Genomic DNA, 144,179 nt, shown 5'->3' on the forward strand with positions numbered 1-144,179 from the left:
AGTCTAACAATAAAATGGCACTAAATACATGTCTATCAATAATCATCTTAAATGGGTGTCAAACTCGTTTTCACTGGTGGCCCCATCAGCCTCGTGGTTGCCTTCAAAGGGCTGAATGTAATTTCAACTCCTTAACAGTTAAGGAGTAGCTACATTTATACAGTCCTAAAATTATTTCAGCCCCTTGAAGGCAACCACGAGGCTGATGTGGCCTCCCATCAAAATGAGTTTGACACCCTTCACATAGGGTAACTGAATGGATAAGAAAACAAGACAATATATATACTTCCTCCAAGAGACACATCGCAGATTGAAAGATACACACAGAATACAGATAGAAACAGATGGAAAAAGATATTTCATGCAAATGCAAAGGGAAAGAAAAGCTGGGTTACCAGTATTTATATTTGACAAAATAAACTTTAAAACAAAGGCTATTGTAAGGGACAAAGAAAAATACTACATAATAAGAAAGGGAAGAATCCAACAAGAGGATATACCCTAGTAAACTTTTATGCACCCAACATAGAAGCACCTAACTATGTGAAGCAATCTTGATTGACATAAAGGGAGAGATTGACAGGAATAGAGTTATGGTCAGGGATTTTAATACCCCACTGACTTCAATGGATAGATCTTCCTGACAAAAAATCAACAGAGACAGCAGCCTTAAATGACACACTAGATCAAATGGATTTAACTGATATCTTCAGAGCATTTCACTTCAAAGCAATAGAATATACATACTTTTCAAGTGTCATGGAACATTTTCAAGGATAGACTACATTAAGACACAAAACAAATCTCAACACATTTGAGAAGATTGAAATAATATGAAGCATCTTTTCTGACCAGAATGCTATGAAACTAGAAATAAATCACAAGAAGAACACTGAAGAACACACAAAGACATGAAAGCTAAGTAACATGTTATTAAACAATGAATGGGTCAACAACAAGATCAAGGAAGAATTCAAAAGATAACTTGAAGGAAATGAAAATGAACACACAACAATCCAAAAATCTGTGGGACACTGGGAAAGCGATCCTTACAGGGAAATTCATAGCACTACAGACCTATCTCAAAATACAAGAAAATGCTCAAATATACAATATAACTTAACTCTTAAAGGAATTTGAAAAAGAACAGCAAAGCCTAAAGTTAGTAGAAGGAAGGAAATAATCAAGATCACAGTAGAAATAAATGAAATAAAATCTAAAAAATGATACAAAAGATCAATGAGTCCAAGAGCTGCTACTTTGAAAAGATAAACAAGATTGACAAACCTTTAACCAGACTCATCAAGAAAAAAAAGACCCAAATAAATAAAATCAGAAATGAAAGAAAAGAAATAACTGACACCAAAGAAATACAAAGTATTGTAAGGAAATATTATGTACAACTATATGCCAACAAATTGGACAACCTGGATGAAATGGATAAATTTCTAGAAATGTACAATTTTCCAAATATAAATCAGGAAGAATCAGAGAATCTGAATAGGCAAATTAAACTTAATGAAATTGAAGCAGTAATAATAATAATAATAATAATAATAATAATAAAAACTCCCTACAAACAAAAGCCTTGGACAAGATGGTTTCACAAGTGAATTTTACCAAACACTCCAAGAACTAATACCTCTCCTTCTCATACAATTTCATAAAATTCAAGAAGAGGGAAGGCTCTGAAACTCATTTTACAAGGTCAGTATTATCCTAATTCCAAAACCACATACAGACACTACAAAGAAAGAAAATTATAGGCCAATATTCCTGATGAACATAGATACTAAGATCCTCAACAAAATAATACCAAGCCAAATACAGCATTGCATCAAAAAGATCACATACCATGATTGAGTGGGATTTATTCTAGGAGTGCAAAGTTGGTACAATGTCCACAAATCAATTAATGTCATTCACCACATAAACAAATGAAGGATAAAAACCACATGATTATATCAATAGATGCAGAAAAAGCATTTGATAAAATCCAGAACCCATTTATGACAAAAACTCTCAGCAAAATGGGATTAGAGGGAACATACCTAAACATAATAAAGGCCACATGTGACAAACCTACTGCCAGCCTCATACTCAATGGACAAAATCTACAAGTGTTCCCCTTAAGGTTGGGAACAAGATAGGGGTGTCCACTATCACCTCTCTTATTCAATATAGTACTGGATGTCCTAGCCACAGCAATCAGACAGAAAAAAGAAATAAAAGGCTTTGAAATTGTCTAAAAAGAAGTAGTACTGTCATTATTTCTAGATGACATGATACTGTACATAGAGAACCCTCCAAATTCCACCAAGAAATTACTAGAGCTGATAAATGAATTCAGCAAAGTATCAGGATACAAAATTAATATCGAGAAATTAGTTGCATTTTTATATGCTAAAAACATACTAACAGAAAAGGAAATTAAGAAAATAATATCATTCATAATTACTCCAAAAAGAATAAAACACCTAGGAATAAACCTAACCAACAATGTAAAAGACCTGTACTTGGAGAATTATAATACATTGGAAAAAGAAAAAGAAGATACAAATAAGTGGAAGCACATACCATGTTCATGGATAGAAAGAACTGGCATCATTAAACTATCCACACTACCCAAAGCAAATATAGATTCAATTCAATTCCTATCAAGATTCCAGGGACATATTTCACAGAATTAGAATAAATATTTCAAAAATGTATATGGAAGCACAAAAAGTCCTGCGTAGCAATAGCAATCTTGAGAAAGAACGAAGTTGGAAGAATCATGCTGCCTAATATTGAATGATACTGTAAGGATATGGTTATCAAAACAGCATGGTACTGGCCTAAAAACAGACATATAAACCAATAGAACAGAATAGAGAGCCCAGAAAAAAAAAAACATCATTATAGTCAATTAATATTATACAGAGAAAGCAAGCACATACAATGGGCTAAAGATAGTTTATTTAACAAATGGTATTGGGAAGATTGGACAGATATGTGCATAAAAATGAAACTAGACTACCTTCTTATACCACACACAAGAATAAATTCAAAATGAATCAAAGACTTAAATATTAGTCCCAAAAGCATAAAAACTGTAGAAGAAAACATAGGCAGCAGAATCTTGGACATTTCTCATAGTAATATTTTATCTGGTATATCTCCCCAACCAAGGAAAACAAAAGAAAAAATGAACAAATGGACTACATCAGACTAAAAAGTTCTTTGCACAGCAAAGGAAATCACCAACAAAATAAAAAGACACCCCACAGAATGGGAGAACATATTCACCAATACATCTGACAAGGGGCTAATATCCAAAATTTATAAAGAACTTACAAAACTCAACACCAAAAAACAAATAACCCAATTAAAAAATAGGCAAAGCACCTGAATACACACTTGCCCAAAGAGGACAAACAGATGGCCAATAGACATATGAAAAGATGCTCAATATCTCTAGTCATCAGATAAATGCAAATAGAAACTACAATGAGATATCATCTCACAGCTGTTAGAAGAGCTATCATCAATAAACCAACAAACAACAAGTGCTGGAGAGTTATGTGGAGAAAGGGGAATACTTTGCACTGTTGGTGGGAATGCAGACTGGTACAGCCATTGTGAAAAGCAGTATGGAGATACCTCAAAAAATTAAAAATAGATCTGTGTCTTGACCCATCAATCCCACTTCTGGGAATATATCTTTAGGAATTCAAAACACTAATTTGAAAGAACATAAGCATCCTTATGTTCATTGTATTGTTATTTACAATTGCTAAGAGTTGAAAGCAGCCCAAGTGTCTATCAAGAAATGAATGGATAAAATACCTACAGGACATTTGCACAATGAAATAATACTTGACCATAAATAAGAAGAAATATTCACCCATTGCGACAGTATAGATGGACCTGGAGAACATTATGCTAAGTGAAATAAGCCAGTCAGAGAAACAAATGATTGCACTCATATGTGGAATCTAATGAAAAAAATGAACTAACAAGAAAAATAAAGACAGACTTATAGTTAGAGAGCAAGATGACAGCTAAGGGGGTTATGTGGTATGGGGTAGAGGGATTGAGCAAAAAGGAAAAAGGACTCATGGACATGGGCAACAGTGTGGTGAGTGCTGGAGGGAGAAGGCATAAGGGGACTAAATGGTAATAGAAATAATAGAATAAAAATTAAATAAAAAATTATATCTTAAAGAGTGTGTGACAACTGTTCTATTTATAAGTTTAATTTTGTTTGCTATTTTCAAATTTTCTCTGAGATACCATTATCAATTTTATGTTATTACTTTCTATCTGGAAAATACTTGTGAAAACCTACATGAACTAAAATCTTGAAAATGGGTGCTGAAGGCAATGCCATCCAAGGCAGATTATTCATCTTCTGAAATCTTAGCTTTATCTAGATTCTAGCCAAGAATGCTATCAACTGGGATTTTCCTTTAAGACTGAAAAAACAAAACAAACAAACAAAAAACACTGCAAATACCAGTGCTTCCTACTTTGACTCAAAACTGCCTAGAAATGAATTCATTAAAATGATAAAGTAGTTTTTAAATAAATACTTAATTCTTTACTTTTGAGATCTTATGAGATATAAATAACTTTGGAAATGGTGGCATGAAGTACAACAGAATATTTCTTTCTGCCACAAAGAGATATCTAAATCAATGAGAAGTTTGTATTGTCTTTGAAATATAGTTAAAAATTTATGTTACAAATGTTTTAGGCTTCCTTTTCTGAAAATATTTTTCTATTAAGATGTTAAGGTCAGAATCACCTTAAGGTTAGAATTACCAGTTTGTTACTTCTACAACAGGAGGAGATCATTGGCTTGGTGTGACATCTGTCCTTTACAATGACAATTTTGCTCTTCTGAAACAGGCACACTGTCAGTTTTTATTAGATGAGTTTTCAATTTCAAGTGATCAAGTGGACTGACTTTCAGCACTATTGAACAGCTTGCTTTGAGGCTAAAAGACATTGTTTTAATAACACTGTTAGTTAAAACTCTGATTGCCAGCAAATATATGAGCTATCTGCCATGGGTGAATATTAAATAGCTTCTAGTTAACTCTAAAGTATAAATCCATGTTGGCATTTAAAAAAAATTCTCCCTCTAGTGCTAGACTCTTGGTTGTACGGAGATTCCTGACCAATGAACTGTAGATTCACATTTGTGCCTTTGTTTCATTTAACAGTGCTCACTACAAGACTTTAACATATTCAAATCCTGTTTTATTTTTTAAAAAGTACACTTCATGATCCAAAAATTAAAAAAAGCATGTACCTCAGATAATTTGACTAAAATAAAACAAACATTTGATGTGTTATCAATTTTTAGGGAAAAAGAGGGAGGCATCATTTAAAAAGAAATATCAGATTAAAAGTCTATACTGGGAAATAACGGCAAAAGTTACAAAGTTTGGTGGTTATGTCATCACTTTGAAAGAAATCTGATGGAAATTCATAACCATTATATACCTGGTAAATTTACAAATATTTTTCCTTCTGCTTGTTCTTGGAAATATGTATGCTCATGTTCTCTGGGAGAAAAATCTTTCCTCATAAGAAACTGCTCAACGCTATGGAGAATATTTTTTATCTGCCTTGTTTCTCTCACTCTGCACTGCCTTCTTTCTAAAGACCCTTACCTAAGCTTAAAAAAAAATTAGAGTTAAAGTGGTTGCAATTTTCCCTCTCATCTTTTTCATTTTGGATTTAAAGGCTGCACTTGATCTTGTCTCTTTAAAATATGAATAAAATTATTAACCAGGTTTTTAAAAATAGCTTTAGTTCCACTCTGAGTGGCTTTGATTTTCAAAATTATTCACTATGCAAATTGGTGTGAATACATACTTTCAAAATTCAACTGAGCTATTACAACAAAAACATGAATTAGAGGTGAATACTTTGGTTAATAATCAGGTTTTCAAGAAAGTTTTACATGTGATAAGTAACTAATTCTCAGATTCTTTTTTCCTTTTCTAGAGTCTGTTTCAATTTTACTCTTTCTATTAAGTCTTTTGCAGATTTTTAATGCCTCCATACAGAACTTTTTTCTCATAATTCAAATTTCATCCTTAAAGAATCAGAATCCTATACTGATTTATGAGGGTTGTTTTGCTTTTAGCTTCTTGATTTTTTTTTCTTTACTCTGGCTCACTAGACTAAGGTTAAGAAGAATGAGAAGCCCAAGTCTTACCACTCTCTCTTTTCTATCATTTTTATAGCCTAAGCATCATTGCACTTAGCTTAAAAACATACACTAAAGAAGGAACACTTCCAGTGTAGAGCCAGCTCAATGCCAAGATAGAATGGACTCTGGGAATGACAACCATGATCCCCATTTACCAAGGGTTTTCAGATCACTGAGATAATATCTATGCTTATATTGATACATATGTTTCTGTAGCATGAATTTTATGTACACATAATAAGTTGAAACATTCATTAGTGATGCTGAAAAGTTAATAACATTCCTAAGTATTATTTTCCTCATTGATAAAAACAACAATCTCTACCAAAAGAAGTCTCTTTAATTGTTAATGTTTAATGATTCTGTATGCAAGTATTAATAAATTAGAATTATATTTGTAACTTTTTTTAAGGATAATTATTTTCTTTGAGAAAACTGGCCATCTTGATAATCAAGTCATCAAAATACCAGTTAATTGTATTGTGCTCAATAAATGACATTTGTAATGATGACAATTAAGCTTCACAGGGTCCCTGGGTAGTGGAATACCACTGAATGCGCTGATGTTCCTCCAGGAAACCTCTGGTGCTCACCCAGGATTGTCTCAATGGCCACCCAGCACTGGCCCAAGTGTCAGGCTTTCTCTATAAGGCTGGCTCATCTGAATTTCCTACAATTCAAGGTCGTATACTAACAATTCTTCCATATCTCTGGAAGTCACTCTCTCCTTTTTCTTCTTCTTTATTACACTTTTCCAAAGACTAAACTCCAGTGCCCATTTGCTCTTCTAATATTATATTCATATTCCATACACAATTATCATGTCTCTTCCTTACCATTTTCAAATTCTTTCAACCAAAAAGTATTTTATTCTGGCTTCTTTGTAAATGTTCAGTCTTTGTGTGGAGGGTACACTGATGAGTCAAGCACAGCACTTGTTCCTCATGACTGCCTGGTGCTGATGAGCAGAGGATTGCACTGTAGCACAAGCACCTGCACACACAAGGATAACTATCTTAAGGCCTATCTTGTTCACTGTCACATACCTGTCTTAGCTTTCTTGGGCTGTCTTAACAATTTGCCACAAACTATGTAGTTTAAGAGAATAGAACATTTTTTCTCTCACAGTCCTGGAAGCCAAAAGTCTAAACTCAAGGTGTCTAAGGAAGATGTCTTCCTTGCCTCTTCCAGTTTCTGGTGGTCTTCCCCATTTCCCCTCCTCACTACCCTATCCTCTCTCTCTTCCTCCTCCTTCTCTTCTTATCCCTCACCTCCTTTTCCTCCTCTTTCTTTGCCTTCCTTGACTTTACCTTCACTGTTAGCCTTTCCTCAGGATCTAGATCCCTGAGCCAAGTTATTATGTGGACTCCTGGACTGCCACATCCAGTGACACTTCTGTCCAGATTTATTTGCTGCATCAAATCTCTGTTCTTGAAGCAATCACCTCTCATAGGACTGAACTTCTTCCCCCTTCACTGAAAATGAGGTACCTTGAAGGTCACAGAGATTCCCTGGCTCTTTGCTCTATGAGTTCACATTAGTTTGTTATATATGTCAGAATTTGTCTGGAAAAAGTCAAGGCACTGTTAATATAATCAGAACGATTTGTGCAACATCAATGTAACCTGGCAGCCAAGGAGAGTGGACTTTAATGCACATGTATAAACAATGATGACTTCACTGTACTAGTCAGTGGGGGCAGTAGACACCATAGAGTGACTATGTATACTATGTGGCCATTACATTCAAAATGACTGAGCAAACAGAGCAACAAATATGATCAAATTTTGCATTAAGATTGAACATTCCCTCCATGGAAACTCTTCAGAAGATTCAGAAGGCTGCAGCTATGGACAACTGGTGACTGGCAGCTTCATCACAACAATACATGCATCATGTCTTGCACAGAGTTTTTTTGTGAAACATCAAATCACCCAGTGATTCAGCCCTGCTACAGCCCAGATTTGTCACCCTGTGACTTCTGGCTTATCCCAAAAGCAATCACCTTTGAAAGGGAAGAGATTTTAGACCAATGATGAAATTCAGGAAAATATTACAGTGCAGCTGATGGTGATTAGAAGAATTGTGTGAGGTCCCAAGGTGCCTACTTTGAAAGGGACTGAGGCATCATTGTCCTATGTACAGTGTTTCTTGTATCTTGTATCTTCTTCAATAAATGTCTCTATTATTTTTCGTATTACTTTATGGGCAGACCTTGTATGTCATCACATAAGCCGTATTTAAAGACTGGTCTTAAATGGGATGGAATAGCATATGGAAGGGGAGAGGGAGGATGCAGGTCCTTGGGGGGCAAGTATTAAAAAATGTTGCTTAGCATCTTTGATCTCCCAACAAATGCTCCCTAGCAAACCTCTTTGGGTAAAGGAAATTCTTTAGAAGCCACTGGTTTAGTGAGGCTGGTGATTGATGTGTTTTTTAAAAATAGTAATTTGGCATGATTGTAGAGCTACACCAAACACACAGCTTTGCATCACCTTCTCCATGACTGTACAAATGGCCAGATATTTTGTATATTGCACTCACAACCCTTCCATCACTACTGCACTACCTGGTTGTTTTTGCCAGGTCTCAGCATAACTACTATGAACTGTCAAAACTGCTTTCCCAATTTCTCATGGATATGGTAAGTGATGCAAAGGTTAGAGCAGCATATGGCTCTGGAGATACAATAAACAAGGCAAGACTCTAGACTACCTTTGTATGGCCTTCAGATCCCTTGCTTCAGCTGACTGTGTGGAGGTAAACACAGCATTGGCAGAGAAGAAAAGCAGGTGTCCTGTCATAAACCCAGAACTACTCCTTCATTTGGTCCACTTCATTATCACCCTTGCTCTTTGCTTCTACTGTAGGTGCTAAGTGATATGTTTGTTGCATCTACACCTGAGTGAGGACCCAAATGTGCAGGGAGCCCATTAATCTGCAGCCAGAGCCTCCTTGGGGGAATCTTCCCTGGAGACTGGTTTTTCCAGTCATCTACTTGGCTGCTACCTCAGAATGAGACAATTAATTCTGGTTGCAAACATACTTTATATTAGATACTCTTTCCATGTCATTAGGGAAAATCAACGCAATCAGCTATTATCACCATTCTAGAGATGAGATTAAGGATGTGCCTAAGGTGCCACAGCTAGTGTGCAGCAGAACTGAGAAGCCAACATGTATTGTCTGACTCCAAAGCCCAAGACTTTACCCTTTACTCTGCTGCTGTTCTCAGATATATTATCTATACTCTTAATTGCTCTGTTGCCACAAATGCCTAAATCTTGAGTCAATAAATGACCAAGACTTTAGAGAAGCCAATAGGCAGTCAGAAGACTACAGCTGTATTCTTGATTTTTAAATGAATTTTGCAAATCTCACTGGACTAATTCATGGGTTCCATTTCCCTCATTCACTCTAGAATGTGGTCAACCCTCAACTGCTAATAGCAATTAGGATAACCTTTATTTAGTATAGATTATTATAAAATGATAATTAACAGTGTAGAAGCACCTAATTCCATTCATAATATTTTATAAGTAGGAAAGGAAATGCTTATATTAATCTTAAGGTTATAATGTTAAAAAAAATAATACTATAATTCAGAAGTACTGCTTTTTGTTTACCCAACAAGTAGAGAAACCTGTCTGTACAACAAGGTATAGAACTAAGAAGTCGACCTGAAAATTTAATTATGTTCTTTTATTCCTTGTCTTACAGATTGGAAAATGAAACCCCTGAGTAATTGAGAACTGACTCTTGAAATATGTACCATTATTCATCCCTTAGAAGGAGGGCAAGGCATAATGGGATGATCTATGAAAAGTACAGTAAACTAATTAGAAAAAGGATTATGTCCTACATTTTCTTTTCAGTATTAACTGGAGACTCTTAAGCAAAATGTGTTAATAGCAAAATAAAATATATAGTCACATCTCAATCCAAAAGCTGTAATACCAAATAGATTAAATTATATAACATATGGAAATAAAAATATATAATCATGTTCCCTGGGTATTTTAGGATAATTCTTTTCCTGAATTTTCTATTAATATGGCACAAAACAATGCAGAAATCGATGTCATGTCTTTATGAGTTGTTTTACAGGTGAATATTTTAAATCCTCTTTTCAAAATTAGCTCACAATTTTCAATAGGATTATTTTAAATATTTGTATATTTGTTTGTAAATATGGACACATTTCTTCCCATTGGAATGACTGTTAAGAATGTGTCCTATTTTGGTACTGCCTGGTGTGGCTCAGTGGACTGAGTCACCACCTGTGAACAGAAAGGGGCAGTTTGATTCCCAGCCAGGGGCCAGGGCACATGCCCGGGGTTGTGGGCCAGGTCCCCAGTGCGGGGCGTGCAATAGGCAACCAATTATACAATTGATCTTTTTCTCTTTTTCTCCCTTCCTTTCTCTCTTTCCAAAAACAAATAAATAAAAAGTTAAAAAAAGAATATGTCTTATTTCTGACATAGCTGAAGATATTGTTAAAATATTTGTCATCTTCCAAAAAGTATCAATATTATGTGCTAATTTTTAGTAATAACCAATATTTCTGACTAGCATATAAAATTCATCTTGTTGCTGAACTACTAAATGAATGTTATCTTCAATTATTTTCAACTTTTACAAACCTTTTCATTTAGCTTGTAGTGGATTTATGCAATAGTTTGGGATGGCTGCTTTATTTCTTTCCTCATCAGGTCCAGCTGGGAAATCTTTAGGCAGATACAGACTGGGACTCAAGCCTTTGCCCCACTGAAGTGATGGAGGACAGTGACTTAGCATCTCTGATCCCCTGCACTTGTCAGTAAAGTGATGACAATAGCTGTTATTTCAAAAGGTTGCTGAGATGATCAAATGAAGTAACATTTAAAACACTCAAGTGCCTGGCATTTAGTGAGCACTTACCAAATATGGTTTTCCTTGGCTTTGTCCCTTTGGATTTGCCTCTCTGTCTCTAGATAACAGACCCTGTGGTCAGATGCATTAAAGACTGGGGGCTTAGCATCCTTTCCGATTACTCCTTTAATTAACCTTCCTCTTACCCTCCATTGGCTCTCTGAATATGAGATGAGCCTTGGTCTTTTCCAGTTTTTTTTTAAATCTTTTCAATGATAAGATATTAGTTTTCATTAAGGCTGTATTTTATGCTCCATTCCCAATAATGTGTGAAGTTAACATTTTCTAATGCTATCATCACAAAATTTATGAGCCCCTCAAGTCCATTTATTTGGCGTAGTCTCACAAATACTTCCTCAATGTTCCCTTCTACAACTTAGTGAGGATTGATACCATCTCCTGTGAATGGGCTGTTCTGGCAGCCGCTGATCCCTTGGCTTTCTCAGGAATCACTCTGTCTTTTTGACCAGAACAATTTTTATATTAAGGTAAACAGTCTAACCAGGAAATTGTCACTCATTACTCAAATTTTGAGGACTTTTTTAAAAGTTTTTTTAGATATTCTGGTTTATAAACAATATGTGTATGTATTACCCAGATTCCTACCTTAAACAAGAGAGGGAAGAATGTGAGGCAGCATAGTGTAGAAACTAGGTATCTGTTATTTAATTGCTAACTTATATTATAAGACTTAGGATCACCACCACTTAATTATTTGTTTTTAAATTCCTCCTTTGACAATCACTATTACTGACACTCACCTCTTGTTCTTGAGAAGGGACATGCCAATAGGAAACCTGATTAAGCTCCCAAAAGTCATTAGCAGATCTACCAATGGCCTCCATTGGTTGACACACCATAACTCACAGATCAATTCCAGTGTGCTGCTTGTTCTGTAAAGACATTTTTTGGAACACAGCCATGCTCATTCATTTATAGACTGTGGAAAGCTGCTTTGTGCTATAGCAGCAGAGTTGAGTAGTTTTGATGAGAATGTTAAGGACTGAAGTCTAAACTATTTATCATTTGGACCCTTAGAGAAAAAGTTTGCTGATCCTTAATCAATATAGTAAGATTGTAAAACATTTAGTCATAAGTGCATGTTAATACAGAACGCCTTTCCCTGTTTTTTAATTCCCTCTTGGTGAGACCTGGCATTGTGAATTTCAAGTCTGGAGATATAGGAGTGTTGACAGATCTGGGTGTATGACCAAGTCACTGGACCTCTCCAAACAGTTCCACATAGTAAGCAGTCAGTAACTATAACTCTTCCTCTTATATCTACAAGGAAGTTTTATGGTGAAATGATTAATGTGTGAATACTGTGGTTATGGAAGTAAAATATTTAAGATGTCTGAGGCAGATCTTTTGGTGCCTATAGCAGATTAACCATTTTTGTAAGGTCCAGTGCAAAGGTGCCATACATTTCCTTGCATTTGGTTAGTCCTTAGACATTTATGCAATGCTTATCTTCCTGATTATGCTCCAGCTAAATTTGAAATGTCATTTTTTTCCTTTCTACTTCCATTCTCACCCATTTTCCTCAAATACTTGCTACCTTTTTTATCTGTTTCTTGATACCTTTTAGTGTTATCTGTTTTCCAACATTCTTTTCATTCTTTCCACATAGAAACCTTCATTTTACGTTGCTAGAGCACTAACCCTTGGAGTTCAGATTTCTTCACTACCTCTATCTTCATTTTTGTCCCAAGGAAAGATTAAATAAGTAAATAAATAAAATGTGCTGTGTCCCAGAATTTGAATCTCATCTGCTTTTCCTTTTCTGAAATTAAATGGGCTTGAAAAAATACTAGAATTGTTGGTTTATTCCTTAACTCAAACATATGTTACCCTTCAACTTATAAAAATGAATTCAACTTATAAAAATAGACTTCTCTGATGTATTTAGGTACTCTACTTAGCTTTTCAGGTTCAAACAGGTGTTTCTGTCATTTAGCTAATTGATAAAAATGTTAACTATATTTGGGACTTTTAGTAAGTTTCTAAATATAAAGTATAGCAGAAAAGAAGAAATGATAGTCTTTAGAAAACTCTAGTTTGTTTTTGTTTCTTTTTTCTCCTAGTAAAATGATGAATGAGACAATAGAGAGTGAATATCCTAATTTCACATGCTAGGTAAAGGACATAGTCAAGGTCAATAATCCCCAAAAGAAAGGCTACCCCAGAGAATGTACCTGAGCCATTTTTTAATCTCTTTAATAAATACTACTGCTCAAGTTTCAGAATCATTTGGGGAAAAAGTTGGAGCAGGGCTTCTTACAAAGCAGTGACAGGTCTGTTCTAGACAGACAGACATTATAAATCAGAGTTTTCACATTCCATTGCCTGGAAGTAACTCAAACTGTCAGTATGTGGCAGGTGTAAATGGTGCTGTTAAGATGGAGGATCGCAAACAAGTGGAGCTGCAGTGTTGGATACTGGGCAAGAATTTGAAGATCACACTCTTGGGGAAATAATCAGTGGGGGAAAGTCAAAGTTAATGCCAATATTAAGGAGATTGCCATATTAAAATGCAGATAAAAAGTCATTAGATTACATCAAGAATAATAGTAGAGTGAATCTTATTTAAGTTACTGGTTTGATTAAAAAGTTTTGGCATCACCAAGCTTAAATGTAAAGATAAAAAATAGTAAATATCGCTCATATGAACATAAAATCATTTGAGTAACTACCAGTCCCATTGCCAGTATTTGTTAAGAAATAGAATGTTTACTTTGCTCCAATCAATGCGTAGATCTCTGCAACCTAGTATAGGATCCACATTTATGTTCTTTCTTAGGAGAAGCCTTACGAAATCATATGAAGGCAAGAATACACATACATTTTTTATCTGTCACCTAGGTGGTTCTGAAATTTTTCAACCTAAGAAACACATTTACAACTATAATGAGACTTAGAATTCATCTATTCCAAGCTTTTCACTTTAGAAAGGAGGAAACGGAGAGCAGATGATATTTAATGACTTACTGAGAAGACAGCATGATATCTTCTATATAACTTGGGGATTGAATTCAAAGAGATGTAGGTTTCAATTCTAACTCTGTGAATTCAATTTTATTGATGTCTCTGAGCCTCAGTTTCTTTCACTACATGTGGCAAAATGAAAATATAAAATATTCTTTCTTTTCCACAGGGAGAATTTATCCTTTTTTTCCTACTGTGGAGTCATCCCTTTGTAATTTGAGTCTTGAAACTTCTATTTAGCCCAGATTTAGTTAACAGATTAGAATTTAGGAACAAAGACAGCAACTCTTCTTAGCTTTTTAGTTCAAAAGGCAAGGTCTAAGTATTAAGACTGAAAAGATTTGAAAGTAAATGTAGTTTAGAAAGACAAGTTTTTCTTTTCCCCCGGTTCTTCCCTAGCAATACCCCCACCGGCTCACATAAGCTAAAAACCTTGTGAGCTAGGAAGTAAAAGGAGAATTGGAGAGTGAGTAATCCAAGTGGGACATGGGTCTGTTTCTTCGCCCTGCCACCTCCCTGTCTTTGAGAGGACTGAAAATAATAACAAAAAGGCTTCTAAATGGGTTTGAACTATCAGCACTTGAAAGACTTCCTGTCCTCTTTGAAGTAAGAAGATCGGCAAACTTGTTGGTGTTCCTCTGGCCGTAATGGCTACAGAACAGAGACAGATAGCAGGGATGGTAGTAGAGTGAGTACTGGCAGCCCTGCTTCTCCCCCAGGCAACATGAAGGAACCAGAGAACAACTAAACATTTTCCATGACTTCATCAAAAGATTGGAAGGCTGGGAGGGGCTGCAATCACAACCAACAGACCACAGCAGTCAAAATGAGGAAGATTCAGGGCTACCTGAGCTACTTTTGGACATTATAATTTTGTACCTGCTAAGAAACAAAGACAAAATTATTTTTCCAATGAAAGTTTCTAAATTGCAGTACTCCATAGGCTGAATTAATGTTATTTTCCCCTGTTTACCTTATATAGTTTTTGTACCTATATTGTAGAACTTCCCTTCATATGAATTGGTTTTATCTGTGACTTCCTTGTGAGATTGTGCATTGCTGGAGTCTGGAGACACAGATTCAATCATCAAGTTATTCCTCACTTTGGGGAGGAGGTGGATAATGAACACATATATTAGATGCTCAATAAATATTTTCAAACTATACCTTTAGTGGTGAGTATGCTGTAGTGAATATGGATGTTGAATTATAATGTGGTACAGCTGAAACAGGCTGCTCATAAGTTACAAAAAGAGAAAAGAAAATAAAACAGAAAAAATAAAAGAATGAAATTTTTCTTGAAAAGACAAACTCAATACATTTATTATGTGGACCCCAAGAAGAAAAAGTCATTTGATGTGAAGGTTGAGAAGAAATTTACTTGCTGAGATGGACTCCCCATGATCTCAGAGGGCTCAAATTTTATAAATAGTAAAAGACTAGCAGCCATTTGATGACAGCATCTCAAGTATTTTATATACCAGGAACAATCATGGACTGAATTCTTAGATTTTATCACTATGCTCTGCTTGTCTATGCCATCTGACTCAGCTGACTGAGACCTGCCCCATCCAATCAGAATGGCACGAATTGTATCCTCATTTGCATGTATGCCAACCAATCAGAACTATACAATTTGGATAACTCATTTACATAAAACAGACCTAATTGGGAATCTGAGCAGGAATTCATGCTATGAAAGGAAGCCTCGCCTTTGTCGCAGTGGACCAAAATTTAGGTTACTACATAAATCTGTGTCTCCTGGGCTGCAACTCATTTTGCTCAAATAAATGCTTTTTATGCTTTATTGCTATCTAAAATTAATATTGATTTAGAATTATTACAGAAATTGGAGAGAAATATTTTTGAACAGAAGTTATCTTGTTTTTATTCCTTCAGATCTCAAGAGGTAGGATAAATGTTTTCTTATGCTAGCAGATCCAAAGTAAATAAAATACCACTATAAATTGCATGAAAACGTTGAGTCCATGCTTTAAAAATTGGTTTATATTTTTTCTCAAGTCACTATGCCCGGAGGCTTTGCATTAAAGGATGCAATTTAAAAGAAAAACAAAATATTTACCCATAAACCAATAAACCTACACCAGCACGTGACAGAAGACAGGTTAAACAAGAATCTGCATCAGAGCCCCAGCTGGTATCCCTGTGTATAAAAAGAAAAATTTATGTTTTACCTAGAGGACAAGAAACAGAACAGTTGATATTTGAGGGGGTAAGCTTGGTGTCAACTACCCCAGGCTGCTGACATTTATTGCCCAGCCTATTCACTGGGATCTTGTTTGATTCACTAGAAAGATCATGCCCTTCAACTGGCCCTGACACCATGGTGAAGGAGTCCAGAAATACTGGGAGAGTAATTGGAGAGTGAAGATCATGTTTTTGAAAGACATTAAGTAAGCTTTATGTTAGTTCTCATACATTAGCTTTCTGATTCTCTGTATTCTGGATCCATATCCAGAATCAGCAGGAAAGAGTACCAAGGGGAAAGCTAGTGCTGGGACAGGTGAGGGCCAGCAATTTACTAGGGAGGGACCTACAGAGGATGTTCATATTTGACTCCAGGAACTCAACTCCCAAATTCCACAATGAAATTGTACACCTGAACCAAGCTGGGCTCAGGAACCATTAATCATCATCCATGACAACGATACTGTGATATTGTGATTTATAATAAAAAATATATTGGTTTCTGGCCCAGAGTTCAGAAAACCCTTAAAATTCTGAAGTGGTAAGAGCAGAAAAGATGCCTTGTTAATCATAACTACCACCTTCAGCCACATCTAAGTGTCACATCTGGAAAGCCCCTAAAGATGATATCTGCTTTCGAGGGGAATCAACTACTTGATTAGTGGATTGGAACTTTTAGCACACCCCACCCCACCCCACCTCCAGGGAGGGGAGGCAGGAGTCTGAGCTCTCACACAAGCCCAGTGGATTGGAGGTTGAATCCATGGCCAATGATGTCATCAATCATGCCTACTAAATATGTCCATAAATTTTTCAAAAAAGAAGGGTTTCAGAGGGCTTACCTTATGCATCTCTTCTATGTGACTGATCCTGAGTTATATTCATTTATAATCCCAAAATCTAGTAAGTGACATATTTTTTTCTGAGTTCGGCAAGCCACTCTAGCAAATTAATCAAACCCAGGGAGGGGGTTAAGGGAACCCCCAATTTATAGCCCTTTGATCAGAAGTACAAGTAACAACCTGGACTTGCAACTGGCATCTGAAGGAGAACAGGCAGTGTGGGAGTGAGCCCTTAAGCAGGGGAATCTGATGCTATCTCCAGGTAGATAGTGGCAGAATTTATTTAAATTTGTGGGACACCAAGTTGGTGTCACAGAATTGCTTGGTGTGGGAAAACCCCACACATGCACAGATCATTAAGGAAATAGTGATAATAAGCCAAAGTGAGAGGCAACAAGCATTTATTTGACATCAAGAAACAACTATTCAGGAAGCTCTGATTCAGACAGAAACCCAAATAATGTCCCGATTATGGGGTTGAGGCAAGGACTTTATATAGGAAAGGAGGGGAAATAATTACATAAATAGAAGGAAGGAATTTCTGTTGATGTTAATCAGCTAAGTTATTCTTTAGCTGTTCACTGACTTTAAGAATGTCTTTAATTATCAGTGTTCATAATCAGGAGGTCTGCTTTCCTGTTAGCTTTACAAACAGTTGTTTGGTAGACAACTCTGCTTTGAAACATTCCAAAGGTTCAAGAATAAGCCACACCATGCAGTTCCTCTGAAACGTCTGCCCTGATTCCGTTTTAAAGTGGATCCACTTTCCCCACTCCTCAAAGCAATGTGAAAGTAGAAGACAGATTATTTTTTAATATAGAGACCTTAAAAAACTTCATTCTAATCTGTATCTAAAAGTTTATGTCTATGCCTGCCAACTAGAAACTCTGGCCCAGAGTGGGCAACTATATATTTACATGGCCTCTGAATGTAGGGCCCTCATTAGCATTCAACAGCTCTGAACAAAATGACTTGATACTTTCAAGAAAGAATTCACATCTTGGATTTTCAAGTGAAATGCTTTTTTAATAGTGCTCTCTGCAACCTAGTGACAGATCCCAATACCAGTTTAATTTTGGAGTTATAAATTAATGAGTATCTTAACACGCATTCTGATATACTCCCTAATTCTATTCCTGTAAATTGTTTTCCATTAGTCTACAAGAATAGCTCTTCTCAGTCTGTGGACCTCACCAGGCTTTATCCAAGGCCACTTTCTCACCCATCCACATTACCGCAACACACACAGCTATGAAAATGACTATTGTAGATAGATTACTCCTCTATTAAATGCATTTTATAGTCTCTTCATTTTCAAATATTTTATTAAACAGAAGATTATTTTGATTGGTGATGAGACTGGTTCTCTTAGCATATATAGCCAGAAATTTAATAAATCAATTAAATATTTGGTATAGTAATGGCAAAAAAATCCTAAATAAGGGATTTCAATGAGTAAATTATTATAAGATGAACCATAAAGAAATATATATACTTAAATATAAAACATATACATGACAAATATATAACAAAGCAAAAGGAATCTATAAAGTTTAGAAAAGAATATAGCACATTAATTGTTTTAGGAGCTTGAAATACATTGTAATAAATACACCTTAATTTATTGACAGCAACATTTTCAATGTAGACAGGAGTGGGAAAGAAATTGACCAGACTTAGTCATGACTTCTTTGATGGAAAGAGTTGTGAAAACACATTTTGTATAATCAGTTTATATAAGTTCTTCTTATTTCCTTGGCACAAAGTAGAAAAAGCACTAATTAGTAATACTTTACTTTCCTGGGAGACATATGTTGAGGTCAATGATTAATTACATTTGGGAACAAATTGCCAAACACTTCAATGCTTTTACTTTTATCAAATACTGGATATTGACAGGACTGTACATCAATGTCCATTTAAAACTACTAAATATCCAAGAAAAAATAATATGTAAAAAGATAAGTATAAGCTACTGATTCTTCTCAAAAACATAATAAATTAGGCTAAAATAGAAAGAGGACACAATGGAATATATATAATATTAAAGCTATTTTTATTTGGACAAAAATATTAATGCCCACTGAAATTTCACATCCCCAGATAGTAGCTCTAAGGTTCTGTTTTACTGACTAGAGCTTTGCTGCATATCTTGGGGCAAGTCAATTATACTCATGGATGCAAAGCATTGACTTGGTCATTATTTACCACAAGCATTCTGAAGTGCCTGAAAACTTTAAAGGAATATTTAGGACTTTAGTAACACCTAAGAATGTGCCTCTGTCTTTTAAAGCTGCCCTATTTGGGACTACACAAAAAACTTTTAGCATGTTTGATATACATAGCAATAATTTATTGCTAAAAGTCACTCATATAGCCCATGTCCTGTTTGTTGAAACTAAGACCTGACACAGATGCATGCCCCACACCCTGCCCACATTCGAATACTCAAACCACCAATATGGCATACCCAACTTAACAACTATAATTGATTTGAAAAGTAACATCAGCAAACAGAGGCAGAGGAAGGAAAAGGAGAGTGGTAGGATCAATATGCCCAAGCAGGAAAGAGGATTTTACCACTGACCTTACTTAGAATTGCTGGCGCATAGGATTCTTGAAAAACATTCTGACTTTCTGTCGAGTTTAGTACAATTTTTATAATCTCTGCAGACACTGCAGCCCATTATTGCCTGCACCTGGGTGGATTACTCCCACTGCTCTACTGCCACCCTCTCATCCCTTGGTTTGCCATCGTCAGCATCAGCTCTCCAGAAGCAGTATTCCGATTTTCAGTACAGTCATTCTGCATTACTGTCTTAAGCTGAACTACTGCGAGAGAGGTGGTTACTGGCTCTCGGGAAACAGATGTAAAAGCCAGGAAACCTGAAGGATGGTAGAAAACTAGTGCAAGATAAAAGCGCATTGTTGAAGTTCTACTGTGGAACTAAAAGCTCAATTCCACTCACCTCCTGAGAAGTATGCAGATGACTTCCCAGATTGTCCACTAGAACGGTAGGAGGTGAAGCATTTATCCACCAGCTTTCGTATTAATATTTACAGGCTTGACTCGGGATAACCATACTCAAGTGTGATGAATTACTTTTTCTTTTCTTAATTTAAAATGTATTAATCATTGTAGTAGTGGTAGTAGTAGTAGTTTGCCATGGATATCCATGCAGCTGAAACCAGACTTGGGCCAAGGGGATGTGAAACAAAGCACCGCTTATCAGGATGCACTCTGGTTTAGCAATATTCACATGCCTTACAGCAGTTTTACACTGCTTTCTCAAATATACATACACTTCATTCTCACATTAACATTATAGAGTTGACATTTTTATCATCATCATCATCATCATCACCCCTGCTTTATTTTTTTTTAAGATTTTATTTATTTTCAGAGAGAGGAGAAGGGAAGGAGAAAGAGAAGGTGAGAAACATCAATGTGTGGTAGCTTCTCATGCACCCCTTGCTGGGGACCTGACCTGCAACCCAGGCAGGTGCCCTGACTGGGAATCCAACTGTGACCCTTTGGTTCACAGGCCTGTGCTCAATCCACTGAGCTAAACCAACCAGGGGATATCACCCCTGCTTTAGATATAACTGTTTGCTCTCAATCAACACAAAGAGTTAAACTCATTTGCAGTGTTTTTGGTACATTATTTGTTCTTTTTTCTTTGAAAAAAATAAGATATAATAAATCTACCCCTGCTTGATACTTCCACCATATTGTTAGAATATTGTGAGGATCTTAGGAACACTTTGATTTCTGGACATTAATTGTAATAATAAAAATAGAAGCAGGACCTAGCCACATGACATGAGGCTAGAACTTTCAGCTACAGTTATACCACTCAATTGACTGGATGCCATGGGGAAGCACAAAGTGGTAGCCTACATATGCCTCCAAGATTTTTTTATTCTGTTATTTAACGCTTCCCCACCTAACGAAATAGGCTGATCTGCTTAACTAATACAAGTGGCAGAGTTTGACTTCTGAGTCTGTGTCATAGCCTCTTCTCTTAGATTACCTACTCTGCAGCCTGTCACCTGCCATGTGGTGAGGATGCTTAAGCAGCCCTGTGGATAAATTTTCATGGAAAGGACTGGGGTCTCAGGGCCCTCAGGGGCTTCAGAACCTCTTTGGCCACATATCCTCCTGGCTATTTCTTCATTTCTCTGTTTGTCTCTACATCAAACTCCTAGAAATTTACCTGTAATTTGTTGATTCTAATCCTTGGTCTCTTTCCCCACTCCATCTCTCTCTCTCTCTCTCTCTCTCACACACACACACACACACACACACACATTTTACAAAGGCTTTCACCTCCAGCATCACACCAAAACTGCTCCTGTCAAGTCACTAGTGCCATCTTGTTGCCGAAATCCTTCAGTCAGTTCTCAGTAATCATCTTTTTGTCTTTGTTTCTTTTTTTTGTTTGTTTGTTTGTTTTTGTGGTCTGGCTAAAGACTTTAATGTAGTTTTTTTCTTTTTTTTTATTGTTGTTCAAGTACTGTTGTCTCCATTTCTCCCTCCAGTTCCCCCTACCTCAGCTATCCCCACCTCTTACCCTTGATCCTACCCTCTTTGGCTTTGTCCCATGTGTCCTTTACACATGTTCCAACACTTCACACAACTTATCCCTCCCTCCTTGAAACATTCAGCTCACTTGGCTCTAGGATGCCACACTCTCTGGTTCTACTCTTCATGACTGCATTCTATCTAAATATCCTTAGCTGGTTCTTCCACATTTTTCCAACTAATAAATATTGGTGTGTCCTTGGGCTTAGTCAAGCATTCTCTCTGTTCTGGCTATACTCACTCTCTTGGTGATTTCACCTAGTCTTCTGTCTGTAAACATCATCTATACACTGAGGACTCCCAATTTTATACCTGCAGTACAGACCTCACCTTTGAACTCCAGATTCATATGCAATGCTTGGTGTTTTTTTTTATCATCAGGAAACCATTGCCCCCAAACCTTGGAGCACCACTGACTTGTGTCTTTCTCTCATAACTCTTATCTATCAGCATATCCTGCCACCACCGACACCTTTTAACCTTGCTCCTTTTTTTACTTTTGCCAAACCTACAGTTTACCCCAACAGGGTGGCCTGTTTTCTTTTAGATATCCTCTTTGCCTCATCCCCTACTTCCCTCTCCCTCCTCTACAGCACTGCAGCCACAGTACCCTACTCATTCTTGGAAACTGCCCATACACTCCTGTCTCAGGGCTTTGCCCTTTCTACGCCTCCGTATGGACAGCCCTTCCCTCAGGTATCCCCTGGCCCACTCGTTCATTCCTGTTAGGTCTTTGCTCAAATGTTTTTTTCTTGGTGAGCAGTTTCCTCACTATATGATTTTAAGGAAGTCATACCTGCCCTGCTCAAAACCCTCACACCATTCCCAGCTTTAGTTTTCTCCATTATACTTCCCTAGTCTGACATATTGCACAGTTTAATTGCCACTCTGCAGTGAATGTAAGTTCTATTAAGGCAGGAAAAAAATCAATGTTTTGTTTGTTGTTGTTCCCCTTTGCCTAGCTTGGTGCCTAATGCATGGTACACACTCTTTAACACCAAATGAGCTAGACATTATTAGCAGTTGCATTTTAGAGACCAGGATACTGGTTGCACAGCTGGTCTTTGCAGAGCTGGCCATGACCTGACTCCACAGCTCCTGCCCTTCACCAGGTACAGGCCCGACTCCACGGCAGTGTGAGGAGGACTGGAGCTCTGGCATTAGGTAGAGTTGAGCCCAAACGTGAGGTTTTTCAGTTATTGCATTTTGCCTTGTGTAATGTGCCCCTATATTTTTGGTCCAAACTTTCAGGGAAAAAAATCTTTCATTTTAATTTTTTAATTCAATTTTTTAATTTATTTATATTTAGAAACAAAACTGATTATTGTATTCCAGGTTATTATTTTGCATATGAATATTGTTATTGCCTTCTAGAGTTACACTTTTAATGCATAAACATAAATAAAAGAATTAAAAACATTTATACAGATATGGAATTAGTACTAACCATGTATAATGCACACCCTTATTTTCCCCTCAAATATTTGGATGAAAAAGTGAGCATTATACATGGAAAAATACAGTATTTTCTATAGAACTTAAAGCAAGTGTCTAAATTTTTTCTTAGCTTAAAAATACAACATACCTCTTTGGGTTGCTTTGGAGATTAAATGACTGACATCTCATCTCAAGAATCATATTTAGCACATGTAACATAAAACCCAACTACAGTAGTTTGAAAATAAAAGAGTTTCTTTTCCTCACATACAATGCATTTGGGTGTAAGCGCTCCAGAACTGGTACAGTTGCTTGAGGAAGCAAAAATTAATGTGACTCCAAAGTCTTGCATTAAAGTAAAACACAAAACAAACAAAAATATAGGCCTGCTTATGTACTAAATGACCAAAAAGTGATTTTAATTAATGTGAAAAGGGAGTATGATTTGTTGTTCTTTTTAACTCTTCCTTCTTACCTATTAAGATTTTGAGATTCTGAGTTTTAATTTTGTCAGTCCTCATGCTATTTCTGCTAACAAGCTCCATGTTGCTGTGTGTATGTTAAGTGTCTGTCAATCTCTTGATTTGCATTACCAATAGAGATCGCTGTGCAGGACAGCTGGGAACAGAGCCCTGTGGCAGGCTACTAAAGACCACTCTTTAATATCAGTGCTTTATTGGTGCAGTCATTCTATTAAGAATCAAAGTAGTTTTAGTATTATAATTTATATTTCTCATTTTTTAAAAGTTGTAATGAGAACTTGTCAACTACATTACCGAAATTCCAACACAGAATTTCCCTGGTCAAACTCTTGTTCCTGAGCTTAATGTCCCACCCTCTTCTCAATATTTTTCTTTATAGTTTCTTGAAGCCCTTTTAGCTATGCTTTGAACCAGGAAATGAGTTTACTTTTATCATAAATATAATTATTTTTTGTTTTTAAAACTTTATTAGCATTATTTTTATCAAGACAAGTTGTCTTCTATATGAATGTTACACCAAAGATTTAATTCATCAATCATTTTTTTAACCCCACATCAGAAAGGATGTTTTCTTTTGTGACATTTCTACCAAGTCAAATTTTCCTAATGTAAGGTTTTTGTGTTGTTGTTCAAGCACAGTTGTCTCTACTTTCTCCCCACCATTCTTCCCAGCCCCACCCACCCCAGCCTCAGTCTTACCTGCCTTTGACTTTGTCCATGGGTCCTTTGTACATGTTCCTTGACAACACTTCTCTTTCTTTCCCCCGTTATTCTCCTCCCTGCTCCCCTCTGGTTACTGTCAGTTTGTTCTTTATTTCAGTGTCTCTGGTTCTATTTTGCTCCTTTGTTTGTTTGGTTGATTAGGTTCCACTTATAGGTGAGGTCATAATGGTATTTGTCTTTCACCACCTGGCTTATTTCACTTAGCAGAATGCTCTCCAGTTCCATCCATGCTGGAGCTCCTACCCTTCACAACAGCATGGATGGAACAAATATATTTAATTATTTCTTTCATAAGGAAAACAGCTCAAACCGTGCACATCACCGGAAAGTTCTTTTTACTTCTACACCTTCCTTTGCAAGCTCCCAAAGAAAGCCAGTCAGCCAGTTTACATTCTCTCTGTCCCTTGAATGGTTCAACAGGATTCCCAACTTAAAGTTTCAAAATTGACATCCCAACTTTAAAAATAAAATAAGTTTTCTAATCTTACCTATTAAATAGAATAAGAGAAACAAATCCTAAAAGAGTTAAGAAACTTATTAATCTTTTTAAAAAGGAAGTTTGTTCAATTGTAAATAGTAAGTAATAGATTCCAAGTCTCTGCTCCCCAAAGTCCAAAGTTCAATTCATCTATCAAACTCTATCCTAGAAAAATAAATATATGCTCACATGTTCACAAAATAAACATAACTTATTTATCTACAAATAAACATATGCCTGAAGTCCCAGAATTTCTGATAGAGGAGGATGTGTGGACTCCTAGGAAAGATGCAATAATTATTTAATAATTAATCAAACAACAAGCCCTAAAAAAGTGTTGCATAAACAGCGAAACATTAGAATTCTCTAAGAACTTTTAAAGTATTTCTTGAACAAAAGGCAAATAGTAATAACTTCAAATTAACAAAAACATGCTAAATATAATTTTTAAATGGGAACATAAGTGATGGAAATAATTAAGACTAAAGGGAGAAAATAACAGCACTGGGTGACATTTTAAAATATATTTATGCTGATTTATTTTCAAAAGTTTAAATGTTTACATAACATATGCCTAAAATTAATAAAACCTAAAGAATGTTATGCTTTCATTTCCCAGAGATATAAAGACAGGTTCTCTGTGTAGCGTGTCTGAGAATAATCTGCTTTTAGTTCTTTGGTCTTCATGCAACTTTGAGATGAAAATGATTCCTGGGTATCACTGTGCTTGTGACTGAGGGGAAGCAATCTGCCCTGGCACTTGCATCACTTCACCAGCTACACTTGTAGAGCACTACAGAGGGGATGCCAAGAATCATGGGGGAGAAAGCATGGTCAGTAAAGCCCACAAGCTAAAAGAGGGTATGTAAAGATGACCCAAAGCCAAATGTTATGGTGTGTAGCATGAAGCCCAGGAAGGGAGAGAAGTCAGCGAGGGCTAAAGCATTTGGCAGAGGCCTCATAGGAAAAGTGGAGTTCAAAACAAGCTTTGAACAATTAAACTAAAAAAATAGAGTAATTTCAGTAAGAGGAACTGCATAAAGCAAGAATGCCAACACTGGTATTTGTGACTCAATGACAAAACAACCCAAAAAGCAATAATAACCCTGTTTTATTTAAATAGAAGTTAAATCAATTAGTAGGGCTGAAATTAGCAGTAGGGTGGAGCAGGTTTACTGTAACTTATTTTCATACCAAAAGGCTGTAAAGGCAAAGAAAAGGTCATGACTCTAACTTTTTTTTATTCTCACATCAAGGAAATTTAATTTTTTCTCTTACAGGCAACAGATTTATCTTTGGACACATCTCAGTATTTACTTATTCCAAATGTTTACATTTAAACAGGATAGAGACTCCTACCAGGCACCTGGGGAAAGAGTTGGGACACAGCCAGATGGCCACAGGAAACTCCAAACCCTGCCAGGGGCAGTGGGCCCCCCAGAATGAGCTATCCAGACTGTAAAGACAGCATAACTTTCAAAACTTACTCCTGCTTCTCAAACTCCGTCTCTACCAACTAATATGTTTCAGCTCCTCTCCATCTGCAGAGGAAATCCTTTTTAACTAAAGTAAAAAAAGACTAAGAGTATTGTAGACAGTGGAAATATTAGATATCCAGAAGTAACAGTGAATAGCTTCAAACAATTATTTGGATAAACTCGGATTTGGCATGAAAGATGCTACACAAAGCAGTTCCATCTGAAGAAAATAAAAAGTCTTCTAGTCAAAAGAAGAAGAGTCAGTACGTTTGATGCTTGCCACTGTCATGATATTTTTACATTTCCCTTTTTTATGTTCAGCTTGAATATTTGAGACTTGGGTAGTAGAGGCTCCGCTAGATCTAAGATTTTTATCTTTCTTTGAATTTAGTTTAAAAATGGAAAATTCACAGTTGTTATGGATCCCTGGGTTTTGTAATTTAGGTGGAAAACACTGAAAATAAGGACTTCTAAAACCTAGATTGCAGTCACATCTATTTAATTGTGCTTTTTCTCATGCTTCTCTAAGCTAGACGATTACACTTAGCAAAAAGCTTAGTAGCATGATTACAGTGCTGTAAAAGATATTTTTACTTTTTTAAAAGCTAAACCTTCATCTGGTACATTTCAAGATGCATCAATAAGTTATAAAATCTGATAATTGTTAAGGTCTTTGCCATATATTATAAAATCAGAAGTATATATGCATATATGTGTGGTTTTCAGAATAAACTATTTTAATTTTCCTAGTGTCTAGAGGCAGTATCTCCAAAATCTTTGAAGATGTTAAAATTATTTTGTAAAATCAGTTTGTCATGGAAAATTATAAATTGTAAGTAAATAGTATACTATGCATGTGATATATCTGATAAAGAACTACTGAAATTACAAGTATTTCATGATAAAAATCATAAATGTCAACCTGATTCAAAATTTATATCTAGTTATTTGTATACAAAACCTCAATCCAATATACCCTTCTGTACTACTGAAAAATGACTAGATAATTACTTTTTATATTATTTGTACACTTTAAAAATTATGCTTTCTCTTCTTAGCAGATTTTCCCCTACTGTCAATAGCTAAGTTTATTGTCTCTACTTCCAAACTGCTTTTTATTGTTATATATTTTAAAAATTGTCTTATTCAAAATCTTGCCAACTAAGTTTGCCTTCTCTACACTACTTATTATTATATGATTCATCTCTCTGAACCCAACACACAATGGAGCCCATTCATAGTCTCTGATGATCTTCTCACTCTTCTACACAGATATTTCAGATGGCACTATGTCTGTCTTTCTCTTTAAGTACAAAAGCTGCCAAAGTAATCCTACAAGATAATTTGTCTCCAATGGGATTCTAAATTACCTCTATCTTAGCACCTACCTCCTACATCCACAAGCAGTTTTTAATATTCAGGGATCCAAACAAAGCTGCCATCTAAAAAAATCTAGTATTAGATTATATTAGCATTAGCCATAATTAAAAGCATGCATAATGATAAAACATTTTAGCTTTTTATAGCATTAGATGACTTTTATAGTGCTCCATTTTATCTTTATGAGTGAAGCAATAAAATATGTAAAAGAGTCTTTTATATTTTACTAGAATCATTTTAATTAAAAAATGTAAGTTAGTTTGAAATGTTCAATAATTCCTAAGTCATGGATTTTATCAAGTCAACTCACTTAAATTTAGCTCAACTTGCCATTTTTAAGTTTCAATTTGTTTGGTGCTCACAAACTGGATAATATATAAAAACTATATTTTAATGTTAAATATCACATTATAAAAATAAGAGTAAGACATAGCCATAACCAAAATTAGATAAGTATACAACTATCCCAATAAAATTATCTTGTAAATATTTAAAGAACTGTGATTTTTGTTGTTTTTTTCTCTTTTAATATTTATTAAGCCAACAAAAGTATTTAGAGTAAATCTTAATACAAAATTCTGGGGAAATGAAATTGTAATTCATTTACAGCCAACATGCCTGCAATTCACATTTTTATTAAAAGGACAGCAAACATTTAGTTAAAGAGGATGGAAATAACATGTTATTTTGAAGATTATGTATTGTTTTTTATCATTTAGGACTTAAAACATTTTTAAAATTTATGATTCCATTTATTTAATTTTTTAACTGAGGTGTAATTGACATAACATATTAGTTTCAGGTGCACAAAATAGTGGTAAATAATAATAAGGAATTAATCATAGAGTCATTTGAACTTGATGATTTCAACAGTTGATGTGTTTCATACAACCAGAGTAAACAGATTTTAATGGTTTTGGGTGTATTATTTACAGAGGTTAGTCAAAAGCATCTGTACTATTATATATATTAAATACTTTCTCCTGAATAACCATATCAAGACACATGTCTGGAAAAATAAAAAGTTTGTATTAAAATTAAAATGCATTTTCTTCATGGCAGTGACTTACTGAATCAAGTAAAATGGCTTAAAACCTGTGCCCTTAAAATGATAAAAATGGTTTATGTCCTGCCTTTCCCAGACATAGCATCCGAAACCCATGAAATTCTTTTCTCTAGCTAATGTTATTTTCCATGTCATTTTCTCATGTCTGCAATTCATCCTCCCAAAGCTATCGGTGGCCCTCCTGCTCAAACATCTCCTTCTGCACACAGTCTTCAAACTCGTCCACTGCCTGGCCCAAGATAACAGACATGTATGCATCTCTCACTGCATCTGAATTACATATGAAAATCTTTTATTTCTTGTTAATAAATTTCTTAAGAAATGGTATCAAGTGTTCTTTAGATATGTATTCTAAAACTTGGAACTCTTAAGTGAGCATTGTCCTACTTGTGGGTCACCACTGAAAAAGAAACTTAGAATAAACAAAATGAATTACAGCTTTCATTCTGTTAAGCCTGGAAATTTACTAGAAAGCAAGAGCAAATGGTTGAAATTGGTTTCCTAGAACAATTGTACTTGAGAGCAGTGAAAAATGTGATAATATTTAATGAACTATGTTAATACCTGATAGAATTCCTAAATTGTAATTTACAATTAAAACAGTTGGTGGCACCTTTGAGGCAAGTTTTTGTTTTTAACAGTATCTATGTTGCCAGCAAATTCTTACACAATTACACTGGTATACAAAGACTCATAATTACATTGATTTAGATATATTTTCTAATATTCATAACGTTATTTTAATATAACTTGTTGATATATACATGTGTGTGAAAGAAAAAAAACGCAGAATAATAGCAAGTATCTCCCAAATAACAGTACTTATTACCCAGACATTTTATTAAGAGTTTCAGCTTAATAAAAATTTTAATTCCTCTTAAAAACAAATCAGGAGTCCCTCAAGAGGGGAATGGGAATAGGCATAATGGGGGGAATATAAGGGAAGAGTCATTAAGGAACATGTATAAAGAACCTATGGACAAAGCCAAAGCGGGGAGGATCGAGGGTGGGTGGGGTGGTGGGGAGTGGTGAGGGAAAATGGAGACAACTGTCTGTACTTGAACAAGAAATAAATAAATAAATAAATAAAGTAAAAAAAGGCCCTCAGAAACAGCATTTTTTACTCAAACATAACAGTTCAGGAAGCATTGAGGAGACTTGTTAACACCTTCTTAAATGTTCTTAAGCCTCTCAGATCTTCTTTTCCATTAGGCTGTTACACAGCTTAAACTTCCTATCAGATAAAGTTATTCTTTGGGTAAAAATATTACAAACTTAATGTTGTTCCTTTAAAAGGCAAATGTCCTTGAGAGCTGTAATGCATTGAGGCTTACCCACTGTTAGCACCAAGAAAAGTTAAGGTAGGATACAATCAGTGATTATTACATAAACAGACATTTATGCAAGGTTTTACAGTTTTTGTTGCCTCTAGTGAGGGATAGTCAACCTCACTTCTTACCTAAATATCAAACTAAACAAGAGGTTGATTCACACAGAGGAAGAACAAGAATTTATAACATTGGACTGAGAATGAAATGCAGCTTTGACCAGCAGCCAAATGTACTTCTGAATACCCCAGGATTCTGCCTACCCTCTCCCCAACTGCCCTGTAAGTTAAAACAGGGAAGAGTGGAAGGCGATGTATCATTCTCTTAGATCGTGTACTGTCCCAGAGAAACAAAGCTGGACACTACTTAAACTAGTAAGGACAGATTTTAATCAGTTATATATTGCACTTTTGCTATTGGGAAGAGGCTCCAGTATGAAATGAACTCAATTTTGATTTGTTTAGAGGTGACTGGCATTTTAAAGGGAGAATGAGGAAGAAGGAAGGGGAAATGGTGTGAGTTTGAGCAGAGCCAGGGGGGTGAAAATTACTAAGCATTATCACGTGAGTGCCAGTTAGGCCAGCTGTGTCCTTCAGCTGATGGCTATAGAAGTTAGGATTCTATCCTCCCCCAAACACTGGGAGATGGAGGCCCAATTTAGGTAATTAAATTTGAAGAAATGTCTCTCAAGTCCTTGAGAAAGATATTCCTGAGGTTTAGGAAATACACATATACATCTCAAAGGGACAAAAGATTAACAGTTGTAAGCTCTTGTTAGTTAATGCTCCAAGAAAAGGAGGCTATCTCAGGTGTTGGCTAGAACAAACAGTAAATTCTTTTGACAACCCTGAACTTGTCCAGAAAAGAAACTCAGAAAGGGACTGGATGGGCTGTTCAAGGGACTCAAGTTTGGGCTACAAGAAGCCATGCTAATGTTTGGTTAAGTCTCTTAGTGTAGGGGTTTGAATGGAGTGTTCTGCTGAGAATTTTTGCTGGTCTTTATAGCTCACAAACAAAATGCTCAGAGAAGGTAGGTTTGAGCTCTGTGTCTCTGCTCAATCTCTGAGGAAGGCTGGAAGAAAGTTAAGAGTTATCTTGCTAATACAACTAAGAGGACTGATGTTTTTATTCTTTCAAGCCAGGCAGGGCTACCAGGAAGGGGATAAGGATGTTCCCTGGGGTGATTTTACCCCTAAGGGAACATTTGGCAATGACTAGAGACATTTTTGTTTGTCACATCAGAAGGAATGTGATACCACACTGTGAATGGCATCCAATAGGAAGAGGTGAGATGCTTCAGTAGGGAAAGAAAAATATAGTTCTCTCTACTTTTCTGAGTGCCTGGGTGAGATCCCTGAAATAAAAGACAGATTAACAAAAGGAAAACAAACAAGTTTACTAGCATGTATACCTCATGTATACATGGGAGATACCACAGGGAAAATGAGTATTCAAAGGTGTGTCTTAGAATTCAGGATCTTAATAGGGAAAGGGGAGTGGGTGGAGATGTAGGCCTCTTAGAAGAGAGTAAGTGATTTTTAGGGAAAGATGAATGGGCCCTTAAAAGAATAGGTGGGAGATTTGTCAGTTTATGACATAAGTTTGTCTGAATGTGGTATCGATTTCTAGTCTCCTCTACTGAGATGAGTCAATCTTTCTTGGTTTATAAAACTCCCTGGGCATGGGAAAATTATGACTATTTAACTTCTTTTGAATTTGTTTTTAGGCAGGAAAGGGAAGTTCAAAAAACCTCTTCCTCATTTGTTGGTTTGAAAGTGACTATGGATCAAAATAATCAATATAGCCCAGTGGCACTATTTCAAGGTGATATATCCTGCTACTCTTTACTATTAAGCATTCTATAATGCACAATTATCCAGCCCAAAATTCCAATAGTGATAAGGTTGAAAAACCATGTCCAAAGATTTACAGTGCACTTTTAATATTTGTTACTCATATAGTTTCACAATTGCCACATGGGAAAGGGATGAGACATACAATTAATTAATGTGTGAGAGAGCTGAGACTCAAAGTTTAAAGAATTTTCTCAGCATTATATACTTGCACCCCAACTTCTAATTATAAATAGCAATGTACTCTCTTTTGAAGAGGCGTATACAATCAAGTGACATCCCAACACTTCCTGGAAGAAGAGGTTTAGAAGAAGGCCAACATGGAGGGGTTTAGTAATCAAGGAGGCAACAGAAGGACTTGTGATAGAGCAAAAAAAAAAAAGGATGATAACTTCATCCAACTAAAGAGGATTTGGATTTGTTTGCCTGCACATATCAAAACCGAATAAAATGCAAACAGGATTTTGCATCAAAGAAAGTAAAGGTTATGAACAATAATATGCCAACAAATTAGACAGTCTGGATGAACTGGATAAATTACTATAAGCACACAACCTTCTAAAACTGAATCAGGAAGAATCAGAGATTCTAGACAGATTACTTAACTACTGAAATTGAAGCAATAAACAAAAAACTCCCAACAAACAAAGGTCCTGAACCACATGGCTCCACAAATGAATTTCACCAAACATTCAAAGAAGAATACCTACCCTTCTCAAACTACTCCAAAACATTAAAAAGAAAAAAAGACTCCCAAGCTCATTTTATGAGACCAGTGTCATCCTAATCCCAAAACCAGATAAAGACACAACAAAGAATGAAAACTATAGGCCAATATCCCTGATAAACATAGATACAAAAATCCTAAATAAAATATTAGCAAACAGAATCCAGCAATATATTGAAAAGATAATACACCATACTCATGTGGAATTTATTCTGGGGATGCAAAATTGGTACAATATCTGCAAATCCATAAACATGATACACCACAAAAACAAAATGAAGGATAAAAACCACATTACTATATTAATAGATGCAGAAAAAGCATTTGATAAAATTCAGCATCATTTTATGATAAAAAATCTCAGCAAACTGAGAATAGAGGGTACATACCTCGACATAACAAAGGCTATATATGACAACCTACAACCAACATCATACTCAAAGGGCAAAAATACAAACATTCCGCTTAAGATCAGGAACAAGAAAGGGATATCTGCTTTCACCACTCTTATTCATCATAGTATTGGAAGTCCTAGCCCCAGCAATCAGACAAGAAAAAATAAAAGGCATCCAACTGAAAGACAAGTAAAGCTGTCATTATTTTTAGATGACATGATACAGTATATGGAGAACCCTGAGACTTCCAGTCAATATGGCAGTATAGACAGACACAGCTTGCTTCTTTGTACAACCACATCAAAATTACAACTAAAATACAGAACAACCATCACTCTAAATCTTCAGAAATCAAGTTGAATTGAAGTGTGACAAATACTGAATTAAAGAAAACACATTCATCCAGACTGGTAGGAGGGGAGCAGATGCAGAATGGGCTAATCCCACACCCACATATGGTGGATAAAAATTCAGGAGGTATATCTCAGGAGTGAGGAGTTCCAGCCTCACACCAGCTCACCCAGACCAGGGTTCCAGTGCCAGAAAGATAAGTCTCTATAACTTCTGGCTTCAAAAACCAGTGAGGATTGAGTTGGTGGAGGAATCTTCTTGATCCCCAAGCAGTTCCTTTAAAGAATCCACACATGAAATCACTCCTTCTTGTGCTCTGTCACCTGGGTAGCAGCTTCAAAAGGCATCAGTGGCATACAGGGAGAAACTGAAATGTCTGACGTCAAGGTGAACAGAGGCCATTGTCTCTGATCTAAACCCTCCTCCCATAGTGCCACAAAGCCAGGAAACTGGTACTATATCTGAGCCTCCATCAACCTGGCTAACACTGTTTGACTTACCTTGGAAATCCCCAGAGACTCCATCCTACCCAACTTACAGAAGTTATAAGCCCACCCAAACTGCTTTTCCATATGAATGGCTGGTCTTGGCTCATGCTTTATAACTTCATAAATCCTGTAAGACAAACAACAGCTGGCCTTAGTGAGCTCCAAGCCTGGCACTAGCAGCAGTCACCCTAGAGTCAGACCTTGGCTTTGCCTGGGAATCTCCAAGCCCAGCACAAGCAGCAGCCATCTCAGATTGCTTTATAACTCAGGCAAGGTGGCCTCAGAGAAAACATAGGTTGGGGTTGATCTTGGCTTGCACCACCAGGGAAATGCCAGGGCCAGTGTACAAAGTAGACAGCTATAGACCATGTTGGGGAACCATCATCCTTCCCCTGCAAGCTGTTCCTCCATGAAGGGTGGAGGTTGGTGATCATTCAGTGGTCACAGCCAATCCTTGTAGTTGACTGGCCTGGGTAAATCCCTCTCATCAATCTTCCAATAACAACTGAGGCTCAAATAAAAGGAGAGGGTATACTGAGCCCACACAAAGCACCAACCTCAAGTACCCAGCTTGGGTGATAGGGAAGGCTGTGCCACTGAATCCTACAGGATATGTACTACTTTAGACTACACTACCAACACATGGAGTCAAAGCAGTTGTCCCTAATACACAGAAACAAACACAGGGAGGCTGCCAAAATGAGGAGACAAAGAAACATGGCCCAAATAAAAGAACAGATCAAAACTCAACCAGTCATAACAGCAAAAAGAAAAAAGAATACAATGAGGGAGTTCCAGCCAAGATGGAGGCATAGGTAGAAACCCTTCACTTCCTTATACAACCAAAAGGAGGATAACCACCAATCTAAAAATAATAAACAACCAGAAGTGCCAGAAATTCAAACTGCATGGAACTCTGACAACCAAGGAATTAAAGAGACAGTCAACCAGACCAACCAGACCAGTAGGAGTGAGACAGGGTAGATGCGCAGATGGATAGAACCCATGGCAAGGGGGTGGACCACACAGGCAGGGCTGGCTGAACAGGAAATTGAGACTCAGGGCTGACTGTGGAGTATAGCAGGGGTTGCCATGGTGGGAGAAACTCGTAGTCTCACAAGAGAGTTCATTGGAAAGTAGAACTCTGGGCTAGAAGCCAAGCAGGCAAGCTGCATTGTTCCCTCTCTGACCCCTCCCCCACAAACAGCACCACAAAGCAGCAAAGAGGGTTGCCCCTGGTGAATACCTAAGGGCCCACCCCCTTATAACTTAACAGGTGCCCGAGACAAAGAAATACGGCCCAAATGAAAGAACAGGGCAAAATTCCAGAAAAATAGCTAGGTGATGAAGAGATAGCCAATCTATCTGATGGAGAGTTCAAACCCTGGTAATCAAGATGTGCACAGAACTGATTGAGCTTGGATGCAAAATGAAGGAACAAATGAAGGCTATCCAAAGTGAAGTAAAGCAAAATATTCAGAGAACCAACAGGGACAGGAAGGAAACATGGACTCAAATCAATGATTTCGAACAAAAGGAAAAAATAAACATCTGACTAGAATTGAATGAAGAAACAAGAATTAAAAAAAAAAATGAAGACAGGTTTAGGAACCCCTGGGACAACTTTAAACATTTCAATATCTGAATTATAGTGCCAGAAGGAGAAGAACAAGAGCAAGAAATTGAAAATTTATTTGAAAAAATAGTAAAGGAAAACTTCCCCAATCTGGCAAAGGAAATAAACTTCCAGTAAGTCCAGGAAGCCCAGAGAATCCCAAAGAAGTTGGACCTAAAGAGGAACACACCAAGGCACATCATCGTTACCCAAGATTAAAGAGAATGAGAGGATCTTAAAAGCAGCAAGAGAAAAGGAGATGGTTACCTACAAAGGTAACTCTTAGCTGATTCAACTCAGCTAATTTCTCAAAAGAAAACTTACAGGCAAGAAGGGTTGGAAAGAAGTATTCCAAGTCATAAAAGCAAGGACCTACATCCAAGATTACTCTATCCAGCAAAACTATTATTTAGAATGGAAGGGCAGATAAAGTACTTCCCAGATAAGGTCAAGTTAAAGGAGTTCATCATCACTGCCTTATTATATGAAATGTTAAAGGGACTTATCTAAGAATTTGAAGAAGACCAAAAACTATGAACAGTAAAATGACAACAAACGCATAAGTATCAACAACTGAACTTTAAAAAACAAAATGAAAACAAATACTAAGCAAACAACTAAAATAGGAACAGAATCAGAGAAATGGACATCACATGCAGGGTTTTCAGTGGGGAAGGGGAGGGGAAGAATACAGCTAGGGGAGAGGTACAGGGAATAAGAAGCATAATTGTAGGCATAAAATAGATGGGGAGAGATTAAGAATGATGTAGGAAACAGAGAAGTCAAAGAACTTATATGTACAACCCATGAACATGAACTAAGGGGGCAGAATACTGGAGGGTTGGAGGGTACAGGGTGGGTGGGGAGGGGAAAAATTGGGAAATTGTAATAGCATAATCAATAAAATATACTTAAAAAATAAAGGCTATAAAGGCAAAAAAGAATACAAAACAAATGAGGATAAGTGTAAAGAGTCTCTGGGACAACTTCAAGCATAACAGCATTCATGTTATACGAGTGACATAAGATGAAGAAGAGGGAAAGCAAGAAATTGAAAAGTAATGACAGAAAACGTGCATAACTTGGTGAAAGAAATAGACATACAAGTCCAGAAAGCACAGAGTCCCAAACAAGATCAACCCAAAGAAGACCACATGAAGACACATCACAATTAAAATGCATAAGATTAAAGACAAAGAATTTTTAAAGCAGCAAAAGTAGTTACCTTCAAGGATGCTCCCATAAGACTGTCAGCTGATTTCTCAACAGAAACTTTACAGACCAGAAGGAATTGACATGAAATATTCAAAGTGATAAAAAAGAAGGACCTACGAGCAAGATTATTCTACATAGCAAAGCTATCATTTAGAATCAAAGGACATATAAAGAGCTTCCCAGACAAAAAAAAAAGCTATAGGAGTTCATCACCACTAAACTAGTATTATATGAAATGTTAAAGGGTCTTCTTAAAGAAGAAGAAAACAAAGATAAAAAATATGAACAATGAAATGGCAATAAATACATATCTATCAACAATTGAATCTAAAAGACAAAATAAATAAGCAAGCAGAACTCATAGACACAGAAAACACTTTGACAGTTGCCAAATGGGTGAGGTCTGGGGGGATGGGTGAAAAAGGTGAAGGGACTAAGAAGTACAAATTGGTTGTTACAGAAATGTCTTTGCGATGTGAAGTTCAGCATATGGAATATAGTCGATAATATTCTCATAACTATGTTTGGTGTCAGGTAAGTGTGAGATTTATTGGGATAATCATTAGTAAGTTACATAATGTATAATCACTGGGGTGCACATCTGAACTAATGTAATAATGTATATAATTGAAATTTTTTAATGATTAAACTAAATTAAAAAATACATTTTTTCTGGGTAGCTGATTCATTATTTTAGGCTTGGAGAACATAACAATCAAGAAGAACATTTGCTCCTAAGCAGTCTGAGATGTTCCTATCCTCTATTTGTGGCTGGCTCTGATTCTTCCAATATCTTTTTCTAATATCAAACACAGAAATGTTGGATTCTACCTGAAATCTTACAAATATCACCTAATTTTCAAGCTAAAGTTGGCAGTAAAACTTCAATGTGCTACCCTACCTAAGGTGATTAGAAAAGATGGGCTGTATCTAAGAGTTCCAATTTACATTATACAATAAACTAATGGTGAAACCATATCTCTTCCTCTTTACCACCAGCAAACACAGTATGTGTGTATGTGTTTCATTCAGTTCACACCTGCTGCTGCTAACCCTATCTCAAGCTTCCTGAATGATGAACATCTTACTGATAGCTGTATGTGTCATGAATTCATCTTCACAGTCATTACTTAGGTAGACTTGAATTAACCTACAAGGTGATAAGCAATCTATCTTTGGAATTTGAAAACTAATATTCTGTTTTTTTTTAATTGAGAGAAATAGACAGGTAGTACTACAGAAGAATAATAATCTGCCTCTTACATCCACACTAATAGCACCCAGAGCACTTGCCTGACCTGCTTTTTAGAGAAAGCACAGTACCATAGCCATCTAGCTATATTTGAAAGTCAAGGTCAATTTAATACCTAGATTATGCTTATGTAGAAACTCAAAATCCAGACATTCCTCCCAATTGGTAAGTAGAAACAGAAAACCAAGCCTGCTATTAACCATGCTAACATCTGCCACAATATTATCCTGAAAGGTTGCCTCACTAGAGGCTAGGCAACTGTCATCAGGTTCCAGCTAATTAATTAAAGGAGACAACTAAGAGTCACACAATTTGCAACAGTATAGGGATTTGGGTACATCTGCTAGATATCACCAAGACAACCTTATATTCTTTACTGTCCAAAGTATGACCAAGATAAAATATACTTTTAAAATTACAGAAAGATTTTGATGGCTTAAAACAAAATGGTACAAATACATAGCTAAAAATAGCAATTCTTCTCCATCCCTTACAAATACCCTTCACTAAGTAAAACTACTTTTTTCACAAGGACTCATGTTTGACATTATCAGAGAAATATAACAACATTCACAATTCACAATCCATATGTATAAGATTACTTAAAAACCATCACTTAACAAGAGGCATCATTTGGAATAAGGTATATGTTATGTTGATGTTTCAAAAAATATTTAATCTTCTAAACTAAGTCAAGACTGACAGGTCTTAAATTTCATGCCAACTCAAATTGATTGTCAGTGGGTTCCAGAACACTATTTTTAGAGAATTTTATGGTTGCTTCTGGGCTCAGTCAGAAAAGTGCAACGGATGATTAGTAATGACCGTTGTGGGGATGGGAGGGACAATGACTGCTCCCATGCCATGAATCTGATACCCCAAGTTTAAAGGCAATGGCAGACAAGTCTAGCAGTTAGAGCAATGTTATGGTAACACGAGGTAGCAGTTATCACCAAAGAATCACTGAAGTTCTAACTATGCCTAGGTGCCATGAAACTACCTCTGCACTTCTAACACAAGCATTATGTCATGTGAACTTTCTTAGTAATACCTTAATAAGACAGCATTACATTTATAAAATGTTTGTGAATTTTACAATATTATCTCTTATGAGTCAAGTATTTAGCTAGGTCCTGGAAGTATAAATTATACATATACACACATGGTTTCAGTCAGTGGTTCACACACTGCTCCTTTCAGTGGGTTGGGAATATTTCCATGATTTTGGAATAATTAGATTAGATCATGTGAGGTGAAAACTCTGAAAAAATTATGTGAATAAAGCAACATAGGAATTAATCAGGAGTCTGAGTGTAGAAAATGCTGCCATCCCTTCAAATAAGAAACCAGTGTCTATAACCAAGGATTTCAGGTCAAAAGTATAGAACCTAGAAACAGATAGCATGTTACATCAAGAGGGCAGTTTGATAAGCAGCTGCCATCAATTTCCCTAAACCTTCAGAGAAACATGAATTAAACCTTCCCATGACACTAAGAATATGCCCAAGTTGCTGTGGCTGCATATCAGACCAATGAGTGTATGATCAACAGCAGCAGGATTAAGGTAGCAAAGCTAAAATCGCACAGTGTTTGCTGAATTTGGAAGGTTATGCAGAAATTCTAATCATTCATTTGGGTGTAAATTAATTTAAAATACAGCCCTTATTTTTTCACATAATCATGTGAACTACTAAATCACTTCAAAGTACTAGCTTGGCTATAATTTTTCACTAACTGAAATTCTTCTACACTAGAATTTGAGAATTTATCATTGAGAACATATTTTAGAGTGTTTTCAAGAAATTCTATAATATATAATGCCTATGAAAATATTATGAAGTTTGTTCATAATAGTTAATCTTATTTGTTAGTGCTATAGAAATCAGTGCCCAAAGTTGATAAATTGAACTCTCTAATTCAAAAATTGTGTCAACTACATAGAAAATGACAAGATGTGTTGACTCTTCTAGAGTTATAAAAATTGTTTTTATATTTGTGCTATCAGAACATCTTTGTAGCTTAGATAAATTTTTGCATTCAAGAATAAAAACAGGAAATAATTAAGATAAATTATAACAGTTTATGATTAAATTATAAACATAGTCACTAAGAGATATACAGTAGATATAAATCACTGGTAGTGTGCCATTTACTTTTTAAAAAAACAGCAGAATTAACCTTCTAAAAATAGAGCTTTTATAAATGTTAAAGAAATGGCACAATCAATATGAAATTGAAATTAACTTTATTACTAATGTATAGAGAATGTTGGCATTATTTTTACCCAAACTGTGAATTATTTGTGTATATTAATTTTTTATCATTACTTATGCAATTTCCACTGAACCTAACAAGATTAGGATCTCCAAAAACTAAATGACAAAACCAACACTAAAAAAAATTAAAAATTTAGATTACAAGCAGTAAAATTAATCAAATAAAAAAAGAATGCAATTAAAAATTAAAAAAAATGAAAAATGAAAAATTTTTATTACTCAACACAATAAATATTTTTCATTGACTAATGTACATAATAATAACTATGATTTATATAATCTTCAGAGGCTCTGCTCTTGATGGAAATATTCTGATCTTAACTGTTTATTAAAAACATTTATTCAAGTATTAAATATTCAATCTAGTTTACCTTAGAGAACTTAGATTTTTCTAAATAAGGGAAGCCAATACATTTATAAGCGATTTAATTAAAACACAAAAAGTCTGTCTGCAGTAGTTTATTTAAGTACACTCTTTAAAATTTTTCACTAAAGACATGCTATTTAGGTTAAGTGTTGTTCATCACAATGTGCACCAAAAACATTCTTAGAAAATGTGTGTAATACAATTAAAGGTAATATTCTATTATACAAAGTTTGAAAATGTTCTGCTAGAAAAAAATAAAATTTAAATATAAAGTAGCTAACATGCTATTCAGATGGCACATACAATGTATAAAATGAAAGAATATGTTTATTGTGAAAAAATATCAGTCTAATAGTTGAGATTTTTTTCATTATTAGGCTAATCAATCGAATCTAAAATTATATTTATACTGGCTAGATAAATAATATTTTATCTTCAAAAATAACATTTTTTCATCTTTAAGAATCATTTTTTATTTTTCAAGTACAGTTGACATATAATGTTATATTTGTTTTAAGCATACACCACAGTGATTAGACATTATATAACTTACTAAGTGATCATCCCGATAGATCTCATACCCATCTGAAACCATACATAGTTATTAGAATATTATTTTAACTATATTGTATTGATTGTGCTATTACAGTTGTCCTATTTTTCTCCTTTTGCCCCACTCTACCCAGCAACTCCACTCCCTTAGGCCATCCCCACACCATTGTTCATGTCCATGGGTCATGCATATAAGTTCTTTGACTACTTCATTTCCTATACTGCACTTTATATTCCCATGGCTATTCTGTAACTACCTGTTTATACTTCTTAACCCTCTCACCTCTTCACCCCTTCCCATACCCCCTCCCATCCAGCAAACATCAAAATGTTCTCTGTTTCCATGATTCTGTCTGTTCTTCTTATTTTCTTTGTTTTTTAGATTCAATTGTTGATAGGTATGTTGTTATTGCCATTATCGTTCATAGTTTTGATCTTTTTCTTAAATAAAATCTCTTTAACATTTCATACAATAATGTTTTGCTGATGATGAACTCCTTTAGCTTTTTCTTGTCTGAGAAGCTCTTTATTTGCCTTTTAATTCTAAATGATATCTCTACTGGGTAGAGCAGTCTTGGCTGTAGGTCCCTGCTTTTCATGTATTGTAGACACTTCAGTGGTAGCTTTATTTACTTATAACACATAATATTTATCAAACATCTCTAGTAGATTCTTGGCACAGGTGACTGAAATAATTCTTCCCATTCCTGCACTAAACCTGTCTTCAATGTGGCTGTTATCCGCCAGTTAAGAGGTAGAGTGTACTTCTCCACCTCTGGAATTTGGATGGGCATTGTGTCTTGTTTTAACCAATAGAATGTGGTAGAATGTCCACTTAGGAGTTCTGAGTCAATAAGCATTGAGGAGTCTGCCCTCACACTTTTGGAATGCCAGTGTTACCATGTAAAGAAACCCAGTCTAATCTTATGGATGAGAGACAATATGGACTGGCCTAACTGTGAGCCAGTAACAATTGTGAAGCATGTGACTGGGGCCACTTTATATCCCTTAGCTCCAAGTGGCTACATGACTGGCTACCTGAGTGACTGCGTGATGTCAGTTGATACTAGCAGAACTGCCCAGATGAACCCAGCCCAAAGTAAAAACCCCAAGAAATGTGAGTTAAAATAAAGTGGTTGATGTTTTAAAGCCAGTAGATTTTAGGGTTTGTTTGTTATACACAAAGAGAAAATTGACAAAGTTTAGCACTCAGAGTGCCAAATCCAAAATACATGGTGTCAGAAAGAGATCTTTTGGTGTAAGCTGGAGATGCAATGAAGAAGCTGCTATAGGTAGCTCAAAAAACAGTGACTTATGTTATGTAGTGCCAGAAACTTGAGTAGAACTGTCATCTAAGTAATTCTGAAGATAGCAGTTGTGATTTATAAAGATTCAGTATAGTTAAAATGGTCTTTCTTGTCAAATTCAGCTACAGATTTAATTCAATCTCAATCTCAACCAAAACTCCTGGAGGCTTTTTGAAGAAATTAGCCAGGTAATTTTAAAATTTTTATGAAAGTCAAAGGAACTAAAATAACCAAACCGTTACTTAAAAAATTGATTGGAAGACTTAAAGACATATTATACAACTGCACTAATCAAGACTGTGCTATTGAAGTAATTATAGACGTTTAGATCAATGTAACAGAACAGAGAACTGAAAAATAGATCCACACTTCTAAGGTCACCTGATTTTTGACAAGGTGCCAAGGTAATTCAATAGGCAAAGTATCTATTTAACAAACCATGCTGAAAAAGTTAGAGATTTTTTATACATGAAAAAATGATCATAGACCATTAAATCACATCACTCACAAAAATTAAAATATAGCATGAAGAGCTAAAATTATAAAAAATGTGGAAGGAAATCTTTGTGACATTGAGTTAGGGAAAATTACATAAAATCTTAACAGATTTTTAAGAGTACAATACAATAATATTAACTATAGGCACAATGCTGTATACCAGATCTCTATACTAAAACTAAAATTATATTCATTTTTATACATATACCAGAAATACATTCAATTTCTATTTAATTAAGAGCTGTTAATATTCTAGATGATGTTTACATTATAGTAATCCCTGATTATATCAAACTGTTAAAAACATATTTGGGAGATAGATACATAGATTAATAGATATAGATATACAATATATATATCAGTTATTTTAATTCTAAAAGTAGTGCTTTTTAGGGATAGATATTAAATATATGGAATCTAAAAATATTAGATTTTTAGTATGTATCATTTATCATTATTGAATGTATAAGCATTCTTAATAACTAGTGCAGAACAAGGGTAGGAATGATTGCCAAGAAGAACTTGAATATCCTCAGAGATCCAGCTGCTCTAGACAATTAAGGGCAGTGAACTGTCACTTTTCCCTTCTAGTCAGTTGCAGGGCTGCCCAGCATCCTTCCCTCACTAAGTTCTAAGTGACTGCTATAAGAGACAGGATTCTGAAGGGAGAAAGAAAACATGTTACTCAAGCCCATGCTCTGGAGATTTACTGTGTGCCTGAAACATCAAATTGCTTTTCATGTTTCTTGCAAAGACCAAATCAAAAATGGGAAAAGTGGAAGTGTATATTCTTAGGATCATATGAATTTGAAAGATACAAAAAATACAGTTGTCCTTACCCAAGAGAAACAAGACAGTGAAGAATGAGAAATGTCATCCCCAAACACACAAGGAAGGAACAATAATATGGCATGTCAAGACTCTTTTAAAGAGAACAGGCTGAATATCACTGTACCCCAGGATGCAGCAGATGTAAGATGTACAGCAGACTTGTAATGAAAGAGTAGAGTTTTGTTTTTTTTATTTCAGTGGCTGACAGAGATGTGTATGTTTTTGTCTATTACAAACCAGAACCATTTTTAACAGAGAATTCACTATGTTGAAAATCTGCATAAATTATCAAGGGGAAAAAAGTCTCTATTTTGCAACTACAAGGAAGAAGTGGCTCAAAAGATAAAGACTTTTCGAAATATGGGACTGATGTTACCACCAAGATATCCACTGGTTAAACCTTAGTTAATCATGAATCAAATAAATATGACAGCCTACCTAGCAATTCTGTGGCACCACCACATGGACATGAACTAATGGGGGTATTGCTGGAGGGAATGGGGATACCAGGTGGAAGGAGGCATCACCCAGGCATTTCATCTGCTTCTTCATCTCTCCTGAGTCCGGGGAGTGCAGTTCAGGTATCTATATTCTGAATGCCCAGCACAGTGTTTGACCACAACTATCAGGTAAACAGTGAAATTTAATAAACAGTTTATTAATAAAATAATGTTAAGTATCTGTTTTGAAGGCATATTGACTGATTATTGTTGGAAAGGTGTAACTTGGCAACCTATTTGGCTACTTTTAGTGGAGCATGAAAGAGATTTTGTAATTAAGGAGGCTGAAACTAATGGTTTTATAATGTGATTACATATTACATTTACTTAAGGACTCTTTCTCAACTTCATTAGCATGAATAATACTATAATATGGATCAGTGATTTTCAATCTTTTTCATCTCATGGCACAATTAAAATTTTAAAATTCTACTAAAATTAATTACTAAAATTCTGTAGCACACCAAGATTATATTTTTGCCAGTCTGACAAAAAATAAATTTAATCTTGATTTAATCACACCAGACAGCTATTGTTGTGTTGGCTGTTATCATTTTATTCTTTGACAATCTAAGGGAAAAGAGGTCAGTGCCCCTGACTACATAGTCAGGTATTGCATATTTTTTAAAAATCTTGCAGTACGAGAGAAGGGGGGTGGGTGGGAGGGGGAACTGGATTGGGAGTAAAAAGGAGAAAACTGTATATGAACAATGATTAATAAAAAAAAAATCTTGCAGTACATTGATGTGTTGTGGTACGTCAGTTGAAATTGCTGGTTTAAATCAACTGATCGAGGCAGAACATTGTTCTTGAAACCACATTAATGGCCAAGGAAGTGTTGAATGAGGTTATGACCTCTCATAGGAAAGGAAAGGGAGTTCAAAAGTCTAAACTGGCAGACTTGATAACTCATATCTCATATGAAATGTCCTCTAACTCTTGTCATCAGTGTCTCTTTGATGCCTAACACAGAGCTTAGCAAATAGTGGGCACATGGGCTCAAGAATGAACTGGAGAGTTTCAAACATGGGACACTGATCTAAACTTAATGTAGAAGTAATGACTTACTGAATAGGCTGAAAGCTGCTCGAGAGCAAGGCATATACATATCTTATACATTTTTGTATCTCTAGAATATAGCACAGTGCTTGGCACATGAGAGCTACCCAAATATTTAGAGAATTAATATATGGGTTCGAGAGAGAATGAAGACATAGTGTGTGGTATTCTCTCTATTTTTGTGATGTCCAGGGTGTTTTTGCTATCACTAAAGTGTGTGAGCAAGGAAGACAACATACATTTTCTAGTTCACTCTTTCAAAGAAGCTTTTCTTTCTTTTTTTCTTTTCTTTTTTTTAATTTTAATCATTGTTCAAGTACAGTTTTCTCTCTTTCACTCCCAATCCAGCTCACTCACCCAACCTTCCCCTTTTCTTTCTTTCTTTCTTATTCTTCTTTCTCTCTCTTATTCCTTGATATAACTACTATACATGACTGGAAGTTTTGAGCATCAAAGCATCCAACAAAGAAAAAAAAAACAATTTCGAAGGTGTTTTGACTTTAAAATTATGTCACCTAATATTCCAAGAGTATGTGTTGTTATGATAACTGTAGAATAGAATAAACAGAATGAACTGGAATAAAAAGAAACTAGATTTTTTTCCCCACTAGCTCACACTCTTCACTTTCTGAGGCCTTATGTTTACAAGTATACACTCTGCCAGCTAAAGTACATTTGCCCCCATTTCAAAGCTATGATTTGAGAGGTCAAGATGGTCTGATCAAAGTGACTTGATGAACAAGGTTGACAGGAGATTGAACTGATCCTGTGTCTGTCTCTTAACTGTGCATCAATGTCCACATTGAAAAATATATGTAATAAATATTTCACTGGGTGATTGTGAGAAATAAATGACAAGCCAGAACCAGGGTTCTGGCCACAAGTTCACTATCCATGTTAAAAGTCTGTCTCTTTCTTTTAAAAATAGGTGGTATTGGTTTGTTATACAACATGTTTAGTCCTATAAATTGATTCTTCTCACTGTTTCCAGGTAATGACCAATGACAGGACTGAGGTCACTCTTGTATGATTGTTCACAGCTGTGGTCTACACAGCCTGGATAATACCATCCTGACAGGTTTTAAAATCCAGAGGAATGAATAAATACCTTCTGCAGACAAATAACAAATCTGTCAGAGTGAGTTTTTTCTTGAGTGCATTACCCTGGACAACATCTGACTGGTAGAAATATTTTGGCTTCCCTTGGGGAGCAGGGAAGCCAAAACAAGTCTTACCTGGTTTTGGATGCTTGTTTCTGAAGAGAGTCAAAAAAGAATGTGGTGCCTGGGTGCACTAAGTTGGCAGTTTTCCTTATAGGTTAAATTCCTTAATGAAGTTGGAGTCAGCAACACTAAAAGCAATCTTGTATGAAGTCTATTTGTAATACCCCAAAGATGGCACTTGGAAAAAAAAACAAGTATTTCCAAACAAAATGAAGGTATTGCTGGCGTATAGGTATAAGTATAGATATAAAGATACAGATATATATATAGATCAAGTCCCTAACCTTGTAATCATTTTAGTTTCTCTCCTGGACTATTTTTTTTTAGTGCCTCCATTAAAATTGCTTTTTGTTCATTCTATTTATCAGTATGTCTTTTCTTTATTTTTTAACTTTTTTAAAAGGCCTTTATTTGTTTATATTTAGAGAGAAGAGAAGGGAGAGAACCATCGATGTGTGAGATAAACAGATTGGCTGGCTCTTGCATGTGCCCCAGCTGGGGACCTGGCCCACAATCCAGCCCACAACCCAAATATGTGCCTTGAGCCCTGACAGGGAGTAGAACTGGTGACCTTTTGCTTTGCTGGATGATGCCCAACCAACTGAACCACACCAGTCAGAACCTCACTATTTAACTTTTAAAATTTATTTATTAAAGAAATTCACACATAGTTTCTTTATGGAAATATTGCTGAAAGAAACAAAATACCACCCTCTCCTGTCCTGTCACTCTCCCTTCCCCAGCTTCAGTCCTATTCCTATGAAGCTTCTATTTTAAATTCTTTGAGCTCTTTCTTCCAACACTTTTGCCAGTGGTGCTAATGCCCAGCAAAGATAACAGCACTTAGTCTCCATTTTGGACATAAGCTAGTCTAGTTGGACCTACTGTACTCAAACTGCTGTAAATACCATGGGGTTCTGTATGTTTCCACAGAGACTTAAAGTGGGAAAAGTGTCTTTACCTTCTCCTGTGCTCTTGTGTTCTCTCGTCTGGGTTACAGGTAACAACCAACTTTATCAAGATCTATTGTCTGCTATCTTACTTTGAAGGGAAGGTCTTGGCCTCCTACAGAGCCCCGTGAGAATCAGCTCCACCCAGGGGCTTAAGTCAGTCCACACTGGTCTAGAGCTGATATGGTGGATCAGAACTGGTGCTAAAGTGTGTATCAAGACTGGAAGCCACTAGACCAAAAGCATACTGCTTGAAACTCAGCTTTCTCATCATTCCAGGGTTGCAGCTTGTTCACTCCAACAAGAAATGTAAAGATGCAGAACCAGGAGAAAATCCAGGATTCTGCTGTCATCTTGCTGTTAGATTCTAAGCCATGATCATAACAAGGGAGGAATGATGCTTCTCTATTTCAGAGTAAAAGCCTTATGACCCAAACCAGACTCCCTCTCTCTGAGTTTGTCATCAGGTACTGTCAGATCTTTTTGTGTTGATCCAAGGTGCAGTGGACAGTGAAGAACCCTTCTCTACCCCACACATATACACAAACTCATATAGCTATTATTTACAGAAATTTATCCCCCCAAAAAAGCTTACTCAGAGAATCTGGTGTGCATAATGTCATTTCCTTCAACACTAATTGCTCAGTATATGCTTTTAAAGCAGCATTTACTTCGCACTCTGCATGTCTTCCTCACTTTTTAGATCTTTCACTCTCCATATATTGCAGTCCTTTTTAAAACCTAAACCTTCATAATGAGGGCTGAGTGAGACCCATTGTGTTTTATACAAAATCTTCCTCCTCTCCTAATCTGACTTGAAACTTAACTTCTCTGTCTTTATGTTCTGACCTAATGTGATGTTGATATCAATAATTATAATAATGACAAGTCAAATAAATGCTATTATACTTTATGTTTGATTACTCTTTGTCTTGTGTGGAGTAAGGTAATCCTTTCCTAACTTTGTCACAAGTCTCCAGAATTTAAAATATAAGGAAACTTTTGTGTGCTTTTTTTGGTGTAGTTCATTAAGGGAAAATATATCATGGTCATGTCTCTTTGATCTTCCAAGTTCCTTATATGGACAGTAAAAAAAAATGAAGCACTAATTATAACTCAGAGATGGTTTTGACAGTCAATGGTTTTATTGGTATCATTAACAAGGAAAAGGAAAAATATCATAGTTCCAAACACATTGAAAGAAATTAAGCAAAATAATCCACAAGCAAAGTACTATGGTGTCATAGGACTGACAATACTGAATGTGAGAGAACTCAGTTCAGGTTCTAATCTTCAGTTCAGCATAACAATATTGAGGCATGTTATTGAAACCCACTGGGTACAGGAATAGAGAAGATGGTGATGCAAGATAGCACAAATAATGTGTTGTTAAAAACAGTTAGTTACTAGCAGTCATTGCTATCTGATGTAGTAATAGATTATTGGTCATAATAAAAAATACTAAAGTTTGGGGTGATAGATTTTTTAAAAATATATAAATTACAATTGCTTCAAGTTTAGCCTCTCATTATTCTAACTAACCTACATGCTAATGTGTGTTTCACCCAATAGGATGAATTCTACTACCTCACCCCTCATCTTTCTTCATGTCTACAAGACAGATTTGTATCACTATAAAATAATCATGATCAACAGCCTCTAAGGCACCCTTACACTCCCAAGAATTTCTGTTGTTCCTAAGATAAACCTGCTTTCCCTTTCCCCAAAACTGACTATAGAAAACCTTTCTATTCTTTTTAAACCTCCTCCCATCCTGTTATTCCTTCATTTCTCTAACTTCTACTTCCAAGAGAAAAAGATGCTATTAGAGAGGAACACCCTCAGTTTTCTGTAGAAAACCTATGACACTACCTATACATATAGCTATCTACTCCTGCTGTGTTAAGGGGAGGTTTCCTTTCACATATTTAAGTCCCAACAGTTTACTTGGTTTTTGCATTTCTTCTGCTGTTGACTTTGCAGAAATGTTATACTGTCAATTATCCATTCGATCCATTATCTCTATTTCTCAGTTGAATCTTTCCCATTAACAAAAAATATATAACCAGATATTATTATCTTAAAAAGCATTTTCTTTTGACCACAAATCTGCTTCCAGCCATTGCCCTTCCTCTTTCAACTTCCCCTCACAACCAACTTGTTGAAAACATTTTCTGTACTTGTTCCATCACAACCTTCTCCCTTCCTGACCATGTGACCTATCCCAAAGTCCATCTACATGCATGAAGCCAACCCTACAAGCTCTCACTGATTATGATGTACTCTGTTTGGCAAAAAGATCAGTTACTGTTTCTGGGTATTATGCAGCAACAAAATTGAACTGTACTACCCGCTCCCTCAAACAACTATAAAGTGGTGAAAATACATAAAGAACATATGATCAGACCATGTTTAATGGGTAGAACAGAACTCTTGTTCTGGAGAACAAGTAAACTCACAAGAAGAGCCCTTATTCTATACTCTCCCAAGCAGCAACAATGAAGAGAGATAGTGGATGAAACCAGGGAGAGAGAGAGCAGTCTCACTCTGTGTCCTTATGATCTCATTCAGGTCATGGGAAATTTCCTCAAGGAAGTTTCACATCCCGAGTCTAGGACAACTCCTTCTGTTATATGTTCTCATGAACTGGTTTTCTTTCCTTCATAATAGCCAGCTAAGTTTATAATGATATTGATTGGTGAGATGACTTGTTTAACAACCCTCTCACCTGTTATTCTATAAGCTTCTGGAAAGGAGGAACCATTCTGGTTCTGTTCACCACCATAAACCCAGTGCCCTACACAGTGTGAAGGAGTTAATAGGTAAGTAGATGAATGGTTGGATTAAAAAATGAATAATGCTTTCTTGAGTGGAAGTAGAATGTGTAGAGTTATAGCTAGTAAAACTGAAACTGCATATAACCTACATCCTGTTTTATCCAGACAGCAACTCATAATCCATACACAGTCATGGTCATTTGTCACAATATGGAAGTTAATTCATCCTATAATTCTAAAAGGAAGAACTATAGAACCATTTGCTTAATAGTAGTCCAATTATTTTGATTTTGAGCATGGCATTTGGATTTTCAGCATCTTTTTGAAGTCCTGGTATTATAACCTATAAAGTTAGATGCTTAGAGTAGATTGGCTGTTTTCAAACATTTTTAAAGTGGAAAATATTTCACTAAAATAAAATCCTATGTTGAAGCTATATTAGTCCAATAATAATGACAGGAAACCTTTCTATGGGATTTGTGTGTGCATGCAGGTGTGTGTATGCATGAACACTCCAACTTTTTCCAAGGGGAGGAAGGAGGAGGAGGCATAACGCAATGTGGAAGAGCTGGAACCCATGCAATTAGCCACTACTAGAGAGTCAGAGAACACCATGTGGAAACCTCTGATCTAGATGCTATTTATGGTTTCTCCTAGACATAAAACTACTGATCTAAAAACTGGGTCAACATGATTATAATCTGAAGGAAAAATAATGTTATAAATACTTTTCCTGGTTTGTCCCATCGCATATTCTCAGCAGTATGTTCAAAATACCCCACAGTCATTACCATGTTTTTGTTTATAAACAAACTTATACCAGCATTGTTAAGATTGTCTTTACTTGGGAAACTAGGAGGATTTACAAATCTGTGGCAAGAATAGAGAACCAAAACTAGAATTTGGGCAGATACAGAATCAAGTCAATGTCCTAGGAATATTCTGGCTAGGATTCTGCCACCAGCACCACTATCACTGATCCCTCAAAAACATCACCACAATGATTTATTTCACCATTTCCCTGCAAATTTGCATCAGTCCCTCAAGCCTCAAAGTCCGAGGTGGAATAGTGCCACTGTCACACCTAAATCACACATCAAAATTGGATGAGGAAATAGTTGAGTCCTTATGCTTTCATACTAGAAAGACTGTCTGAAAAGATGTTCAAATGGCAACAATTTGTAAAGGGAGAAGATAAATGCTCATTGAATGATATAGAAGAGAGTAAACTTAAAATTCAATAGTCAGTCTGGAGAAATGAAACTAGGCACAGCCAGGGTATATGGGATGAGAAAAAACACTGGCAAATATATATATAAAACATTGGCAAATGTATAAAATATAAAAAACATTTAAGGCCAAACAAAAAATTTCAGCTCAAAAACAAGTATAATCATGTATAATACGACAGACTAAAATTCTGGTTCAATATTTACAAAATCTTAGGATTCAGAGACTAAGTATAAAACAGTAGACTTCCAGCCAAGATGTAGGCATAGGTAGACATACTGTGTCTCCTCGCACAACCAAAAGAAGGACAACAAAAACCAAGAACTGCCAGAAAATCAAACTGTATAGAGAAGTCTGACAACCAAGGAGTTAAAGAAGAAACATTCATCCAGACCAGTAGGAGGGGTGGAGATGGGCAGCTGGGTGGAGTGGACTCATGACAAGGTGGCAGCTGATGGAGGGGTAAGGTGATGGCTGGCAGAACAGGTGGTCCCACATTTATATGCAGATAAACTGGGAGGAACTACTGGAGAGCAAGACAGATCTCACAACTCAAGGTCCCAGCATGGGAAAATAAAGCCTTAACACCTCTGACTGAAAACACCTTTAAGGGTTATGGCTTCAGGAAAAACTTCCAACCTCACAGGAGAGATCATTGAAGAGACCCACAGGGTCCTAGAATGTACACAGACCCACCCACCCAGGAATCAGCACCAGAAGGGCCAAATTTGCTTGTGGGTAGCCAGAGAAGTGACTGAATACTGGCAGAGAGAGGAGCAAGTGGAATTGTTCCCTCTCAGACTCCTCCCCCACTGAGAGTATCACAACGTAGTGACTTGGGTTTCCCCACCCTGGTAAATACCCAAGGCTCTGCCCCTCACTACATAACAGGTACACCAAGACAAAAAAAAATGGCCCAAATGAAAGAACAGATCAAAGCTCCAGAAAAAATACAACTAAGCAATGAAGAGGTAGCCAACCTATCAGATGCACAGTTCAAAACACTGGTAATCAGGATGCTCACAGAATTGGTTGAGTATGGTCCCAAAATAGAGGAAAAAATGAAGACTATGAAAAGTGAAATAAAGGAAAATGTACAGGGACCAACAGCAATGGGAATGCAACCGGGTCTCAAATCAATGATTAAGAGCAAAAGGAAGAAAGAAACATTCAACGATAACCTAATGAAGAAACAATAATTCAGAAAATATAAGAGAGGCTGAAAAACCTCCAGGACAACTTTAAACATTCCAACATCTGAATCATAGGAGTACCAGAAGAAGAACAAGAACAAGAAATGGAAAACTTATTTGAACAAATAATGGTGGAGACCTTCCTCTATCTGGCAAAGGAAATAAACTTCCAGGAAGTCCAGGAAGCCCAGAGAATCCCAAAGCAGTTGGACCCAAGGAAGCACATGCCAAGGCACAGCACAATTACATTAACCAAGATTAAAGAGGAGAGAATCTTAAAAGCAGAAAGAGAAAAGGAGAGAGTTACCTACAAAGGAGTTTCCATTAGACTCTTAACTGATTTCTCAAAAAAAACCTTGCAGGCAAGAAGGGTCTCCAAAGATGTATTCCAGGTCATGAAAGGCAATGACCTACATCCAAGATTACTCTCTCCAGCAAAACTATTATTTAGAATGGAAGGGCAGACAAAGTGCTTCCCACATAAGGTCAAGTTAAAGGAGTTCATCATCACCAAGCCATTATTATATGAAATGTTAAAGGAACTTATCTAAGAAAAAGATAAAAATATGAACAGTAAAATGACAACAAACAGAATTATTAACTGAACCTAAAACAAAAATAAAGGCAAAAACAAACTAAACAAACAACTAGAATAGTAACAGAATCACAGAAATGGAGATCACATGGAGACTTATCAGTGGCAGAAGGGGAGAAGGAGAGAGGGGGGAAAGGTACAGGGAGTAAGTAGTGTAAACTGTAGGTAGGCAATAGACAGGGGGGGTAAAAATAGTATAGGAAATATAGAAGGCAAGGAACTTACATGTATGACCCATAGACATGAACCAGAGACTGGGAATGCAGGTGGGACAGGGCATGCAGGGTGGAGGGGAATAAAGGGGGGAAAATGGGACAACTGTAATAGTATAATCAATAAAACATATTTTAAAAAAATAGTAACTTCTTTTCCATATCCATTGAATTACTGAGTTGTATTGATGTGTCTGAGCTGAGAAATGCTGGCACCAGTAATTCCAACACAAATAGACAAAATAAAACAGAACAAAGCATGACATGAGCAATAAATGTACCTCTTAATTTGGTATAATAAATTCAAATTGTGATAGTGCCCTTATAAATCTGCCACTGATTAGGTCACAGGGAATGAAATATTCAAGATTAGCATTTTTTCCCTGCTCAGCAGAGGCTCTCTAAGGCTAGATAGAGGGTCTGAGTTAAGAAAAAAGAATAAAATAAGCAAATAAATTAACTATCAATTTGTTCTACCGTTATATCTTACCCACTCAATTCCTTCTCCAAGGTCTGGTGTAGTTATACAGGTAGCAGTGAAAGCAGCTCTCAGTGATGTGCTGGGCCTCTATGCCACATTAGAGAAGCACCAGCAAACAGCTGTGCTATACCATATTGAAGATTGAAGTTATGTATCATATGGAGGTGGACAGAGGTAATGACCCTCTGTATAAATAAGTCCCAAATCTACATATTTCTTGCTACAGAATAGGAAGTAAAGAAAGCCACTATAGTGACCTCAGTTTGTCTCTTGAGATTAGTAACAGCAGCTACACATAAGAAATACTGTATAAATAAATCATAATTCCTACTCTGCCTTATAGGTTCATTTCTATTCATTTTGTTAACTTACAAAAATATTTTTCATAAAATAATTTTGTGACTTACTCCCTAATCAATATCATTTTTATCAAACCACTACATAGTTAATTTATTGAACATTATCATAAGTTATAGAGAATTTCATTTGCATAAGTAACCATGAGAAAATTATACAACTAAAATGATATTTGAGTTTTGTTTTTACTGTATTAGAGAGTCAGGCTGCTTTACCACAATACCTTGTTTCCGTTATCTCTTTTATTTTCCCTGCTTCATGGTCAGGGAGCAAAGTTGTGTGTCTCCTAGACGACACACCTTCAAAAGAGATCAAGTATGGCCTGTATCGGAGACAGGTTTAGCATTTTCTGAATTCTACTTGCTGCTATTGAAAAATTCCTGTATTTCTTATATATAACATATATAGTTATAATATTTTTCACCACATATAAATGAAAACTAATATATTCTTTAGGCAATAGCATGATTCATGTAATGGAATCCAATATATATGCATATCGAATCTGTATTCTAAAAAAAAGGATCTGTATTCTTAATTAGGCTTAAAGTACTTATTGTGGAATATAAATTTGCTATTAATATTAAAATGATTCTGGAATTTCATAATATAAGACAGTACAAATATAATGAAACCTAAACCCCTTATCCTAAAGATAAACTGAATTCCAGAGAACATGAGAACCACAGATGTATGACTTATGAGTTTCTGCTCTGCAGAAAACATGAGCATTACATTTGAGAGAAAACAAACTCATAACAGTTAATCCAGGATATTCATTGCATGCTTGCAAATAAGTTAACTGTCTGACATAAACTTGTAATTAAATATAGAAAATACTTTTTGTTATTATCTCCTCTGAGGCAATTTTTAACAGGGAATTTCCTAATAAATTCAGAAACAAAATACATTAGGAAATGTTTTGCAGGGCACAGGGACCTGACTAAAAATAACATACTTTGTGACTATTGCATATATGGTAACTAACCAAAGGTATCTGTGATGTTAATAAGTGAGAAAATAGACATACTTTAAGAAAAACAAGAGTATAAAACACAAAATCTCTTAAAAGAACAAGATAGAACCAAAAGACAGTATGAAGTGAAAGCAGGGAAATGGTTAAACATAAATTGTTTTAAAATTGATAGGGAAGGTGTTCTCTTCATTTATGGATGTAAAATAAACAATAAAAGGAAGTCAGTTATAGACAGAGAGAAGGAGTTAGGAACTGCAGGGAGTGGAGAGAAAAAAAGTAGCAAAGCCAAAGATGTACAGTTAAAGAGAATGTTTGAGGAACTTAAATTTCCAAATGTGGAAGAACCAAGATTGGAGGGGCACTGAGACTAGATTTAAACAGAGGCTAAGTTTTAAATTATGGATTGAAATTTTAAATGATTAACAAGTCATTTAGATTTCCTATTTCTTATTACATCAATTTTGGTAAGATATTTTATATTTTTTAAGGTTATTTATCTATGTTTTCAAATTAATTGGCATAACATTTTTCATGGTGTTCTCTTATTTTTTGTTAAATACTATATATCTTTGAATTTTTTTATCTTTGCAATGTGTCTTCTTTTAATGGTAACATGTTTTTCTTGATCAATCTTTGAGAGAAATTTATATAGCTTCAGTCATATAGGTTCTTATCTTAATTATTCTCTTCATTTTACATTCTTTGGATTTAATTAGCTATTACATTATTGCCCTTTTGAAATGGATTATTACTCACTGATTTATAGATCTTTTTTCTTTAACATAGGAGTTGAAGACTATAAATTTCCTTCTAACCAATCATTTAGTTCCATCCCCCAAATTGTAAATACCACATTTCATTTTTATTTAGTTCTGAGTATTGTTTTAAATGTTTACTTGGATTTTTTCTTTGATTCACTGATTACAAAGAAGTATACTGTATTGTGATTAGAGACTTTCTTCTTGAGGAAATTGACTGGAATTCTATTTTTGTGATTCGATGGATGATCAATCTTGGTGACTATTTCAAGAGCTTTAAAATACAATGCATTTTAATACATTCTCCAGGTACTGGAAACAAAAGTCAACTTACATTTATCATTCACATCAAATTTAATTGTAGCAATTGTTTTCGAGAGACCTATCCTGAAAATTTTGAAGATTACCAAAATTTTCTGTCATTCTTTTAGTTTCTAGTGGATATATTTCCAAGTTATATGGTTAGTTGCATCAAGATTTATAAGTGTTGTCTTTTCTGTTTGACTTGTTCCATGTGAAATTTCTTTCTTTGTTTCTTTTAATACTTTTGACTTTAAAGTCCATTTTGTCTTATAAAATTTTTTTCAATTGTTTAGATCTTTCATTTTATTTTTAAAAATTACCAAATAAGCATCTATCTTTTTCCTTTTAATTTCTCTGTGTTAACAGTTTTTAAATGGATTTTTTCAATTCAGCCATCTGAGATTTGAGATATTTAATAACAGAACAAATACATTGATATGGACTTTCACTAGGGATTTTTGTCCTTATTTCTTCCACTTTCTAATTTTCTATTTTCTACTCCTTGTTTTCTTCCTTTACTTCTCTTAGGTTAATCAGATCTTATTTGCTAAATTTTCCCCTTTAGTAGTATTTAAAGTATAAAATAAATCTGAAAGTTTTAATATATTATTTTCTCATTTTAATGATAAGTCCTATGTTTAAAATGCATATTTAAACTGTTATTTCCTATGAATGGCTAAAACCAATTGATACCTATACATTTGTTCTTTGCCTTTCTTTTTTTTTTCACTGGAGCATATCTTTATATCTGTCCTTCAAAATAGACAATATATGTTTTCAGTTCTTACTTATAGATAGTATTGTGATTTTAGTTCTCAAATTTATTTTTATCAGAATATTGAAGATATTATTCATATTTTTACCATATAATGTTGATAAAATAATAATAATAATGTGATTCTAACTCTTTTATAGCTAACATTTTTCCCATTCTCATTTTGACTTTATATTCATAGTGATCTGAAATGTGAAACACACACCATTTTGTGTCCTGTTTTAAAATTTATCTTATTCATCCTTTGAAATCTTTTTAAACGTGAGCCTTGGGATGTTGTCTTCTATTTTTTCTTTGCTTCCAATACCCCCACCACTACCACCAAATACACACACTCCTCATGGTATGTACTTGTGGACTCCTGTTAGATATTTTTGAAACATTATTATGTTTTAACTATAGTTTTTAATCAAATTTTACTTTTCTTTTGATCTGGGATAATCTCTCCACTTTCTCTTCCAACTAATTTATTCCCTCTTCATCTTAGCCTATTCTTTATTCTGTTCATCACTTGAATTTTCATATGTTGAAGATCAGTTTTTCTGTTGTGTGCTTGCCAATATTTTGTAAATGGAATACAATCTTTCTAAGGATTTTAATCACACTTATTTTAAAGCTTTCTCTTTATACCATTGTCCAGTTTGAAGTTTTAATTTTGAGTTTATTGCCTGCCTTTCATTCATTGATTTTTCTCAAAGCTTGATAATTCTTGGTTTCTTTGCATATTTGTATTTCATAATTACTATTTTCCTGTCAGTGAATATAAATGATGAGTGCCAGTTCTTTGTTTCTTCAAGAGTAGCTGTGTTATAAAATGTATGACAGTAAAGATGTGTAATTAACTTGTTTCCTGGTTTTACAAGTTTCATTTTCCTTCTGAAGTTTGTCTATTGCTACTGTTCTGCAGTTCTAGTTCTAACTCCTACCTTCTCTGGTTTACCATGGAAAACCAGTATTTCTATTGTCTGGCTGGCTGGCTAGAGAGAATGAAAGTGCAGCATGCAGGAATCAGAGTTTGATTGCAGTTTCATTTCTAATCTCTCCGTATTTGTTCCTGACTTCCTCCCCCTTGTTACTTCAGTGATCACTGGGTTTGGGACAAACTCAGTGATATCCTGCTCCCTGCATCTTATGTGTTTTTAGGAAGTTTAATTTTTAACATTTTTGTTCATTCATCCAATTCCATGTATTTTCTTTTTGTCAAAGTCCTCTTACATTCTGTTTTCCAGCATGCTTATATATGTTTATAATAATTTTTCTGTATTTAAAAGGGACAAAGTTGAGACCCAGTTCTCTGATGCAGAAACTGTTCTTATCCTTCTACGCTGTGTGGTAACACAGAAAAGGCATGGTAAACATATGAAATTGTTAACCAGGAGGTAATTTCGCCTTTCTTTCTTTCTTTTTTAAGGTAAGATTTTCTTCCTCTTCCTTCCCTCCCTCCCTCCCTCCCTCCCTCCCTCCCTCCCTCCCTCCCTCCCTTCCTTCTTTCTCTCTCTCTCTCTCTTTCTTTCTTTCTCTCTCTCTCTCTCTCTCTCTCTCTCTTTCTTTCTTTTCTTTTTCTTTTTTAGAGAGAGGGTGAGGGAGAGAGAAAGAGAGGGAATGAAACATAATTGTGTGGTTGCTTCTCACATGCCCCCACCAGAGACCTGGCCCACAACCCAGGCATGCGCCTTGACTGAGAAACAAACCCTCGGCCCTTTTCTTCAGAGGCCCACGCTCAATCACTGAGCTACAAGAGCCAGGGCTAATTTAGCCTTTCTGTTCTCACTGGATTAACTTTTATAAATTTATCCCTCAGTGTATAAAAAGAGCAATTTTTTTTAATCCTAAAGGCAAGAACTCCTTATATAAACATCAAATCAATTATGAATTCACTTGATGCTTATAAAACTCCCTGGAGGCAAGAAAGCTTATTTGCTAGCTGAGCTTTTTAATGTAAATAATAGTACCAATCAGCAATATTCTTGTTGAACATGAACAACAAAATTTATAGACTCTTTGTTTATTACACAAAAGGCTTGCTGAATATAAAATGGCCTGCCTTTCATTTGTTTGATGATTAAATTATTACTTACATTAGCAAAGCAGAACTCTTTTGCCATCAAAGCTATTTTCTTTCAAGTACACAGCATATCAGATTCCAATATGAAACAGTTTATTTATACTGGTATTCTTTATTATTATACTTATTGGTTAGGTCAGAAATAAAGACAACTTAAAAATCAAAGCTTTCTGTTTTCATTTTGCCTCCTCTCTTGGCTTCTCTTAGCATCTTCCAAGATTCGCTAACAGCAAAGAAAATTACTGTGTTCAAAGAAGTAACTGTTCAGTTACCAGGACTTGTCACGTTTGGTTATTTCAGCTAATAAGACAAAGACATTTATGTGTATTTCTCCTTTCCTGAATTTACTTACACAGTCAACACTGAACAAGCCCCTTTCACAGAACAGTCTGCATCCTTGGTATTAATGTGTACCAGGCTGTCCTGTTACGTCTAGCATTTATTTCCTACCATTTCAAACATGAATATGAATATATTTTCCCCTCAGAGTAGTACTTGGCCAGCCTTAGAGATGCCATCTGTTTTCTAAAACATTGCCTATAGTATCCATTTTTTTGGTTCTCTGCTTTTTGTGCTTCTTTTTTGGAAGTCAAAACCTAATAAAATGGTCCAGGAGTAATTTTCCTAGGGAAACACTGAAACCAAATTTCTCTTGTAACACTTATACTCAACAAAATTAATCATCAAATCTAGAATCTCTGTGAGCTCTATTATGGTGCTCTGTCCCAAATTCAAGTCATTAAAAGTGTTTTTCCCAGAAATTTCTCAAAACAAGATTAAGATACCCCTGAGAATTGGATGATGATCATGCCACTCTCAACTTTCCAGGGGAAGAGCTTGTCTATTAAAAAGTTTGACATGATTTGGCATCAAGGAAATTTGTTCCTTAATTTTAATTCAGGTTATACACTTCTGCTTTCAGTAGATAAGGGGGGGAAAGCCCATCAAAATAAATCTAGCTTTGCCAAGGTGTGTGGCAAGGTGTGTGGTCCTAGGTAGGAGGTTTCTGATATTCACGTGCTTAAAAAGATTACATGGATAATGATAAATTGGTCCCCTAGCTTCTGGGGTGTCCAGGATTGTCCCAGGCCTGGAAACGTTGTGCAGTTGACTCCCAGTCATTCCATTTTCATACCCCATCATGCCATGTAAGTTGTATTATTCCACAGGCATCATGACTGGGGAAAAACTAGGAAGCACTGACCTAGATACCTACTAAGAGGACAATATCAACTCAATTCGTATTGTTAATGGTTGGAATTTTGTCCATTTCTAAAGTCAGTCAGGAAAAAGAGGAGTCAGCAATTTTCTTCTTTTCCAAAAAATTAAATTTATTGAGGTAATTTGGTTAATAACATAAATTTCAGGTGTACAACTTTATACTACCTGTATATATCTTGATTTTATACCGATTATATAATTTTAATTATAGGGTATTATATCCTGATTTTTCACTTTAGATTAGAACATGAGCATTATCCCATGTTATTAAAAACACACTTTTTTGAGGTTGTCTGAATTTTCCCCCCTTTGCTCTCCTCTGCCCAGCACACCTCACCCCCTGACCCCTACTCCTACAGTTAATCCTCACACCATTGTCCATGTCTATGGGTCATTCATATATGTGCTTTGACTAGAAGAGGAGTCAGTGTTGATTATCTGATTGCACACTGCTTAACCAGAAAGAGTGAGCTTAAGTTTGCAAAAATTTCAGTAATTCTGTAGTTTATCATTTCATCTTTTAGAAAATACTATCTTCATTTCCCAGAGGCAAAAATCACCACTGATTTGGTCATAGAGCCACAGTAGCCTCAGATGGTGATTTTATGTTACAGTGAAACAATATGAGTATTACTAGGAAAACTATATATCTGACATTTTTCAAATAAAAATCAGTAAACACACTTCACAGTGACTCAAGTGAAAATTCTTTATAACTATATGACTTTTTATTTTAAAAATTATTTAATATAACTTTCATATTTCTTACTAATACTTAACTTTTTAATTATTAGTTTTAAAAAATAAGCATACATACATATTCTGATAAGAATATTTCTTTATTACTTAACCTACTTGTAGTGTGCCCAATAATTTGTCTTTTCTCTTCAGTTTTACTCAGCATTAAAAGTCTCCATTACATTTTGCTTGTATTCTGAGGCTGGGTCAGGGAGCAAAGTGCACTGCCTAGAATACAGCAGAGACTCAATAATCACTGACTAATGGAAGGAAGGAAGGAGGGAAGGTTAAAAAAATAATCACTGCTGATTGATTTTAGTTTCTTTTTTTCTTGCACTTAATGGCCCTGAAGACTCACTCTTTGTCCCTGCAGCATAGAAAGATAATAAAAAACAAGTATGTAAAAAGCTATCTACTAGAGAATTGTCACTAAAAAGATGATTCCCCTCTAATTCACCATCCTCCCTACGATAATTTTTCCCCAAAATGAAAAAGATTTTTTTAGTTAGTTATTTTGTGCCCCACCCTCCTTAACAAGCAGTAATTGCTGGTCTAATTTTATAAAACCAGAAGAATTTTCCATCAATTTGTCATTGCTAACAAAGGATTCACATACAAACTGCCTCAGGTAAAGGCAGTTTGCTAACACTTTCCTAATACCATGGCCGAATATTTTTTAACCCCAAATTGGTGTATGGTTCTAAATGATTTCACCACAAGCTTCAACACTAAGAATTTCTTCTCAATCAAGCCAGGCCATTTCTGGCCTGTGAGAAATTGTAAGAAGGACTCAAAAAGGACTGAAAAGATCATGATGTAACATAGTAGATGTCCATGCTAAGGTAAATTATGAGATAGTAACTGGGTTTCAAGTAATGTCAAGTGTTGAGGATTTTTAGTGTAACTTGAAAATTAAGGCAAACACTGTGGACAATAGTGCCAAGGGCAAGGCAATCTGTTGTTAACAGGTTCAAATATGAAATGGTAATTAAGAATAATAAACATCCTCTGTCTTTTAAGATAATAGCAACTTATCATTACACTCTTAAACTGACCTCTTGTTTTCTTCAATATCCTACCAGGAGAACTATATCCTGCTACAACATTCCAGGAAAAAACACTGCAGTTATTCACTAATCCAATTGTGTGTCCTTTAGAGTCTGAAAGAAAAGAAACAAGCATCACGTAAGTTAAGAGCCAACATCAGCAATGATACCAGGCTGAGAGAAGGTATGAAGTTATCCTCTTCTAAAGGTATGAGGAAGAACAATAAGGTACAGCTACCTCTGCACATGCTGGTGAAGCTCTTGGAGGGAGAGATTGTAACAGGGTGCAGCCCAGAGTGGGGCCCCAAATAGGGATTTGGAATGGGGTCCAGAACTCAAGGTGTCCAGGAAATATTAGAAAGATATATAGGATGTCCTCACCCCTTCCCCCCACAGGTGTGAGTTGAGGGAAGGGACACATGGAGCAGGAACGTGCAGAGCTGTTTTGAATAGCAAGGGCTTTGCAGCTAACCTCTGGCATGGCCTTTTAACATATATATATATAACATTTAACTTGTTTCACAGATATGTTAAATAGCTGTGGCCATGCTTTGAGCCAGGGGAATGGAAGTGACTTCCATCCAAGATATAACTGGGGGGGAGGGGTAGGTCCCCCTGGTTACAGAACCTGCGTGAGAGCTTGGAGAAGATTGGCTCCATAACATGGGGCCACACCTGCCCAGACGCATGATGGCAGCCCAGTAAACTTAGAATAATACAAGAATGCTGGTAGGTGTAACTGACTGTAGGAGGAGTCAGAAATGGGGGTGCAGACAAAGGTTGGTGTGGGGATTTAAACCCAGACTCCGCAGCTTTGGCAGAGTGGGGGACACTGCAGCTTTGAGAAAAGGAGGACCACATGGCTATGGGGTGCTTCCTTTTGCTATGTGGTTTAGGAAGCAGGAGAGATTTTGGCTGGAAGAAAGGGGGTGAAAGGACTCTTGCTGGTGGGCCATGAGAAGGTGCCACATGGCTTTGGATTAACTGGAGATCATGGCAGCAACACAGCTGATGGTGCCAGGAGCTTGAATCACGGACTTCTACTTCTTTTCCTGAAATACGGTACTCCAGATTAGGGGAGAGGGAGAAGGAAGGACTGTGTGCGTCTGTGGGTATCCTAAAGGACTTTAATATTTTAATGAAGATATTAGGTCACTACTCTAAGTCTGTATAGCTTTAAATAAATATTCCCTTTTCTTTTCACAAATCTCTGGAATTGAGAGACATCTTCCCTATAGCGGCAGGGATAGGGAACCTAGTTGGGGGTCCTTTCAGTAATAGTATATCGTACATCTCTCTTAGGTCTGTTTTATAACAAGATGATATAAATTCCCTCCTCCCTCCTTTTCTCAGGATCCTCCAAACCAAGGAGCCAAGACTTCGGTAGAGGAGGTCTGCTCACACAGGCACTACAGGGTCATTAACACCTATTTTGAGAACCACACCAAAACCCTTCAAGGCCCCTGGGACCCCTGCTGGGTGTCAGCAAATAAGAATCTGGAATCATTGCTGGGTGTCAGAGAGAGGAAGGGGGACTCTAGGCTGCTGCTCTCCAGGTGAAATAGCATCTGTGAGGCTTGGCTTTCCTAACAGTTCAGGAGTCAGAAAGAAAGTTTTTAAAATTTCTACAGTGTAGGAATAGTGCTGCCTATAAATCAAAAGCCTGGACTGTTCCAAGGCCTTTTGGTTTTTCTACCACGTAAATGTGAAAAACAAGTGCCTGAAATACAAAAGACAGGAGGAAAACACTCTAAGCAAACTGAGATAGTTTTCCTATTAAAAACTGAGAGGCAAATTCTGATGTAAGATGTATGGATGGCATTGTGTCAGGATCTGTTAAAGAAGTGCCCCAAAGGAAAGTAGGCTAGTTAATATATGATGAGGAGCATGCAATTAATGATGACTAAAGTAGGGAGAGATAAAATATAAAAGTATAATAAGAGAAATGTCTGGATGATTTTAAAGCCATAAGGCTCTCAGAGAAAAAAGCATCAATAAAAAACATTTAAAGCATGTGAACACATAAAAACTATCCAGATAGTATGTATCTAAATGTATTAAGTGAATTAGTTGCAAAATGATTTTAATTACATGCTGATGAAAAAGAGAATGAAGGGTTTTCAGAGTTAAAATAGGATAAATTATACAAATGTAAATAAAGCCAGGTAATAAAATAGACACAAATATTTATGTAAACCTTTTTTTTATAAATATCAAGAAACATACTTTTAAAGGTCATATAATGCAGCCGTATTTATAGGAGAAGGTGCTACAGATGACACTAAAGAGAAACAGCTCTTAGAGAGCATTTAAATCTGAATATAAATTTTCTCAGGGTTCCCATTTTCCCCCCTTCTATCCTAGTCCCTCTTTTCTTCTTTAAACAGTTCTTCAGAGTAGTTCAGAATATTAGAATCAGGTTAAGAGAGAGGAGCCCCAATACTGATAAAATCTTTGGAAAAGCACTCAGAAAAGCCTGTGTGATAATCAAACAAACAAGTATGGGGGGCTAAGATTTCTAGGGTTCTGAGATGTCCTTCCTGGGTATTTTAATGGAAATAGACTAACCATTTTCATAAAGTATTACCCCTTGTCTAGTGAAAAATAATGAGAAAGCTATGGTCTACATTCCATTCTCTACCACATTTACACTAACTAAACTGTACCCACTGCACTTTCTACTTTCTTTTCAAAAACCCAGGGAACTGATTTCAAAGGCTAGACATATAAAGACCACTTTTACACAAAGTTGTAGCAGCAGAAGTAGCACTGTTGAGGAGCCCACAGAAGAGAATTCATGGAGAAGCTCCGTGACAGCAGACAGAGGTCATGCTTCAGAACCTTGATTGCTGCTGGCACTGTGAATCATGGCTTGCTTCTCAGACCATCAACAGTGGTTCTTGCTTCACTTTTCTGCTATTTTTCTTCCCTTTTTTGTGGTTAGACAAAGGATCTCTCTATCTCTGACTTTGTCTCTTCATCTCTCCCCCCTTCCTTTTTGTTCTTTGTTCTTTTCTCCCTCTGTCTCCTCCTCATCCTTATCAAGGAGTGCTCCTTCTTTTCCAGGGAAGAGCCATAGGTGTACAAAGGGGGACTCAAAAAACCCAGAATAGTCTTCTGGAGGGCAGGCTCCTTGTAATGCAGGCTTCCCTCACTAGGTGAGTGGTCTAGGAACCCATCTGTATCAGTGTACCAGTAGGTATTGTGAGAAGCTGTGTTCTGCTTCAGTGAATTTTTTTGAAGACTCAATGTGTTTGCCCATTTCATGATGGGTGATTTAGAAGCGCACCAGCCCACACACTGAGTGTTCAGCAGTTTTTGCCCAAAAATGGCATGACCCCTGTGCCCCACCTTCCCTATTCACCCAATCTCATCCCAAGGGACTTATCTAAGAAAAAGAAGATAAAAAATATGAACAGTGAAAAAAAGACATCAAACTCACAGTAACAAGCACACCTAAAACAAAAGCAAACTAAGTAAGCAAACAAAGAGAACAGGAGCGGAACCACAGAAATGGAGATCACATGGAGGGTTAGCAACAGGGAAGTGGGAGGAGGAGAGAGGGGGAAAAGATATAGAGACTAAGTAGCATAGACAATAGGTAGAAAATAGGGGAAGGGCAGGAATGGTGTGGGAAATGTAGAAGCAAAAGAACTTATGACACATGGACATGAACTAAAGGGGGCAATGTGGGTGGGCAGGGGTGGGCAAGGGGGAGAGGAGTGAAGGGGGAGAATGGGACAACTGTAATAGCATAATCAATAAAATATATTTAAAAAATAAATTAATTAAATGAAATGAAATAAAAAAAGTCCTCAAAGGGAAGTGTTTTGCCGATGTGGAAGAGGCAAAACAAAAAACAACAGAAGCACTGGAAGGCATCAAAATCAATGAGTTCAAAGGCTGTTTTGAGCAATGGAAAAGACATCTCATAAGTGTATTAAATCAAGTGGAGAGTACTTTGAAGATAACTGATGTTTAAACATATAAGAATAAACACACAATTTTTTATAAATAAATTCCAGGGTTTTTTGGGTCCCACCTTGTACCTGGTCTCTTGATCTTCTGGCATGGGTCACTGACACCAATGAAAACTCCTACATTAAAAAAGCAAAATGAAACAGAAATTACTACATAAATAAAAGTCCTCAACATTTTTACTTACTTGAAAAAACTATTAAAACATTAAATATTTCAAGGATCAATAAAGGCTTCAATATAACAAAAATTCACATTTAAACTTTAATGATTTATATTAATAAATAACCACAAGGCTCCTCTTTAAAGTGAAAAGTGTGTACCAGATGGTTCTCTTTGCCGGCACAAATTGTTCTCAATGTTTATAACGGGTTTCTGTGAGTGCGTTTGATTGACAGCAAACAGTTGTGTTACAAAACAGTGTGACATCAGGTCAATCATGATGAAACTTGATAATGCCACATCAATAATGTGACATTTTATGCCGTAATTTGGAACAAATTGCCAAAAGAGAAGAAAGTGACACATAGCAATGGATAAATATTCTAAACAAATGCTAACTTACCACATTATGGTCTCCCTTGGTAATATTCAAGGCCAATGGTATGATACTAATGACCCTTAGAATCCCTACTAACTCGTAAACTGAGGAATAAAGACATCCTCCAGTTCAGGACATAACAGTTCTCTTGTTTTGATAAAAGCCATTGCACTATGTAATTTATCTAATGTCTCATCAAATTATTAGACACATTTGGATACATATTTTAGGACTATAACAACTCCTTAAGGCTATGGCATGCCTTACAGCCACAATTACAGGATGAACAGAGTAGGAAAATAGTCTATTTTCTGAAGGGCAGATTATTCAAATAAACAAACCACCACATGAAATAAAACTGACCCATCTCTTCCTCCATCACATGAAGTCACTGTTCTCTACCCTCCCTGACTGTGATGACACTTTGGGCATAGAGGGGTCCAAAGTTGAACTTAGCTACAGGAGATCAAGCAGAAAGTCACAAAGGACTTCCAGTGATATGAGAACGGCCTGACTTACATAAAAGATGACCCAGAAGATGGGGTGATGAAGAGAGTCGGGGAGATGAGGTGGTGGCAACTGGTATAGACATGGACTACAGGTGGAAACCCAGAATTATCTATCGGGGAATAAAGTCAATTTTCTGACTTGTGTAAATAGGAGCCCACTTCCTCACCTCCCCACTTAAATCTTCACTTAACTTCATATTTTAGTTGATGTGTGGAGGAGGTAGGTCTTTGGGGTCTGGCATATCATGTGAAAAGCAGTTGTGAGGTGGGGGACAGTAGAAGCTGAAGCCTCTAGTGGAAGTTTCATGTGACTTCTGTTCCTGCCCTTGGTAGGACCAGCTACCTTTTTGTTCTCTGAACAAGACCACCACCCTCCTGCTTCTGTAACTTGGATTTCCCTCTTCCCACGAACTGAACATGATGTCCCTTCAAGTTTCATCCCAAATGCTGCATCATGCATGAAGTGTGTTCTAATTTCCTGAATGGATTTGAGTTCCTCCTCCCTAATATACACAGACAATTTTGTAAGCATGTTTCTTTTTTTTTCTTTTTTTTTATTGTTGGTCAATTATAGTTGTCTCCATTCCCCCTACTCCTCCCCACCCCAGCTGTCCCCACCCTCAATCCTACCCCGCTTTGGTTTTGTCCTCGTGTCCTTTATACATGTCCCTGACAATGCTTCCCCCTTCCGCCCATTATCCCCCCCTCGGTTACTGTCAGTTTGTTCTTAATTTCAATGCCTCTGGTTGTATTTTGCTTGTTTGTTTGTTTGTTTGTTTGCTTTTTATTAAGTTCCACTTAGAGGGGAGATCATATGGTATTTTCTTGTGGCACTTAAAATAATCTGGCTTCCACTCTGCATGGTATGGCATTTAGCTTGAGGTCAGAAATTATGCTTTGTTTACCTCAATAGCCATTCAGGTGCCTAGCCCAGTACTCAACAAATGTTAGTTAAAATACATTGAACAAAGTTAAGAAATAGAAATAAATTTCTTATAAGAAATACAAAAATCAGTTTTCTTTATTCTGCCTTTCTCACTATAAGCTATCTTTAAAAGAGAGGTGGGGAAATGTGTTAATTTAGTATTTAATTTCACTGAGTTCTCATACCTCCTTGTGAGATAAATTTATTTTAATAATTCCTTCTAGCTGTAGCAAGAGAGTAGATACTTCTTCAAAAGGAGAATATTACCTGTAGTTCTTACCTGCTATCTTTTAGAAGGGAAAGTGAGGTTCTCTGATAACCCTGTATTGAAAGGCACAATTTTTAAAATAGTAAAGTATTTGCAGCTGTATTCTGTAGTAGCTCTTGGGACACAGGTTGTTCTTTTTAGCAGCTGATTAGAGGAACATATTCAGAGGTACACTTTACATAATAGTTGTTTTCCAAAAGAAACTTCTCTTGTTCTTTTGAATTTTTGTCTGTTTTTTTTTTCTTTTAATTCTTTCTTGGAATCAGTTAACATAGAACCTCACAAAACTTGCCCAGTATTATTTATTTTGTAGTTACTGTCCTGACAGAGACAGAGAAAATGTGTCTTGTGTGGTGTCTTACACATTCTCCGGGTTCTTCTGCAGGCTCCACATCAGCGGGAGACGACAGTGATAGATTGAAGCCACAAAAGCCCTTGAATTCCTCTTTCACAAAATTAATCTTTTCCTTTACGTTTCCTTTGCATAACACATTCTTTTACATGATACATTATGCTACATCTCTGCTACTCTCTGAAAAAAAAAAAGAAAGAAAAACAAGACTAAACAAAATCCTATATGCTGTGGACCAGGGCATGGGGGCTTATGCATTTCAAATATGCTGTGAAAGTACCAGAGTGTAACAGCCATTCATAAACAGTATGATCTAAGAAAGATCCTTTAAACATGCTTGGAGTCCACTTCTGTTGCATACAAATAGAATCAGTAGAATTACTTAAATGAAAATACAATTATTGTTGTACCTTTATTGCCCTGTTACTTCAGATTTTATTGACTGGGAGCTATTGGGGAAATTCTGATTTCCTATAATAGAATTTTGAGAGACAAAACAGAATGGAAGAAGTGCATGCATTGCTGAAGATACAGATTTCTTTCATCAATAACAAATTCATGATCAGCCCTAATGCATATCCAGATGTTTCATCTCAAACACAATGTGACAAATACTACAGTGAAACTACATTTTTCAATGTATTGGAAATTCCTCCCTTTCATGAGGCTTCTTAAATGATTTTGACCTTCAGAATTCCCCATTTCATGGTATTTGGTAAAAAATGTCATCATTCGTTGAACACATTTATCGAGCATTAATATATGTCAGACAGTGTTCTAAATACAAAAATAAAGACCTTGCCCCTCAAGGTGTTCAGAGTTTTCGAACAAAATAAAGAGAAATAGAAGATACTTTTAAGTCCAGTAATTGTGGGGCAGCACGTACTGGATGAATCTTCCTGTCCATATCAAATGTCAACTTTTGATAAGAGAAAAGGAGGCAGAGGAGGTGATTGAAGAGCAGGAGAAGAAGGGAGCCTACACTTGAAAGAAAGAAATCTTTGTGGTGGTCAAGCTAGGTTTGTATTATGCACCCCCAAGGATTCTCCTCAGTCCAACAGCATGAGACAGATGAACTCAAGCAGACAGCTGTACTATTACTGGCCTGAAGAGATCTAAGGAAAAGTTTTTGAGCAGCCAGGGAGGCTGGAAATTGAAGGATAATAAACTCAGAAAAGAGGAGCTCCAGAGAGAAAAGTCCAAAATCTGCACGTATGCTCCTTAATCCTTGGCTGATTCTTGAACTGTACACGTGAGAAGAAAACTAAATGAAGCCCAAGAAGACAATAACAACTGAAAGTCTGAAAAAGCTTAGCAAAAATAACAACACCTGTTGTCCAGGGCAAAGGAGACACAATTTAAAGTTCAAATTTCACATATTAGAGGGGCATGATAAATATTTTATACTTTTTATTGGAATTCCAGAAAAGCATTGCTTTAGGAGTAAGAAATATGTTTTAGAGCTAAGAAATTTGCTATAGGCCAAAAGACAAAACTGAAATAAATCTGCCTTAAAAAGCCAAAAACCAAGCCTCTAAAAGCCCAATCCATGGTAATATAATAAAATATCAGAGAAAACAAAATAATTCTAATAGGCTTTATACTACATCATCCACAATTATAAAAAAATGTGAAGAAAAAGGAAAACATGGCCCATAGACAAGAGAAAAATCTGTCAATAGAAATAGACTTACTGACGATACTGATGATGATGAAGGATTTAGTGGAAAAGTACTTTTGACTATAATACATGTACTAAAAAAATCAATAGGAAAATTGATATAATAGAGAAGAGATGAAAATTGTAGAAAAAATGAAACTAAGAATGGTAAGCCTAGAAATAAAAATATAATACTTGAAATAAAAATGTAATTAAATAGAATTACTCATATATTAGGCACAGGAAAAAAACCTGTGACCCCAAAAACAGCTCAAAAGAAATTAACCAAACTGAATAACTGAGTAAAAATGAAAAAGTATTAACAGAGCCTCAAAAAACTGTAAACGAGGTTAAGCAGTTTAACAAACACATAATTTGAATCCCAGAAGGAGAGAGAAGGAAGGAAACAAAACGAAACAGAACAAAAAAAATATTTGGTGGAAAAAACTGGTGGAAAAATCTCCAAATCTGGTTAAAAACTTAATGACCTACATGTAGTAGATTGTCTCCAAACTTTTAGAAACAATAACTACTGATATAATGTGTGATCATAAAAATAACACAATGTGATTAACAGCAAATTCAACATTGCTGAAAATTAGTGCATGTGAAGATACAGCAAAACAAACTATCTGAAATGAAATCTGAAACAAACAAACAAATAAACCTTACCAAACTTTACGCAAAAGCATGAAGCTCTAGGAGATCGTGGCTTGTTTATAAAATAGAACTTGGCTCAATACAGAATGGTCGAAGAAGCAGTAGGTGAGTCCAGAGGAGTGAGTGGACAGGGCCTAAGCTGTGAGAGGTATCCTGAGCCAAACTCACAACTTTTATCTTTACATCACGTCTTGGAAGGTGACTGAGTGATAAGGCCACAAAAGAACTTCAGAAATCTTTTAGTTTGAAGCCATCTTGTCTTTTATTTTCATTTGACCCTGAAAATCATAATAACATACTGTATTCAGGGGGTTCTTTTTAGAATGCCTGCTTTTGTAAATTTGGCCATTTGCAGCTATGTCTGGAAAGAGGATGGAAGCTGTACAGACATAGGAACAGCTTATAATATGAACAGAAAAAGCAGTTTGAAGACCATCATAGAAGCAAAGATTTGACAAGTCTGCATTTGGGGAGTACTTTCAGAAAGAGATTTAAGGAGAGAATGTTTCTTGTTTTGTTTTGTTTTGCTTTTGCAATGACATTAGCATTGTAGATCAAGTTTAGCAGTATTATGTGAAATTGGAAACTGTCTCTTAGAGAAGAAGAGGTAGTCAAAGGAGTTCTAAAAATAAGAATGAAGATATTCAAGAGGCAATTAACACTTAGATTCTGAAAAAGAGCCAGGAATGTCAGGGTAGTACTCTAGCACTTCAGAGACCTAAGGTAAGAGCATCATTCAGTTAAGCTCTATGTGATAAAGAGAAATCTAATATAAAACTTGAGTTTTTCCCTGAGTCTAAGTATTGTTCATCACCCTTAAGAATATTTCTTCTTCTGATTTTATCACTCTGCCTTTATTCTTTATTTCTTTACATTTCAGGAGTTGTTTTAGAGTTTGCAGGTATTTATTGCTGCCTAAATTTCCTCAAGCTAGGGAGGAATATCTCAATGGTAAAACATGTGTACAAGGATCTGGGTTCAATTCCCAACACCTCCATTGTTAGTTCACCTCTCTCATCTCCCACAACTAAACTCTCAATCTGACCATGTGCTTCAAAGTTGGGTAGGTTACCCTAGTTTTACAATAAAGAAACACATTTAGACCTCTCTTCTTCAATTTAGACCCATAATTGGCAATGTCTTTCCAAATCATCTCTCAAAAGTACTATAAATAGCAGATTACCATAAACAGTCAACGGGTCTTTACAATATGCTGCCAGATTCCACTGTACTTAAACACTCATATTTTATCACAAATGTCGTATACTATATAGTATCATACTTGCTATTGTAATATCAAGCTTTTAAACTTTTTGCCCTTAACACTTCACCCTATCAGATTGTGAGTCAAAGTGATAACTCCAGAAAGAAGCAATATGCTTATTCTTTCACTTTCTGCTGACCTGGTACACTGATGCCAACACCAGAGTGAATGGCAGACCCACAGAATAAAGTGTTCAAATACTCTTATACTCTGACTCTTGCTTTTTTGCCCAGGTTGTTAACTGCCACACTCTCACGGCAGATTATGCTTCCACAATACGGTACTACTTGTATGATCTTAAAGCTAGAAACTGATGAACTCCAGAATTAATCTTAGAAATAATTATTAAATATTTCTAAAGCTAACTAATTTTCTTGGTATACACTCTTGTGGATTTGTCATTTATGCTTCTAAATAGACTCAAGAAATAAAAATAGTCTAATGTCTCACAGTAAAAAGTTTCTAACTGAAAGTCAACATCATAAATTGAATATGTGACTGAACTAATACAACAAGGGCTTCTTTGTAAAAATTCAGAACTCTCACTGTTTCATGATTTTATTTTGAGTTCTTCTTCTGCTTACTTGTCTTCTTCCCCCACACCACTTAATAAAGATTTTTAATAGTTATCCATCTCACAAAATAAACATGTGTTTGGGCAGAAAACTTGGTCTCATATTTATGTCTGTTGTCAGAATTCAAGTAAATTTGGAATTCAATTTTCCTAATTTCTTAAGTGTTCTTTTATGAGATTATATACCTCTATTAAATATATATTTATTTGAATAAAAGTTTATAAGGCTTATACTGACTTAATTATCTCCTGGGACACTTAGAAAATGTTCTTTCCAAACACATTTCCACAAGATCTCTTATGGAAGAACAGTCCAAAGTTACCCAGGAAATGAATTAAAAAGTGCTCTAAGGCATGTTTCAGGGTTGAAAGAGAAGAATCAGAAGCCTTTAACAGTGGTTGCAATTCTCTCTGTAAAGCACAAACTTTTGGCAAGTCCCTAGCCCACATTAGTACAGACAATCTGCCACCAGAATTCATCACTGAGTCTTCTTGCACTGACATCCTTTTGGCTAAGAGTTACCTACTTTTGTCTGGCTGGGTGGCTCAGCTGGTTTGACCTTTCAAAAGGTCACGGGTTTGATTCCTGGTCAAAGCACAAGCCTAGGTTGCACATTCATTCCCCAGGCAGTAGGCAACCAATCAATATTTTACTTTTGTTTTCTCTCTTGTCTCCTCCCTCCCTTCCTCTTTCTCTGGAATCATTGAGTATATGCTTAGATAAGGCTTTAATTTTTTTAAAAAACTACTTTTCTTTATCCATAAATTCCCTAGTTTGTCAGGACTGTCACTGAAAAGCAAAATGTCCTTAATGGGTGTTTTCTTCAGCAGAAAACACCACACATTATTATTTTTGTTTAACCAGTCATTATCTTTCAAAGACATGGAAACAATAATTTTACAGTCTCATATATTCATCTATGCAGTCAACATTTTCAGAGCTCTTTTATTCCTTTGTGCAGATCTATATTTCCATTTGTGTTATTATTTTCTGTCTACCAGAGGGAGACCCTTTCCCCTTGCAGTGCACTGTTATGTGTCATCCTTCCAGGTAGTTCTTCCTCTAGGTTTACAGCCTCCTCACACATAGAAGTGGATCAACAATCAGCTGAGTCCTCAAGGGGTCCATCTTGCATATTTCTGGGGTTTGCTCTCCATTCAGTTCCCTGCTCTTCAGTCCTCTGACCTGAGAACTGTAGGCACCCTTGTTCCCCCAGACTCTCAAGTGCTTCCATATCTCACAGATATACATCCTCACCTGAATTTCCCCTCCTGTGTCTGCCTGCAGGCTCTCTCCCCACAGAGCTCAGAAGCAAATCTAAGTACTAAATAAAGGGGTTGATGCCTGAAACTGACAACAAGCTATCCTCCCCATCCAGGTTTTAGTCCAGCCTTTCTCTATTGCCTGCTCTGTGTTGAACTGTGTTCCCCCTCCTAAAAAAAAGATATGTCAAAGTTCTAAGTCCCAGGACCTCAAAATGTAAGGTATTTAGAAATAGGTGTGCTGCAGATATAATTAGTTAAGGTAGGATTATACTAAAATAGGGTGAGCGTTTAATCCAAAATGACTTGTATCCTTATAAGAGACAATGTAAAGACACAGAAAGAGATTGCTATGTGAAGAGACAGACAAATGCAGGAAGAGCACCATGTGACTACAGAGAAAGGCGGAGATAGGAATGATGAAGCTACTAGCCAGAAGTTGCCAGGGATTGTGGGCTACTACAGAAGCAAGAAGGAAGCAAGAATCATTTTATCCAAAGTCTCAGAGGGAGTATGGGCCTGCTGACACCTTGACTTTGAACTTCTAGCCTCTACAACTGTGACAGAAGACATTTTTATTATTCTAAACCAGCCATTTTGAGGTACTTTAAGGAAGTACTAGGAAGCTAATACACTGTCTAAAATTCTTTTTTTTAAAGTTTTATTCAGTTTTTTTAAAGAGAGGAGAAGGGAGGGAGAAAAAGAAACATCGATGTGCAAGAGAAATATCTATCAGCTGCCTCTCACACACCCCCAACTGGGGACCAGGCCAGCAACCCAGACATGTGCTCTGATGGGGAATTGAACAGGTGACCTTTTGAAACAGTGACATTTTGGTTCACGGGCTGGCGCTGAACCCATTGAGCCACACCAGCCAGGGCTATCCAAAATTCTAAAGCAACTTGCTCTACCAGTCTGTATCCAAGACTTTACTAAATATGATCAGATATATGTGAATTCCATTCAAGCCCAATCTGGATATACACACACACACAAAAAATGCCTACGTTTGACTGGTAGATGTCAGGACAACTTCATAGAGAAACTTGTTTTCGATCTGTATCTTCCATTTTGGTCAGATTTTGCTACTCAAGGGGTGAAATAATAGAATGTATATGTCTCTGCCCCCTAGTTCCTGGCACAGAACTCCTAAAACCCTTGTAAATTTTCTAAGTGATAAAAACAATAGGAGCATCTTTTGTTCTAATATTTGACCCCATTTCTGACATATGATTTCTAAAACCCTTGAAAAATCCTAAGTGACAACAGCAATAGGAGTGTCTTTTTGTTTTTTTGAGGTGACTCTGAGTGACCTTCTCGGTGGCTCCTGGTTGAGAGCTGGTCACCAGAAAGACCAAGCCATGATTAGAAGTTTGGAATTTTTAGCCCTGCTGGAAAATGTTACAGCTCAGAGGAGAGTCCAAAAATAATGCATCTAACTTTCCTGAATAGATTATGTGAATTTTTTTTACAATTCTAGATATTTAATCTATCTCTTTATTTTTCTTAATTCTTCCATGATCATGCAAACAAGTGTAACAGAGTATCATCTATTTATTATAAAACACTGAAATATGTTTGATATGACCATACAATTAACCCTTGAACCATATCAGGGTTTGGGGCTCTCCCCTTTCCCTACCCCTCACACAGATAAAAATTTGTGTATAATTTTCGATGCCCCCAAAACTTAAATAATATTAGCCCACATATATAAGTGTGTATGTGTATCATATATACATGTACACACATATATACACACATACACATACATATAACTATATATACAACTGTGTGTGTGTGTTTATATATATATATAATACATTTCTGGGACAGTACACTGATAATTGTCTGAGCTATTTTTTTCAAATAACCTCACAAAAAAAGGAGTAATGTCAAAGGAATCTGAAGGACTTAGATTCATAGAAAAGTTAACATTAAAATGTGTTCAATCCCTGAATGTTGTATAGACAGTTATGAAGTAGTTGTTAAGAAGATGCCAACATTTTTCAAAGGGTATTGCATAATAACAAACAAAAGCAACAACCTTATTAAGATAATTTTATTCATTGGCTCTATTGAAGCAAGATACTGCCAAGTCTATTTAAAGCAAAAAAAAAAAACCCTTTTTTTCCTGATAAACTTCAATAGCTAAATACCTTTGAACAATTATGTGGCTAGAGTAGCTAGTATATCATTGGTAATTCAGCACCGTAACTAAACCAAATTTGATAATCTAGGGTTTGCAATGTATGCAGTATTTTGCACTTACAAATGAAGATAACATCAGCAATAAAACCAGAAGTTAAATATGGGACTCAATAGGCAGAACTAAATAAAATTGCCTACTATTCCTACTTAGATTAGAAAGACTATCTGCCAGAATCGAGCACTAAGGGAACTAAGGTTTTTAATGGCCAAATAAAACATCTTATAATGGCATACCATCTTTTACTAGTTTCTGCCAAAATAGTAAAGAATTTAACTTGCTGAAGAACAAATTTATCACCTTCCAGATTAAAGTCAGACACAGTGAGAGATTCACTCTACAGACATGTTAGCAGTTCACCTTTGCAACAGTTTCCTTATACTCCCTGGCCCCTCCGAGTTTCCTCACCACCTTAAATGAGGACTTTGCTGTTGTGGCTGCCGCAGGTACTTGACTACATGAAACAAGATTTTCTTGATATGAGTCTTTCAAACACACTCATACATGCATTCATTTACACACATACAAACAACAGTTTAAATGTTTACGCTAGTATAAAGCATCAAGTATATTGTTTGAGAAATTAGATTCCTCAAAGAAATTCTCATTGATTGCTAAGTAAATTTTATAAATTTAGACTTACAAAATTTATGATTAGAACTTATAACTATAAAGTACCAGGAATGCTAGACAACAGACAGAGAGGTGACAGATACATAGATACAAAGACACATAAATGGGTATGGATACCTGACATAATCAACTTCAAAAGAATAGCATTACTTATTTAACCATTGCTTACTCTGGCCAGCAAAGATTATATTCCAACCTTTCCAGGAAAGTAACTATTTGGTACTCTTTCCTTAAATATCTTCAGAAGAGCAAACATCTGGCAAATAAATTCTACTTATTGCCAAATCAAACTCCAAAAGTTCCTACAACCACCCTACATTTATCTTACTTTTTCTTTTGCTCGATACCTTTTGACCTAACCTTTAATAGAACTAAAAACCACTGTCACAGAATAGACTTCAGAATGAAATTAAATTGCTTCTCTAAGCTTTATCTTCTTAAGGTTAGAAAAAGTAAATCTCTTTAAATTTCAATTATAGGGTCATTTTACAGTAAATAGTTCTACAGTGAATAAAAGAATCAAACCCACTTGTCATCAATGACCTTTACTGGCCCAGAAGTGGAAATTAGACAAAAGTCTACCATCCCCACACCTGGCCTGATGAGGCAAGATAAGATGATGATGTTAGAAATGCACGAGAAACAGAGGCAGGAGGAATCTGATGATCTGATCCAAGAGCCTTAATTTGATGCTGCTAAGTCTGGATGACTGCAGCCAAGTGGGTGGGGGAAAGCAGGAATGGGATCTTTAAAAGAAAAGGTATGGTTTGTGAGGGGATGGGAAGGAGTTCGTCTCTTGTTCTTCTAGGCAGGTGCCTCAGGGTTCCAGGATGTGAGCCAGCACAATGGGTTAGATAAAAGTCTGAGCTGTTCCCAGGTATAGGAGGGTCAGTCTGACCACTGGCCATTGTGTCTGGAGCCAGATGTCTTATTGTGCGCAGTGAGAGAGAGTTTTGATTAAGCCAGGCTATCTAGTGAGTCAGGATAACTGAGTCATGAGCAGTCTGGAGGGTTGGAATATGGGCCCGACTGGGTCATGGGCAGTCTGGCAGGCTGGGAAACTGGCCTGACTCTTTCAGATGGCTTGTTACCTTTATAAATATGATGAAAGGGAAGGGGTTTTGTAGATTGTTCTTAGACAATCTACAAAAAGAACAGAAAGTCAGGACTAATGATTGTGTTAGACCTAATACTCCCAGACCTATTAACAAGTCTGGATTTTAGAGGCATGTTATTCACTTGGATCCCAGGAACATAAAACTTCATCTGTAAGGGTTCTTTAGAAATCATTTTTAGAGCATCTACAAAGAATTTTCTCATAAGCACCTTTAACTTAAGAGTTCTACGTCTATAAGCTCATATAGCATTCTAAAGATTTCTATTCTCTCTTGTATGCAAATATCAGAGAAAAATTACTTTTGAAAAAAATTTTAAATTTATTGTTGTTCAGTTACAGTTGTCCTGCCTTTTTCCCCATTGCTCACCCCTACCCCATCCACCCCACTCCCACAGTCATATCCTTTGTCCATACCCTTGAGTCTTTTATTGGTGTTCCTTGACTTGACCCTTCCCCTTCTTTCCCCCATTTTCCTCCTCCCCCAACCCCTCTAGTCAATGTCACTTTGTTCTTTATTTCCAAGTCTCTGGTTCTGTTTTGCTCATTTGTTTGAGCAAACCTTCATACTAATAAGATATCTTTCACATAAATCAGGTATAGTAGTCTTGTCTCAGTTTCAATGTTTCAGTTTTTGCTCAGCTGTTAACTCAAGACTAATTACCTTAGTTTCCAGGAGCCTGTTGTATAAAATATCCTCTTTCCTACTGCTTGAACTTTTAAATATTTTTCTGGTTCTTTATGTTTTTTTTTCTTTGCATTCTTTTACATGGCCTTGATCAGCTCAATTAAAAACCAGAAGTTTCAGCTACTAATGCTTTTTCGCTAATATTGTAACATGTTTTCAAATTTCTAAGTGAAAATGAATTCTTATTTTGCATAATTAGTTTCACTAAATTAATCCTAATCAATTTACATTTCTTGGTTTAAAGCTCTCATCTGTAATCTAAGAACACATTGATATTTCACTTATTAGAAGAGAGAACAAATTTTTCTCATCGAATTTTAATTTTTCACTTTAATTACATAATACACTCTGGCAATGTGCAGGAAAAATATAATTTACTCGTAGAGGGTTTGAAAGGAATGGTTGCAAAACCTAATGCAGTTCTGAAAAAAATGATTTAAATAGTAATTCACCCTTCAACCCTAACAAAAACATTGTTAGAAGACTATAGAGAATTTTGTGTGTTCATCCAACTAATTCTGCCTGTTGACAATGAAAAGAGACAAAACTCATTACCTTACTTACTAGGATTATTGAATATTATGTTGCCCAATGTAATCTCTACTGAGGCTGAAAGGAGTTGTTATCAATCATGCACCCAGAAAACAGAAATAAACCAGAACTGTCGTGGGGGAAATAATTATGGAAACCTTTATATAAACAGTACAGTTACAAATAAAATTTTGATCTTTCTCATGTAATTCAATAAAGTTAAGTTTTACCAGCCTAACATGTAAATACTTATAAATCTAGTTAACATATTGAGGTTTGAGGCAATTGTTGGTCTTGATACTAGAACTCCAGGGCTATTTAGGCAAGGAGAGGCAATGTGCTCAGGAATATAAGTCTCTTCCATGTTCAGGATATGAACCTTGCTTAGAGTTATACTGACTGTAATTATAATACAAAACTTCATTATCAAGAAATACACACAACACATTCTTTGTATGTACATGTGTAGGTATATGTATTACTTTTTTGTGCACTCTAGGGGCAGTTAGTTTTCATTTGAAATAACCTAATCCAAGTATGGATATTTGGAATTTGAAAGATTCTATTCAGGAGCCCACATTTCAGAGTACCAACTGTGAGTGCTTCCACCACTGTTGTCTCTCTCATCAGCACCAGAGGGTTCCTTAGGAAGTAGTTTTCCTTTTGTGAAGTAAGTGTTAAGTTGTGTAGAATAGCCTTTTCATCCATGCATGGAAAGGATATGAGAATCTAGTGAACCCAGAAACCTATAGTCCTTAGAACTAAGGCTTACAATTAAGCCCTTAATTTAGGTTTAGCTATGTTAATAAAATATTTATGAGGGATCCACTCACCTGATTGATCTGACTAGAAGGTTAACCTTTGCATTGCAATATGCAATAAGGTCTGCTTCCATGAAACCTGTCTTGTAAGGTAGTTTTGTCAATTACTTAAATGGATAAGAACTGGGACTTCACTGAGTTATGAAATTGATTGTAACAGTTTTGCTCCTGCTAAAAAATGTTGGGGTGTGTAGCAGAATTTGCTGTAATATTTGCTCTCATTGTAACAAAACATCTGATTTATTTAAAAATTTATGAAGGTTGTGTACTTGCCTTCCTGTGCTGCTTTCTCTTGGAAGCTACCGTGTCTTCCAGAAAGAAAAAAGTAATGTGAGACACACAGTCGGTGTCAAATCAGCAAAAATGAAACTACTACAGCTATCTTAGGAGTTGAATTTGATATAAATAATTGGTACACTGGAAGTATATTGGAGGACTACAAACAAGAAGGAAACAGCAAGAAACAGTGACAGAAAATTCAGGAAGCAGCCTCCACCCCAGGTTTTGGAAGAACCACGGGAAGAGTTTCGTTTATCAAAAGCTAGAAGCTGGGAATAGAGATGGACTCAGACCTTGGAGAAGGGGGCACTGCCTGGCGCCAGCAACTAAGAGTCTAGTCAGGAAGTGTGGAAAAAATCTGAAAACCAGAGCCAATGGACTAAGGAAAGAACTGTTACCTGGAGATGCTGCCAGCAACAAGATATGTAGTAGGGAGTTCATATCCCTTTTCTCTCCCTTGCTTTCCCTTCTCTCTCAAGAGCCCTCTACAGTCCTTCTAGCAAGGAAAAAACGAAGTATCAATGTTTGCAGAATCCCAGCTCCAACATCACAAAGCAGAGTACAGTACAGAAGAAATGGTTTTAACAAAAGAAAATATTTTGGTAAGCAGCACACTGGCTGTGGTCATTTTACAACACATACAAATTCAACAACCTCTTAGCAATTATTGGCTTGAAGGAGCCATGTTAACCAGTTTTGAGTAAAGAAACCTATAAAGAAGTCAACTTGGGGTTACTTTTTATTGTGGAATATAGAGCTTATTGAGTAGAGTTTGTTTATAAAACAGATTTTTCTATAATGCATACATCAAGTTTAATGACTAGTGACAAAAACCAAACAGCCTTATCCCAACACCCAAAGTAAGAAACAGAATATTTTGTGTCCTAGAACTCTCTCTTTTATCTTATTCCTCTGTTCTATCAACCCACTTGCAGGTAACCATGACTGTGAAATTTGTGTTAATCATTCTTTTACTTTTATTTATAGTTTAACCTCTTCTATATTGCTCTATAATATAAGAATCCTGAAATAAACCAACACAAATAGAAATGTCCAATTTTTGACAAAGGTGCAAAGGTAATTATAGTGGAAAAAGAATGGTTACTCCAGCCCTGGCTGGGTGGCTCGGCTGGAGTGTCACCCCGTGTTTGATTCCAGGTCAGGGCACTTATCTAGGTTGCCAGTTCAATCCCCAGTTGGGCGCACATGGAAGGCAACCCATCAATGTTTCTCTCTCACATCAATGTTTCCCTTGCTATTTCTCTAAAATCAATAAACATATCCTTGGCTGAGGATTTTAAAAAAAAGAATAGTTATTCCAACAAATAGTGCTAGAACAAGTGGAGGTCCAGATAAAAAAAGAAATATGAACTTTAATTCATACCTCATATCATAAAAATAATTCAAAGTAGATAACAGATCTAACTATAAAACTTAAAACCATAAAACTTTCAGAATAAAACATAAAGAAAGTCTTTGTGAACTTGGGTTAAACCAATATCAAAATATCAAAAACATAATCTATAAAACAATAAATCGATAAACTGAACATGAATGTTAAGACTTCTGCTCCTTGAAATATATTGTCAAAAGAACAAAAAGACAAGCCCACAGATTAGAAATAAATATTTACAAAGCATATATCAGATAAAGAACTTGTAACCAGAATATGTAAAGAACTCTTAAAATTCAACAGTAGAACAAACACCCAATTTAAAAATTGCCTAAAGACTCAAACAGATACTTCACCAAAGAAGATATATGGAAGAAAATAATTATATGACAAAACATGCTAAATAACATGTCACTATGCAAATTAGGAAAATGAAAATTAAAGCCACAGTAAAATATTGCACTATCAGACACGTATCAGAATGTCTAAAATATATTTACAAAAACTAATCACATCAGGTTTGGGAGAGGATATGGAGAAACTGGAATGTTCATAGTCTCCTGGTAAAAATGTAAAATGCTACAGTCTTTTTGGACAGCAATTCGGCAGTTTCTTTCATCGTTAAGCATAGACCTAGCATAGACTCAGCCATTTCACTTGAAGGGAAAAATTAATACATGTCCATACAAAGACTTGTATAGGAATGGTCATAGCAGCTTTATATGCTAATAACCAAAACCTGGAAACAATCAAAATGTCAGTGAATGGGTAAATGAATAAAATAAATTGTGATACATCCATGCAATGGAATGTTATTAAGTAATAAAGAGGAATTAGCTATTGATACAATGACATAGATAATTACTATGAGTAACAGAAGCCAAGCCAAAAAATAGTCATACTGTAGAACTTCATTTATATAAAACTCTGGAAAAGGCAAACACATATATGGCAATAAAATGCATATTCATATTGACTTGTAAATGGGGGGTATCTGGCACAGAAGGAGATGAAAAGGAGGGATTACAAAGAGATAGAAGGAAACCTTATAAAATAATGAGTATAGCCCTGGCCAGGTGGCTCATTTGGTTGGAGCATCATTCTGTATGCCAAAAGTTTGCTGGTTGGGTCACTGGTCGGGATGGGTACAGGAGGAAACTGACCAATGTCTCTCTCTCTCCCCTATCCTCTCTCTCTAAGATCAATAAACATATCCTCAGGTAGGATTTAAAAATTTTTTAAATGAATAAAATAAAATGATGAATATATTTACTGTCTTGTTTGTGGTGATAGTTTCGCAGATGTCAAAACCTTTCAGATTTTACACTTTAAACACAAATAGACATGCAGTCAATTTTATGTCAAATGTGTTTCAACAATGGGTATTAAACAAAAATTGACATACAGTCAATTTTATGTCAAATGTGTTTCAACAATGGGTATTAAAATAAAATTTTGTTGTACCTGTTTTTGAAGTTTCCATAAATGAAATAATATTGTAAAAGTTCATTTCTGTTCTGTTTCCCAACTATGTTTAGAAAAAGTCAGAACAAACTAGCAAAATCTTGATCCGACTGGTTTATCTTCTGTTCCTGGAGTTTGCATGATACATTTATTGTTATTTAGTTGGACTAGTTACCTACTCTTTGCTAAAGATTCTTCTCTGATTAAAAGATATCAGAGTCCAAAGGAGAAGAAAGTTGTGTGCCTGTGTTACCAAATAAGACACAGTTTCAGTATTGAATTGTAGCCTCCACAGCTGACTCCTTATTATCAACACTGAGAATCAGCTGCATCCCCAAACAGCTCCCCTTGAAACAGCCTTCATCATGGAGGCTGGCAGGACCGGAGAGATTTAATGTGCTATTAGTAGTACACATGGTGCCATTCTGAGAGCACTGCACTTGGCAGAATGTTACTGCAACAGAAGAGCAATATTAATGTCTTACGAGGCTATAAACTTGTTGAAAATGCACCTGAATTCTCAGAGGTAAGGAAATGAAGATATAAGTAAGCCCAGGGGTAAGTGTTTAGCTTGCAGTTTATTTTCTGCTTAACAATAATGGATAAGGAGTAGTAAACTCCTATTACTTGTGATTCATGCAGCAATCCTCTTACACCTCAGGTGCACAACTCTGGGAAGATGAAGCTATTTGCATCTTTATACCCAAGAGAATAAGCCTCAAGATCTGGACTGCGAAAATTCGACAGTGTGAGGCATCAGACCATTTAGAGAAACCCATTATGTAAAATTTGTTTCAATTAATGTGAAGGCCAGCATTTGTCCAAAAGCATCTCCTAGGGTAGGCAGTGAGTGGATTTATATTTCACAGATCCTGTTAATTAGGTTTACGAGAGCATAATGCATTATGACTATCAGTTACCAATTGTTGTGCTTAATGGATATAACAATGCCTCTCATTTTGTGGTGGAATAGCCTCTTTGGCCTGACTTTTCAAACCCCAAATCGCTTTGTTTCTGTTCAGTTCCTTCTGTAGGATATGACCTCCAAATAGAATATATGAGTCAGAAAATTTTAGTGGTAAAGCCCCATACAAAAAGAGGTTCCCACTTTTGAAGAAGTAGGGAGTCAGAGCAGAACGCACACTACATTGTGAAGTGGGAGACGGGGGACCTGGGCCTGGCAGTGCCTCTCGGCACTGTGGACTGCAGTTAAACTATCATCTGTGCCTCCTTTTCTGCATTTTTTCCCTCACAGGAGAAGCTGAACTAGATTTCATCTATAGAATTACATGTGTTCATTTCCTTAGTGCAGAACTCCACAAACCCATTCATTTTATGCTGCCTTTATCAGTGTTTGAGGCATTCCCTCTCATCATCAATTGCACAACTTCCCATTAAACAACAAATAAAATATCATCTCTCAGAAAATATTTCTTAGTTTTTAAAGACCTATTGGAACTCATAATCTCCTTTCCACTGTTATTGAGAAATAATTGACATACAACAATGTATAAGTTTACAGCATGATTTGACTTACATATATTTCAAAAGGATTACTTTCAGAGATTCAGCCAACATCCATGTTCTTATGTAGATACAATAAAAAGAAAAGAAGAAAAGAAAAAAAAAACTTTTTTCTCATTGTGATGAGAACTCTTAGGATTTACTCTCTTAACTTTTCTATATATCAGACATCGGTGTTAGCTATAGTCATCATGTGCATTTATGCATCTCATAACCATAAATTTGTACCTTTTGACCACTTTTCTTCAATTCCCCCCCACCCATCCTCGGTCTCTGGTGACCACAAGTCCGGTCTCTTTTTCTATAAGTTTTGTGGTTTTCTGGCTTTTTTTTAAAAAGATTCCACATATAAGTGAGATCATACAGTTTTTGTCTTTCTTAGTCTAACTTACTTCACTTAGCGTACTGTCTTCAAGCTCCATCCGTATTGTCACAATGGGAAAATTTTCTCATTTGTTAGGGCTGAGTAATTGTCCATCATACAGCTATACCACAACTCATTCATTCATTTGTCCACTGGCAGACATTTCGGTTGTTTCCATATGGTGGCTTTTATAAATAATACTGCTATAAACGTGAGGGTATGGGTATCTTAAGTTAGTGTTTTTGTTTCCTTTGGATATATTCTCCAAAGTGGAATTGTTGTATCATATGGTAGTTCTATTATTAATTTTTTTGAAGAACCTCCATATTGTTTTTCATAGTGACTGTACCAGTATAAAATCCCACCAACAACAGTGCACAAGAGTTTCCTCTTCTCAGCATCCTCACCAGCATTTGTTATCTCTTGTCTTTTTGATGATGGCCATTCTAACATGGGGAAGCTGATATCTTATGATGTTTTTTTATTTGCATTTCCCTAACGACTAGTGATGTTGAACATTAGTTCACATACCTGTTGCCTTTCATATAACTTCTTTGGAGAAATGTCTATTCAGGTTCTTTGCCCATTTAAAAAATTTTTTTCTTGTTGCTATTGACTTTTAGGAGATTTTTATATATTTTGGATATTAACTGCTTATCAGATACATGGTTTGCATTTTTTTTGCATTCTATAGGTTGTCTTTTTACTTTGTTGATGATTTCTATTTTTGTATAGAAGTTTTTGAGTTTTATGTAATCCCTTTATTTATTTATTGTTTTTTATTTTGTTGCTTGTGCTTTAAGTGTCACAACCAAAAGTCATTACCAAGATCTATGTCAAGAAACTTTATTCCTGTGTTTTCTTCTAGGTGTTCCTCAGTTTCAGATCTTACACTTAGGTCTTTACTCCATTTTGAATTAATTTTTGTGTGCCGTGTAAGATATGAGTCCAGTTTCATTCTTTTACATGTGAACATTCAATTATCCCAGAACCATTTATTGAAGAGACTGTGTTTTCTCCATTGGATAGTCTTGGCTCCCTTGTCAAGTATTAGTTTACCATTATGCATGGGTTTATTTCTGGGCTCCTGATTCTGTTCCATTGGCCTGTTTGTCTGTTTTTATGCAAGTAGCATCCTGTTTTGATGATTAGTATAAATTGAAATCAGGAAATGTGATGCCTCCTGCTTTGTCTTACTCTCAGGATTTCTTTGGCTATTTAGGGCCTAATGTGAAAACTTACAATATTGTTACATACATCTAAAAGTCTTAACATATTTGTGCATTATGGCTATGTTCAAATAAGCAAGAACAAGCTAGGGTCTATGGAGTAACATTTTAAAATGTGAAAATCACAAAGCACAAGTATATGCTATTCTGCACTCATGTATACAGTATTGTATTGGAGGTCAGCAGAGTGGAAAAGGAATTTAAGAAAGGGTCCTGGGAAGATTCCATAATAGAAGCAAGGGAGCCATGGTCACCTGATACAGCAACCTGGAGACATGTCACTCATATCTCTCTGTCAGAGACAACCAGAAAGGACTGAGCACAAAAAGGACACTAAAGCTGAGCAATTCCTTCACAACAAAGGACTTTTTTTAATGGGACGTCTTTGCTTCAGGACTTCTATAGGCCTGGCTGAGGCTGTCTGACAGCTACACTGCAGTATGAGCTTTTTTGTACCCAACTCCTTCCTTTTCACAGATGTTAGACCTGCATCAATCATGATCTAAAAATTTCCCCAGCCTCCTTCTACTCCCTTTCTTTATCTTTCATAGACATTTCCACCAGTAAATGCTTTTGCACCTATAATTATGTCTTGGTGTTTGCTTCTTAAAGGACCCAACTTAACATATATGACTATTTGAAATAAACAATATTCTAGACACACTGCCATCCAGCTGTGACTATGTAACCATGTAGCTATATGTAGATAGGATATATCATAGCTTTAAATTATCAGTTCAGAAGGAGGCTTGGTCTTCTTGTCTCCATAGTATCAATCCCGATAGGTAAGATGTGGGCATAATGGTGAGGTGCATGACAGCTAACTCAGACCATGATATAGAAGCAATATATTTAGGATTAGGGCTACAGATCCCTGATGGTCACAAACCATCATAGCCACCTAGATGATCCATGTTCACATGAGACAGAAAAACAGTATTATTTTTTGCTTTTCTATCAAATAGAATAATGTAATCCTAACTCATATAGGCCCCTACCCTTCAGGAAGTGAGAAAGCAGCAAGTAAAATGCTTGTTAAACAGGAACTTATCCATGATAACATGAAAGGCTGTGTCACATCCACATGTGTGTGCATACACACACTCACATACACACACAATACACACAGGCTAAATATTCTCAGAGAAGGGGATAGCAGGGATATTGCCAGCTGGTATATTTGTGCAAGGCCATAACCTGGACTTTGAAAGACAATTAGAATGTAGCAAGGAAGACTGTAGATCAAGAAAACAACCTGACCCTACTATTACTTTAGGATTAAGAGACTACCCTGATTGCAATAGAGATTATTTGGTGGCAAAGAGTACAATGTAAAATTAGTCTGGGGAAAATCATGAAGACTCTTCCTAGGCAACATGTTCTAGGGAAATCTGTGTTAGTTGTTTATTTGGTCTGAGGTCCATTCTTGCCATTCTTTGTTCCACTGTGCATTACAAATGCTACAAGGGCTTGACCCTTCAAACCACTCTTACCAGGGTCTTTTGACTACTATAGTCTTAGCTGGATTTAGTCACTGGGAAGAACTGGTTAGACTTTAGAGAACAGGAAGATGGACAAAACCCAAGTTAATCTTCATTTTACTGTTTTTTCATCATCATCTCCTGCAGTTACTATGTTTCTTCAGTTCTTCAAACTTCTGCTTAACAGCCCTGGCTCCTGGGCCCAAACACACTCTTTCTTCCCTGTGTTCCTCTAGTTCTAAAGGTCATATAGGCCCCTTACAGTTGCCGATCTTCATATTGCCTTATATTTTCCTGTTTGTCCTTTTAACACTTCTGACAACTTAGTAATTACTTTCCTGTATTGAGTTCTCTCTATTGAATGACTTGGTTTAACAGATGGTATTCCTACCTTGTGCATATGCCTTTGACATTAATTTACATACTGTGAAGGCTACTTAATGTAAAATCCACACATTGGTCTAAAGGCTTTATTCAGCCACAAGACCTTCATTCCTGCATTAGGAGAGTTGAAAGTGAAACAGTCAGTATACTCAGAAGCAAACAATGATGGACATTGGTAGCTAAAAACCAGGTTCCTTACCCAGAAGCAGAGGGCGGTAGTAACTATGAGTAGTGTACCACACTTCTCAAAGTTCCCTAGCGGGACTGACCTACTGCTGCACATGGTAGTAACTAGCTTGATCACACTTTATATTGGCATCTTTCTCCATCTTTCTTCTCCATTCATCTACCAATTTACTGAACAATCTACTTGCACTTGAATCCTTTTCTCTGGGCCAAATTCTAGGGAAACCCAAACCAAGACAACTGGTGATTGTTTGATATCTGAGGTGAGACACTGAATACCACAGCCTCCTGTGTAAAACCTTTATCATAATAGCACTTATCTATAATAAATTTAAAAGTATCCATTTACATTTTCTCTTCTTCAAGAAATTGTAATTCCTTCAGGGTTTGGCTTTTTAAAAAAATTCCTCAGTAATTTCCCTGGCATGAAGTAGCAGTCCAATAAATGTTTGCTGAATAAAAGAATGAATGAAGAGAGAAGAAGAAAGAAAGTCCGAGAGGGGAGAGATTCGCACCATTGAATCCCCAGCACTCAGCCCAATGTCTAAACAGATCAGACACACTACACATATCTATTGATAAAACTAATAACTGGGCCCTGACTGGTATGGTTCGGCTGGTTGGGTGTCTTTCCCTCAAGTGAAAGGCCAGGGTTCGATTCTGGTCGGGACCCAAGCCTAGGTTGTGGGCTCGGTCCTCAATCAGTGTGTATGAGAGGCAACCAATCAATGTTTCTCTTTTACATCAATGTTTCTCTCCCTCGTGCCTTCCCTTCCCTTCTCTATAAAAATTAATAAGTATATAAATAATTACATAAATAAAATTTTAAAAAGTTAATAACTGAATGAGTTTGGTAATGGTTAGCTTGGAGGTTAGAGTTGAAGACTTGGGACTAGATAATTTCTTTGTGGGACTGAATAAATAAAATGAGAATATTGGTATCAGCTGAGGTAATTCTCTAATAAGAGAATTGTAGTTGAAGAATTTGAATAGAGAAATTGTATACAATATAAACTACAATGACATAATTTCCTTGAAAATGACATGAGTCAAAAATCAGGAAGATCTCTAAAGAAATAAATATGCAATAATGAGTTTCAAAGTCACGTCACAACTGAGCCTTTAGATAGAGGTGGCTAGGTTCAGACATAAGGTTTAAAAAATTTACTACAAATAGTTTCATGAATAATGCACTGCACTTAAAATTTATTTAAAATTGTATTATAAAATATTTTTACTATAGTTATATGAATTACTAATCACATGTTTTTCTTAAAAAATTACCATGAAGTTTTTAAGAAATCATATTTTAGTCATAAACTTATCATTTAGTCTTTTAAAGAAGGGTTTAGAAGAATTATATAACTCCTCTATTCCATTCACCAATCCAAAGTACGATGAATCAAAAACACTTGAATCATAACAATTTCTACTAAAAATCCAGCATAAATCTTTATGATATTTCATGTACATATTAACAGAATCAGATAATCAGATAAATACTATGGGCAGAGACAACAGAATGTTGGCTCTGCATCACAGTCATTATATGAGAGAAATAGACATTAAATTCTTTCTGTGTGTTTATTTTTTTTTTTTTAAGTTTCTTAAGGTAAAGATTCTAGGATTCCATGCCAGGAATCCTGGGGAAAGCAGCCATCATGACATTGACTCATGAGGGCAAAAAGAAAAATCAATACGAAAAGGCTGTTTATCATTTAAGCTACTCATTTGCTTATTTCAGGCTCCACAGCAAATCTTTGTTTTTGCCCCAGAATTTTCATTCCAAGTGAAAGCCCCAGATAGGTGTATATTTGGATAAACAGCAACAGCAGCCTGCCCCAAGGCAATCTTCAAACATGTGAGCTATGTGTTACAGAGTTTATATGTGTTAATTCTCAAGAGGCATGGCACAGAAAGAAACTGAATATTACTGGTATTCACTTTATTACATCAAATTCATTGTTTTGCCAATTTCTACACATCTATTAGGAACTGTTATATATTAAATATAAGTAATAGATGTACTTAGATATATCACTATTACAATATAGATAATAGATTCGGTATCTATGGAAATGTAAAATTCTATGAGAAGTTTTTTCAGAAAGAAAGTCAGCCTTCCTAGGTCAGTCTATGTCAATCAACTTTATTCCTGCTGTTCACACTCTAGATTCAAATATGCCATAGAAGACAGAGATAAAAATACATTATTTTATTGTGTTCCCTATTTCCCCACCCCCTAGGGCTTTTTTTGGTCTTATTTTGTTTTGTTTTATTTTATTTTCTGATATAAACCCTCATCTGGTGAAAACAATTTTCCTATAAGTTGATACTGTTGTTTGTATTATTGCCTGCCCATCCACCATCCCCCTCCTCATCTGAGACATTAACGAATTTAGAATACGAGAAAATGACTGGTAATCTATGGAAGTAGTCCTTAGAATAGCAAAATTAGGTTTTATGTAGCTCCTGTCAAGTGTTATTCTTTTTAACAAGTACATAGACTTAATACTGATATTGGAAGAGAGTTCAAAACTTTCTTTCAATATCTTCAATCTACAGATGAGAAAACTGAGTTTCAAAAAGTTTGTCAATATTATTATTACAAGTTAATGTAAAGCATGAAGAACCCAAATCCTCTGCCTTCTATCTCAAGAAATTGTTTTTACTAAAGAATCATCTTGGATTTTTTCAGCTTCTTTTACATTCTATATTGTATGTTTTAGCTCATGTGACTAGTATTACTTTAAATGCCATTTAAATATTCCATTGATAAAACTGTCTTTTGATGCAGACACAGGAGTCTTTATCCCACTAAACTGCTCAACAAATGTTTATTGAGCAATTACTATATGCCAAGTATTATTCTAAATTCTGAGGATACAGAAGTAAAAGAAAATCTTTGCTCTCATTGGAATCTAAATTACACACTACAATTAATAATTGTCATAGTCCATCTTGGTCAATGAAATTGTGTCTTTGGTTAAAATTTTTTTCAGGCCAGGAGTTCACACCATTTTTAAAACAAACAACTAAAACTGTTTGAATGTGAAGAGCAGTAGTAGTTACTCTCGTTTCAAAATTGGAATTATAGTGAACAGTAAGGGAGTATAGTAAACAAAGTACAGGGTAAAGAGAGAGACAACTTACAGTACTAAACCTGAGGGGATACCAAGTTCGGGCTGTCTTATACAAGAGCAGATAAACACAACTGAATGCAACAAACATTCAGCTCTCACTTGGCTGTTATCATATTAGTTATCTCTTTAGTTAGTCCTGTTATCGTGTTTGCTATTTTTTAAAGATTTTATTTATTTATTTTTAGAAAAGAGGGGAAGAGAGGGAGAGAGAGGAAGAGAAACATTGACTGGTTGACTCTTGCACACATCCCAACAGGGACTGAACCCACAACCTAGGCATAGCTCATATGCCTTTACTGGCAATCAAATAGGCAACCTTTCACTTTGTGAGATCACACCCAACCAAGCCGACTGAGTCAGGGCTCATTTGCTGTTTAGTTACAAGCACCTGGACCTGTGTGTGCTACATCATAGATGCTCAATAAATATTCTTGAAATGAAAGAATGGATAATGTAAACCAGACACTATACTGTCAGAGATACAACAATGAATAAAATATGACCCTATATCACAAAAAGTTCATAACTTCATAAAGGATCATAAATGTAATGCTTATTAAATGTCTCTGTTGATAAAACATTATGCTAGGCACAGCACTGGGATAAAGAAAAGTGGATAAAACACATTTCTTCTCTTGGGGAGCTTATTTTATAATAAATATTTTGAAAAATAAGAATATGAATGGACTTCACTTTGGTGAAAATCAGAAAATTTTTCATAGAAGATAGGATTTTTGAGTTGGGTCCATGACTTCAATTGGACTATTATTACTCCTCTGTTCTCATTCCCAGTAAGAAACATTAAGTTTTTAAGAAAGTATGGTCAAGTAAGAATTAAACTAATCAAAACCCTTAAAAAGGGAAATACTCAAATACCTAGATAATACTTAGTCATTTTTGGCATCTTATACAATGGTCTTCCCTATTGAAAAAATATCATTCAAAATGTGGTGCAATTCTCAAAATATACAGTTTCTTTTTGTGTCTGCTTGTCTCTGACCACTGCTCTCTCCAACAAAAATCTGCCTGTACTGGGTGTCTGCAAGCCCACACCTAGGCTGATTTGCTGGGAGGAGTCACAGAACTGGGCATATGGTCTTAATCAGAGCTGTGATCTGTTATAACTAAAGGATACAAGTAAATACCAACAAAGGCAAACGGTGCATGAGGCGAAGTTTGGAGTAAACCAGGCACAAGCTTCCAAGGGCTTGCTCCCAGGGGAATCACACAGGATGTACTTAATTCAGCCAGCAAGAAGTTGTGACAAGACCTGTGAAATTCTGTCTATCAGGGAAGTTCATTAGAAACTCAGTGCCCTGGATTTTTAATGAATCCAGGCTAGTCACACAGGCACTTTCTGTCTAGCATCCTAGCACCAAACACATACCAAAATTCTAGACTTCTAGAAAAAAACAGGTGTTCAGCAAAAGCTGTGTTGTTTGTATAAACAATTTAAGCACAGTAAGGCTTCTCAGGGATGGTGAGAAGAGCCCTGAAATCTAAGCTCTCAGACACCAGTTAAAGACCAAATTTACAAGCAGGGCCTTATAAGGACAACAGGCTCAGTATTGCTTCAACTTGTTTCTGCACACTTCCCATTCCCAACTCTGAATATGGTACTCATGAACTTAGACTCAAAATAAATATTTTAGTAAATTTTTCCCTAACACATCCAGATGAAATTGATCACTATCTTCTTTCCACAATTGTAACTATAATGGGTATATAATGGGTAAAATCGGTTTATAATGACAATGGCGTACTTATTTCATTATATTTTTATTATTGACTTCTGTGTGTCTACCCCCAAAACTGCAAGTTTCCGGAGGGAATGTGTCTTAAGCATCTTTGTACTCCCAGTACTGATTGCAAGGATTGCAGGCACATCATGAGAAGGCAGTTCCTTAGAAAAAGACAATAATGCTGGGAAAATAGGAGGCAGCGGGGAAAAAGGAAGGCCAAATCTGAGATGGATTGACTCAATAAAAAAGCCATAGTCATATGTCTACAGGAGCTGAGCAGGGCTGTTGAGGACAGGACATCACAGACATCACTTCTACAGAGTCTACAGAGTCGCAAGGAGTTGAAGCCAACTCACTGGCATATAACACACATATCTCTGTACACAGGCAGGCTCATTTGCCATATGAATCCATACAAATTATATTTATAAAGACGTTTTTGATTAAAAATGACTGGGGTGTTGTTAACATTTAGTAGGATCAGTAATGCTGTAAGTCATGCGATTCCTGACAATCCTACACAATAATAAATTATGCTATTCAAAATACAACAACATATGCGTTGAGAAACAATGGCATATTTCCAGGCACATCCTGGAAATCAGAGGTAGGGTCAATCTTATTCAGCTAATATAAAGTAGAAATATGTGTTAGAGAGATACTCTGAATGTTCGCTACACTGATCAAAAGATATTTGAGAAATACAAGCAAGTACAAAAAACCCATAAATCATCAGTAAGCACCCTTCCTTTTTGAAACATGCTCTTCTTTCAACTTTCATGATATCATACTCTCCTAGGCATTGTATTTGCCTGGGGTGCTTCTTTTGAAACTTTTTGTAGCTGTTATCCCTTTAGATCTTTAATGAAATCCCCCTCCCACTTTTTTGTTTTGTTTTGCTATACTGTTTTCCAAGATGAACTCATCTAGAATCATGGCTATAAATAGAATCTATATATCAACAACTCTAAATATTTATCTTATCACTGAGATCCCCCTATCTCCCAAGAACTCCAGATTGAAAACCAAATGCTTTTACTTAATCTTTAATTTGGATACTTAATTGGCATTAGAAACTTAATGAGTTCAAACAGAAACACTGATTTCCCTTACCACCCTCAACTTACCATGTTTTAATTGTCCCCATCTTATAAAGTGATACAACCCATTCTCTCCCTCCCCACTCAAACATAATCCCTAGGATTTATCCTTGATTACTGTCCTTTTCCTAGACCCATATATAATCTCTAACCAAATTCTGTCCTGTAAGTCTCCAAAACATTTCCTGAATGTCTCTATCTCTCTCTTTAGTATAACCATCAGGACCTGAGTCTCCATAACCTGGTTCACTAGGCCACAGCAATTGTGTCCCTGACTTTTACAGTGTACCTCATAAAGAGAAGTGAGAGAAATCTTTGGAAAACAATAATCTCATCGCATCAGTCACATGCCTTGATTAAAAGTAACCATTGTATTTGAAATTAAATTAAAAACTCATTACGCTGGCTTTTAAAACAATCTACCTCAAGGCTGCCAAACTCCACAACCTCACCTAGCTTTATTTATGCTGGCCTTACTTTATTTCCTGTAGCATGTCAGTCTCAGGTCTCATGTAGCCCCTTTGTACTAACAGTTGTACTCGTGCTTGCATTTTTTAAAAAAGTCTTTGCATGGCTTATCATAAATTATCTCAAATGACACCTCCTCAAAGAAAACTTTCCTGACAACAGTCTAGAACATTTAAGAAACCACACCTTATCACATTATACCATTTTAATTCTTGTCATAGTACCTAGTCGACCTTACACCTTCATTCTTTACTCCCCCCTTTCTCTCCTTCTTTCTCTTTATGTTTCCATTTACCAGAATATAAGCTGTAGGAGTGTAGTCCAACTTGTTTACTTGTCCATGTCTAGAAACTAGAACAGTGCCTAAAACAGAGTGTCCCACAAATATTTGTTAAATAATGAATAAATCAGTTCTGCCTCTTAAGAAAAACATGATAAACATTTTACTGTATATTCTTTTCATCTTTTTTCTACACAAACTATAGTAGTTTCAAAATTTTAATCCATTGACTTCATTAATTCATCATACATCTTAAAATCTAATTATACAGAAGGAATCTTAGGATATATGATTCTACATCCTCTCTTTCAAGGAGCTTAATATTTAGACAAGGTAAGGAGGCACATCACAATCTAAAAGTTAATGAAAAATATAGTATTATATCAATAAGTTGCCATAGATAGTATCTACTCAAGTTCCAAAGAAGATAACTTTCATAGGAGTTCAGAGAAGGGAGAGTTCTTAGTGAACTAGATGAGTAATGAGGTACTAGTTTGATGTTGGGACAGATAAATAGGATAGAAGACAACAGGAGGACACAGTAGGTAAGAGAGGTAAGATAAGGATGCACGGTAGAAGGTACTGGGTACAAGGCTGAGCTGCTTGGACTTAATAGGCTCAGCATTAAGGAAGGCTTATAAATAGAAAGTGTCATAATGAAGACCAATCTGACAATAATATAAGAAGAAAATGGAGGAGTAGATATTAGAGACAGGAGGATCAGTGGGGAAAGTTTCTGTCAAGAGCCAAGCATGAGACAGTTAGGGTTTAGAGTACGATAGCGCTAATGCCAGGCAAAGACATGATGGGAGAAAAAAATGGTTGTGTTAGATGATGACTATGTTCATTAACTTGATTGCAGTTACATGTCACAAAGTATACGTAAAACTTGTTAAAATTTATGTCACTTTATATCGTTAACCTTGTCTGCTTTTTAAAATTTGTGACAAATCTTACAAGGGTTATGAGCATTCTAATTATTTTCATATCAATATGACAATCAAAAACCTTTAAATGACAATTGAAAGAAAAATTTAACACAAATGACACAATTATTGTAGATCAAATTGCAAACTTTGTTCCCCTGACAAGTCTCCACAAAAAAAAATAGAATTTTCATGTTTTCTATAGTACAAGTAAAGAAAGGTAAATATCACACTATTTTCCTTGCATTATCTAAAATAAGAGGAAAAGTAGTCTCATTTACTGAATGTATTAAATATACCTCGAACAGATTCCAAAGCATATAAGTTACTAAAATATGAAATATATAAACTTTGTGTTAATTTCTGCTTAGAAATATAGCTTAAATGTCACTTAGCCCTAGAGAAATGGTATAAAATATATAGAATCAGACTTAAATAAACCAAATGTGTTAAACTCTCCTTAACACTTGCTTCACATCAGAATGTGGAAAAGTCACTAGTGTACACTATTACTCTGAAGTCTTTAGTCCTGGGAGGTCCTTATGAATAAATTTATTCATACAGAATAAATACAGAATTGGAGCTTGAAATGAGAAATATTTTATGCCCAGAATATGAGTAAAGGATAGCCATTTTCCTTCTCACCTTTATTTTACCCATACTTTGGAGATAAAAATCAACATGAAAATGAGAGACCACATAAATTGCCTTTATTATTTGAGCTATGTTTTTGCCTTACATGAGCTGTTTGAGAAATGAGGCATTGATCTTGCATGGAAATACGGAAGAGCTCATTTTGTTACAGGTAAGCCCTAAAGAATGTCCATATGGAGCTGCTAGTAGACATGACACTATAATGAAAGATCATTTCTGAGAATGAAGTCACATGCAGGAAATCAAAATTAAGAGAGAAGAGAGGTGTCTTAGTAACATAATTTGAGTGACTAGAGCCCTGGATTTTTTCAGTTATGTCAGCAAATAGATTTTGGTTTTGCTTTAGCTTGTTTGAGTTGGGTGTCTATTACTTTTTTGCAAAAGAATAAGCCCTGAGAAATACACTTTCCTTCACAGACTACACCTTAAGTGCAATTTAGTTTTCTTATTATTAGAAAATTGAGAACCATGTAAAGCCACTCTTCCAACAGAAATGTATTTAGTCAAGTGCTTTGGGCTTGAAATACCTCTTAATCTAAACAGTCTCTTAGAATACACTGTAGTCTTCTACAGTGTATTTTGTCTATTTTGTGCCAATATATTCTTGGTTTAATGCTTATTCTTTTTTAAGTATTTTATTTATTTATTTCTAGAGATAGAATGAAGGGAGAAAAAGAGGGAGAGAACCATCAATGTGTGGTTGCCTCTTGAGCACCTCCAACCAGGGACCTGGCCTACAACGCAGGGATGTGCTCCCACTAGGAATCAAACTAGTGACCCTTTGGTTCACAAGCTGGCACTCAATCCACTGAACCACACCAGCCAGGGCTTGTGCCAAGATAATCTTTAAAAGAGTATGTCTAATTATTGAGTGGTAAATAATACATTATTAATAGTTTCCTTAGTCACTGAACTTGTTATTTTATTATTTGGTCTGTATGTTGATATCATCTGAAAATGAAACCACAAAATCAGTTATCTAACAAAACTCCAGTTTAAATTAACAAAGACTTGAAATGAGAGTTGGTGTACAAAACATGTAAAATCTGGTCAACTGTACTGATGACACACAGTTTTTTTGTTTTTGTATAAAATTCTAAAAATTGCAGGAGGTAAAGAGCTGGAAGGGCTCAGTTATTATGTTATGTATTCTATGCCATATTTCATACTAAGAAAAGACTTTTGTAACCTAAAAAGAACTGAGTAAAATTCTACCCTAGACCATTGTGCTTAAGAAAATAAAGGACACAGGGAATACTGAGTATACTCAGTGTGTAAATGTATAGTTATTTTGTGTTTGCTTGGAAGAAAATCAAAATCAAAATCTTATTCATGCAAAAGAAACTGACATTTTAATTAATTTGTTTTCTTTCTCTGAAAATAGAAAACATAATTTTCTTATGATTTCTTTATACAACAAATTTTATAAAAGATATATTGAAGAATAATGTGATACATAGTGCATCTAGAAGAAAAATAAGGCTTTTTTTTGGTAAGAGATTTTGTTTATTTTTTCTAGGTACCAGCTTTTTGCTATCTGTAATAGAGTCCTTAGAATTCAGGGTTCTTTATCAGTTTAAAAGAAATTTTTTTATTTTTCTCTGTTAATCCAACAGGAGGATGTTTTTATTGAATCCATAGCCGGTATTAAAATAAAATGTGCTTTCTATAGAGTGAAATTTATATAAACCAAATTATATAAGATATTGCCCTTATATAATCCTTATCCTTTGTGAATTAGAAAATTGTATTAGCCTCATCTAGATACTTTTTCTGTTCTACCACATGATAGTCATTGATAACTGTAGTCAAGTAGTTTTAGTGTAGTGAATTCAGTTATTCATTGAACAAATATTTGTAGAGTACCTACTATGTGCCAGGTACTGTCCTCCACTGCAGACACAGAGCAGTTAACAGATGAAGTCTCTGTCCTCAAGAAGCTTACATGTTATTAGAGAAAGACAGACAATAAACAAATAACAATTATATAAAATTAGATAATAAGTGCTATGGAGAAACAAAGCAGAATAAGAGGTGTGATTGTTAGTTTTTATGGGTCAGCTTGGCTAGATGATGGTTCCCAATATTTGGTCAAACACCAGTGTAGATATTTCTGTGAAGGTAATGTGATTAACATTTAAGTCAGTAGACTTTGAGTGAAGCAGATTAACCAACATAATGTGAGTGGGCCTCATACAACTAGTTGAAGGCCTTACAAGAAAAGATTGAGGTCCCCTGAAGAAGATGAAATACTGGCCCTAGACTCCTTTGGATTTATGATCCAGATTTGCAACAACTCTGTCTGCTGGTATATCCTATAGATTTATGACTTTCTAGCCCATACAATCACATAAGCCAATTCCTTAAAATTAATCTCTCTCCATATATATGTATGTGTATTTGTGTATATATATTCTATTGCAAGAGGAATGGGAAGGACTATGGCAAGAAAGTGATTGCTATTTTACATAAGGCAATGAAGAAAGAATTGATGAGGTGGTGTTTACATAAATACCTAAAGGAATGAGGGAGCTAGCCATGAGGTCATCTGAAGGAGTGAGTCTAAAAAGTGAGAATGGCAAGTGCACAGGCCCTGAGCAACAGTATGCTCAGCACGAGCAAGAAACAGCATCGTAGCCCTTGTGGCTAAAAAGGAATGAGCTAGGTAGAGAGTGGTCCAAGATGAGGTCAGACAAGGGAAGGGAGGGGCTGATCTCTTTTTTTGTGGGGAGGACTGATCTCATAGATCCCTAAAGGATGTCTGCTTTTACTCTGAGGAAAAGAGTAAGCCATTAGAGGGCCTTTTCAGCAGAAGAGTAACAGGTCTGCCTACTTTGATTAAAGAATAAACCTGACTGCCATGGGGAGAGTAGAATCAAGGGTACAAAATGCAATTATTCAGGTGACTGGTGGTGGTGGACCGGATCAGAATGGTAATTAGTGTAGGTGGTAACAGGGATTATTTTCTGTATACATTCTGTAAATAGAACAAACAATATTGGATCAAATGGGAAGTGTGAGCAAAAACAATGAGTCCAGGATTTTAACCTGAGAAGGAGAGTATCAATAATAAAGTTGCTGTCAACTAAGATGGGTAATGGTGGAGGAAGAAAAGTAGATGTAGGTGGGGAAATCTGCAGTTAGGTTTGGTTATGCTTCCATCTGAGATGCTGATTATTCATCTGAGTGGAAGTGTGGAGTAAGCAGCTGGAGGTGTGTCTGGCTTGGGAGTAATGGTTTCTGAAGCATTTGCTTAGTCCCCAGTTCTTAACCTGCATATTGCTACCACTTAGAAGACACTTGGGAAAATATGAGGGCTTTTTGGTTGTCAGAAGGACTAGCAAGAGTTAACTGGCATTGGGAGGACAGAGGCCAAAGATTATAGGATTTTGCCATCATAAACAAAGCAACAAACAGCAAGTGTTGGAGAGGTTGTGGAGAAAAGGGGACCCTAGTGCACTGTTGGTGGGACTGCAGACTGGTACAACTACTTTGGAAAGCAGTATGGAACTTCCTCAGAAAACTGAAAATGGATCTGCCTTTTGACCCTGCAATTCCACTGCTGGGACTATATCTTAAGAACACTAAAACACCAATACAAAAGAACCTTTGCACCCCGATGTTCATGGGGGTGCTGGAAGCAACCTAGATGCCCAACAGTAAATGAATGGATCAAAAAACTATGGTACATTTACACAATGGAATTCTATGCAGCAGAAAGAAAGAAGGAGCCCCTACTCTTTGCAACAGCATGGATGGAGCTGGAAAGCATTATTCTAAGCGAAACAAGCCAGGCAGTGAAAGACAAATACCACATGATATCACCTTTAACAGGAACCTAAACAACAAAACAAAGAAACAAGCAAAATATAACCAAAGACACTGAAATAGGGGACAAACTGTCAGTGACCAGAGGGGAGAGAAGAGGGAATTTCAGGGGAGAATGGGTAGGGTTTACAGGAACAAATTTAAAGGACACATGGTCAAAAACTAGGGGTGGGTGGTAATGGGAGGGAAGTAGGGAGGGTTGGGGGGGTGGGCTGGAATGGAAGTAAAAGAGAGAAAACTGTACTTGAACAATGATTAAAATAAAATTTAAAAAAAGATTATAGCATTTTTGCAATGCATATAGATGGCAGTACTGGCAACTTCTAAATCTCCCTGGATTTTCCATAACTCTTGAATGGCCTGCTGGAGTTGGTTCCAGGAATGCTAATAATTTGTTTTATTGATATATTCTAAACTTTTCAGTAATATGACTGCTATGTAAATCAATAGAATATTGTCCATTGTTTTGTTCTCAACTTCTCAAGAGTTTATTTCAGAAAATAATGTGACCAACAGGATCATCATTAGTGATGTCTGAGGTAACAATCTACCCACCCTCAATACTAGTCTGCCTTTGAGTTGTCACATCCATATAGCAAGTAACCCAAGACATTGAAATTAAGAACAATCTAACAATAGCCAGAGCGGAGGGGGGAGGGGACAGTGGGGGGGAAGGTTTTCAGGAACTACTATAAAGAACACATGGACAAAACCAAGGAAGAGGGTGGAAGCAAGAGAGGGAGGTGGATTTGGCTGGGGTGAGGAGAGGGGTGGGGGGTAATGAAGACAACTGTAATTGAATAGCAATAAAATAATTTAAAAAACAGACAAATATATAGCAGAGAAGATTTGAGACTCTTCTTTAAACATACATAGAATCAAATCCAATTACATTAATGGAGGTACATAAAATTTAAGGATCTTATCAACTATTATCAATGTTATAAAATATTTCATCTTAACTGCTTATTGATTTTAAATATTTTGTAGATACATAATAAGTATATGCTATGACATTGCTTATTGAAATTTTTATGGAATCACTGCTTTTTTCTTTTCTTTATTTTTTTCATTGCTGTTCAATTACAGTTGTCCACATTTTTTCCCCATTACTCCCCCCGATCTACCCACCCCCCACCTCCCTCATTCAATCCTCTCCCCTGCTGTCTTTGTCCATGTGTCTTTTATATATGTTTCTTGACTTGACCCTCCCTCCATCTTCTTTTTTTCAATTTATCTTCTATTCCCAGTTGCTCTCACACCACCCATCCACCCCCTTCAAAAAGACTCCTAGGATAGATAGTAGGAGGTCATTGCTCTAAAAAGTAAAATCACATTAACGTTTTAAATTAAAGCCCTCATCACACACACACACCCACCCTCCAGGACAACCATTACAATGATACTGGGGATTTGCCCATCTATTACCAAGCTAGTAGAATAGCTGGACCCCATGGTGCCCTCAGATAGAATTTATTATACTTTCTCTTATGTCTTTGTACACTAGCTTCATCCTTGCCTCCTCATGCCAAAAGCTCTATTTAACTAAAGCATCAGGCAAAGTCATTTACAAGTTTTTCCAACCTCTTTTTGTGAGTATAAAACATCTCCCAATTCTTTTTTGCAAAAAGTAGAACTGGCTTAAGTCCTTGGCCTTGCATGGTGATTTTTTCTAATTAAATTTAGGTGTAACATACAAAGTACATATATGTAGACACTGTGTAAACTACCATCCATGTCAAGATGCAGCTCTTTTCCAGCCCCTAGGAGTTTCCCCACCTCCCCTTCCCAGTCAGTGTTCCCCACAAATGTAAACACTGTTCTGATTTCTATAATCATAGATTAGTTTTATATGACATTTTACTTCATATAAATGGAATCCTACAGCATGCACTCTTTGGCTTCTTTAACTCAATTTTATGTCTTAAATCTATTCATGCTGTTGCATTGTATGGATGTAACACAATTTATCTATTTGAGTGTTGACAGACATTTTGTTTTGGACTGGGACTTCTTTTGGGGTAAAATATACATAACATAAAGTGTGCCACTTTAATCATTCTTATGTGTACTCTTCAGTGGCATTAAGTACATTCATACCATAGGGCAACCATTACCATGATCCATTGCCGGAACATTTTTATCCTCCCAAAGGAAAATGCTGTACATGTTAAACAGTAGCTCCCTATTTCCTCTTCTCCCTAGTCCTTGGCCACCACCATCCTATTTAAGTTCTACAAATTTAACTACTCTAGGTACCTCATATGAGTGGGATTATACATTATTTGTCTTTTTGTGACTGTCTTATTTTACTTAGAATATAATGTCTTCAAGGTTTGTCTGTGTTGTAGCATATGTTACAATTTACTTATTTTATAAAGCTACACAATGTTCCATCATGTGTATCTAACACATTTTGTTTGCTCATCTGTTGATGGACACAGGGTGCTTCCACATTTTGACAGCCATGAACAGCACTGCTATGAACATGTATGCACAACTCTCTGTTAAAGTCTTTATTTTCATTTTTGGGTAATAGAAGATGAATTGTTGGCTCATGTGATAGTTCCATGTTTAATTTTTCTCAGAAACCACCATACTATTTTCCACAGTGGCTGTAACACAAGATATTCCCACCAGCAATGTACAAGTGTTCCAATTTCTCCACATCCTTCTCAACATCTGTTATTTTCTGTTTTTATTTTTATGATAGCCATCCTAATTGGTATGAGGAGGTATCTAATTGTAGTTTTAATTTCATTTCCCTAATGAGTAGTGATGAGTGCATCTTCATGTGCTTATTGGCCTTTTGCATATCATTTTTGAAGAATTGTCTATTCAAGTTCTTTGCTCATTTTTTTTCATAAAGTTGTTTGTTTTGTTGTTATTATTCTTGGGCCTGAAGACTGTAATCCTTTTTTCCTGCAGGGTAGAATGCTCCACATGTGTTTATTTCTGTACTCATAAAAAAGCAGCCCACTTATCCCTACATTTTTCTCTCATTACAAGTCTATGGAAGTACTAACCTTATATTAAACACAGTAGTGCATTTTCTTTTTTTACATATTACTCATTATTGTTGTATGTTTAGAATAGAGGAAGAGCTTCAGATTATCAATTGAAAAAATAAACTGAATTAGAATTCTCTTTTCTTCCCTACATATTTATGAGGATTATGGAAAACATATTTGTCACTCTATATAATTACTATTGTCACTCTAAAAAATTCTGTTATAAATAAGTGCTAAAAATATAAACATATAATTCATGAATAATTTTTAATGAGCATCATCTTATTGTTCCAGAGAGGTCAGTATAGTAGAAAAGATCAGCCCTCTGGCAGAGATGTCCAGATGGGGATGTGGGGAGTAGCTAGAGATAAAGTATGTCTGCCTCACAAATATTCAAAGTGTCATTCTATTTTACAGAGGACCAAAAGCTTTAGCGCAGCTTATCTCAACCTTGACATTATTGATATTTTAGATAATTCTTTGGTGTAAGGTACTGTCCTGTGCATCGCAGGATGTTTAGCAAAATCCCTGGTCTCAACCCACTAGTTAGCGGCAGTACTTCCCCACCCCAATCATAACATTCAAATAAGTCTACAGATACTGCCAAGTGTGCTTTGGAAGTAAAAATTCCCTGGTCAAGAGCCACTGCTTTATGGCTAAGGGCATGACTTAAGGGTATGAAGAATGCTTAGAGTGATCCCTCAACAGAGAGAAAGGGGCTGACATCATATCACAGAGCCTCACAGCGAAATGTAGGGTGATAATATTTAAACATCACTAATCTTTGTTTGAATGCTAGATGACATTGCAACTTTGCTCACCATATTGCCTTCCAGTTTTTTTTCTCCTTAATTACAAAAACAGGGATAGTAATGCTGCATAACCACTTTTTACACATGTTAAAAGTAGTCTCAGACTACTGGAACTACTTCATTAGAGAAAACACTTGAGCAAAACAAACAGATTCTTCTGATCTCAAGAAAACTGAAGGAAGTCAACATTGTGAGGACACCTGGGAGATAAGCATTACACAAGGCAGAGGGAGACACTTCACCCTGGAGGTAAAATGGGAGATCGTGTGCTGGAAATGGCTGGAGGTTAATAATGCAGTGAGGGAATGAGGTAATATCAGAACTTCCAGAGGCCTATGGGTTTTCTTACAGATGGGCCTTACATAAATAAGACTGAGGTTGCCCTACAAATAGCCTTGTTTGAAAACATGCTGGAAACCTTTTGACCTGAGTCGAATGTCCCTCGTCAATCCCAGAATTTTTTAATGCATGATATTAGCTAGGTTTGAATGAACTTCTCATCATTTATTATTGGTCACCCCAGGCTAACAGAGCCTGGTCTAAGTAGATTCAAAATCCCCTAGGTTAGTAGTTATAATGATGGAAGTTTTCCCAGAAGTGTCTGGAAGCCATACTAACAGACCTTTGTCCAGTGTGGGGCCTGTCCTACACCTGAATCTCAGGAAGGTTTGCTTGAAAAATGAAATAGAATTAAATGCAACAGTGCAAAGCAAGTTCCTGCTTCATAGGTGCTCAGTGAAAAGTAGCATCATTATTATACTTATGATTGTTATTATTTTATTGTTGCCCTTAACGTAGCAGAATGCAAGTATTTGACATCGAGATCACTGGTGAAAATGGGTCACCAGCACTGACTTGTTCTGGCCTGACTTGTAGCAAAGACCTTATAGATCATAAATTAGGTCTCTTGGTTGCCTCTAGAACAGAAATTTAAAAGATTATTTATGCTTAACAGTCTTTTACCATTTATCCAGGAAATAAATAATTGGAGCCTAAAAAATCTGGATAGATTTAAGATACAAAGAAAGACTATGTAACTAAAAGAAATAAAAATATCTATTAGGCTTCTGCAAAAGACTCAGAAATATGTGTGTTATCTCTGATATGGATAATGATTTCTCTTCTAATATGTTCCTACAACCACTAAATTTCCTAAAGTGAATATTTGAAAATCATTTAGGTAGAACTAGTTTGAAAAACTGGGAAAACAGGATTCAGGATTTCTTTACTCAGCATTTTAGTTCTGCAGTATGAGAAAGTCAAAGGACAGAATGTTGTATGTCACACTCATTTTTAAACTGTTACTGCTATAGTTAAAAGCACTGTGAGCTTACTCTGCATAAACCAGGATAATTAACAGGACATGATGTTTTACATGTACAGTTAAGAGTGCTGTATGTTTACTCTGTGTAAACCGAGCTAATTAACAGTAAGTTATCTGTAATTTTTCTCTAGATGTTGCTGATAAATGTTAAGGATAACAATTTATCTTAATCATCTTGTTATTGCTTACACATTTTAAGATTATAATTATTACCTATCTCCTCGTTAATTGGTGACAAATTAAAAATGACTTGTTATAAAATCAGGAAAAAACTAAGAAATTATGACATATCTCAATTGTACTAATAAACTATCTGAATCAGAAACTAATTTTGATAAAGTATAGATAAGACTGATCTGATTTGGTAATTTATATTTAGAGATTATGGAAAAGAGAAAAAATAAGATTACCTTTTTGGAATTAATTATTAATCTGCCCATAATAGAATAAAGCAGGGATATGCAAAGTTATTTAGTGTTATATAGTGGGTCCTAGGCCAAAGTAACTTTTATAAAAAAAACAACAACTGTATCATTTGAAAGGAGGATGAACAAGCTAGGAAAGTTGAAAAAGACGTGAGGTGGAGAGCATGCACTGGCCATGCCCAAGTCATGGCTGCCCAAAGATGGGGTGTCCTGGCCCAGTTCATCCGGCATCTCTGTCCTTAGAGCTAAAGCTCACCTATCATCCAGAAATGTATCTGAACCTGTGATTATTTCAGGGGAAAGAGTTTTATTTCTTTTTTTGAACGTTTTATTTTATTTATTTTTTTTAAATATTGAAAAACAAACATATGTCTTCATATGTTCCCAGCCCTCCTTTCTCTAAACTTTTGGGGGAGTTTTTTATTTTAACCTCAGAGGTGAAAGTCTAATTTATCACATGTTCTTGGATTCTACTATCCCAATCTACATTCTTAAGATTGTTTTTCCATCAAGTATTCTGCCTCCTTTATATCAATCTCTGTTGGCTTTCCTGGGTCCTTTTTTTAATTAACTTTGAATTATGCTTTTTTTTTCCAAATTAAAGGCAACAGAAACAAATAAACAACAAACTTATCTCTGCTCCTCATATCAAGCTACCACCTTATCTCTCCTTGTCTTTAAGCCAAGTGTCCCCAAAGATTTGATGCCATTCCTCTTCAATTCCTTGCCGCCTATTAATACCTCAACCCATTCTATCACATCTTCATTAAAAGCTCACCTTCTAAAGTCACCACTGATTTCAAGATGTTCTACTTAAAGGAAATTTTCTATTTTCCATTGGAAGAAATGTTATACCATTTAAAGGGGAGATAACTCTCTTCTTAAGACATTCTTCTGTTTGCTCCTATTACTCTCCACCCTGTTAACCCTCTGATCCCTGTTTTTAGAATCCTTGAAGGCTTCTTCTTCTCCTCAAAGTTTTAGAAGGAAACCAAGGCAAATAGGGTTAATGTCCAACCTAACTGAGATCAATTTTTACCATCAGCAACTGAGTGGAGGTTAGGGCCATCCCCTAGATGGGAAACACTATAGGAGGAAACCCTTTAAGAATGGGAGGAAGAGCCCTTTACTATGAATTTTGAACAAGTTTATTTTGAGGTGCCTGTGAGACACCAAATGTTTGTCAGGCATATGAAAAGGGGGATTAGAATTCAGATAATAGAAGACAGATAAATGTAAATTTTTTTCTGGTAAATATAATGGTCAAAAACCTGAAATAAATAGCATCATCCAGGGAATGAGTGAATAGTAGTACATAGTACAATTATGATTCCCTGATATCCGGTCCCAAGGAATTTCAAAGTACAAGGTTGTGTATATGGTATTTGGAGCCTAGAAATGAATAAGCTCATCTATGAAAAACATGAGGATTCTAAAGAGTGGAGGCTCAAGAACAAGTTCCAGCCTGGCAAATTTTAAAGGCTTAACAGAAAAGGAGGCTACAGCAAGAAGACTAAGAGGAGTAGCTAATGAAGTATAAATATTTCTGGGAAATTGAAGCTTCAAGGACAATAAGAGAAGAAAGTGTCTCATTTATGGAAGGAAAGGAGGGAAGGGAAAAAAAGGAAGGAATCACAGAATGGAGAGAGCATATATTATGATTTGATTTATGTTGACAGAAATATGTATTTTGAAGTTATAATCCTTGATACCTATGAATGTGACCTTATTGGGAAATAGGGTCTTCACAGAGGTAATCAAGTTAAGAGGAGTACATACTGAATCAGAGCGAATAGATTAGAAGGGGAAATTTTAGACACAGACTGACTCAGAGGGAAAACACCCAGGTGAAAAAAGAAGCAGAAATTGGAGTAACGAAGGTGTAAGGCAAGGAACTGCAAGGAATGCGGGCAACCACCAAAACCCAGGGATAGGTAAGAAAGGATTCTTTTCTAGAGCATTAAGAAGGAGTGTGACCCTACTGACAACTTGATTTCATATTTCCAGCCTCCAAAACTGTGAGAGAATAAACTTGTGTTGTTTTTAAGCCACTGAGTCTGTGGTAATATGTTAGGCAGTGTTGAGGAACTACAGTATACAGCAATGGAGGAATGTCAAATTGACATTCACAGTGCATCCACTTTAACATAAATTTCTCTTTGCAGGGAGGAATATAAGTTTTACTCAGGTTCTTGTTACATAATTATGTATTATGTTTTCTAGATATTGACTTCCTTTTAAAACTTCAAAATCTTTTATATTTTATATTAATTTAAAAAAGAAAATTTTACTGTATGTCCTTGAAACAAAACTTATATTGGAAAGTAAACTATGTAACCGATGAGAGGGAGAACATGAATTCCATATTCTATAGATACTAAACACGTTTTATTTTGTTGTTGCTGTTCATCAGTCATGGTATGTTTCACAGACTTTATGAGGACCTATGTGTTTTGTACTTGCTCAAGAAGCATTAGAGTATAAAATGATCTTAATAGAAAATAGCAATAATCAGCCCTGGCTGGTGTAGCTTAGTAGATTGAGCATGGGCCTGTAACCAAAGCATTGCTGATTTGATTCTCAGTGAGGGCACATACCTGGGTTGCAGGCCAGGTCCCCAGTGGGGGGTGCACAAGAGGCAACCACACACTGATGCTTCTCTCCCTCTCTTTCTCCTTCCCTTCCCGTCTCTTTAAAAAATAAATAAAATATTTTAAAAAAGAATTGTTCCTGACCATATATGGCAATATTTGTCATGACTAACTTGCCACTAAAAATAAATACAGCTGAAGCTTAAAAAAATAGCAATAATCATGGCTTTCTTTAATATTGCCTCTCATCTTCCACTTTGAGGAGGAACTGAAATTATGTACAGTCACAGAAATGACTGTCCCTAAAATGTATTCAAACAAAAAACTCTGATTTACTTTTTAAAAGTTTAGGTCAACAGCAACAATCATTTTCAAAATGTAGTATGTGTTTCTGATTATAAATTAAATACATGTCTAGTAGATGCAATTTGAAAATCCAGATAAGCACAGAGATAAAAATTATGATCAATCACAATTCTTACCAGTTAAAACAAACTATTATTAACAAGGAGTGTATCTCTAGCATTTTATCTATTCACATAATTTTTACCATGGTTTGGGTCATGTATATTCATTTTGGAGCCCTAGTTTTCACTTACATTGCATTCTAAGAATTTTTACATGTCTTAAAAAGATTTTTAACTCATTTCATGGTGCAATAACATTCCATGGTTTGGGATTCTCACAATTTATTTAACCACTCTATTGTAACACACTTAGGGGTTTTTTTTTAATATTACTAAACATGCTGTGATGAGCATACAAAGATATTTCAGTATCCACATATTTGAATATTTCTTAACATGTAGAATTACTGTATCAATAATAATAATATGTTGAACAGCAAGTATACTAACATTAGAAAGTAAAAGAGAAATATAAAAAATATATCTTATTTTGAGAAGCAAAACAAATGCCTGTATCCTAAAGTTTTACTAGAATCAGTATTAACCATGAGCTCTGATTAATGAAGAATTTCTGTACAAAGGGCTAAGATCCTTCCCCAACCCCATTTCATAATGGTAAGACTGCATATTCTGGCATCCACAGGCATTAACTGAGGAGATATTGTCACACTCCACTCAGACAGGAAATGCTATTACGCATGAACTTCCTCAGGAGCATGCCACTAAAATTACACATGAAACTAGCCCTCTCTTCCCTTGCTATAGGAGTAAGCTACTCTGATGAGATGACTAAGTTATCCATGCAGGAAGAACTATGGACATATGTGCATAATCATGCTATGGACTTTCATATTTATTGAGGAGTGTTTTTAATTATAATACCTTAATTAAAATAATTATTTTATAATATCATAACTTGTTCGATTTGAAAATGAATGAGTGATCATGGACACATCACTTCACATTTATATTTCCTACATGGAAAACAAGTAAAATAATGAGCAAATAAAAATATGTAAAAATATAGACTCATTTTTAAAGTTATTGTTATTACTATTATGAACAAGTAACAGACTATCATAATTTGAACATTTAGGCATGCCTGTTCTGGCAAATTTTATCTACTGTAATACTACATTCTAAATTGTTTTTTCTGATCTTTTTTCCCCAAATTCTTACAGTAGAAGAAAGTGCCAAAAACATCAGTTTTACTCTAAAGTTCATAAAATCTTCATGTGAAAGCAAATCACTGAAGCAATACTGAAGGGATATTACACCCTGGGCTGCTGTTAATAACGTGTGAAGTATTGAAATATTCAACAAATATAGCATATCAAATCCATAAAAAACTAAGTTCAAAAAACACCACAGAACAAACTTTCCAGTCCCTCCTAAAATATTTTTAAAGCAATTTAGTAGTTTGCTTCCAACTGTAAATGAGAGAATATCTATCTGATCTTTGAGAATTTTACTTTAATTGACAAGATTCAATATAAACTAGAATTCATAAGTTAAAAAAATATCTTTTGCAAAAACTTTGATAACCTCCATGATCTGAGTGACATAAACAGTTTTAAAAGAGTCTATTGTACTGGAAATCAAACAGGTATAATGTCTTTCTTTTCAAAGAAAAACTTTATCAAACAAGAAAGAATTTACTGTTTTTTAGTGACAACTATTACATTGATAGATACTTTAAAATATGTTACTTCCCTTAGGTGCGGTGTTGTTATCAAAAGGTCTTTAATAACAACTTTAACAAGTAGTCATCTCAAATATACTGATTTAAAATACTCTGACTTCCATTGTGACACAGTTTTAAAGTTCTTTCCCACAACTTCTGTCTTCTTTTGTTTAATTTCTGGTGGTTTTTTTTGGTTGCTTTTTTGTTTTTTGTCATATCTAGTATTCTTTTCATTCTTTAATCTGGGTGCTCATTTTGTGACAGCTCATCTAAAATGAAAGTTTTAAATTGAATCTTTTTTTTGTTTTATTGTTGTTCAAGTACAGTTGTTTGCATTTACCCCCTACCACTTCCCACCCAACCTCAGCCATCCCCACCTCCCTCCCCTGATTCCACTCCCCCTTGTTTTTGTCCCTGTGTCCTTTATAGTTGTTCCTGAAAACCCTTCCCATTATCTTTTCCCACCTCCCCTCTGGTTACTGTCAGATTGTTCTTAATTTCAATGTCTCTGGTTATATTTTGTTTGCTTGTTCGTTTTGTTGATTGAGTTCATGTTAAAGGTGAGATCATATGGTGTTTGTTTTTCACCGTGGGGCTTATTTCACTTAGCATAATGCTTTCCAGATATGGAACTCCTACCCTTTGTGACAGCATGGATGGAACTGAATCTTTTAAATGGAAGCTTTTAATTTTCTATCATTTGATTTGCTTTAACATAATTGTACATGGCCCACATTAATTCTACTGTTATAGATTTGACTTTTTACTCTTAGCTGTCCTAGGAATGAGATTGTATTTCTAACTGTCCATAAATGGGAAAAAAAAGATTCTATTCAGTTCCTCTTCTCACATTTCCCACCCATTATTGTTACTGCCTTCAAGCAAACAAATCAGGAACAAACTTTGATCATTTTTCTTTCATCTCACTTGGCTAAATTTACTCTTACCTTCAAGAAACTTCTGAAATTTATCCCTTTCTTCATGAAGCAATTTCTGGGAAAACTTCACACATATTTTAATGTTACCATATTGGTTTTTGCAAATTTCTCCTTCACGCTATATATGCCATCAAGCTCCAGGGTAGATACTACATCTATGTAAAAATAATTTTCCACATTAAAGTCATTTAATTCATTCCTTGAATCAGTCTTTTAGATTGAGTAACTATGGTATTTTTCACTCATAACTTATTTTTAAATGTACTTCCATGATAGTTCTTTTTTCCCAATCAATTGCTTTGTTGGTTCCATTCAGTATTTATTCCATTTACTCTCTTCATGCCTGCTTATTATTCCTACTGTTATAAAAAATTAAGATAACTTAAATGATACAAACAAACCTTATTCAACACTTCTTGAAGTGGACAGCCTGTTTCAGGAGAACTGTCAAATGAAAGCACAGTGAAAAAAAGAATAGAAAATATCTGATTGACTGGGGCCACACAGTCCACCTTGTTCAGAGTGAGAATGAACAAGGAAATAAGTATACAGCCCAGAGTGAGCTTGGCGTATGGGAACTGGCTGATTGCATATACAGTAGGCCTTCCATACCTACAGGCTTCAAACTCATGGGTTTCACATCTATGGATTCAACCAACCATGAATCAAAAATATTTTTTAAAAATTCCCAGGAAGTTCCCCCAAAAGCATTGTTTAAATTTGCCACATATCAAGCACTACACTGAATTTACTTGAATGAAGGGATCTGTAGACATACCCTGCTATAGCCTACATAAAAATAGGTTACATAAAATATTATACCATGCTATATGAGGGACATGAGCACCCATGGATTTTGGTATCTATGGGGGTCCTGGAACCAGTCCCCTCAGGATGTAGAGGGAGGACCATGCTACTTTTCTGGCCAAGTGAAGCATTTCTAAGGACACGAAAGTTACATAAGTTTCAGGTTGCTGAGGTGGCACTCTGGGCAGGAGCAGCTCCACACTAGGCCTAAAATTTATTTCACAGCTACCAAGGTACATTATAAATTAAAGAAAGTTGATAAACTCTCCCCACTATTTTTTGTAATCAAAAAATCACTTATCAAAAGGTGACCACCAACAGTCCAGAAAATTTCTTGAAGTTCAAGTACTTTAAGAAAATTTGAATATTTAAAAACTTAATCTTTGATTTTAAACCTCTGATGTCATACTTTATTCTATGGTATCTTTGGTCTAGCAACCAACTATGAAGCATAGTTGAGCTTCATAGTTGAGTTAACTTTTGATTGAGCTGTGTATTCTAAATTTTTATTTTAAAAGTAAAAAATTATTTTTAAAGTTAGTCTTTTTGAAACAAGATGAGCTTTTCCATAGAAGTAAGTTTTAGAAAGCAATCTTGGAATCCTAAAACAGATACCCAAAACCCTTATTTCATCTATACTGTAGCTAAACAATGAAACAACTATTGGACCTAATTTTATGACAGAAACTTTCAGAGAAAATGCATTTCTTTAGTTCCAGTCTATACGCAAGAACTCATCTGCATTTACCATGGTTGTGGTGATGAGGCTGTCCCTGTTTCACTACTGGCTGGGTGACCTATTACAAGGCATTTATTAACCTGTCCCTCAGTGCCCTCATCTGCAAAATGGCAGTCAGAACAGTATCTATTTAATATAATCATTGTGAAAATTCATAAGAAACCAGATGCAAGAAGAGGTTTCTGAAGGCATTAGGGGAAGTTCTTCCTAATTATTAATGCAGCAGAGGTTGCAGTCAAAAAAATTATAGCTTAGGTCACGTATACCCAAGAGATACATTCATTACGAATGTGTGCAGAAATGAGAAAAAACATGTAAACTGTAGAAAGTCAGACTGTCCTTCAATGGTCTTGAATGAGAAACTAGGCATCCCTGATTGTTTCTGACAAGACTTACTTAACCACAAACTCTGGCTGAAACTGACACTAGGGAGAGAAAAATGGAGAAATGGAAAGAATGTGGTGTCCCTAAAGACATTGTTCATCTGCTAAATCATACAATTCTGAAATCCACTCAGGTTAAGATTCTTTTTGCAAATGTATATATTCATTCCTATCATTTAACACAGTTTGAGTTGAGAATTTGGTTGCTATTGTTTTTAAATCAATAGCTTTTATTTTCCCTCACTATACATTTAGAAAGTGCTTGCAAGGATGTGGAGAAAGGGGAAACCTTTGCAGTGTTGCTGGGAATGCAGACTGGTGCAGCCATTGTAGAAAGCAGTACGGAGTTACCTCAAAAAATTAAAAATGGAACTGCCTTTTGACCTACTGATTCCACTTCTGGGAATATATCTGAAGGAACCCAAAACACTAATTTGAAAGAACAAAACCACCCCTATGTTCATTGCAGCATTATTTACAATCATCAAGACATGGAAGCAGCCCAAGTGTCCATCAGTAGATGAGTGGATAAAACAACTATGGTATATTTACACAATGGAATACTACTCGGCCATAAAAAAAGAAAATTTTACCCTTTACAATAGTATGGATGAAACTGGAAGACATTATGCTAAATGGAATAAGCCAGTAAGAGAAAGACAAATACCATACAATTTCACTCATATGTGGGATCTAATAAACAAACTGAACTAACAAGGAAAATGAGGACAGACTCACAGATGAAGAACAGGATGACGGCTAGTGAGAGGGGAGGTTAGGAGGTGGAAGGATTGAAAAATAGGAAAAAGGACTCATGGACAACAGTGTGGTGATTGCTGGGGGAGGAGAGTATAAGGGGAATTAAAGGTAATGGAAAAAATACAGTAAAGAAAATATTTTCTAACAAAAAAGTAAGTATGGTTGAGAAGAGATTTCATGAAATAGAGGACTGTACACAAACTCAGGAGTTTCAAATCAGCAGGACAAAATGCACAGAAGAAGCAGTTTCCCCAGGGCCCCAGCAGCCTAGAACTCTTCAATCAGTGAGGCAAGCTTTTTTTGTTGTTGTTAAATAGAAGTCTAAATCTTAGACTTGTTTGTAAAAATATTTTATTTATTTATTTTAAGAGAGAGGGGAAGATGTAAAAAGGGGACAAGAAAATTGATGCATGAAAGAAAACATTGATGGGTTGCCTCTCGCATGTCCCTAACTGGAGACCTGGCCCACAACCCAGGCATGTGCCCCTGGCCTGCAACCAAGGCATATGCCCTGACTTGGAATTGAAGTGGCAACCTTTCAGCTTGTGGGACAATGACCAGCATACTGAGCCATACCAGTTAGGCTAGATATAAAAATCTTAAAAAATATATTATTAAATTTATATATTAAATAATATATAAAAATATATCACTTTTATCCCAGTAATACCAGATTCATAAAACTTAGAAAATCCATGTAATTCACCTTTTTTAAATTGAATTTATTGGGGTGACATTGGTTAATAAAATTATACCCCTTACATAGGTTTAAGGGGTACAATCTATAATACATCATTTGTATATTGTATGTTCACCACCCAAGTCATGTCTCCTTCCACCATCATTTATTCCCTCTCTTTACCCTCTTCTATCTCCTCCCACCCCCATTTCCTTTTGGTAATGACCATACTGTTGTCCATCCATGAGGGATTTTTTCTCCTGAATCCTTTCATCTTTTTCACCCCCACTACCCTCTCCCTTTTGACAGCTGTCAGTCTGTTTTCTGTATCTATGAGTCTGTTTCTGTTTTGTTTGTTAGTTTGTTTTGTTCATTAGATTCCACATGTAAATGAAGGTATGGTATTTGTCTTTCTCTGGCTGGTTTATTTCACTTAGTATAATGTTCTCCCTTTTTATCCAAGGTGTCACCAAAGGTAAATTTCGAGTTCACCTGAGGAATTGTGTTGATCTTTAGACGTTTGCTTCTTGCATATTTATTCTTTTTTTAATCCTCACTCAAGGATATGTTTATTGATTTTAGAAAGAAAGGAAGGGAAAGAGAGAGAGAAAAAAAGAGAGGTGAGTAGAGAGAAACATTGCTGGGAGAGAGAAACAGCAATCAGTTGCCTCCAGTATGTTCCCCACTAGGGGAGTGAAACTGCAACTCAGGTATACCAAGGTCTGTCCACAAAGTATACAGCCATGGACTGTAAAAAAGAAACATTTATTGAAGATACAAGAAACATTGTATATAGGACAATGATGCCTCTGTTCCTTTCAAAGTAGGCAACTTGGGACCTCAAACTGTTCTCCCAGCATCTCTTCCACTGTTCACAACTCTGCAAAATCCTTTGTTGGGATTTCCATCAGCTGCCCCATCATATTTTCCTGAATCTCATCTATGGTCTGAAATCTCTTCCCTTTCCAAGGTAATTTTGGTTTGAGGGAAATCCAGAACTCTGAGGATGCCAAATCTGGGCTGGAGGGGCACTGAGTCACCTGGGTAGTTTGATATCTCACCAAAAAACTCAGCATGAGACGTGATGCATGAACAGGCATATTGTCGTGATGAGGCTGCCAGTCACCAGTTGCCCATAGCTATGGCCTTCTGAATCATCTGAATAGTTTCTGTGCAGGAATGTTCAAACTTAATGCAAAATGTGATGCAGATTTGTTGCTCTACTCACTCAGTCATTTTCAATGCAACAGCCACACAGTACACATGCTCACTCAATAGCATCTACCACCCCACTGACTAGTACAGTGAAGTCATCATTGTTCATGTATGAGCATTCCATTCTACTCTCCTTGGCTGCCAGGTTACATTGATGTCATGAAAACTGTTCTTGTTATTTTCACAACAGCTGGACTTTTTCCAGACAGGCATATGCCCTGACAGGGAACTGAACCCACAGGCTTTTGGTGTATGGGACGATCCTCCAACCCTGAGCCACCTAGCCAGGGCTGCATACATATGCTTGATGGTAATAAATTGCATTAAGTTTTCCTTTACTTCCACTGCATGTTTAGCCATGTGCTGCATGCCTTCTAATACTTTATTCTTTGTGTATCCAGTGTGCTATTGCTACTTCAAGTTCCATTTCCTTGGCCTAGAAACTTCTGGGACAGACAGGAAGTAGCACTGTCACCTTAGAAGGGCCATAATGTGTCACTATGTCCTAGTCAATGAGAGTCAGCACCACCAAATAGTCGGCTAAAGTGTGCTGCTCTCCAACTTCACCCTTCCTGGCTTTTGATGCCCACTTAAAAAAGGCAGTGGCAAAGCCCAACCCAACTCACATTTCATTTCTTTCAAAATTAGAGTTTCCATTTCTTGGACTTGTAAACTAGTGTACATATTGTCTGTGATATGAAGGCTTCAATATTTGGGGAAAACATCTCCTCTGGAAGCCAAGAAGCAGAGCTATAATCCCAACCAGTTGAAGTTTCTTAGGAGAGACTGGCTGAACTTGTAAAAATTGGTCCATAAGAACATATATGTACAGAGCAGCAGCCCAAACTTGGACTGTACTCACATCAGGATGACACACATACATCTTTTTATATCCTATTGTCCATTCAAGAAATTGTGGATTTACACCCTGGCCATGTGGCTGAGTTAGTTGAAGCATCGTCCAGTACACCAAAAAGGGCACCAGTTCCACCCCCACTCAGGGCACACACCTAAATTGTGGGTTCTACCCCAGTTGAGCATGTACAGGAGGCAACTGATCAATCTCTCTCTCTCTCTCTCCCTCTCACCCCATTCTCTAAAATCAATAAACATATGGTGAGGATTTAAAAAAAGAAAAAAGAAATGTGGATTTATGAATGGCGGAACTTCAGAATGCCTTAGATATTGATGGATATCCTTAATGTAGTTGCTGCAGAGCTGAGGGGTCTTCCAATCTTCATTACAATATCCTCGATTTTGCAAAGCAAGGCATCAGAGAAACTTGACAGAAGTTTTTGTCCTTCATGGAGCTATCCTCACGTGTGGGAGAAAAACCCTTTGGAGCCAACATTTTTATCTGGTTTCACAGAACCAGTAGGTTTCAGTTGCTTGTGGACATTTGTTGTTTTGGTGGTTTATACAGGTACTTTGGTGTTCTGAAGCTATTGATACTTCAGTGGCTATGGTTCTACTTTATTTCCATTTTTTTCTAAAACTGCCCACCAGAGTGTCACATGACTCTTTAAAATTAACTCCTGTGTCAAAATTTTCCAGATCAATGGACACTGTGGGCATCAGCACAGTGCCATGAGGGACAGGGGCAGGCAAGAGCGCCAGCTGCATCCAGAGAGGGACACTGGCTGGTGAGGGAGGGCACAGGTTTTTGCAGCAGCGTTAGGTCTGCACTCTAACCTCACACCACTGGAGATATTATTCCCTGTTGTTTTCAAATGAACAAATCTCACCTAAGCAAACTTGGTGAGTTATAGAACTTGTGAGAAGCAGAGTGCCATAGGCTACAGACGCAGCAGTCAAAGGGAGTCTAAGTCAAAAGTAAGCCCCGCCAATCCCTGGATTACTGTCAAGTCTGTGGACTTTGGAGGCCAGTGCAACCCACCCCTCCTAGAGCTAGCCCTGGGAACTAGTTCTCATGGAGGGGCACAATGAAGTGCTCCAAAAATAAAATAAAATCAGAAATACAGTAACAATATACATTATTTCATGACAAATAATCTAATCCTAATACACGGTGATTCTGAGAAATATTGGTGGGACTGGGGAAGAAGGATGTGGGAACTAGTTTCTCCTTATTCTTATAGATGAGAAAATGTTTTTGCTAGAGTTATTAATGGACAGGAAACATGAATAGATGAAGGCTGGGGCACGTATGGAAAAAGAAAACTGATTTAACTTTAGTGTATGAAGCTCTGCATTTATACTTCTATCAATAAGGCACAGAGAAATGGGCAGTACCCTCAAAGAAAAATGTTCTAATTTTAAAATAATTGAATATTGGTCTTTACATTAGAGGATGGGAAGTTAGTTAGAGGATGTGATGGTCTTTAATACATTTTTCAGTATCTTTATTAGTAAAATAAAATTTTGAAAATACGCAATATTTGAATTGTGTAGATATTTACAAATATATATCTATTAAATTAATGTAGATTTCTTGGAATGTAGACAGGGAAGAGCTTTAATTCTACCATTGTCTGCTGGCTTGAGGGTTGTATGTTTGGAGCTTGGTGAGTTTTTACAATCTTTTCACCTCAAAGCATATGGTTTGAATATTGGTAGCATGCATAAGTAATATAAAGTGGATTACCCTGAATAATGCCTAGAAACCGAGATATTGTTGTGCCATTTTAAAAATTGATATTTTTTCTATTTTATGATAGGAAATAAATTACTGTAAAATTTTTATAAATATGCCCATTATTAGTGGTATCATGAACAGGACCAGTATCTCTTCTCCTGTTCTGTGGCTGTGAACCAAAAATATTCATCCTAGTGTTTTAGTCTGAAGATAAACACCCCACCTAATGCCCACTCAGGACAAGACATGAATGATAATGGACCCCAGTGCAGTTTATTTCTGAGCTGCTCTATTTTGTAGAGCTTTCCCTCACTCCTACCTCTCTGGTGCCTCTCTCTGTCACACCCTGCTCCTGTTTTTGTCTGTTTACCTGCCATGGCTCTAGCTTTACTTTGAGTCTGAGGACTTTCCTGCAGACTCCACTTTCCAGCATTTCTGGGTTTTGGTAAAACCAGGTAGGTCCTCCATGCACTACAGTAACCTGCAGAGGGCAGGGAATCCATACCCCTCCTTCACTGTTCTAGCATAATTGTTTCCAATGTTAGGTTAAAAGCTTAAATTCCCATGACTGACCTTTAATTATTATTATCACTAATTTTAAAATAACAATATTTTATTGATAAAAATAAGCATGAGAAACAGACTGGTAGCATAGATACGAAGTATTTATAATTATGTGCTATAGATGGCTAAAAATTTGATCACTATATCAATCATGTCAAAAATCCATAGAAATATACATTGGGTTGCAGTTTACAATTTTTCTGGAAGTTCAGAGATTATAATTAAGGAGTACTGATGATTTTGATAGACATTTTTACCCCACAAGCTAGAGGTGATATTTGGATAATGCAGTGAATTTTGGTGCACGGACATAAGATACAAAAATACAGGGCAGGGTTATACACCAGATTAGTGCTGGGAATAAAAGCCACGTGGGCTAGAATTTGCTTTCATATGCTTTGAACCTAACTGGTTCAACCTGATCTATTTTAAACAAAGTCTGGAAGGTTTAGGAGTAACAGGGAACCAACTCTTGGAAGGAAGGAAGGAAGGAAGGGAAGGAGGGAGGGAGGAAGGAGTGTTTTTTCTTCTTTCTTTCACCTACTATATGTAACATAGTGCCATAGGTTAAGCTTATAACTGTCTGTTGAGTCAGTGAATGAAGAGGATTATAAAGTGAGGATCAAAAGGGCCAAATGACATGCCAGGCAATAGAAATGACAAAAAAAAAAAAGGAGAGAGAAGAAAGCAAGCAAGCAAGCAAGCAAGCAAGACTGGTGTTCAGGCTCCAATTTAGTACCACATCTATTAGAACACTATGAGCAGCTTGCCCCCAAGTGTGTCTTTGGTAAAAACTTAATAGATGTATGCACTAAAATACTAAAAATCAAGCACATTTCTATTACAAGCAGGTAGAAAACACTTGCCAACAGAAAAAAATCATCTGACCTAATTCAAAATTTGAATGTATTTCTTTCCACATTCAAGTTTCTCTTTTCATGCTACTGCTTAAAAACAGTCAGACACTCTACAAAGCATGCAGTATATTTTTGACAACTATATTGAAGGCCCTTGCTACATGGAGAAAAGGTGTTTTTCCTTTATTGTTCCTGGAGCTGAGTCAGTGGTAATAGTATATTCTATTCTAAAATGAAAAAAATATTCAAAAAGTTTGAATAAAATCATTATCAAGCCATTTATTATTAACAATTAGGAAACTAAATTATCTCAGCAATATCGTACTTCTTGCTATACAATGCACAGAGATAAATAATTTATGAATTATTTTCCCCTTGTATTCTTGGCTTTCTTTTCTACATGTAATGAGTAATTTTGTATGAGCCTTTTTACTTTTACTGTAACAAGGCATCCAAATAGTTAAATAGAATCGATTCAAACAGACATGCATTCTTTTGCTCACATTCCAATTTTAAAGAGAGAATATTGTGTGAAGAAAGTGTACATTCTATTAATCCTTCTTTTGATAAGCCAGTATGAACATATGTTTGGAATTGAAACTCATATCCAAAAAGCAGCATATCTGCTGCTTCATTATTCAATTTATTAGAATCTCTGAAGAGCTTTTAACAATGTCTAGTCACAGAGCATGTGCTCCGCATGGATTTGGAAACTGAAAAATTAGACACAGTAGCAATTCATGGATGTGTAGTAATGAGGCCTAAGTTCTAAGGAATGACCATAAAATTTTAAACATGCAGGATACTAATCATGGGAGAAAATATTTTTCATTGCTTTTTCTTGATTCTGAAGGCAATAAATTAGAGTTTACTATATAATATTGTTTTTGTTTTTGCTTCCATATAAACAGGTATTCTATTTTTTACTTTTTAGGAAGTCATTAGGTCCTCAAATTCTACTCCAAGAAGAAAGAATATTTTGGGTCCATTGACTGATACTATCCACTACTTCTTTCCTGAATCAATCAGTAATGGGAACTCTGAGAACCAGTGGTTATGAGAAAGAGGTTAGTCTCTCTAAGAACCACATAGGGGACAGGGCTTCTTAAAATGTAGCTTCCCAGGCTCAGCCTCTGAGATTTTGATTCAGGAGGCCCAAACAGTAGTTGGTATAAATAAGCTTGTTTGATAAACTCCTTTAGGTGTTGCTGATTAAGGGGATTTTCAATAGTATGGGGCATTATTGTCACCTTCCTTTTACAGATGAGGCAATATGAAAACTTGGAGAGGTTAAGTTACATGACCAAAAGTAACAAAGCTGTTTAAAAACAAAAATAATCCTTACTGAATGCATTTGGTTTTCTTTGCAAATTAGAGATTTAATTAGAAATTCAATGCTCTTGACATGACAGGGGTTACTATGGATCCAGTTTTAAAGACTGCCCAAACAGCTTCTCACCCTTAAACAGGCCAGTATCTTATTCCTCACTTGTTCTTCATCCCACTCTAGTCATCCTGAAGTTTGTTTTGTGTATTTCAGCTCAATTTAGCAAATATTTACTGACCACCTGCAATGTGCAAGGCACCACCCTAAAGCATACACTTATTTTACCTTCTCTCTCTTCACTATTTAATGGAAACATTTTTTACTATATTTGTTTTAATTTGCAGCTCAAAACAAAAGAGAATTATAGCTTCTCAAACTTGATATTTAAAAATTGACTAGCTATTTCATCATATTTCCTACTTAACAATCTTTGTACTTTTAGATTGATTCAGTAAATTAATTAGCTACTGAGGTGATATAAAACCTTAATGTGTTAAGTTATGAATTTTTAATACAGCAATTTTTCTGTTCATAGTTACAATATGCTTCTGGCAATACTTTTTGAAGTACAGAACACTTGTACCTAATTTCCTCTTCTGTTCTAAATTTAGAAATAATATTTCAAATCCAAATTTCTAAAATAAGTTGGACTTATAGACATAATAAACATAAACCAAAATTGAATGTATTGTCCAGGAAAAGTTGAATACAGCAGATGGTCTAGAAACAGGCATGATACTACCTACTCTTTCCGTGAATACATGTATGTTCACCCTGACACATACTCACATATTACCAATGGCTCTCATGGACAAGCACAAGAATTATTAAGCAGGAGGTCTAGAGTATAGCAAGGATATTAATGTGTCCTATTTATCTATTAATAATGGTTAACATATTAGATATTTCTGTGTGCCAGACACTGCTATGTGCTTCAAGTAAATTACGCTCATTTAATTTTCACAAACCTTATTATGATCTCCATTTTATAGGTAAGAAAACTGAGGCTTGGCAAGGGTTAGTTTTCCAAGGTGGCACACGCCAGTGAGTGGCAAAGGTGGCATTTTGAGCCGAAGTCTATCTAACTATAGAATTTGCACTTTTAACCACAGTGCTGAAAAGGCTCCACTACCTTTGAAACTCCCAAATAATTTATCTGGGGAATGAATAGCTAATTAGGTAGAAGATATGTGTGCCTCAAGCTTAAAGCAAGATTGGACTTTGAGAACAGTTTTTCATACTTCTTTTACCATTATCATAAAGCATGTCTCTGTTTTATTACTCATAATCTAAAGTATTTGGACAAGAATTAATATAATCAACAAAAAATAGGCTAGTTCTCAGCTGTCTCTTACCAGCCTCTTCGGTGCTTCTATTTTTATTCTTTTTTTATTAAAAACCCAAGTGACTCTTCTTGCCCTGGCCGGTGTGGTTCAGTTGGTTGGAGCCCCATCCCATAACCAAAAGGCTGTGGTTCCCAGTCAGAGTACGTACCTAGGTTGTGGGTTCAATCCTGGTCCAGGCACGTCTAATTCCTGGTCTTGGAGCATACTGGAGGCAACCAATTGATGTTTCTCTCTCACATCAATTTCTCCCTTCCTCTCTCTCTAAAAAGAGTGAAAAAGTGTCCTCAGGTGGGGATTAAAAATAATAATAATAAATAAAAACCTGAGTGACTTTTTGATGTTATATCAGGAATCACTACATTTTGCTTCATCAAGCTATTTCAAACATAATTTAGATGTTTTAACAGACAGAGTACCTATTGGGAACAACACATTAAAATAATATTGTTACAGATTTGATTTTAAATCAAATATTCTTTCTTTCCAGAATATTCTTTGTTTCCAGAATATTCTTCCTCCTTCTTAATTCTAAGACACATGCATAAATATTTCAATGAACATTCTCCTGTTTTTTATTCCTGTCATCTGTAGCGATGCTAAAGGAAAGCTGTGCAGCAGGGACCAGAGCCAAGGCTGGCACAGACACCATGTCACTCCAAACTGGAAAAGATCATTATGGATGCTGGGCTTCTTTGAATAATGCACGGATGGATACATAGCAACTCTAGGGAGTGCTAGGTCAGGGACAAGTTATAAATGAGGTTTTAAGTCTTCCAAATATGTTTTCACACTGTTGCTACATCTGTTCCATTAACATGACCTATCAAACCAAGAAACATACAAAAAGACAGAATTTGCTTGAGGATGGACTTAAAAGCAAGAGCAAGAAAAAGATGAAGACAATATGCTTCTGGTGCATTTACCAAGAAGGCAAACACCTCCAGCTTGGATTTAAAATATTATTTATCTGCACAAAGCATTAGATAGTATAAAAAGCAATACAGAGCAGCATAGCACTTCCAGAAGATAATCGGATAATGAAATCATTGAGGACAAAGAGCTTTAGTTTTCTTAAGATACAGCATCAAACCTTCAGTTTTAACTCTTAAATTTATTATGATTCATGAACAAAAACTACTGATTCAGCCTAAGAAGAACAACTTGCAAGGACAGGTAAGAATTAGAATAAACAAGAATACTATAATTTCTGACAAGCATTTGAGGGCCCAGAGACCTTTTCACAATAATTAACTGAAGATAACTTTTCCAGCAGGGAGCTAAGAAGGAGGTAAGAAAATGAACATTGAGGCTTAATCTGCCAGCACAGCTCAGCTTACTTTGATAACATACACTGAGGATATAAATTGGAATGTGGGTGTTTTTTTGTTTGTTTCAAACAGATAGTAATTAGAAATTGGCCATAGATAGACTCTGTTACACATCTAGGTACACCAGATCCCACTGGGCCTGAGATCTGAGACTGGGCATTTCCTGCCCGCTCCCCAAAACAGTTTATCCTCCCATGGCATAACTTGTCTTATTCAGCTTTGACATTACTTCTTCCATTAATAAAAAATCATTCCTAACTCTGTCACCACAACTGAGTCTGGGGTCCATCCCATGTTTCCCACGTCACCCAGTGTGGTCCCATTAAAACAAACATGTGCTACACTACGATGCTGTTTGTCTGTGTTCCCCAAAGAATGTGACTTCCTTAATGGAGATTTTTTTTCACTGTTTTCCCACTGTTTTGCTCAGTACCACATAGGTTTCCAATCAGAATTCCAATAGAAGCACTCAAGAAACAAACACAGGGTTTTCAGTCTCTCTAAGGCCCCATGGAGCAGCACGTTTATGTTACATATTTCAGGAGCAACTAAGTCAGCTTGAATATAGTCTGGGGCACAATTAGAATTTTAGGACAGAGAAGCATTTCTGATGTCATCTTGCCCAACTCCTATGTTTTACAGACAGGTAAGGTGATTTTCCTCGGGTCTCAGTGTAATAAATGGCAGAACACAAATTAACTCCTGGGTGCTCTGACTCTAAATTCAATGTCTTTTCCAAGATACCACAGCCCCTTCAGCAGCAGTGAGAGTGGAAAGTGTACATTTCTGGTTCCAAGTTTCCAATAGGAGCAACATGTGTTTACTGTTTTGTTATAATGTAAATAAAGAAGAAAGTGGCTGTTGCCATTTGTGATGTAAATTTATTCCTCTGTAATAAGGCAATACCAGTAGTATCAAATGGAAAAGCTTTCACATAAAATCATTTGGAAGAAGGTATATATAATGAATGCTGACTAACTAGAATACACAAAGATATGGTTTTAGGAGCACAGTTAATCTCATAGTTTGTCATGAGGTGCAATTGCATTTCACTTAACCCTGAAGGTGGATCATTAGAAAATCCAGCAAATTAGGTCCTCTGACCCAGACAAAAGTCACCTAATCTCAGTGTGTGTGTGTGTGTGTGTGTGTGTGTGTTGGAGGGTTGGGGGAAGGAGGGCTGGAGGAGCATTTTCTTCAGCAGAAGGCAACTACTCAGAAATGGATTGGAGACTTGGTTTTTAATATGTGATTTTGTGAATGTTACTTAACTTTTGTGGTTTGTTAATGAAGGGAAAATAAAATAATAATGGAGTTCTGAGGTTTACACGAGAAGTCATTACTGAAGACTAAGGCATCGGTAAACAACAGTTATTGTTATTATCTTCACATTTCAGATTTGCAGCTCTAATAACCTTGGTTAAGACTTGAACCCAAATAAAGACCTAAAAAAGGGAAGATAAAGCACATAATAATGTATAAAATTAGTCTTCGACATATCATAACTGTACATGTTTTCTTTCTCTTCTTTTGGGCTGTAGGTCATATAAAAAAAAAAGAAACTAAGCCTAGTAACCATTTCTACACAGGCACCTCTTCTCAGGCAAACTGCACCTTAGGGAGAAGCCTTTGCTGAACTACCTGGCTGGAACAGCCTGCACAACTACCTGCATGCACTGTGTTTCTACCACCTGAGTCAGTCCTTATAAAGAGTTCCTGAAATCATATTTTAACCAATAGAAATGAGGATTTCCCCATTCAATCATCACAACTCAATTCTGATTAATCAGGACAGCGCCTTTTGGACCAATCAAATGGTGAGGATGGAGTGCTCATTTGCATGAGAACAGACCAATCTGAAACCAGGGACAGGAACTTCTGCCCATATAAGCATACTGTGTGTAAGTGTACTACCCTCTGGCTCAGGGGCACACTTTCCCTTGCCAAAAAAGAGAAGACTGTTCCCCCAGCTAGAGCTGACACTGATAAAACATCAGGGTGGAGCAGAGCATGGCTGACCAGACCACACCAAAGCAAAGCTACACTGCCTAGCTGAAGAAAGGCTTGGTCCAAGGGCCACCTCACAGCTGTGCTATTTTCAAAGCCATACTGTATCACAATTGAACTGTTCCACAGCTACGTTATTTTTATAGCTGTGCTCTATCACCATTGAGCTGTTTGAACTAAATAAAGTTTCCTTCTTCATTGCACCCCAAATTGGGGATTCCTGTTGGTATTGTATTGGTGCCAATGACCATCAGTTAACATTCCAAAGTGCCCAACATGGGATTCTGAAGTGACAACCTGATCTCCTGACACCATCCTGAAACCAAATCATCTGGCACCTGCACAAGGACCTTAGGCTCAAGTTGCCTCTCTGGCAGCACCTGATGGTCATTGGTAAGTCTTATCAAATCCAAGACCTTCCACGCTTGCAGTTGAGGTCTGGAGACTTTATTTGGTTTAGGTTTGAAACCCTCATCCAGTGATCTTTGTTCATAAGTTTGGACCAAGAAGGCCCCTCCATTTAATTCAGGTTCGATGCCTAGGATGGGTATCCTGAGTCACATTTGGCACCAGAGAAGGGTATCCTCCAGGGAGGGTTTTCCTCTGCCATGTTTGGTATCTAGGAAGAATACCCTCCAGATTGGGACTAGACCTTGTCCATAAGGTTTATGAGGATGCTCACACTAAAGGGCACTTGAAGTGAATGCTTTGCCTAAGGAGGAGTGCAAAATGGGTAACCGGTGCCCTAAATTTTCACAAGATAATCAGCTACCATTTGGGACTTTGACTGATTACATGTACCAAAATTGTGGTCCACAGACCATATACTCCTCTTGGTAAACACTGTTTGTCACCTTCTAAAATTGTTACCAGAAGACCTAACCTATGAGGTTAGATCAGGGGATGTGCAAACTTGCCTCATTAAGACCTTCTAACTTAATGAAAAGAACTCACAGAGGCTCTTGGAATTAAGGCAGGTTCAAAGAAAAATCTTTCTGCAGTTTGGTCCCAGGAAACGAAGACACTGAACATGAATACATGGTCCAAGAACTTGGATGCATGGTCCATCAAAAAAGACATTTCTGCAAGAGCTGCCTCTAGTCCTGCTGAAGGGACCATACCAGCTATTGTTGGACACCTTGGCCTAAAGAAGACCTCAAATTAAAGTTATCCTGAAGAGAAAACCACTCAGACAAAAAGCAGATGGCACTCAAGACAGATAGCTTTTCCCAGGATCCAGGACTGGTCCAGTAAAGTGTTTCTTGGATATTTTAACACCCTTAATATTCTCATGACAAGCTAGTCCCCTTTCCTATGTGTTAAATTGTATGTTTTAGTTATTACATACCATATACAGTACTTCCTGATTTTTTGCTGTTGTAACCTTTGTAAATGGGAAACTTTAGGTATAGACATATTATACAATGATTTTAAACCTCAGCTTCCTCATGGAATTTATCTGCTGGATTGCTATTCAATTTCTATTTCTACCTCTGGTAAAATTGATGATCCCATAGTTATTTCTATTAGCAATTTCTTAACTGTCCCTAACTTTACTATTGATTTCATCAAACCTTCCCTTTGTGAAACTTATCATGTTAAATTTCAAAAAGGAATTCAAGGTTTCCCTTATGTCTACCTAAATCCACCCTATGCACTAGTCACACTCTCTCCAGGTGGGACTCAACCATCTCCCACAGTTGAATTAGTTGCTAGACACACCTTATCACATGCTACCTGTATCTTAAATGCCTTGGATCTGATTACAACTATTTTAACCCTGACTGTTCCTGTTTCAACCCTGTGAAACTCCCCGTTCTAAGGCCATTGTAAGTAGAATCTATAAGCACAAGTAATCTATAAATGAAACAACTCTTACAGACACACTGTGCTCCCACAGGTTACATTTTTGTTTGTACATACATACATCAGCCTAGCATATTTGATTGTCTAGGGAGCTGGAGGCTGACAGGACAATGCCTTTCCAGACACTGGACATCCTCTTTTACTATCTTCAAAATGATAACAGCTCCCCCTCCAAGTTCTCATCACAGGAAAAAGAAAACCCGATGATTGTAGATTACTACCCTAATGAGGATTTTTCTGTTTATGAAGACAACTCTCACGGCCTTACTGTGGGATGTGACTTGCTAGCAGGTTTTTCAGGAGACGAGGGTAATCACTTTCTCAGAATTGTGTTTTCATAGGGTGACCACAGTACTGCTTAATGAGATACAATTCAAAAACTAACTAGAACCATCCATCAAACTGCTTGCTCAACTGCCAGAGTCATTTGAGCCCAGCAAACATCTTTAGACTCCTGAGCATGAGTAGTCCTCCACAACAGAATTGCCCTTCATTATGTGCTTACTGCCCAAGGAGGAATTTGTGCCATAGCCAACATCTTCTGATGTACTGGGATAACTACTTCTTCCCAGGTAGAATTAGAAATAACCAAACTCCTTAACCATGCCAGATCCATTAAGGGGCATTCCATTTTTGCTTCCAGTGTCTGACTCGTTAGAATTTAAATTTTCTGACATTTTCAGTTGGCTCCCAAATGGGCTCAGCTATTTTAAGATTTGGGCTGCAAATTGTTATTCTAATTGTCAAGCTACTGGTGTTTCTGTATAACCAAGTGTTTAAAACCTACAAAAGCTTGAATAATGGTTGCATGAAGAACAGGAGTGATCCATCAAGTCACTGTATCCCCTCTATGTTTGTAATTCATAATGGTTATGATGATAAATGCCTTTGTCAATCACCCCTGATTTCTCTTATGAACCAAGTGCCTTTGTTGTTCCTTAACCTTTCCCAACTTGTTTTAGCTGATTTTATGAGGCTGAATTTTTTAATATGACAGGTGCCTGAGAGACCTCCATAAGCCAAGGGCTGTAGTTGTTCTATTGGCTACTGTTCTGCCACAGAAGTCCCACCGAGGGACCAGATGGAACCAGAGCAGGTAATCAAGTGATTCTGACACTAGCCCAGAACAAACTGACTTGATTGATTGTCACACTCTCTGTCAACATGTTCTGATCAAAATGGGGAAAGTACAGACCCTGAAAAAGAAGATACCTATGAAGAGGGCTTCTGGAGGCTGGGTTCAAATGAAAAACAAACATGCAAAACAGAGCCTGGCAGCCATTTCTGCACAAGGGTCTCTCACACAAACTGCTCTTCAGAGAGAACCCTGTGCTGAACTACCTGCCTGCACTGTGTTTCTGCCATCTGAGTAGGCCCTTATAAAGGAGTTTCTGGAATCCTATTTTAACCAATAGGACTGAGGATTTTCCCATCCAATTGGAGCTGTGCAGCTCCAACCAACCACAGTGGCTCAACTCTGATCAATCAGGACAGTGCCTTTTGAATCAATCAAACTGTGAAGATCCGGAGAGCTCTTTTGCATGAGGACAAACCAATCAGGGACCCAGGGCAAGAACTTCTATCTATAAAAGACAGCTGCCCTCTGGGTGGGAGAGAGCACTTTGCACTTTTTCTTTCTACAGAAGGTTGAGGACTTGTATTTTCCTGGCTAGAGATGAAACACTGAAGTCTCTTGCTGGAGCAGAGAGGAGGGGAGCAGACCAGAGCCAAGCGGAGCTGAACTGTCTAGCTGAAGAGGGGTCTGGCCCCACAGTCTCCTTATGGTGGGGTTGTGTGAGCCATGCTGTGAGCCATGCTGTTTTCACAGCCATTGGTATATCACCATTGAGCTGTTTGCACTGAGTAGTTTCTTTCTTCAGTACACTCAAAATTAGGGATTCTTGTTGGCATTGAATTGGCACCAATTATTACCATTTGCTGACAGAAGGTTATTTTGTGGGTGGTTGTAATAGCTTTTCAATCTCTACTGTGCCTTTTGTGAAAAACCTTGACTCCAAGGCAAAATTTTCCTTTGTGGTTTTGGTGGTGCAGTGCATAAAAAGGGGCCTGGGAAAGCTAGGAAAATTGTAAAAGTTGTGTTCCTTTGGGAGACCCAAATTTACTTATGAATTCCTGTTATTGAGGGGAAAAGGAATTGAGCGTTTTCTTATGAATAGTTGTTTATACTCATTTGCTTATGGGTATTGAAAAGAGAACTGTATGAACTACAGTAACCTATTTACTTTCATATTTGAAGTTACTAAAAAATCACTATGCAAGGGTCATAGGAATTCAGGTAATAATAGCTAATATTTACTTAAAACTTCGTGCGTCTTAGACACTGAGGCTCTATGTGTAGATTATACCATTTAATATGAGTGAAATTATCATCTCAGTTTTATGGATTTGGAAATTGAAATATTAGAAGGTGAGTAATTTTACCTGGGTAGTTTGCTACTAAGAGACAAAACTAGGAACAGAGACCAGGCAGTATTAGTTCATAGCCCATAATCATAAACACTATACTGTATGCCTCTTATCCAACAAACAACTTCGACAAATTCAATTCTCAAGAAATAAAAGGATTTTGCTAGTAAAAGAATATAACAAATGGGCTTTTCTCTATCCCTCAGTATTTAATACCTATCTTTCTGACTCCTTCAGATATTTATGTCTTTATGAGCTATATAGTGCAGCATGTATATACAAGGTCTGTCCAGAAGTTATCCAGCCATGTAATATGGAAACTAGAGACATTTATTGAAGATATAAGAAATGTTGTACATATAATGATACCTCAGTCCCCTTCAAAGTGGGCACTTTGGGACTTGACACAGTTCTCCCAATTGCCATCAGCTGCCCCGTCATATTTTCCTGAATCTCACTGACAGTTTGAAATCTTTTCCCTTCCAAAGGGGATTTTATTATTGGGAAAAGCCAGAAGTCACAGGGTGCCAAATCTGGGCTGTAGTGGGGCTGAGTCACCTGGATAATTTGATGTTTTGTCAAAAATCTCTGCACAGGATGTACTGCATGAGCGGGTGTGCTGCTGTGATGAAGCTGCTGTGATGAAGTTGTCCAATAGCTGCAGCCTTCCAAATCATTCAAATACTTTCCTCAGAGAAATGTTAAACTTAAGGCACATTTTGACAGATTGATTGCTCTACTTGCTCAGTCATTTTGAATGTGACAGCCACACAGTACACATGCTCACTCAACGGTGTCTACCAACCCCCATTTACTAGCACAGAGAAACTGTCATCATTCACACATGCACATACCAGTCCACTCTCCTTGGCTGTCAGGTTACATTGACATTGCACAAACCATTCTCATTACATTAACAATGGTGGACTTTTTCTGGACAGAGCTCGTAGACAGATTCACACTCCTCCATTAGAACTCTATATTTTCCTTCCCTGAATATGACTATTTTTTTTCTTAAATAATCTTAATGTTCTGTTTTACACATATTAATATTTCTGTCATTGAATAAGACCAAAATATTATCACTTTAAAATTTCCCAATTATTAAATCAACTTTGCACTTTTTTAATCCTCACCAAAGGATACATTTATTGATTTTTAGAGAGAGAGGAGGGGGGAGGATAGAGAGAGAGAAACACATCAACGTGTGAGAGAAACATCAACTGGCTGCCTCCTGTATGTGCCCCAACTGGGGATAGAACCTGCTATCTAGGTGTGTGCCCTGACAGGGAAACGAACTCCCAACATTTGGTGTATGGGATGATGCTCCAGCCAACTGAGCCACCTGGCTAGGGTAACTATGCATTTGTGATGGTTGACCTTACCAGCATTTAATTCCTGATATTTCTGCCTAATTGCCATATATTTTTCATTTTAAATTAATGCTTTATAAGTGCATCCTTTCCATGGCACCATTTTTGCCTTACCCTTTTTTATTAGCAGTTGTTATTTAGTCCTTCAGAAAGTCATAATGAATCCAATAGTAACTGAGTGGTCTGCACTCTGCCAGCTCTCTTTCATCTTCACAGAAGGCTTTCTTATATGTGCCTCTGAAGCCGTTTTTAGAAATTGTTAAAACGATTTACAGAATGTTATAATTGCCAAAGTGATTTCCAAATTAGTTAAGCTTTTTTTAACTTGATATTCTAATAGAGCATCTTTCTTTCCCAACTGATCTAAAATGCCTTCTGAAGTGTTTATAACTTTAGTGGCTTAGTCTAATTTGTTTTGAATATCTTTTCATCAATTTAAGTGGTAAAACAAACTTTTCATTCAAAAAGCATAGAAATTCATTAATGTGCTTCTCTGAGAAAACAAAAAAGCTACAAACTGAGTTTATAATCACAAAATTTAAGAAGAAATATTTGTGTGAAAAAGAATTACTCACTTTACAGATAGGCATATTTTTGGTTTTTTGGTATGTTTCTTTTGAAAACCTAACATTCCTTGTAAACTTAAAACATAAATTTACTATGAAATACTTTTAAAAGTCTTCCCAAATATAAGTATTTAGGTAAAGTAATTTGGGGACTATTTAGATATATTAAAGAGATATAATTTATAGTTATAAAAGCTTCCTTTCCTTTACCATAGTCTCAATCTTTCCACTTTTCTGCAATTCAAAATTAAGTGGTTAAAAGCATACTCCTTTTTTTTTCATGCATTTAATGTATTTTAATGGTCTGAAACACTAGGAGACTTTTATGGATTTTGCTCTTCTTAAAGCACACTCACAAAAGTTGGGAAAAAGTTGCAAGATGTCATCTTAACTCTGCAAATAATTATATAAATTATGGTATAAATTACTGATTTCATGTTAATAGCAATTGAGTTACTGAATAAAATGATATGTAGGATTTTGTGGAATAGTGTTTATTCTAATAGTGTTTCCTGCTGAAAATTATGTTAGGTTATTACACCAATTTGAATAAAATATTAGTGATAGAATAGTGAGGGATGATAACTATGGGTGTGAAGTTAAAGCAGGTATGAAAATTACCAGGTAGAAATCTAACTGTGAGAGACCTGGGTCCAAGAAGTCTGATGAACAGTTAAAAGACATAAAAATGTTGCAGAGCAAGGTGCCTCAGATACCATTGAGAATGTTAAGACATTAATGGATAGAACACTCTGAATGGAGCCTGGAATTAAAGGGTAGCAGATAAAGAGAGATCTAGCTGGTTTCCCAGATAGGCTAGAGTGAAGAGGTTAAGTTTCTCCCTTTTGGACTAAAACAGAGTGATGTAGTGGTGAAGGACATTCACCACCTTCAAGGTGAATGTCCTTGGATGAGTTAAACAATCTAATTTTTAATTTCTTCATTGAAAAGTAAAGATTTGCCCTGGCTGGTGTAGCTCAGTGGATTGAGCTCGGGCTGTGAACCAAAGTGTCGCAGGTTCGATTCCCAGTCAGGGTACATGCCTGGGTTGCAGGCCATGACCCCCAGCAACCGCACATTGATGTTTCTCTCTCTCTTTCTCTCTCCCTTCCCTCTCTAAAAATAAATAAATAAAATAAAAAAAAAGAAAAGTAAGGATTTAAGACAGTATCTGGCCCAAAAAGATTTTGTGAGCATTAATTCAATCCGGTAGTCCATGATTACTTGGTATAGTTAGTGTGTTCAGTATTTGCTAGTTATTATTATTTGAGAGCAAAATCTGGCTCCCTTACTAGATGGTAAGATTATTGAGGACAAAGACTTTTTTTATATGTACTTAGTACCTACCATAATAAATGTTTCTTGAATTGCTGAATTGAACACAGAATTAACTTTCTCCTGCATAATGGTATTGGCCTAGGAATTATTAATGAAGTTTCTCTGTTTCTTGGTAGAATGGCTTACACTATTTTCACAATTTCATATTATAAAATAATGAAAATTGTTTTTTAAACAAATAACATTTTTAACAATAGGCTTTTAAAGGCATAATTTACATACCTTCTTATTTGATATTTCATCATATAGTCTCCTCTTTGTAGTTATAATAGCCCTTTTAGAATTAGTATTGGTCCTTGATTACATTTTCTGCACTCATTTTGTCCATTTTACTTATTTCAGGTTTATGTAAAACTGGCTAATAGTAAGTTACTATTCTCCATCTAAAGTTTTACATTTCACTCAGAGGTAAACCATTTGTGTGTGTGTGTGTGTGTTTTTATATGAAACCTGAAAATTCATACTTAGGTACCATTAATAATTTCTTTTGCTATTTATGGATTGATGTTTAATGAATTTGCTCTCTTAAAACTGTTACATAACAGGAGCATGACTTTCTAAAATGTTCTGTTCTGCCTCTCTTCTCAAGCCCCCTTCAAATATTTAGCATTCAAGGGCAATGAACCACAGGAAGAGTTAAGAGGGCTTAGATATGCCTTTGCACATTTTCACCTTCCTCTGTTCTTTGCAAACTCCTTTTGAAAAGTTGTTTGGGCCATGGTACACCTAGCCAGATCACAACATTTTCATAAAAGTAGTTCCTAAAAGGCATAAATTAACTGTTTTAAGATACTATGGATTCAGTTATATCTACAGGGTGGAGGAAAAGTAGGTTTAAAGTTGTGAGTACACAAAATGACATTTATTATTCTTATTATTTATTATTATATTAATTTTCTATATGAACAACTGTAAACCTTTTGCCCCACCCTATATATTCAACAAACATGTATTGATTGTTTATATAATCCCACTAGGAATGAGTAAGATAAAAACTACTAGTAAAACTTGTATAATTTTCATGAATATGATTTTCCATTCTAGCAGTCCCCAACCCTTATCCTCCAAGGACACATTCCAAGACCTCCAGTGGATGCATGAAACCACAAATGGCATCCAATTCTGTATATACTATGTTTTTACCTATATATGCATATCTATGATAAAGTTTAATTTATAAATTAGGCACAGATGAGATTAAAACAATAATAACAAAATAGAACAATCATAACAATATACTGTAATAAAAATTATATGGTCCTGCCTATGTGTCTCAGGTGGCTGGAGCATCATCCTATACACCAGAAGGCTGTGGGTTCAATGCCCCATCAGGACACATACATAGGTTGCAGGTTTGATCCCCAATCAGGGTATGTATGGAAAGCAACTGATTCATATTTCTCTCACATCAGTGTTTCTCCTCTCCTCCCTCCCTCCCTCTCTTCTCTCTCTCTCTCACACATACACACTCCCTTCCTCTCGCTCTCTATCTAAAACCAATAAACATATCTTTGGGCAAGGATTTCAAAATATATTAAAATAAAATTATGTAAATGTGGTCTCTTTCTCAAAATATCTTATTGTATTGTACTCATCCTTCTCATTATGAAGTGAGATGATAAAATGCCATTAATTTGAGAACTTCCACCATTTCACTTAAAGGAAGAACTTTATGGCCTCTCTCTGGCATATCCAGATTGCTTTTTAACTTTGGGGACATTATTACATAAAATAAAGGTTACTTTAACATGAGCACAGGATTCCCGACAGTGGATCTACTAACCAAGATGATTAGTAAATGATACAAGTTCTGTCTCCTTTCCAGTGATGAAGAAGGTCAATATGAGATTTCATCACGCCATTCAGAACGACACACAATTTAAAACTTATGAATTGTTTATTTCAGGAATTCCCCATTTAATATTTTTAGAGCATGTTTGACCTCAGGTAATGAACCAGGAAAAGTGAAACCACAGATGGGGGGAACTACTGTATGAACTTTCGTAAAATCCATAACCACTACTTCTTCAGAAGCTCAAAAAATTGTAAATGTTACTCAGGCTAATAGATATCTATGTAAGGCTCAACGAAAAAATATACAATTTTGTCAAAACTAATTCTAAAGTTTTCCAATAAGATTTCAGGAATTACACTATGCTTTGATAGTTTGCTTGCCCACTTTAGAGTAAATACCAGATTGTGTAGTTGTAAAAGGCAATAATCATGCCTCACTCAGAACTGGCCCTTAATAGGAGTTTAATTCATATATTGAATGAACATGTAGAATTGAAATGCATTTAGCACATGCAGCAACACAAGGCAATTTTGCGACATTTTCCCTCTATTTGACTTGATTATATCTACGATAGATGAACTGTGATTGAATTTCACATTCCTCAAGAACAGAGAGCACAGTGAAACATTAATCTAGTGTTCATTAATTTGGAGTACAAGATAATTCAATCTTGGCTTACCTGAAATTTATATCTGCAGGATTAATGAAGAATGATACATTAAACAAATTACAGTAGACTTAAAATCATTGACTCTCTTTAATGAGAAATGATACTTAATGTTTTAAAGAAATTTTTACAGTAGCTGCCTGGGTGAAAATGGACATCTTAATACAGTTCGCTCATTCATTTAGAAGATAAACTGAACAGACCTCCAGGTAGAAATGCTTTGTATCTTATATAAATATATGTTGGTCTTCTACACAACAGCAACTAAGTACTGTGTGTAATACTAAAGGAGACTATAGAGAATGCTTAGATCTGGTTGTGATTCTGAAGTATAAAGAATTTTAGAACAATATAAGACAAAACGATTAGAATATAGATGAAAATACAACGTGAAAGGTAAAAAGTGAGCAAAATCACTAGAATTGCCACACTTTCTTCCAAGAAATAAAATTTTAATTTCACTTTTGTAAAAGGAAAAGTTGTTTTAGAACTTACGTTTTCCTCAGGTCTTGAGTTTAACCTCCCCTCTTCCATCACAATCAATGCATCTCTTTCCAGGACAAGCCTCTCCAAGAATTCGTTCTTTCTCTTCTAGGTCTCGATTTCACTTCCGGCGAACACAAGGGGGCGCACTCTTTTAGGATAGCTACTTGGTTTTCCTTTCCGTTCACGTAGCCTTAAAGAACCACTAGGCTCCCGGGCCACCACACAAATCTGAGGGCACTCTTTCTCTCCACGTGAACCCAGAGCTGGCTTTTCCCAACAAGCGGCAAACCAACAGGACTCACTGCTGAGTGGGCGGCGGGCTCTTCCGGGACTCGTGGTCTCTGGGGATTTCTCCTGCCATTTTTCTAAGGACAGGAGGCAGGGGAGCTGGGCAGCAGCCCACTCACCCGCCCAGTGCCCAGCCCCCCTGGCCTGCACTCGGCTTTCTGCTGCCACAGGAAATGGCTCAGAGCTACCACCCCAGCGCTTTCTGTGTTGGCTCCTCACTGAGGGCACCTGCCCTTAGCAGCGTGAGCCCTGAAGGTAGGTGGGGAAACTATGTGCACCCCTTCCCCTCCCCCATGGCCTCGGGCTCTTCGGCCGGTGGACCACACGTGCCTTTCGCATGGCCTGAGTTTGGGCCAGAGTTTGCACCATTCACAGCTGTGTGGAGCTGTACACACTGCTGGGGCTTATCTCTACCTAATTCAGTCAATCGCAGCTGCACGGAAGCTTCCGGAGTTATTGAGGCATCGGCCCCCAAGTTTGTGGATTTCTCTGTTAGCGCCACCCCTCTGAGCATGTTCAAGCCTGGCTTTACCGTTAAAATGGTTCCTGAGGCTTTCTGGAAAAGGAGCAGCTCGTGTTTTGAGGCCATTGGTGGGGTTGGCAAATCCATTCATTGAGCTAATCCTTTATTGAGCACCTGTTATATTGGAGGAACTGTAAAGTGCTGTAGGTGTCAAAGATGGGACACTAGGTTTCCTTCAAGGCTCGCAAAGACTTGTGTTAGAGATGGGTACCTAGATACGTAAGAAACATTCAAGGGAAAGGATGAAATTGCATTAGAAGGACAATATAAAATGCTGTGAACAGCGAAGCTTCATGGAGACACCGGCGCCTAAAGAGGAGTAAGTACCAGATATTTTGGGAAATACGGGCAGAAGTGAGGAATACTTTACAGATGAAGGAATCATTAAGAGTAAAGGGGAGAAACCAGGTGTGCATAGAGCAAACAGTGTTTTAGTGTGTAGAGCGAAGTGGCAGGAAACAAGATGGGAGAAGTAGCTTGAATTATGAAAGGCTTTGAATAGCTTTATAGTCTGGTAGTGCACAAATATTTTGGATATGAATTGCATTAGGATGCACAAATTACAAAGAAATGTACTGTTTTTAATATGCGTAGAATGCTCATGTAGAAAAAACATAACGTGGACTGTGTCGTGAATAGGATATATTTGTCAATAGCAATATTTGTGTCTAATTAATTACACACATTGATTATTTTCTTAGGCTTGTTTTTATTGCCTTTTTTCTAATTAAATTGAGAGATTACCAGCATATCATGTAGTTTCAATGAGATTCAGTCACTTGGCAGAGATTTGCTTGTTGCTATCCACTATTCTATTTGTTTTTATTTGGGGAGACTTAGAAGGGTTTTAGATAAAGTGCAGTAATTTGGAACTTGTATAAACTGGATGACTTTTAGAATAGGGAAATAGACCACAATTGACAAAATTAAGAGGTAAAATTTGGGAATGAAGGTCAGGAGCACAAATTGATGATTCTGAGTATGGTTTTTATTATTTTTTCATAAATGATGACAGGAATACCAATATTTGGAACCAGATTTCCAAATCCAGTATTTTGGAGGCCTTGTTAAAGCTTAGAAGATGTTACCTTAAATATCTGTTAGCATAAATAAGGATGTTTGGAATTCAGTGGATACTGTGGTGAAGATCAGAGAAAATATTTTAGCTCTTTCATAGGGCACGAATATGTCAAATTAAACTCTGCTGTCCAAAGACATTTGAAGCTGAAAGTCAGAATTGTAATTTAATAGAGCCAGGAAGGCCAGGTCACTTTGGAGCATTTTTGAGGTAAACATATGACTGCACTGTGAGAAATGGATTGGAGGGAGCTGAGAGATCAATCAGAAGGTTGATGCAGTCATAAAGACAAGAGACATTAGTGGTTTGAGGAAAAAGGAGAGACATTTTTGATATATTAGGTTGTAGAACTGACAGGACATGGTCTAGAAGGATAATCAGGGGAGCCATGTCACTAAAGTCAGAGAGCAAAGTGTTTTAAGAACAGAGGAGTGGTCCTTATGGTAAAATGCTGTAGAGAAATAGGAGAATTTGCAAGCAGCTCTAGGATTTAGCAAATACGATGTCATTTTCAACTTTAGTAAGAATAGCTATCTCTGGTGGGGGTTGATTGGAGAAGGCCTTTTTTTTATTGAATTTATTGGGGTGACCTTGGCTAGTAAAATCATATAGGTTTCTGGTGTACAATTGTATAACATATCATCTGTATATTGTATTGTGTGTTCGCCAACCCAAGTCTCCTTCCATCACCATTTTTTTTTACAGCTGAGAACATGAATATATATTGAGAGGCAAAAGTGAGTACAGAAAAAGAGATTGAGAGAATAGAGAGGAGATGGTTGGTAGAGAAGATGCAGAACATTGTATGCAATTAGTGTATTGGGTTGGCTAAAAAGTCCGTTACATTTTTTCCATATGATGGCTCAAGTAGTGCTTAGTTGTCTTTAACTATATTTGAAACAATTTTGTTAGGTTGTGTTGTGACAGCTGTCATATCAGTGTGCATTTGGAAAAAAACACCAAAATTGGTGAATTTTTGTGCAGACATTTTAACATTGAAGATTGGAGAAGATATGCAACATTTTTGGTGTATTATGCTCTATTATTTCAAGAAAGGTAAAAATGAAATGCAAAAAAAAGAGATTTGTGCAGTGTATGGAGAAGGTGCTGTGACTGACTGAACGTGTCAGAAGTGGTTTGTGAAGTTTCTTGGTACTATTGACATTTTGGCCAAATAATTCTTTGCTGTGGGTCTTAAGCTGTGGAAGATGTTTAGCAGCACCTCTGGCCTCTACTCACTAGCAGCAAATAGCAGGAGATTGGTACATACTCAAAATACTCAAATCAATAAAGTTATTGGTGTTAATGAAAAATATGTCTTACTTCATGGAAAAAAAAACATAAGGGACTTTTTAGCCAACCCAGTATATTTTTAGAATATAGCTTAGGGACAGGAAGATAATGGCCATTAGTGTTGAGGAGTTTATCACAGAATAACCAGAGCTTTCTTATATGCTATCAGAGTGCATAGGATCCAGCTTGCTTATTCATTCATGTGTTAGGGCACTCAACTGACCTAATTTTTTTTCCGTGCTCATTACTTGTTAGCTGTAGTGATTTCTCAACAGACAAGTACTGAGCTCAGTGGAACTCACTTGCCACTGAGAAACATAGACATCCAACAACTGATTCAATAAGGAAAACAGTTGTAGTTATGATAACTGATGTGAAACAAGAGTGTGGAATGTTAAGAGCATATGTATTAGATGGAACTGACAAGGTTTAAGGGTTTTAAGGAAGGCATTTTCAAAGACAGAATGTTCAATCTGGTACCTTGAAAGAGCACTATCTTGTCACCAAGTCAGCCATCCCTTCCTCTTGTAGTCTCATGATTATCATCTAATCCTTGGTTTTCTGTTCACTGTTGGGCTCAGGCTCCCCTCTCTTGAGTGCTTGAAATTTATTTTATCAGTGGGTTGGTGGGTTGGGAAAATTTTTAGAAACCAAAGCTTTGTAAAGATCTTTCTTAAGCCAGTTATTACTTGATCAACGGTGTCAAAAGTGGTTTATGAAGTTTCTTGGTACTATTGACATTTTGGCCAAATAATTCTTTGCTGTGGGTCTTATGCTTTGGAAGATGTTTAGCAATACTCACTAGCAGCCAATAGCAGGAAATAGCCAACATACTCAAAATATCCAAATCAATAAAGTTACTAGTGATAATGAAAAAAGTGTCTTATTTTTGTGGAAAAAAGTGTCTAAATATGAACTAAGTGGCCATTTAATTTTATTCGTGCTACATTGATTCCCATTAGGAGAAGTAAAGGGTTTGGGGAACAGCAAATCAATAGTCAGCAACAGCCACCACTGGCTTAGCCTCCTACCATCCTTTGAAGGAACCAAAGTCAGCACAGATCCTGCCACTTCTTATTAGGAATTTTAGCCAATGAAAGCTAATTGTTTTTTCTTTCATTAAAAAATGTAATGCTCTCTGAGTCAGGTGATTGGGGAATAAGCATCCATTCATGTTTCTCTCTGCAAGGAAGGAAAGTTACTATAGCTTCTGGGATTTTGTGTTTATGTAGCACTCAAGTGTTGGCTGAGTGCTTTTACAATCACTTTTATTGTTCAATTCAAAAGATAGCCTAAAGTCACCCCTGCCAACATTTGTTTGGTGTGATTCAGAGGAAAGGATCTTTTGCAAAAATGGGCCTTCTGTGATGTGGAAGAACTCTGATCAATGAAAAAACTAGATATAATGTAAGACAATGTGAACATCATCTGAAGAGAGTTAGCTGTTAATAGAAGACATTAGCCACATGGTACTTTTTTGTTATCTGCCTTTACAATGAAAGAAGGGGAAAAACAAAACAAAACTTGTAACAGTAGAAATACAACCCTGTAGGAAGACAACCCCGTTTATGACTTGGTTTGTAACTAGGGCATCCGGTAGGAGTGTTTTAGGAGTGACAATATGTGTTCTATAATATATATCCTTAAAGCATTAGGTTTTATTTAGAGCAAGTGTTGGCAAACTTTTTCTGTTCAGGGCAAGATAGATAATATTTCAGGTTTTACAGGCATGTTGTTTCTGTAGCAGCTGTTCTGCTCTGAAGTTGTAGCACTCAAGCAACAATAGACAATATGTAAGTGAACGGACATAGCTGTGTCAAAAAAACATGGTGTATGGAAGCAAGGTCACTGAGGTTTGGCCTGTGGGCCATAGTTTGCCAACCTCTGATCTATAGTACTTAGGAAATTCCTTTACTGAACAGAGGGGTTATGGATCGTAATAACTGATAGTCAGCTGGAAGCTCTGTGAAGCAGAGGTGGACTTGTCTTGAGTTAGCAAGGATATCCAGTGGGAAGTTATTTGACTAAGGTAGGCTAGATGGTTCTGTTTTCAGATTTTCAGGTCCTGTAGTGTGTATTTGGTGATATGACTATACTGGAGTTGAGTGCTTAGATCAGAGAACAAATCCAGGACGGTGCTCAAGGAATGAAAAAGAGCTGGTGCTATAGTGTTAGTAAAGAACTAAAGATCTGTGAATTTCCACCAGTTAAAATGCATACTGTATTACATCCTTTGGAAGGGACCTGAGAGAGAATATATTCCAGTCTCTTACCCAGTGCAGGGCTTTCATTGTTAGCCCTGTTTTATGTGGCTTTGCTAGCCACATATGTGCTGAACAGCTTCCTTTTGGCCCTCTAGATCTCCTCCCCACCCCTTCATCCTGCAGCATCACACCAGCCCCTGCTCCCTCCACAGTCAAAAGGATGATCCAGTAGGATGAACAGTCACAGCTCCCGTCAGGTGGCCCTCTCCTCACCACGTTTTTTCTCCCAGTTCTGGTAACTGCTCCCTCCTCTCTTCCCTTTTGGCCTAGGCCTTACCCTGGACAAAGGATGCCCTTGCTCTATTGCTGTTATTACCAGCCCCTGAGACATTGTGTTACCCCTTTTGGGTTGCCCACAATTTTAGAAATAGTAAGTTTATTAAACTCTCCTCACATTACCCAGATTGAGGTACAGTTAGCTTCCTGCCTGGACCATGATGAGTACGGTATTCTTACCACTGTTTTCAGACATCTGTCATTTGTCACTTTTAAGCCCTACAAAGTCAGTGTCTATGATTTCTATTTCTTATAATCACAGGATCTCAGGTGAAAGATCACCCACAAGGTGATTCATTTAACTTTCTGTTTAGAGTTTGGGTCCATTCTGTTCCATCCCAATCATATTTCTCTGTACTTGAAGACCTACACAACAGAGAACTCACTACTCCTAAAGCTCATCTTTAGACACATCTGACTGGTAGAATATGTATACACAACTTGTATCCATTGTCCTTGTCCTGTCCCTTGGGGTTTCATGGAACAAGTCCAATTTATATTTCATTCCTCTGTTCTCAGGCAGCAGGTTTTTGAGTTATTTTACCATCTCTGTCTGTCTAAAAGTGGGGTGCCTAGAACAGAATCTCTTTTCATGTTTGTTTGATTCTACTGAGTTGGGCATGAGCATAACCTTACCTAGAAAGAAGGCTTACTACCTCCAATGAATGAACACAAGAAAGACCAACAGTTCCTCTTCCCTTGCTTTGCAAATGTGAGGGGGAACATGATCCAGCCCCATTCTGTACTCTCTACCTCTGCTGATTTAAGTGTTACATCATATCTGTTGTCTTTGATGGTGGCTTAATTTTTTCCTGCTATTGGATATATCTATATTTAAAGGCCATCTGTCAAGAAAATAAAGCCATTTACAAATTACAGATCTTTAGAGGGCTTTCAGCTATTCAATATTCTTTTGCTTTTCCTCAACTATCAAAAGTATACTAATCCTTTTATTATTTAAGGAGGCAGTAATTTGCTCAACTTTTTATTTAGGTTTAAAATCTGAATGGCAGATATCAACATGCTGATAAATTTTTAGTATTTTGTTCCTTTTCTTTTTGAACATTTACTCTATGTTTATGCCCAATACTATACTTCTTGATTTTGGAAATATAACAAAATAGTATATTGAATACTGTAGTATATTGAGTAATATTTTATGGTTGATAATCAAATTGACCTTAAGGAAATGTTCTAAAATAGGTCCTTAGGTATACCATTCATTTAAGTCAATTTTTATAATGAAAGTTCATTTTGTTTTTAACAGGCCTCCAAAATATCTGTTAGGTTCTTTAATTTTTCCTTCTGATTTAGTCAGTCAGCTCATTCTCCATTTTATTTTTGATTAGATAGCTTTCACCATGGCAGAAGTCTGGAAAATAAATCCTCTTGTATTTAATGTGTGCAG

At 36.2% G+C, this 144,179-nt stretch overlaps 1 pseudogene; it reads right to left on the minus strand.

The window, feature by feature from the left end:
* Positions 1 to 19,876: 19,876 nt before the first annotated feature.
* Positions 19,877 to 118,129, minus strand: LOC123821802 (annotated as a pseudogene).
* Positions 118,130 to 144,179: the final 26,050 nt, after the last annotated feature.

The sequence above is a fragment of the Phyllostomus hastatus genome, unplaced genomic scaffold, assembly GCF_019186645.2.
Source record: "Phyllostomus hastatus isolate PE091 unplaced genomic scaffold, TTU_PhHast_1.1 phas_contig_40, whole genome shotgun sequence".
Lineage (NCBI taxonomy): Eukaryota > Metazoa > Chordata > Mammalia > Chiroptera > Phyllostomidae > Phyllostomus > Phyllostomus hastatus.